The 144179-nt window shown below is 47.8% G+C and overlaps 5 protein-coding genes across 5 annotated transcripts; 3 read left to right on the plus strand and 2 right to left on the minus strand.

Moving 5' to 3' along the window:
* Positions 1–19059: 19059 nt before the first annotated feature.
* On the plus strand, positions 19060–21026 carry LOC147985903 (BTB/POZ and TAZ domain-containing protein 2-like). The gene is made up of 3 exons (XM_087544369.1): positions 19060–19426; positions 19528–20294; positions 20656–21026. Exons 1-3 carry the CDS (start codon positions 19325–19327, stop codon positions 20825–20827), a joined length of 1041 nt encoding a protein of 346 aa, XP_087400495.1. The 5' UTR covers positions 19060–19324; the 3' UTR covers positions 20828–21026.
* Positions 21027–22575: 1549 nt separating this feature from the next.
* On the minus strand, positions 22576–35029 carry LOC147985904 (uncharacterized). Its single transcript, XM_087544368.1, has 9 exons — positions 34645–35029; positions 29651–30838; positions 28879–29558; positions 26566–27907; positions 26102–26439; positions 24059–24247; positions 23428–23537; positions 23085–23176; positions 22576–22986 (listed from the first exon to the last, which is right to left on the minus strand). The coding sequence occupies exons 1-9, from the start codon at positions 34805–34807 to the stop codon at positions 22949–22951; spliced, it is 4140 nt and encodes a 1379-aa protein (XP_087400494.1). The 5' UTR covers positions 34808–35029; the 3' UTR covers positions 22576–22948.
* Positions 35030–40087: 5058 nt separating this feature from the next.
* Positions 40088–41420, minus strand: LOC147985905 (uncharacterized). Its single transcript, XM_087541787.1, has 3 exons — positions 41118–41420; positions 40853–41061; positions 40088–40148 (listed from the first exon to the last, which is right to left on the minus strand). The coding sequence occupies exons 1-3, from the start codon at positions 41418–41420 to the stop codon at positions 40088–40090; spliced, it is 573 nt and encodes a 190-aa protein (XP_087397913.1).
* Positions 41421–45748: 4328 nt separating this feature from the next.
* On the plus strand, positions 45749–46532 carry LOC147985906 (uncharacterized). Its single transcript, XM_087541788.1, has 2 exons — positions 45749–46318; positions 46431–46532. Exons 1-2 carry the CDS (start codon positions 45749–45751, stop codon positions 46530–46532), a joined length of 672 nt encoding a protein of 223 aa, XP_087397914.1.
* Positions 46533–48388: 1856 nt separating this feature from the next.
* On the plus strand, positions 48389–49057 carry LOC147985907 (uncharacterized). Its single transcript, XM_087541789.1, has one exon. It carries the CDS (start codon positions 48389–48391, stop codon positions 49055–49057), a length of 669 nt encoding a protein of 222 aa, XP_087397915.1.
* Positions 49058–144179: the final 95122 nt, after the last annotated feature.

Genomic DNA, 144179 nt, shown 5'->3' on the forward strand with positions numbered 1-144179 from the left:
CGAAGTTCACCGGTGCGATCGAAGGGGCTCAGGTGGTTGTGGGGCCTTGCCAAACGAAGAAAACTCGATGCGGGTGGGGGTTGGGGCGGGGGTGGGGGTGGCGGAGGAACACGGGCGGTGGGGGCCAGTGGTCCGGCCAGTGGCCTGTGCGATGTTCTGTATGGGAAGAATCAGAGACGAGGAAGAAGAAGGGTTAGGAGACGTAGGATCTTCATCCAACCACCTGAAATGGTCGAGAGACAGCTAGGAGTTGCATTCTTAATGCACTCTGGTTCATCATGTGTGGGCACTGCGCAACCAACATTTTATTATCCAAAATCTGCTTGCTCTTCTTTACCATGTTCCTCTCCCGTTCTTCTTTAATATGTACTCTCTCCGTTCCTAAATACAAGTCTTTGTATAGATTCCACCATGGACTACATATGGAGCAAAATGAGTTAATCTACACTCTAAAATGTATCTGGATACATCTGTATGTGATCCATAGTGGAAATCTCTACCAAGACTTATATTTTGGAACGGAGGGAGTATGATAGTAGTACAGTATGTTCCTTGTACTGAAGATGAGCAGGGACATTTGCAGTGTAGAGGTCTATACGGTCGGTTGTGATGGACACTTTGAGCCTCTTTGATTCATAGGATCTTGTAAACATAGGAATAGGATTTGTAGTGGCCTGCCCACTTGAATCCTATAAGAATAGTAAGGAAATGCGGGGAGCTGTGTCGCCTTTGAGAGTTACACTGATATTAACAGTACCGCACCTTCACTTGAAGAGAACTGGTATCCGAAGCCTTTCTAGTCGTATCGGCAATACTAGCACATATATTCCAGCAAGTTCCACTTTGCTGATTTTACTCTGATGCTTAAGGTTTTCCCGTTATATCTACACTATGATCTGTGTAGCTGCTTTGTGTCGCACTAGCAGTAGCCCACTCTTGAAGCTAAACACTGCAATGACTTACGAAATTGGCACCAAGGCATTGAGTGCCATTCTGGATGCAATGAAACTCATATGCTCCCCACCTGTTGATTCTTGTTTAGAATATGATCCTAATGACTATTCTAACCTCGAGGAGTCAAAGGCAGATGGCCTGTCCTGTTCACCCATCAAGGTGCCTGTTCTAATTTGGCAATGTTTTATTGATTGCGGGTATCTTTCATATGTTGTCTTGCATTTCTTCTACTTTGTTGCACCGCCATCTGCTTAGTTTACTCATCATATATGTCGACATGCCATGCCCATCCATTATCAATACATATTCCATATGTCATCATACCATGTTTTTTCACTCAAATGCTGTTCTTGTGCATCAGACATCAAAAAGGAAGAGGGTGATTGCCGAACCTGAAGGAGCACCAACAAAGTCCTTGAAAAACATGGTGGTGCCGGAGAAATCAGACAGCACCCCACTTATATTGGTTCCACAACCAGGGACACAAAACGTAGGACCAACTCGAGCAGACTGTACCCATACTTCACTGGCCACACCACTAGCCCCACCACACAGGACCTGCACTCCAGCAAAAGGTATACCGATTTCATTTGCCATAGCACAAGCTGTACCACAAAAAATCCCACTCCAGCAAAAAGTACAACAAGTCCACTAGCCGAAGACCTATCCCAACTGCAGAGACGGCCAATTCCTGCAGATTGGAACCCTTTTCCATTTATTCCCAGTTTAAAAGACAATGCTTTCAATGTTGTTAGGGACTATGTGCATATATTCCCATCATGGGAAGATTATTGTGAAGACAAACACCATTTTCACATCTTCCTATCCAACTTACGTGTAAGTGCTATTATTCATGGTTATTATTTTCCTATTTTCTGCTGATTGAACACATCAATGATTTACATTACATTGTTGTAACTAGGCGAGGGTCAATCTGGATAGTCATGACGAGCAAAGCTTGCTTGTGCTTTTCAAGGAAGCATTGCAGCAGTATCGGTGTTACCTGAGGAAATCACACTTTGATGGCAAGTCTATAAACGAATTTTCGGTGAAGTCTCCTGTGCTAAATTTAGAAGACATTGAATGGAAAAACCTTGTTATGCACTGGTCTCGTTCCTAGGATGAGGTACAGTCAATGAAATCACATGACAATTTGAACTTCTACTTTTCCGCATGTGCCTTACGGATCTTTTTTGCAGGAAATCTGCTCGAAGAAGAATTCCGGTTTGACAAGAACGACAGGATAACGCAAATATGTTGCCCGCTGCTTTGCTCTTGTTAGTACCTGTTGTCTTGTATCACTGTACTTGCATACATACCTGGTTCATTATGTGACAGCAGTATGCATGATAGCTTGCTTATCAATTGTTCGCTCCAAATTATATGATCTGTATGAATGGTTACATTAGTGTAGAATATATCCAATGCCAATGTTTTTTTAGCTCTGCATTGTTCTTGTAAGTACATACTGTCCTTTATCAGTGTACTTATAATGACAGGTAGTTGTTCATGTACCATCACTCTGCAGCTTATTTTCCTTTGCCCTCCATTTTCTACACATCAGATCTATATTTACTCTTACCATAAGGTTGGTGCTGAAGAAGTTTAGTTGTGCATTGCTCTTGGCTATACCTTTTTCCTGTATCGCTGCACTTACATTTATAGCTACTTGGTTATGTAGCATCACTCTTCATCTTATCTTAAATATTCTCCATTTTTCGTATATTATCACATCTATATTTACTATTAACAAAATGTAGAATAAAGGCAATGCTTTTCAAGAAGATTCTGTGGTAAACTTCTTGAATTGCCCCCCCCCATCAGCATGGACAAGGCCTTTATAGAGCCTGTCTTCACCAATAATGTAAGTTTGTCCATCTCAAGCCTTCAAACTTTGTTGTATATATTTGGTTAGGCATGACTGCAACAGCTGCTTATTTTTGGTGTTTGCATCAAATTGCTTGTTTAAAGTTTATTATGTAGTTCATAAACAAAAGTTTGTCATTTCTCAATTTAAGTTTTCAGTTGTACAACCAAGTTCCTTCTTCATATCATGTAAATTAAACTATACATAGCAAGTGATCTTCTTTTGCACTGCATGTATGCTTCTGTTCTTCATCCGTAAACCAGTGGTGTGGTGAACCTACCCACTACAGCACAATGTCATATTCTGCAATGTCTTAACTATGAACAATGTCATATCATTCTACTATTATTTAAACCATCTCTTTATTTGCCAATATGAAATGGTATAATTGACAGCACACTAACCATTGATACTTATGAGTTCTTGATCGGTAATCCAGTGGTGTCGTGAAGCTGCCAACTCCTCCACAATGTCATTTCATGCCATGTCTTGACCTGAACAATGCCATATTGTGTTAATGCAATTTTAAACCGTGTCACTTTATTCGTCAGTAAGAAATGTGATGAATTGTCAGCACTGATACTTTTATGTGCGAAACCTGACATCTGTCTGCTTGTTTATCTTTCAGAGTGAGGAAGATATAAGTGTTGAACAAGCGCAGTCTCATCATCTTGCTCAGCTGCTTGCGTTGCAGCTCCCCAGCAGGGCCAACCTTTCTTGAACTCTATTGAAGTGCTGTCGGTTTTGTATATTATTTTGTCGGCGTGTTTATTTGCACTGGTGGTGATCTTTGATGCCCAGTGTATGTAATCTGTTGTCTGCTTGTGCTTTATTATCATAGTGGCGCACTTTGATGCCCAGTGGATGTAATATGCCGTAATTTCTTTATTGTATAGTCTAGGTTTTTTCTTATTCACGATGTTGCAGTTATTTTGCTGTATATATATCCTGTCTTCGCAGTAAACCGGCCAAACCATAAAATTGCGGTACATAATCGGGCCGTCATGCAATCACAATGTAGGTTGGGCCTGAAACGTGCCGAACAGCTCACGGGCCGGCAGCAGCCCAAAATGAACCCCGGCCCATGATTGTGCAAATCAAATCACAGGCTTTTAACAGGCCAAAATTGTCTCGGTCCTTGTTTGGCCCAATCAGATATCGGCTGCGAGCAGGCCGGATGCAAACCGGGCCATAGTTAGGCCCAACTATATGACGGGCTTTTAACCGGCCGAAATTAATATAGGGCCGAAATGTTAAACGGGCCCTTAACAGGCCAAAACTAATATTAGGCCGAATGACTAAGTGGGCCTTTAGCATGTGGGTCCAAAAGCATAGTGTCCAGTTGACGGGCTGAATCTGATATGGGCCATAATTTAGCCCAAAGCTTCTTAAAGGGTCGGACCTGATCTGGGCCGTAATTTGGCCCAGAACGTGGTAGGCTTTTAACAGGCCGGATCTCATATGGGCCACTATTAGGCCCAGAGCGTGGCAGGCCATTAATGGACCGGATCAAATATGGGCCGGCATTTGGCCCAAAACATGGCAGCCAGTTAATGGGCCGGCCCACTAGGGTCCTCAAAATCTTGTGGGCCTACAGCTGGGCCGGCCCATTAATGTCGGCGAAATCTCGTGGGCCTTTAGCTGGGCCGACCCATTATGATCCACAAGAATCTTGTGGGCCTTTACCTCGGTCGGCCCATTATGGCACACAAAAATCTTGTGGGCCTTTACCTGGGCCGGCCCATTATGGCCCACAAAATCTTGTGGGCCTTTAGCTGGGCCAGCCCATTATGGTCCACAAAATCTCGTGGGCCTTTAGCTGGGCCGGCCCATTATGGTCCGCAAAATCTTGTGGGCCTTCAGTTGGGCTGGCCCATTTAAACTTGATGGGCCAGTCCACGTGTCAACATATCATAGGCGCGTCTCGCCCATTGGATGAGTGACACCTGTGCCAACGCGGACCTGACACGTGTCTCCTCCAGCCAATGATGATTTTACATGTGGAAAATCCCCATTGGTCGGAGCTGTTAACGGGTTATCGGATCCAAAACCCGACCCGATAGCTTAACGGCGTTCCGTTACGGTGGATGCCACGTGTCGGTCACCCTTGACGAAAGCACTTCTGTGACGCGCGATTTATCGTCATGGAAGTGGACACTTCTGTGATGATAATTTTGGTAATGTCATGGAACACTTCTACGACAGCACAGGTATGACTATCTTGATTCTGTCATAAAATCGTCATGGATGTACATGCATGACAGAAAACGCGACCTACTGTGACAAACACGTATCATCACGGAAGTGTATTTTTTTGTAGTGTAGATTGGTAGGAAAATACCATCGCTCGTCCCCGACCGCCACTCATAAGGAAAGCAATCAAAGAACACCCCATGCTTCAAATTTGTCACACAATGTTTACCATACGTGCATGCTACGGGACTTGCCAACCTCAACACAAGTATTTCCCAATTTCAAAATTACTCAACTAGCAAAATTCTAATATTACCACCTTTATATCTCAAAACAATTATCAAGTATCAAACTTCTCATAGTATTCAATTCACTTTATATGAAAGTTTTTATTATATCCCTCTTGGATGCCCATCATATTAGGACTAAATTCATAACCAAAGAAAATTATCATGCTGTTTAGGACTCTCAAAACAATATAAGTGAAGCATGAGTGTTCATCTATTTCTATAAAATAAAACCACCACCATGCTCTAGAAAGATATAAGTGAAGCACTAGAGAAAATGATAAACTACTTCGAAAGATATAAGTGAAGATCAATGAGTAGTCGAATAATTATGCAACTTTGTGAAGACTCTCTAACATTTAAGAATTTCATATCTTGGGATATTATTCAAACAGCAAGAAAAACAAAATAAAATAAAATGACGCTTCAAGCAAAACACATATCATGTGGTGAATAAAAATATAGCCTCAAGTAAAGTTACCAATGAACGAAGACGAAAGAGGGGATGCCATCCGGGGCATCCCCAAGCTTAGGCTCTTGGTTGTCCTTGAATATTACCTTGGGGTGCCTTGAGCATCCCCAAGCTTAGGCTCTTGCCACTCCTTATTCCATAGTCCATCGAATCTTTACCCAAAACTTGAAAACTTCACAACACAAAACTTAACAGAAAACTCGTAAGCTCCGTTAGTATAAGAAAATAAATCACCACTTAGGTACTGTTGTGAACTCATTCTAAATTCATATTGGTGTAATATCTACTGTATTCCAACTCATCTATGGTTCATACTGTCGGATATCGGGTTCCAGCAAAACCCTCAAGGTTCGAACATTGGGGTGCGCGCGAAGATCTCCCCCTACCGATCCACGTCCTAGCTTCGCTAAGATCTCACGGGCTAACTCGACGAACTCGCAACACAAAGGACACAAGATTTATACTGGTTCAGGCCACCGTTGTGGTGTAATACCCTACTCCAGTGTGGTGGTGGATTGCCTCTTGGGCTGAGGATGAATAGTACAAGGGGAAGAACATCCTCCTGAGGTGGGCTGTCCTTGTGCTAGGTGAGTCTGTGGATGGGTTGGATCCCCCCGCTAGCTATGGTGGCTAATCCTATTTATAGAGGCCCTGGTCCTCTCCCCAAATATTGAGCGGGAAGGGAGCCAACAACGGCCAATTCGAAAGGGGACAGCTAGTACAGCTTATCCTGACAAAAGCAGTCTTCGCGTGCATTAGGCTCTGGTGGTGATGCCGTCTTGGGCTCCACGGTGACCTCCGTCTTGTCGCCCTGCTGGTCTTGGTATCATTGCACTAATTTGGAAACCTTTGCTTGATGCCTCGGTACTCCGCGCCTGCGCTTGCTTCCTTAGCACCAAAGAGGAAACAAGAACACTGCGCGTGCTGGCGCCCGCCTGGCACCAGCCTGGCCTTGGTCGTCATGGCTCACGTCACTGGAACCTCGCGAGGTTTGCCTTGCCTTGAACTCTCCGCCCCTCGCGAGCCAGCCTGGTGAGGCCGCTCCTGAGGAGGCCTTGTGTCATCCTCCTCGCGAGGCTTGGCCCCTCGCGAGGGTCTTGAATGCTTGTTGGTGAAGATGGGCCGTACAGCCCCGCTCGCAGAGCCACGCCGTGGGCCGCAGGCAGGCAAGTCTAGGGACCCCCGATCTCAGAACGCCGACAGTAGCCCCCGGGCCCAAGGCGCGCTCGGGCTTGGCTTTGAGGCGAAGCCAAAGGTCAAGTGCGGAGCGCTTGCGGGCCCCAATAGCCTGCAGCCTTAGTCGATGCGTGGCGGTTGATTGGTCGTGGGCGTCTCCGCTTCCCCACGCTGCCTCGGCAACTGCCCGACTTGACAAGTCCCAGCGACATGCAAGGAAAAACCATCATTACCTGTGATCATGGGAGGCGCTGGTTGGCCTTCTCCTGCTATAAATGGGAGGGGGGCAGAGCCCCCGTCGCCCATCTCTTTCCATTCCGCTTGCTTCTTGCTTTTTGCTCCATCGCCAGTTACAACACCAATGGCGCTGTCGAAGAGGTTCTCCGCCGCGGAGAAGGGGAAGGCCCCTCGCGAGGGGCCTGACTCTCCAGTGCCCAAGCGTGGACGCGGCCATCCCCACAAGTACACCGCAACCCCCGCCACGGCCCCGCGTAGCCGTGGCGGTGCCGCTTCGTGTGGCAGGGGTCGCTCCGGCCGTGGCGGTCCTGTTGATGAAGGAAGACGTGCCGTGGTCGCGCGGCCTCCTCGGCCGCGCTTCCACTCGGCGAAGGTGCTGTCGGAGTTCGTCATCTAGTCGGAGAACCCAGCCGGCAACTGGCTTCAACTTCCGTGCTTCTTCACCGACGAGCTGCCGGCCTCAGGTCCAGGTGGGCTCTGGCTACAGGCGGACGGCTACTGTAGCAGGGCTTCCTGGGTCGCGGTTGAGGTCTCCATCGCGGGCAACATAGCCCTGGCCCGCGGTTGGCAGACATTCGCCCGCGCGCGCGGCCTGGGCAGGCGGTGCACCCTCCATTTCAGGTATGACGGTGATGCGCCCCTCTATGTGAGGGTGTTTGGGGAAGATGGTCGTCGTGCCGGGTGCTGCCACGAGGTGAACGACGGCGAGGAGGTGCTCGGCCTTGGCGACGGCCGTGACGAGGATGAGGGCGAACCCGCCCTTGGTGCCGACCGCGTCTCATCCAGCTATGGCGGCTCTTCCCCCAGCGACAGCTCCAGCAGTGGTGGCTACGACCAACCACCACGCCGTCGCGCCCGCTTTGAAGGAGGCAGTGGGTCATCTCGTTGTCGCACCTCCATGAAGCGTGAGGAGGGGTCTGGCTGAGCTCGGGACGGCGCCAAGAGCCCGCCCTCGCGGATCGCTGCAGGGGCGCGTGCCGCTTTTGTTTTGTTCTTCCTTTCCTTCATGTTTTAAGAAAGAAACCAGTATGGGCCCTGAGGGGCGTGCAACAAACTATGATTCCTCAAGTATTATGCTATGTTTACCGCTCCTGTGCTGTGTTGCAACATCGTCGTTTTATGTAGGGATAACTTAGCTCGACTTGCTCGGAGTAGCCTCCTCACAAGGCGCTTGCTTGCTTCCTGGTGCCTGTCAAGGCCTGATAGGCGCTTAGGAACTGCAAAAAATTCGTCAAGAGGTTTATCGTTCACCCGAGGATTGGTCACAGGCGCCGCTGGCCTTGACCCAGCGCTTCGTATCGCGGTACCCGAGGGGCACGGATTGAGAGAGAGAGAGGTGCGCCAGCTTGCGGGCTCGAATGAGGGTGCCTCGGGAAAAGCAGAAGAAGGAAGCTCACGAAGGTACCTGTTCAGCCCCCTCGCGAGGAACGCACGAGAGAGTATAGGCTGACCAAAGAAATGAAGGAAGAAAGCGATAGGGCGAGACCAACAAGAGACACCAGAAAGCAAATTTCAATTAAAGAGGGGCGAGCCAACTTTGGAAAACAAATGAAAAGCTGCGTCCGGCACCTAGTCTAGTTTTCGACGTCTTCTCACCAGCGCGGAGCTAAGTGCTGCCACTAAGACGTGGGAGGGAGCCCCCGAGGCCCAAGGGCGGCACTCCTGATACTCTGGGGCGTGTACATCCCCACTCGTTATTACGTGAGAGTGTCACGGGCGGCGATCTTCACAGGTGCTGGGCCTTTCTTCAGGGGTAGAACTTCCGGAGGTGCTGAATGTTCCAGGCGTTCTGGATGGGTACCCTGTCCTGTGTCTCCGGGCGCGCGACGCCAGGCCTGGAGACATGGACAACCTTGAATGGGCCCTCCCACATGGGTGAGAGCTTATGCAGCCCTTCCCTGCAGAGGACCCGCCTCAGGATGAGGTCACCCACCTCGAGCGTCCTGGAGCGGACGCTGCGACAGTGGTACCGCCGCAGCGCGTGCTGGTATCTTGCTGCCCGTAGTGGAGCTTCGCAGCGACGCCCCCCCCCAGCACGAGGTCCATCCCTCGCCTGGCGTCCTGCTGCGTTTCATCAAACGCTAGGACCCTTGCGGAGTGATGTCTGACCTCGTAAGGGAGGACTGCTTCTGCTCCGTAGACGAGGAAGAACGGGGTCTCGCCTGTCGACTTGGTGGCGGTGGTGCGGATGGACCACAACACGGACTAGAGCTCATCGTGCCATCCCTTGCCGCAGGCCTCGAGCTTCTTCTTGAAGGTCTTGGTCTTGAGGCCTCTCAGGACCTCCGCGTTGGCACGTTCGGCCTGGCCATTGCTCCTGGGGTGTGCTACCGAAGCGTAGCAGATCTGCGTTCCAAGGTTAGCACAATATGACTTGAAGAGATTACTAGTAAACTGCGAGCCATTATCAATGATGATGCGGTTGGGGACCCCAAAATGGCTCACAAGGCCCTTGATGAACTTGACCGCAGAGCCAGCTGGGATGGTGCGGACGGCTTCAACCTCCGCCCACTTAGTGAACTTGTCGATGGCGACGTAGAGGTATTGATAGCCCCCAGGCGCCCGAGGGAACGGGCCCAGGATATCTAGCCCCCACACTGTGAACGGCCACGAGAGTGGAATGGTCTGGAGGCCCTGAGTTGGCTGATGGATCTGCTTGGCGTGGAATTGGCAGGCCTCGCAGGACTTCATCAGCTCAGCTGCATCATTGAGCGCCGTAGGCCAGTAGAATTTGATGCGGAATGCCTTGCCGACGAGGGTTCATGACGACGAATGGTGCCCGCAGTCCCCGCCGTGTATGTCGGCTACCAGCTCTTTCCCCTGTTCCCTGGAGATACAACGCAGTGAAACGTCATTTGGTCGCTTCCTGTACAACTCACCATCCTGGATGCAGTATGCCAATGGCCTGTCGGGCCACACGCTCCGCGTCCTCCTCCTTCTCCGGCAATGTCCCTTGCATCAGGTATTCCTTGAATTCCTTGGTCCAGCATCCCTCCTGGGACTCGAGCGCCAAGAGTAGGCGCGCTCCCAAGCTCGGGCCATTGGCTGGGGCTCCTTTGGCAGGCGGCTGCGGGAGTTTCTCCCGATGTTGAGCTATTTTTGAAAGCGGTGGTGTAGCTGATGGCTTGAAGAGCCGCTCCTCAAAGACGCCAGACTCTTGGGGCTGCCGCTTGGATGCCCTTCTGGCGATGTCTTCAGCTTCCTTGTTGGTGCCACGGGGCACGTGCTGCAACTCCAGGCCCAGGAATTGCTTCTCCATCTTGCGCACCTCCGTGAGGTATGCTTCCATGTGCTCGTCCTTCGGCTCGTATACCTTGTTGGGGAAGTTGACGAGGAGCTGCGAGTCACCCCTAACGGTGAGGCGCTTCACCCCCAGAGCCGCCGCAGCTTTCAGGCCAGCTATGAGGCATTCGTATTCTGCGATGTTGTTGGAGACCTTCTCTCCCTGCTGAAAGCAGAGCTGCACAGCTTAGTAGAGCTTGTCCTGAGTGGGCGAGATGAGCACTGCTCCAGCTCCCGCGCCTTGGCGCACGAAGGTACCATTGAAATGCATGACCCATCCGTCAGGTGCCTCGCTTCCTGGCAAGAGGGACCGGTCCTTGCCTATTTCAAGCACCGGGGCGTCCGTCCATTCTGCCACGAAATCAGCAAGTGTGGCTCCCTTGATGACCCTGGTAGTGCTGAACTCCAACTGGAATGCTTGCAACTCAATGTTCCACTCAACGACCCTTCCAGCAGAGTTGGGGCTCCTGAGCACTCTCTTCAATGAATAGGCTGAGATGACCTTGATGGGGTGGCCCTGGAAGTAGTGCCGCAACTTACGCGAGGCCACTAAGAGCGCGAGTAAGAACTTCTGAGGCATGGGATACCATGCCCTTGCGTCCCGCAACACTGTGCTGACGAAGTATACCGGGTGCTCGACGAGGGTAGGCGTGCTGATGAGGCTTGAGTCTTCCGGGAGTCGGGGTGCCTCCTGAGGTGGTGGAGCCCCCAACGCTTGATCGCTTGTTGAGGCCTTTGTGGATTCGGGAGCGTCGTCCCGCTGAGCTTGCTCTTCTGCTGTTGATGCGGCGGCCCTTGTGGCGCCCTCCTGGTCTTGCGTCATCTTTGCTGGGGGTGTAGCTCGGCGCGATGTGCCTCGGCTTGGTGTTCTTCCTGAACCGCCACTAGAGTCGCGCTAGCGGAGTAGGGAGTGGCGCAAGATAGAGCACTAGGGGCTCAAGAGGTCGCGGCGCCACCATCACTGGAGGGCTAGTCAGGTATCTCTTCAGGTCTTGAAATGCTCGGTCGTCCTCCGGGGTCCACTCGAATGGGCCCTTCTTCTTCATCAGCTTGAAGAAAGGTAGGGCGCGCTCTCCCAGCTTGGAAATGAAGTGACCCAATGCAGTCACCCGTCCAGCAAGCTTCTGCATTTCCTTGAGGGTCTTTGGTGGGCTCATGTCTTCAATGGCCTTGACCTTCTCTGGGTTGGCCTCGATCCCCCTATGGGACACAAGGAAGCCCAACAACTTGCCGGAAGGGGCGCCAAACACGCACTTCTCCGGGTTGAGTCGCAGGTCCACCTGGCGGAGGCTTTCAAAGGTCTCCTCCAGATCTTGGATCGAGGTCCTAGCCTCCCGAGATTTCACCACGATGTCTTCGACGTAGGCTTCAGTGTTTCTCCCGAGCTACTGCCCCAAGGTGATGTACATGAGCCGCTGTAAGGTTGTGCCTGTGTTGTGCAGCCCTAACGGCATGCAAGTGTAGCAGTACACCCCACACGGGGTCAGGAAGGCCGTCTTCTCCACATCTTCTACCGCCATCTTGATCTGGTGATATCCTGAGAACGCATCCAGGAAGCATAGCAAGTTGCACTCGGCAATGGAGTCGACGATCTGGTCGATGCGTGGAAGCCGGAACGGATCTTGGGGGCATGCCTTGTTGAGGTTGGTGAAGTCGACGCACATCCGCTCCTTCCCGCCTTTCTTTGGGACGATGACGGGGTTTGCCAGCCACTCGGGGTACCGAACCTCGTGAAAGACACCCGCAGCCTCCAACTTGCGGGTTTCTTGGACGATGAAAGCTTGCTTCTCGGTGGACTGCCGCCTCTCCTTCTGCTTCACGGGGCGTATGTTGGGGCATACCTTCAGTTGGTGCTCTATCACCCCTCTTGGGACCCCTACCAGCTGATCGGGCTCCCAAGCGAACACTTCCTTGTTTGCACGCAAGAACTTCACTAGCGCCTCCTCCTGACCAGGCTCAAGGTTGGCGCCTATGGTAAAGGTTGCCCCCGAGGACCCGTCCTCCTCGACTGGCACCTACTTGGTTTCTGCCTTGCCTTGAGTGAAGAACTGCTTCTTCTTGGTTGGCGCAGCCCCCTCGGCCTTGGAGGTATCCGCATTGGCGGGTTGTGTTGTCGCGGCGGTCTTGAGGGCAAGCTTGATCGCCGCCAGGGCCTCCTTGGCGTCCCCCTTGATGGTGAGGACAACCTTGCTCCCCGGCATCTTCATGAGGTTGTAAGCCGGATGGTTTGCTGCCATGAACTAGGCCAGAGCTGGGTACCCGAGGATGGCTTGTATGGGAGGCCAATGTGGGCAATGTCGAAGTCGATGAGCTCGGTGCGGTAGTTGTCGCGCGTGCCGAAGGTCACGGGGAGGCGGATCTGCCCCAGGGAGTGGGCGGAGCCTCCACCAACCCCCAAGAAAGGCTTGCTAGGGCGGAGCCGCTCAAGCAGTACATGAAGAAGGCGGAAGGCCTCAAAGGAGAGCACGTTGAGGCCGGCGCCGCTGTCGACGAGTGTCTTGGTGATGGACATGTGGCAGATGGTGGGCGTGCAAAGCATTGGGAGCATACCCGAGCTGACGATGGAGGCGGGATGATCCTCTGAGTTGAAGGTGAGGTCGGCCTCGGGCGCGGCCCAGCCCGACGGAGCCCCCGGGCGCTTGGAAGTGGCGCCGATCTGGCGGAAGAACGACTTGATGTGATGATCTGAGGGTGGTGCTTGTGAGCCGCCGAGGAGGGCTGCAACCGCGTGGTGCACCGGTGCCGCATAGCGCGCAACGAAGAGGCCATGCAACTCCTCCCAGGACGCCACCGTGGATCCAGGGAGGTTGAGCAGCCAGCCGCGCGGTGCGCCAGTGAGGGCCATGGGAAGCCAGTTGGCCATGACCTTGTCGTTGCCCCCGGCCGTAAGGACAGCCTCCTCATACGCCAGCAGGAAAGCCGACGGGTCCGCCTCGCCGTCGTAGCGCGGCGGCATCTCCGGTTTGAACTTGGGTGGCCACTTCACCTGCCGCAGGGCGGGAGCAAGGGCTCGGAGCCCCCCGAGCGTCGCTGTGGGCACCCGTAGATCCAGCCGGTAGGGCGGCGCCAGCCATGGAGAATAGGCGTGAAGATGGTGGAGCGCGAATCAACGGAAGGAAAACTCCGGCGCACCCCCTACCTGGCGCGCCAAATGTCGGATCTCGGGTTCCGGCAAAACCCTCAAGGTTTGAACACTAGGGTGCGCGCGAAGATTTCCCCCTACCGATCCACGTCCTAGCTTCGCTAAGATCTCACGGGCTAACTTGACGAACTCGCAACACAAAGGACACAAGATTTATACTAGTTCGGGCCACCGTCGTGGTGTAATACCCTACTCCAGTGTGGTGGTGGATTGCCTCTTGGGCTGAGGATGAATAGTACAAGGGGGAAGAACAGCCTCCTGAGGTGGGCTGTCCTTGTGCTTGGTGAATCTGTGGATGGGTTGGATCCCCCCGCTAGCTATGGTGGCTAATCCTATTTATAGAGGCCCTGGTCCTCTCCCCAAATATTGAGCGGGAAGGGAGCCAACAACGGCCAATTCGAAAGGGGACGGCTAGTACAGCTTATCCTGACAAAAGCAGTCTTCGCCTGCAAAAGGCTTTGGTGGTGACGCCGTCTTGGGCTCCACGGTGACCTCCGTCTTGCCGCCCTGCTGGTCTTGGTCTCGTTGCACTGATATGGAAACCTTCGCTCGATGCCTCGGTACTCCGCGCCTGCGCTTGCTTCCTTAGCACCAAAAAGGAAACAAGGACACTACGCGCGCTGGCACCCGCCTGGCCTTGGTCATCATGGCTCACGTCACTGGAACCTCGTGAGGTTTGCCTTGCCTTGAATTCTCCACCCCTCGCGAGCCGGCCTGGTGAGGCCGCTCCTGAGGAGGCCTTGTGTCGTCCGTCTCGCGAGGCTTGGCCCCTCGCGAGGGTCTTGAATGCTTGTTGGTGAAGATGGGTCGCACAGGCCCGCTCGCAGAGCCACACCATGGGCTGCAGACAGGCAAGTCTGGGGACCCCGTTCTCAGAACACCGACACATACCCTCCGATACTACTCATAGATTCATCAAAATAAGCAAACGACACATAGAAAACAGAATCTGTCAAAAACAGAACAGTCTGTAGTAATCTGGATCAAACGTATACTTCTGGAACCCCAAAAATTCTAAAATAAATTGCTGGACGTGAGGAATTTATCTATTAATCATCTGCAAAAAGAATCAACTAAGTAGCACTCTCCAGTAAAACATAGCAGCAAATCTCGTGAGCGCTAAAGTTTCTGTTTTTTACAGCAAGATCGCAAAGACTTTCCTCAAGTCTTCCCAAAGGTTCTACTTGGCACAAACACTAATTAAAACATAAAAACTCAATCATAATAGAGGCTAGATAAATTATTTATTACTAAAGAGGAACAAAAATCAGGGAACAAAAATAAAGTTTGGTTGCCTCCCAACAAGCGCTATCGTTTGACGCCCCTAGCTAGGCATGATGATTTCAATGATGCTCACATAAAAGATAAGAATTGAAACATAAAGAAAGCACCATGAAGAATATGACTAGCACATTTAAGTCTAACCCACTTACTATGCATAGGGATTTTGTGAGCAAAAAACTTGTGGGAACAAGAATCAACTTGCATAGGAAGGTAAAACAAGGATAACTTTAAGATTTTCAACACATAGAGAGGAAACTCGATATTATTGCAACTCCTACAAGCATATATTCCTCCCTCATAATAATATTCAGTAGCATCATGAATAAATTCAAAAATATAACCATCACATAAAGAATTCTTTTCATGATCTACAAGTATGCAAAGTTGACACTCTTTTAAAATAGTGGGATTAACATTAACTAAAGTCATGACCTCTCCAAACCCACTTTCATAATTATCACAATAAGATTCAACACCCTCCAAAATAGTGGGATCATTACTTTCTAAAGTTGACACTCTTCCAAACCCACTTTCATCAATATAATCATCATAAATAGGTGGCATGCTATCATCAAAATAAATTTGCTCATCAAAACTTGGGGGACAAAAAATATCATCTTCATCAAACATAGCATCCCCAAGATTGTGGCTTTGCATATCATTAGCACCATAGATATTCAAGGAATTCATACTAACAACATTGCAATCATGCTCATCATACAAAGATTTAGTGCCAAACATTCTAATGCATTCTTCTTCTAACACTTTGGCACAATTACGGAATCCTTATTTTCATGAAAGATATTAAAAAGATGAAGCATATGATGTACCCTCAATTCCATTTTTAATTTTCTTTTATAGACTAAACTAGTGATAAAACAAGAAACAAAAAGATTCGATTGCAAGATCTAAAGATATACCTTCAAGCGCTAACCTCCCCGGCAACAGCCAGAAAAGAGCTTGATGTCTACTACACAACCTTCTTCTTGTAGACGTTATTGGGCCACCAAGTGCAGAGGTTTGTAGGGCAGTAGCAAATTTCCCTCAAGTGGATGACCTAAGATTTATCAATCCGTGGGAGGCGTAGGATGAAGATGGTCTCTCTCAAACAACCCTGCAACCAAATAACAAAGAGTCTCTTGTGTCCCCAACACACCCAATACAATGGTAAATTGTATAGGTGCACTAGTTCGGCGAAGAGATGGTGATACAAGTGCAATATGGATGGTAGATATAGGTTTTTGTAATTTGAAAATATAAAAACAGCAAGGTAACTAATGATAAAAGTGAGAACAAACGGTATTGCAATGCGTTGAAACAAGGCCTGGGGTTCATACTTTCACTAGTGCAAGTTCTCTCAACAATAATAATATAATTGGATCATATAACTATCCCTCAACATGCAACAAAGAGTCACTCCAAAGTCACTAATAGCGGAGAACAAACGAAGAGATTGTTGTAGGGTACGAAACCACCTCAAAGTTATTTTTTCCGAGCAATCCGTTGGGCTATTCCTATAAGTGTCACAAACAGCCCTAGAGTTCGTAGTAAAATAACACCTTAAGACGCAAATCAACCAAAACCCTAATGTCACCTAGATACTCCAATGTCACCTCAAGTATCCGTGGGTATGATTATACGATATGCATCACACAATCTCAGATTCATCTATTCAACCAACACAAAGAATTTCAAAGAGTGCCCCAAAGTTTCTACCAGAGAGTCAAGACGAAAACATGTGCCAACCTCTATGCATAAGTTCACGAGGTCACAGAACTCGCAAGTTGATCACCAAAACATACATCAGGTGGATCACGTGATATCCCATTGTCACCACAGATAAGCACATGCAAGACATACATCAAGTGTTCTCAAATCCTTAAAGACTCAATCTGATAAGATAACTTCAAAGGGAAAACTCAATCCATTACAAAAGAGTAGAGGGGGAGAAACATCATAAGATCCAACTATAATAGCAAAGCTCGCGATACATCAAGATTGTGCCAACTCAAGAACACGAGAGAGAGAGAGAGAGAGAGAGAGAGAGAGAGATCAAACACATAGCTACTGGTACATACCCTCAGCCCCGAGGGTGAACTACTCCCTCCTCGTCATGGAGAGCGCCGGGATGATGAAGATGGCCACCGGAGAGGGATTCCCCCCTCTGGCAGGGTGCCGGAACGGGTCTATATTGGTTTTCGGTGGCTACGGAGGCTTCTGGCGGCAGAACTCCCGATCTCGGTTACTTTTTGGAGGTTTCTGTATTTATAGAAATTTTTGGCGTAGGTCTCATGTCAAGAAGGTGCCCGAGTCGTCCACGAGGTAGGCCCACGCGCCCGGGGGTGGGCGCGCCCCCACCCTCGTGGACGACCCGGGACTCTTCTGGCCCAACTCTTTTACTCCGGGGTCTTCTTTTGGTCCATAAAAAATCGTCAAAAATTGGCACGTCAATTGGACTCCGTTTGGTATTCCTTTTCTGTAAAACTCAAAAACAAGGAAAAAACGAAAACTAGCACTGGGCTCCAGGTTAATAGGTTAGTCCCAAAAATCATATAATATAGCATATAAAACATCCTGAATGGATAATATAATAGCATGGAACAATCAAAAATTATAGATACATTGGAGATGTGCCTTGCCACGACATCGACGACTCGCCGGGCTCCCTCGCGCGCCCGGACCACCCGCGCGGCCCCTCGCCCTGGCCGGCATGGTGGTGGTGGCGGTGCTGTCGACGAAGCCACCTCTGCCTGCCCGAGCGCGTGTGTCGGGGATGACGCCTCGTGGCCGAACACGCACATCGCGTTCCCGTCATCGGCACCGGGACGGAGAAGGACGAGAACCTCCGTCGCCTCCGCCGCCCTCCTCCAACAGCGGTGCCCGCGACTTCCCGGGCGTGGCCGTCGGCACCGAGGCGGATGTGCAGCGGGACAAGCTGTAGGGCGCGCGCGTGCGCGGCGAGCAGGCGGGCGGACGCGGCACGGCCGTGGGCGGGACAGCGAGGGCGCGCGTGTGCGCGGTGTGCAGGCGGGCGGGCGCGGGACGGCAGGGCGCGAGCGTGCACGGCGTGCAGGCGACGGGCGCGGGACGGCGAGGGCTCGCGAAGCTGTCTGACTCGGGGCGCATGGCCACTCAGGGGCACGCCAAGTACCCCGATGGCCATGGCTTCTGGACCTGGCGCAGGGCGCGTGCGTCGCGCAGGAGGACGTCGTCGTCCTCGCGCGGTGCCTTGGCGACGCCGTCGTCGGGAAGGAGCAGGAGACGGTGGAGGACGCCGTGGTGATGTTTCCATTGGCCCGGGAGGTCAAGAAGGGCGCAGCCGTGGCCTGGATGGCGCGGCGCAGGCGGGACGGGGGACGCAACGGCTGGAGAATATTTCAATCCCAGTGCAAAATTATCACCTGCGCAATATCAGGAAGCTAAAAAAATGTCTCCTGGAAACGCAACGGCCGGAGATGCTCTAACGTTTCATTCGCTCCGAAGGTGCCTTCCCGGGAATGTTCGCCAGCTATTGCCGTATAGAGGAGTACCAAAGAAAAGCTGGGCCCCACTATTATTAACATCTCAAAAATTACACTAGGCCATAATATACCAACACTATACAAGTATAGTATTTAAACGCATTAGCATGTGGCCTCAGAAAAGAAGACATTGCGCAATCACGTCTGCGTATGTAGTATGAAGATAAAGTTCCATCTCCGAGAAAGTTGGCAATAATAATTAAGAACTTCCGAATTCTGATCAATACCGCGTTTGGTATGAATGAATCCGATTATAAATAAACAAATTATTAAATATGAAGAAACAAAACGTGGATCCGTGTCATCAACTCCACACCCAAAACCATTTTAAAAGATAAACTCCACACCCAAAAAGTGACAAAACGCCGCCAAACACCCAACAGCTCCGTTCCCTTTCCGCACCCAGACTGGTGGCGCACGAAGCGCCTACGTGGCCCGATCGCGGTCGTCGGCTCAGCCCGGCTCAACCACTGCCGGTGGTTTCCCACCGTCGGCGTCCCCTCAGATCACCTCGCTGACTCAGATCCTCCTCCCCGGAGTCAAATCCTCATCAGCCTCGACGCATCAACGGCGGCGATTAGCTAATGATTTCCGTCCAAAATAACGCGGCCCGCTCCCAATGATCATCCCGTCCCGTTGTTCCCGTTGCCCGTGAGTTGACGATAGCTGTGCACGCACTGTGCTACACGTCGTCGTCGGCTACCTTTGTCCACGACACTATATAGCTGTCGCTGAGCTCGAGACTTCCTCTCATTCTCTTTCCACATCGCCCCGAGATCCATCTGCTCCGTTTCTTGGGCTGCTCGGTGCTCTGGTGCTCTGCTACGCGTCCCGTTGCCCTTGTCGACCAGGAGAATTCGGAGGCTTCACGAGGGGACTGGCTAGGTGGAGTTTGGTAGCGATCATTCAATGACGATCTGCGCGGGCTTCGACTCCTACCGGGCGTCGCCGGCGGACATGCGGGTCGTGACGTCGGACGGGCAGAGCATCGCCGCGCATTCCTACGTTCTTGTAAGCCACTTTGCCGCTTATATTAGATTTATGCGGCGGATCTTGCTTTTTTGAGTGTTTTTGAATCGTTGGCTAATTCCAAATCGGGCGGCGATATGCAGGCCTCGGCGTCGCCGGTGCTGGAGCGGATGATCGACAGGGCGCAGCGCGGGTGGGGCGCCGAGTGCACCATCCCCGTCCTCGGCGTCTCCTTCGACGCCGTCCACGCCTTCATCCACTTCCTCTACTCCTCCAAGTCCAAGGTGGTGCCCGCGGAGGAGGAGGCGGTGGGCGCGAACTGGACGCAGCTGCTGGCGCTGGCGCACGCGTACCGGGTGGGGTGGCTGAAGCGGGCGGCGGAGGCGGCCGTGTCGGCGCGCCTGACGCCGGAGCGCGCCGTGGACATGCTGAAGCTGGCGAGGCTCTGCGACGCGCCGCGGCTGTACATGCGGTGCGCGCGCCTCGCGGCCAAGGAGTTCGCCGCCGTGGAGCAGTCCGACGGGTGGCGCTTCGCGCGACGCCACGACGCCGCGCTGGAGCTCGAGCTCCTCACGCTCCTCGAGGACGCCGACCAGCGGAACGAGCGGTGGGCGCGCGAGAGGGCCGCGCAGGAGGCGTGCCGGCAGCTGGGCGAGGCCATGGCCTCCCTCGAGCACATCTTCCCCGGCGGCTCCGGCGCCAAGGCCGCCTGCGCGGACGCGGACGCGCCGTGCGCGAGGGCGGGGTGCACGTGCCGGGGCCTGCAGGTGCTGATGCGGCACTTCGCGACGTGCGCGAGAAAGACGGCGCCCGGCGGGTGCGCGCGGTGCAAGCGCATGCTGCAGCTGTTCCGGCTCCACGCCTCCGTCTGCGACCGGCCGGACCGGGCCTGCCGCGTGCCGCTTTGCAGGTGAGAAAACGCATTTTGGTGTAGAAAAACACACATTCTATCGAAGGAAACGTGGCCCTTTTGGCAAACGCACGGTAGATCGGCAGCCGAGAACCAGGCTGGCGAGATCGGTGCCCGGCGCGCTTTCCGCGAAAGGAAATCGGTTCGTACTTCATCGCAATATACAAGGAAATTGGACGTACTAGCTAGCTTTCGTCCTCTTGCATGAAAGCGACTTGGACGGCCATGGCAACGCCGCCAATAGAGCGCCATGCAAACGCACATGACGGATCTGACGCACGCCTAATAATACTAGCTTTGTTTTTACGTCTGGTGACGAGGTGAAATCTAACGTTTCACCGTGGTTGGCTGATTTTTGCAGCCATTTCAAGGCGAAATCGCAGATGGGGAAGGCGGACAAGACATGGCGGCTTCTGGTGAAGAAGGTGACGAGGGCCAAGGTGATGTCCTCCATGGCCGAGAGGAAGGTGGTGCCGGAGGTCGTGGCCGAGTCATGGGCGAGGTACAACCGTAGAGGAGCCAAGTTGAGATGAGAAGAGACATTTCTCTCGTCTTGGTCGTGTAATTTAACCCTTGTCGTTAGCAACGAGGTGTAGTGAGCTCAGGTTGTACTATCTATCGTCTAGTAGTTCTAGCTAGTGATAGTCTACTTAGCACATCTCACTTATGACTTGCGATGGTTAAACTTTTTTCCTTTTTGAGATGGTTAAACTATGTAGTGTTTACCGGCTACCGCGCATCCATGCTTTGTCCGAGAGACAGACACCCGTGCTTCTCTACCTCGAAAGCACACCTATGGGCCATGGATGCTGCTCTGTTCCGGTCGCATGTGGCACGGTTACCATGCGTCGGAACTGGTCCAGTACGATCCGCCGACATGCCCGGCCCCACGGTGCAGTGAGTGCGGCCAGCGATTCTTCGGCTCACCCAACAGGCAAGTCACCAGAATATGCTTGGTGATACTCTTTGTTAGCGGAGCGAGTTTAATAACGTGACTCCTACCCGCTGCTACTCTTCGTCTGGTCCATGCATCCAAAATATGCTCGTCTCGGTCTCGGCCTAGGACTACCTGCTGCTGCTGCTTGTAACCGTGCCATTGCCGCAGCTTGTACAAGGTTTGGCCGATCTAATGAGACCTCCCGCTATGAAGAGTAGAGGGAGCCAACTGGAGTCCCAGAATACACACACATGTCAGATAGACAGCTCCACGTACCGTCCGGGTCCGTTTCTCCCGGCCAGATCAGGAGAATCACCGTGCGCGGATCCGCCGAGGTGCGTGCGTGCGTTCATTCGCATGCAAAAGCTTTCATCTCCTTACGCTGCCTGCTGGTGTCGACATCTACGGAAAGAACGGTGCTCCTGGCTCGCGTCCCCACATGTACTATACGTACGTGTACGGTGAACATAGTACTACATGGAACAACGCCGCACCTCGTCTAACAGACGGAGACTGGGCCAGGTTTAAGGAGCACCGCCCGCTCGCTCTGCCCTACATACAGCCACCCATACAGGAGAAAACAACAAATTGATCACCTCGGCGGGGGCGCGCACGAAAGCGAGATGCGTTCACCAGCATGACGGAGAGGTGGCACCACACCGCCATTTCGTCGCCACCTGTTCGCCTCAGCATCACGACGCTCCCTCCGATCCAATTCACACGAGAAATACAAGAGCGCACAGATACAGATAGCCAGCGACAGAGACATGGCTTCAGCTTCGAAAATATCATCGACCCAAGAAGGGAACATCGCCATGCCGCTGGTAGTGTGATAGTGCACCACCCTGTCCTCTTCATCACTGCGCCAAAATCCAAGTGCTCCAACAGCGACGTACACGGTGCACCGAACGTCTGGGAGGGGTCGCGGTCGTGCCAAGGACGGCGATTTTCGCTGCAGGTAACCAACGGCCCAGTGTAGCGCGGGCGCCCCCCTGGGTCGATCGGTCAGGTGGTAACCGGTGCAGGTTGGCGCGCAGCTCTAGTTACATGCTGTGAGAGGACGACGTCTGGGGGCTAGCTGGGGCCGCCGGCGTGCAGCGGTTGGCAACAGCAGGTCTATTGCCCGCCGTTCGTACTAATGTGACGCACCCCTAGCTTGTTCGCTCACCGTGATTTCGTGACGCGCACTGAAGCTGATATCGTACCTGGTCTGTCGACCTATTCCAATCACGCGACCGGCTATCTGCTACAGTAAAAAAGGAAATGAAATGGGCTATCAGACTGTCATCTTCTCTACACTCACTTGCAGCTGATACCCACTTCTCTGTTGCAATTGACACCAACTAAACAAATGAAATGGAATGGAATTTCCACCACAAAACAGTCCAACTTTACTCATCGGACACAAGAGCTCACTTTACTGCAACTGCCTACTCTCCTTACACATGCTGCCACTCCGATACATACCCAATCTCCATCAGAAAATAATGTGACGGAAGCCGTTATAAACAAACTACTACTTGACCAAGCAATGATCGATGCTAGGCACGGAGTATGTAACTAGTCAAGTGGCACAACAATGTTCTCCTACTCATTCCTAGCTTACAGGTTACAGAAGAGAGAGATTGCTGGTCAGCTTATACACATCACCGACTGCCAAGGCGAAATGGAGGCCAGAAGAACATATTACCGCTACTTCATCAAATGGAATGGAAGGCTATCTTACGACGCGCTGCAGAACGTGGGCCGAAAGAACTGCACACAACAGGCAGCAAGGAGGCAACAAGGTCAACACAGTAGCAATTATACGAGTAAATTTGTTGGCCAAAAAAAAACTATGAACTGGATGTTACCTTCAGATATGTTGAAGGACAGCTTCTGTGCAAAAATTTCTCTAGGGTTTAATGCTTTATTGGATAGTAAGATATTATCCAAGTTTTCCTTTCTGCATATCGAACATGAAGACTATGTCATTAATAGGCTCGAGTCAATATGCAATACCAAGCGAAATGGAACCCCCAAAAAACATTCTTATATATATTAAAAAAACAGTTAGCATACGGTAGTACGCCATTTATTCAAGGACCACAGTGGAAAATACTTTCAGTTTGCCGTTCACATTGAAATGCTTATCAGTATTAAAACAGAGAATCCTGCTGTTAATTGTGAGCAAAATTCCATGGTCAGTTCACGTACCGAGCCCAACAAGGAACAAATTTCCTTCTGCGCCTTGCTTCTTGTACATGTTCGTCGTAATCATCATCATCCTCATCATCAGAATCTTTATACGGAGTCATTGTGTAGGACTGGCGAGAGTTTCATTAACATCAGAGCAGAGGATTCAAAAATTAGAGTGGTTGCTGATACTAGAGTGAAACAATGAAAAGCACTACAAACTGATACTAATGTCAAACGAGAAATCGAAACAGCTCAGGTTGACAACCTATTTTTGCTTTGTCCCAACTGTGATGACGCTAAATATGTTTGTGTGTTCTAACAGTTTTGCCGCATTCTAAGAATTATTGCCCCAAATGGAGAGAAAAATATTTAGGGTGCCGTTACTCATGTCTTCCAAAGTCTTCTCTTAGCATGTTAATAACAAACTGATGAGCATGCATTATGGAGTAGAAGCCACTATCATGTGACCATTCCAAAAGAACTTCCATTAGTATATCTGTATACAAGTATATTGACTAGTAATAACTGTTTATTATTTGCAGACATGTAACATAACAGCCATGTCAATATCAAAGATGAATTAGTACCAACATATGCAGATTTACAGACGACAACATTCTGCATGATGAAGTTAAATAAAAAGGCATACCTCCTCAAAACTGTTCAGGATATTTTCCTTAGCATCAGATCCAAAACTTGCATTCCTGTCATCTACTGCAACACCTTTCTCGTCCTTACTTTCATTGGCCTTGTATCGAAGGGCATGTTCGGTAGTCTCATCAGGTTTAACTTGGTTTTTGCCTACATCAACCAAATTCTTCCTTGGCGCCATATTATCCTGCCATGATATTAATTAAATATAAAAAAAAAACCTCTGTTCGAGTATATATCACATACATTTTGAAAGCCCTACACATATCTAATATTACAAATTCCATATGATCAACCAGAGAATTTTGCCACTCAAATTACAAAAAAACATATATTTCTAAACAGAGTACTGTTTGAGGGCGGGGGGGGGGGGGGGGGGGTGTTATAAAGAAGATATATACGTTATATATAAGGAAAATGCATGAAGTAAGCGGATTCAATAAAAAATCCAACCCGCAAGGCGAACTACTCTGACTATATTCTAGGGATATCTATCTGGACGGAAATTAGGATAAGCAAATGACTAACAGACTCTTTCTCTCTGGATGCACGGATGTTTCTTGATTCAGAGTTCTGGCCATGCGGTCGCCATAGATCGGAGACAAACTGATCGTCGGCGTCACGTTACTCGGCACCATTTGCCGTCGGCGCTGACGGCTACATTGTTAACACTCCAGGTCTGTGCTACGCGCGTCTACTACTAGGCATGCATCGAAAAGCATATATGCATGAAACTATGCACTTGAGTTTTCTTTCTACTACATGTTCCAATGATACATCGCTTCACTTTGAGGTTTGAACTCTCATCTGGTTCATGTAGATCAAAATGCTATGATGCCAGGTTAATCCAACGCAGTGACTGCACCGGTGATAGCAGCGGATACTACCAGGAAGGCATGAAAAAAAGATCTAAGTAAACAAAGTACATACATAAAGAAGATATGGTGCATGGTGGATCACGATTTGCTGATGATAACGACCTTGCAAGCATGATACGCCATACTACTTTTTCCACATACTCCATACTTCTTTTTCACATAATATACATAAGTTAAATACACCATACTATTGTCTTGTATATACTTCATACTACGTACTTCCCTTTTACAATACTTTATTCCTTTTTTTGTGTGGCACAACGACTAACTTTACTTGGCCTCAATGTGCAGGTGCAGCACCGGCCGACTGCTCTGGCCTCGCGTGGCCACGCCACGACGCCATTGTCGTTGATTAACGTCAAAATGTACTATACATCCCAATAATACATTGTGTGTCCCTTGAAAACAATTTGCTTTCTTTCAGTTTTGCGGCGACTGCAACAGCTCGCGAGCTATCACATCCAATGCGGCTGGAGTAGCATACTACTCCGTTTCCATCATCTACCGGCTGAGTCGTAATGTCATATGTAGAATGTACAGATATAAACTATGCATGATTCATTGGCTGACATCATACTGGCCATTTTCTTCCTATTGACATTACCCTTCTGACACATCAATTAGACGTGTGTATATGTACTTCATGCTAGCTTCAGTTAGAAGTATATGTACTCCCTATTTAATATCACAATTTTGAAGTATATGCACTTCATAGCAAATACTCCCTCCGTCCCATAATATAAGCGTTTTTGACACTACACTAATGTTAAAAACGCTCCTATATTATGGGACAGAAGGAGTACTACATATGAACATTCTCCATACCACCTTCTATAAGAAGTACAGGAATATATATTCTAGACATGTTCAAAAAAAAGAACATATATTCTGCACTACTCACCCGCAAAAACAGCTCCATACTACCTTATCTAAACTGACATGTACATGCATACTCCATACTATATGCTACCATACTATCATACTCCATACTACCGTATCAAAAGTGATGTGTGCGTGCATACAACCTATTTAAACAAAGTAAAATATAAAAATTATATAAGTTGCTCCATCTAGACAAAAAAAAATCCAGTAGAAGGTTGAACTAGCACGTACGTTTGTTATTAGATTAAATCACATGATATATATATGTAGCTTATACTCACAGAAGCTTTTTGACGAGCATCTTTTTCATCCTTCATGACTCGTTGTCTGTCCATAGGCTGCTTCTGTTGCTTTCGAGCTTCATCCATGCATTTTCTTCTTTTCATCGTTTCCCTCTTTTCCCCTTCTTCTCTCTGCCGCTTCTTAGCGGCCGCATCAACTTCTCGTCTCTTCTTTTGTTCCTCTTCAAGTTTTTGTATTTGTTCCTTCTCTTGCTTCAGTCTTTCACGCTCTGCTTTTGCAGCCGCTTTGCGCTTTTCTTGCTCCTTTTGTTTCTTCTCTTCAAGACGTTTTGCAGCTTCAGCTGCCTTGAGTGCCTTCACCTTAACATCTTTTTTAACTGCAACACAGCAACCCCATTTGTAGCGGCCATTTATGAGCACCATCTAACAGTTTCTATAAACATCATTAGTGGATTTAGCATGTAGTTCGAAATAAATAATACAATTAAACAAATAAAACTTACCGCACACTGTTGTAGATTGCAACTTTTGTTTTACAAGAGGTACAAAAGATGCCACATTGGCAACAATATTGATAGGCTTAGATTGTCTGTCAACATTTGCTTCACTCCTGTGTCTTCCATTTTTGCTATTGAGTAGTTCTGCCGTGCCTTGTTTGTCAACATTTGCTTCACTCCTGTGTCTTCCATTTCTGCTATTGATTATTTCTGTCGTGCCTTGCTTGTCAATATTTGCTTCACTCCTGTGTCTTCCACTTCTGCTTTTGGTTATTTCTTTCGTACCTGATCTGTCATGAAGAGAACGGGATACTTTTCCTTCTCTCTTAACTGAAGTAGGGTGATTGTATCTTGGCTTAATGCTATGATTTCTGATATTTGAATGATGAGTGAGCTCACTACTGACAGATTCTGCACTCAAGTCTATGTTACCTTTATCCATGCTTCTCATCGAATGAGACGGAGAACTTCCATTGTTTTGACATAATCCAGTAATATCCTGAAGTGCTGTTCCCCCAGATTGTCGCTGGCATGAGCAATTCACATCTACAGATCCAGGAGCCATGTCTTGGTACTCATCTTCTTCCGGAATGCTGTTGTCTTCATCAATTCGGAAGACTTCAAGTTCAGGAATAGAACCCATATGTTCTGAACCAGATCCAGATCTTAATGAAAGTTTTTGGCTATGCTTTTCAACAGATGGAGTCAAAGGAGTTTCATTGATCTCTTGTCTGCTGCTAGCATTTGAAGAGCAAGAGGCTACGCCATCAGAAATAAAAAACGATTCAAGTCCACATCCGAAGGAGTCCATACCGCTGCGACTGTTACTAGCACTGTATTGTAGATCATCAGAGAGGGAACAGTTTCTGGGTTTCCCGGGCATAGTAGTTGTCAATAGCGGATGCAAACTACTCGCTGTGTTAGTATTATGCTTGTTTGGAGGATCTGAGCAAATGGTGCCTAATTGGTGAGAATCGTGAAGGGACTCAAATGGCCTTTTTCCGATAATTGGGCTGTCCAATTGGTCAGAGACATCAAAGATCTCCATTACTGGCATTGAACCATCACAATCAAAAGATTCATCACCCAATTGTGCCTTTGGATCATAACTTTTATATTTCCTAACACATTCATTCAAGTCATACCATGATTTCTCATGAAACAGTGCATTAGGAGCAGATGCTTGTTCACAACTCGGGAATCGAGTAAACAGTTCTGTTCCAGAATAATTTTCTTGATGTAATATTGCAATTGGAGATGATAAGTCATCCATCTCAGGAGCCATTTCCTGGTCTGCCACACTCGCAGCCGTGACAATTAGGTTCTGACCTTCAAAGCAAGTACCTTCCTGCCAACAGAAAGAATAATAGTAAATACGCTAGGACTCACTAGCACACATAAAATAGCAAGTGCAATATAGACTGAAGAGTGGACATTACCCAACTCTACCAATTATAAATGCCAATTAAGTCATATCTAATACTAACAGGTAGCTTATTCCTCTGGCCACTGCACCGGAGCCCCGGCAGCTAAGCATGCAGTGGCACAGCCATTCCCTCCTCTTTCTCTCTCTCTCTCTCTCTCTCCCGTGCCGCCGGCCTCCTCCCTCATCAATTGAGTCGGCCCCGGTTCACCTCCATCCGCTCATCGCTTCTCATCTTCGTCTCATGGATGATAGCGTCGGCTGCAGGAGCGCGAGGTGTGGAAGGCGACTTCCTCAAGAATCTTGCCGAGGTGAAATATTGTTTAAATTAAAGTGCCTTTGTTTTTTGCCATCTCAAAGTATTGTTCACACTACTAAGCCTTCATCTGCAAATATCTATGGGTCTAAAGTGAAACCTTGCGCCATTTGACCAAGAGTTTCTTAAAGTGTGAACTACAAGAGATACTAAAATGTTGTTACAAGTACCAGAGCCTAAGTGATTGCTAAAACCAAATTTTACCAAGAAAGTCAAATTGTTTCAAATAACTCCGGGTGTGAATTTAGCCTTGCGCCATTTGGCACAACGGGTAATCTAGTTTGTATGTTAATCACTCATCAGTACAAAACGGTGATGAAATACCCATGAATATTCCCATCGGCTATCCCATAAATAAAAACAGGAAATAGAGAACCTACATGACTGGATTCGAATTTGTCAGACCAAAGCATCCAAAGAAAAGGCTCCACCAATAATGCAGCCAGACGAGCATTACCACTAGTTTACTACTTCATGACATACAATTTTGCAACAAAAAATACAACCGGTTCTTTCGGAATAAAAAAAACTTCAGAGAGGAAAGGGAACTGGTAGTCTGGTACACTTGCTGAGCACATACCTGCTGTGTGCAGTTTTCCTCATTACGAGATAGGATGCCAGAGCAATAAGGCAAAGCAGCAGTTGTCAGAAACTCCACTTCCAACTTATTTTGTTTCTGTTCTTGAGAATTTTTGAAGACCCGTCCTTCCAATGCACTCCTGCTGGTGCTTGTGGTAGGAGAGTTATCAAGGACGCCACTTAATAGGCTAGTTGTATTTCTTCTTCCACGTGAAGAATTCCCATTTCCATAAACATCACTTGCAGCATTCCCCCCCTCTGACACCAGAGACATGCTCTTGCAGGATCCTGAACTCCTTGTGAAGTAAGGACCTGAAGGATGGGATTTCTCTGAGAAATTTGTCACGGTTAACATATGGCTAGAAATGTCAAGTTGGTGGTTCAGAGACAATGAATTTGTGCAAGGAGTCCCGGAAAGGTCAAAGTCTGATCGGTGCCTTATTCTTCTCCTTTTAGATGACATACTATCACTTACTTCAACTCCATCTTGTACTGACCTCTTCTGGTCACAAGCAGCACTGCTTCTGTCTGACTCGAGTAGAATATTTTTCTCATGTGATGCACTAGGTAAGACGTATAGAACATAAGGTTGTGGAGATTTCCGTTTATCGTTTTCTGCTGTACATGAATTAACATTTTCTTTAACAGCATTCTCAATAAGAGAGGTGTCTTGTTCTGTTCCTGCAAGATAAGAAACGATGTAAGGACATGGCACAATAACTTTTGCTACAAAAAAACTAGCAAATATATTCTATAAATAGCAAGCATGGTACCATTTGGTTGCAGATCTTCGGCTGAAGTCATACTGTTCCTTTCAGTTGAGTGCATTTCGCTGGTTCTTCTAGCTGAAACACTGCTCATAACTTCTGGCACTGCAGACTCGTCCTTTTTGTTGCTGACAGAAATGTTGCATGCTTTGGTCAAAGCTGATAATTTTATCTGAACATCGCCCAGCTTTCCCGAATGGCAGTTGACCGCATCATATGCTGCCTTTCCGTTGAGTGTCTCTTTTTGTGTAACCGGGGAAGTGGGGCCCAAGGGAGTCTCTGCATCGGTCTCCTTGAGTTCTAAAGATGTTCTGGCCAACAGATGTTGCTCCTGAGGAACTTGAGAATAGCTGGTAGAAGACAGGTCTTCATTTAAGGGATGTGCCTCAGCAAGATCAAGATTGGCACCTTCCAGGGTACATACTGGTTGCTGCATCGTCTGTTCACTTGCAGGATTCATGCAAACTGATTCAACACCATCGAATTGAAGTTTTTTCGGCTCAACCGACAGATAAGTTTCAGGGAGTGCATGGCACGCAGAGCCTGTAACTTGCACTCCAAAAGAACTTCTAGCAGAAACCATGACATTATTATCAGAATTGACAATCTGATTTTGAGAACAATCTAACTTAACTCCTTGATTTCCAAGATCACCATCTTTACTGCACTTGACGAATTCAGTTGATCTATCCTGATTGGCATAAAAACCTTTCTCCTGACCTGGCAAAGTGGTCGTTGTTCCAGCATTGTTTTCACCGTCACCACATGGTTTGGAGGATAATGATGCAGTTGTTTTGTTCAAACCTGCAGTTGCAAGTTCAGACCTCTGCATCCTGTCTTGCATAACATCCCTGATTCCACTATTTGTCGCTTGACCCTTCTCACGCGACCGATCTTGAATATGCCGCTGCCTTGACCTGGAACGCTTTACCACAGAGAACATGTTGACTTCAGAACTAGGCTCAAATATCTCCTGGTCAACTGAAACCTGCTTTTGCTGAGGCACTTCATGTTGGTTAGTATCCACGGTGTCACAAATAGAGTCTCGACCAGCATATCCATTTGGAACCCCCACATTTCTGAGTGAAATGCTAGGAACAGCTCGCGGCTGAAAGAAGGGTCTGTTGGTTGCTGGTGTAGTAATCTGGCTTCCAGCGAAAAGTAAACCCGGAACAATAGGTTTGCCATTTAGCTCTACAAGTAAACAAGCGGTTCAGTTAAAGGTGTCAAAAGCAATGTGCAAGGGAGTAAAATCAGATATCAATGGTGAACAAAAGGCTAAATAAACAACGAATCGGTGTATTTCTGAATCACTGACAAGCAGTTAGCAACTCACGAACGCTTATAACCCGCACCCTGCAGGTGTGCCCCTCTTGGGTACTAATAAAAAAACAAGATGTAGGATCAACAGCACCAAATTGGCACTCTCAAAATTCCCCATTGCAACACCTAAAAAGAATTGCCCAGCAAAACAAAACGGCTAATCCTGGACGACATGTTGAACAACACTGTCTACTATTCGCAGGATTTACGGTGACATCTCGGTAACCCAAATGACCAAGAGAACTTGAAAATGAGATTTGTGATGGGTCTAAGATACTGGGATCAGTGATGAACCTGTCTTAAGATGTCTGACTCTCAACAGGAATTTCTTTCCAAGTAGATTTGCTTTCTTTAGTTGTCTTTTCAGGTACACATATTTGCCTTCAAAGTGTTTTAATTACATTCTGCAAAATTGCAGGCTTGCAGCACATTATAGCATGGTATTTTTCCAACAATGACCAAGCATACATTTCACTGTTTATCAAATAAGCCAATAATATTACAATAACTGGCAGGTTTTTCTCTTCTTTCTTATTGGTACTTATCTTTCACTCTGCTCCGTGCAACTGCAGTATATGTTGCCAACATAACATATCTATACCTACCAATAAAGGGATTAGTGCTTCTGCCCGTCCGTCATCAAATTGCCCTTGAAGTTGGAAAAAATTACCCCCCCATTGCCTGTGGTAAGTAAAACAACATTTCATGGCGGAAGAAAAAAAGACCCAACCCAAATCCCCAACCCCGTACTGGTCCATCCCCCACCTACCCATCGTCTCCCTGCCCCGACCCCTAGCCACCCCGCGCCTCCTCGCGACTATGCCGCAGGCGATGTGCGCTGCCTCCGGTTACGCGCCCCTCGCCTCCTCCTGTCCACGCAACTCCTCCCGGCTCAACTCCCAGTGTCGTCGCGCCCCGGCCACGTTGGCATACACACCTCCCGGCTCCAACCCAGTGACGAGCGCAGCTCCTCCTCCCCATCTACTGTCGGTGAAAGCTCCGGTTGCTCCTTTGGTTCGTTATTCTACCCAGCCATAAGATATTTGTTTTTGCATCAAGTTGTAGGACACCTGTTTGATAGAATGTCCACAAGAAATATTCATGTGTAGCGAACGCTGCAGCCCCATCTCTCTCTCTCTCATACTACTATGTTTTGCAAGTTTGTGCTGGCCACCTATTTGTTAATATGCTTCTCAAGGTCTAAAAATATTCTCTCTCTCACATGTTCTGTTTTGCAAGTTTGTGCTAGCCACCTATTTGTTAATATGCTTCTCAAGGTCTAAAAATATTTTGTCAGATTTCTCACACATTGTACAAGGGTTATGGTGAATAAATTTTAAAGAGCAGAATCACATATCCAAAAGGCCAATTCATATAGAGGCAATGAGCTACTGAACGTTGCTAATAATGATGCTACTGTTTTTCAGAATAAAGCCAAACCTACAGGAACCATATAGTTGTGGTGAAAAATTGGATAGAGTGATAAACAACTTTTATATTTTTCTTATTCGGATTAAAGGAACCTCATTCCCCCAGCTACTTGACGAAAAATAACATGTATGCATGCGCCAATGAAGTCCAAAAATTAATCCTTGTGTGGGTCCAAATATTTTGTCATGAGAAGTCTGGATGTTCAGTTTTGGAAAAGTATACCTCCCGCTGAAAGAACAAGGGAAAGATCATTTCGTTGACGGCGAGTTCACCCTGATGCTGATCACCAGCGCTCTTTGGCAGTGTCATGCTGCCTGGCCGGCGCTGCAATTGCATGGTTAAGCAGGAGGTACGTGAAGTAAGCCTGAGATCTGGAGCATCCATGGCTGCATGGACATGACGGCGGCCATGTAGCGGCGTGTTAATTTTGTGTGTGTAGGTTTTTTCTGGTAGTGACACCTATAAAGAAAGTTAGGCGATCAAGAACATGTGGTTGTGGTGCTTCATCTTCCTTGCCTACAGTTTATATCTTAAGCTTCCCTTGCTGTGTGTAATATGGCTAGGTAAAATCTGCATATGACAAGACACGCATATCAATGGATAAGCAATTGACGTTACTTGCCAACCAATTGATGTTTGCAAACTCATCCTGATAGTAACTTCTGTTTCAATCTTAATTGTTCAAGAATCAACATTTGCACATTGAGGTGTATTCGTTGATCTTTTTCTTAATATGTTCTTGCAGATTAGTTGCTGAGAAATAACCCAGCAACCTACATTTGGCGTGACCATCTATGTTTGATTAATGCTTAATGAAACGGTCCATGTTCCAGCGGATCTTTGCATTTTGTGGCACCTACAATACTAGGAACTGCAATCCGAGGGGCGTGGGAGACAGCGGCGGCACTGGAGCAGCTGCATCGTGTGATTTGGGTGAGACGCACATAGCATTGTCTGTTCGTTTGTGTTTCTGATGATGTGTCTACACTGGCTACTACCTGCTGCTCTCCAATCTATACACAACAAAGAAGCAGTACTCTGAAGCAGCTTTGTTGAGGAACGAGGCCTAGAGCAGGAAGCTGATGAAAACACCAGGGTGTACTCTAATTGAGATAGGTGAAAAAACGACATTTCTTCATGGCTGACATACTTCATGCTTTAGTTTGATATTACCATATGGTTTAGTTCATGTGTCCACAGGTTAAGTTCATGACCATCTTTAGTCTCCGGTGTATTTGGCTAGCCTCACTTATGAATCGGTAGTATCGCTCAACATCAGGGCCACACTACATGATATGAGCTTAGCTTTCTCATATTGAACACTTCACTGGATTAAAACTATAACTGGGTTTCTGACTATTCGTCGGTATATCAAAGGTAATGGCTCTCAGCAGTAAAACCAACGTGCATCTTAAGACATCACTACATTTCTTACAAAATGTGTTTTGCTTATTCACAAGACTTACCAAAAGTTTGCTAATGCCAACACAGATCGGAAGATCCAATCAAGCAACGTAGCTAACTGAAGCAAAGTCACTCTGTCTTCATCGTGTGAGTAGGCTAGTGTGACCAGAAATTAGATAATAGAGGAATGTTAGCAAGTCATCAACTGTGAAAGCACACAAAATGTTTCAGTTTTCAGGCCACTACTTGGTTTTGAATAGCTATTTATGTGAGCTTTTTCTATAGCGTGGGACTACAAATTTTCGGATAACACTAAGTAGGCACCAATTGTTTTTTTTTTACTTTGCTGCATTCGGTTGTTGAGCATGACAACTGAGTAGCCTATGTTGATATGAAATTTCTTTTAAAATTAGGTAAGAAGTTTCCATACACATATTCACACACAACACCCAGAAGTAATAAACACTAAACATTAGCTTTCTTCCACTGAGGACATGAGTACGGCTTCTTGAGCTCTAGGATCCATGGTTCATACAACCCGTAGCATCGCACTGGCTCCATCGATATCGGCACTGCATTTATAGTTTCCTCGATGTCCATGATCCAAGAGCATGATTTTTTTGTCTCCCGTTGCAACGCATGGCCATGTTTGCTAGTAGTAATATACTAATGCGCTTACACGGAGAATAACAAAGCAATTAGCACAACTGTATTATCCAGTTTTATGAGCTAATTTGGAGTAGCTCCTGATGTCCTCTGTGAGGTTAAATTATGTTTCGAGGAGGGAAAAGGCTCCAGGGGAGCGGGGGGGGGGGGGGGGGGGGGGGGGGGGGGATAAGCACCTTGCAGATCAGCGGCGCAGGAGGGGAGGAGCCACGGCGGGGGGCGGGGGCCGGCAGCGAGGAAGGCGCAGGCGAGGGACTCGGCGTGGGAGTCGACCTGCTGGCGCATCTGCCCGGTGACCCAGTCCCGGCGCTCGAAGACCTGCATGAAGAGGCCCTCCATGGCCGGCTGCCGGCGGTCGCGGAGGTGGCCGGGGGAGGAGAGGGGGGCCTAGGGTTTGGGCATGGAGGTGGGTCGGCAGCAGGGTGGGGAGAGAGATGTCCACCGAAAATTTTGAATCCGGGAGCGGGGAAGAGGAAGATCTGAGGGTAGTCGCCTACGGCCGTCCGCCAGCGCCAGCAGCCAGGAGCGAACGATCTGTTCGGTGCGGTGCGGCAGCATCTGAGCCAGCGACTGGCCAGGCCGAAAGCCCACGAAGAGCATACTGTGGCCCGTTTGATTGGCCCCAGTTGTCTGTGGCCTGGCCACTGGTGGGCTCGTGTGTAAAGGCTTTCATTTTACGAAATTACTAGTTAAGGAGCGTTCCCCGCAACGATTAGTCGCGGAGTGCTCCCCGCTCGCCAAGTGTCACGTGTGGAGCGCTCGTGAGACTTTTCTGCGGCGCTCCACGCGTGATACTTGTCGCCCGCACGGCCTCTCCCATGATTTTCGGTTTTCGGTTTTCCTTTCTGATTTTTTCTTTTTCACTTTAGTCCTTATATTTTTAATATTTTGTAATACACTTTTGATCTGTTTTGATATGTGTTTCTCTGGTGTGGCGGAACCATCGCCGCAGACTGTTCTTTCTTTGCCGTCGTCTCCGCCCGTCGCAGCCGCCGCTCTTGTCGCGTGGTTACGGCAGCCCCCGTCGCGGCCGCCGCGCTTGTCGCGTGCTCTTACGGCGGTCCTTCTTTAGCGTCGACCGCGCTTCCCCGTTCGCAATATCGTCGTTCCCTATGGGTTGCATTCGTGGGTTCCCTGTTTTCCTTTAATTTATCTTTTTGTTCTCATTATATTTCTGGGATATAGAGATTTGTGGGGTAGTTACGGGTGGGGACTACCAACACTATCAGATGAAGTTTCAACTCGGTTTTCTGGAATTAGTTCTTGATAATCATTGTGTTCCTTGCAGGTATGGATTGTCCTTTTTGCCGTATGTCTGGTGGCCCATGTTCTTCTGTTGATTCTTCTGTATATGGGTTCAGTGTGGTTCTGGATCGGCGTTGTTCGAGGCGTGTTGTAAGAATATCATTTTATAATTGTTTAATTTTTGGCACACACGCTTATTTCTTTTGGTGCTGCCCATGCTGTTTTGATTTTGATTATGATCCTTGTTTTGATTTGTTGCGCAGTATGTTCCGTGCAGTGTTAGAGCTCATCTTGCTTGTTACATCGAGGAGTGTAGGGCTTTAGCCATAAGGAGGGGTGACGAAGATACTGATCTTGCTCTTCAGTGCAACGAGGGTTATTTGTATGGTGTTTTGTTTAGTCATGGTCGGGTGAGGAACAAATTCCATGGTCCTTCCTGGGAATGATTGGTCAGTGATTATGGTGTTCGTCCTTCTGATATAATGACTGTTAGGCTTGAGCATTATGGAACGTGGATTGGTATTGTTTTTATCGTGTTGGTCGTGGAGATGCATTGTCTCCTTTACCATCTGTTGGTAAGGTTTATTTTTAAGGATGTTTTTAGCTTGTTTTATTTTACATGATGATTTTTCTATTTCCTTGAGTCTGTGTAGTTATATTTTTGTAGCTCTTGATGGTTTGAGCGACTCCGAGAAGGAACTTGTTGGGAGTTGTTATTACACCTGTGGTGTTTTTCTTAATTATCAGCAGATGTATTTCATGAGGTGTCAACTCTTTGATGATGAGTACATACCCTGTTGCCCTTTTATTGACAGGATTGATTTCATGAATGTTAATTAATGGTCATTGCATGGTTAGATTTTTTCCATTATTTTTCTTTGTTTCTATTTATTTATTTTTATTATCTCTTTTATTTATAGTTTTGAATTTTGTTCTATTTTTGATAGCCTGATGTTTTTGTCAGGTTATTCCTGGTATTGTCTTGAGGAGTTTGAAGGAGTTTGTGACATTTCCTAGGACTGGAGTTTTACCTCTTGAAGTTACTTTGGAAACTCTTCATGATGATGATATATATGTGAGCACTCCTTGCTCCTACTTCGTTGGCTCGGGTAATAGAATGGTGTTCAAAGAGGAAGAGTTCAGTGATTTTCTCCAGGCATCGTCTATTGAAGTAAACAGCTTGGTGCTGATAACTTTCAAAGAGCGTGATGGGAGGCTTGCTGTTATTTCAATCTTCTGCCGCAGTGATGTTAGTTATAGCCTTTGAACATAATGGATTTTGTTTAAAAATCTATGCTACGGTGTAATGTTATTTAGATATATGAAACGATATGAACCTGTTGGGGAACGTAGTAATTTCAAAAAAATTCATACGCACACGCAAGATCATGGTGATGCATAGCAACGAGGGAAGAGTGTGATCTACGTACCCTTGTAGACCGACAGCGGAAGCGTTAGCACAACGCGGTTGATGTAGTCGTACGTCTTCACGGCCCGACCGATCAAGCACCGAAACTACGGCACCTCCGAGTTCTAGCACACGTTCAGCTCGATGACGATCCCCGGACTCCGATCCAGCAAAGTGTCGGGGAAGAGTTCCGTCAGCACGACGGTGTGGTGACGATCTTGATGTACTACCGTCGCAGGGCTTCGCTTAAGCACCGCTACAATATTATCGAGGATTATGGTGGAAGGGGGCACCGCACACGGCTAAGAATATGATCACGTGGATCAACTTGTGTGTCTAGGGGTGCCCCCTGCCCCCGTATATAAAGGATCAAGGGGAGGAGGCCGGCCGGCCCCTATAGGCGCGCCGGGAGGAGTCCTCCTCCTAGTAGGAGTAGGACTCCTACTAGGAGGGGGAAAGAAGTGGGAAGGGAGAAGGAAAGGGGGGTGCCGCCCCCCCTCTCCTAGTCCAATTCGGACCAAGGGGGGAGGAGGCGCGCGGCCCACCTTGGCGCCCTTCTCTCTCTCCATTAAGGCCCATATGGCCCATTACTACTCCCGGTAGGGTTCCGGTAACCCTCCGGCTCTCCGGTTTTCTCCGAAATCATCCGGAACAGTTCCGGTGTCCGAATATAGCCGTCCAATATATTAATCTTTATGTCTCGAGCATTTCGAGACTCCTCGTCATGTCCGTGATCACATCCGGGACTCCAAACTAACTTCGGTACATCAAAACTCATAAACTCATAATATAACTGTCATCGAAACCTTAAGCGTGCGGACCCTACGGGTTCTAGAACAATGTAGACATGACCGAGACATGTCTCCGGTCAATAACCAATAGCAGAACCTGGATGCTCATATTGGCTCCTACATATTCTACGAAGATCTTTTATCGGTCAGACCGCATAACAACATACGTTGTTCCCTTTGTCATCGGTATGTTACTTGCCCGAGATTCGATCGTCGGTATCTCAATACCTAGTTCAATCTCGTTACCGGCAAGTCTCTTTACTCGTTTCGTAATACATCATCTTGCAACTAACTCATTAGTTGTAATGCTTGCAAGGCTTATGTGATGTGCATTACCGAGAGGGCCCAGAGATACCTCTCCGACAATCGGAGTGACAAATCCTAATCTCGAAATACGCCAACCCAACATTCACCTTTGGAGACACCTGTAGAGCTCCTTTATAATCACCCAGTTACGTTGTGACGTTTGGTAGCACACAAAGTGTTCCTCCGGTAAACGGGAGTTGCATAATCTCATAGTCATAGGAACATGTATAAGTCATGAAGAAAGCAATAGCAACATACTAAACGATCGGGTGCTAAGCTAATGGAATGGGTCATGTCAATCACATCATTCTCCTAATGATGTGATCTCATTAATCAAATGACAACACATGTCTATGGTTAGGAAACATAACCATCTTCGATTAATGAGCTAGTCAAGTAGAGGCATACTAGTGACGTTTGGTTTGTCTATATATTCACACAAGTATTATGTTTCCAGATAATACAATTCTAGCATGAATAATAAACATTTATCATGATATAAGGAAATAAAATAATAACATTATTATTGCCTCTAGGGCATATTTCCTTCAGAACCTAACTGTTCATTGTTGTTGTTCATTTGTAGAAGAGGCATGGTTGTGTGTAAATACATTAGAGGCACGTGTGTTGTTTACTCTGACATGGGTTGTAGAGACAGGAACGTCTGTGTAGCATCAAAGAGGCATGGACGATCACGCGTGAAATAGCTTGTAGAGTCACGACACGTGTTCCGAGGCACGGGTGTGTGGCATGAGAGAGACGTGAGTGAAGCCTCTATAGGGGGAGGCACATATATAGGTTGGTGGCATCCGGCAGCATGGGGATTTACTAAGAGGAACGTGTGTACAACACCAAAGTTGCACGGGCGATCACGCGTGCGGAGCACGTAGAGTTACATGTGAGGCACGTAGAGTTACTTTGGTTTTCATGTGAGGCGCGTGTGTGCGGAGCACGTAGAGTTACTGTGGGTTTCATGTGAGGCACGTGGATTGAGCAATCGGAGGCACGGAAGTGAAGTCAGTACATGCACGGTTGTTTGGAGGCACGGGTATACTGAGAGGAGCGTGTGTGCAGCACCAAAGTTGCACGGGCGATCACGCGTGCGGAGCATGTAGCGTTACTGTGGGTTTCATGTGAGCCACGTGGATTGAGCAATCGGAGGCACGGAAATGAAGTCAGTACATGCACGGTTGTGTGGAGGCACGGGTATACTAAGAGAAGCGTGTGTGCAGCACCAAAGTTGCACGGGCGATCACGCGTGCGAAGCACGTAGAGTTACTGTGGGTTTCATGTGATGCACATCGATTGAGGAAACAGAGGCACGAAAGTGAAGTCAGTACATGCACGATTGTGTGGAGGCATGGGTAGACTGATAGGAGCGTGTGTGCAGCACCAAAGTTGCACGAGCGATCACGCGTGCGGAGCACATAGAGTTACTGTGGGTTTCATGTGAGGCACGTCAATTGAGGAAACGGAGGCATGGAAGTGAAGTCAGTATAGGCACGGGTGTGTGGAGGCACGGGTATACTGAAAGGAGCGTGTGTGCAGCACCAAAGGTGCACGGGCGATCACGCGTGCGGAGCACGTAGAGTTACTGTGGGTTTCATGTGAGGCATGTCGATTGAGGAAACGGAGGCACGAAAGTGAAGTTAGTACAAGCACGGTTGTGTGGAGGCACGGTTATGAACCCTCTTGCCGCTGTTAAGTTTCTAGTGGCACGGAAGTATGGCAGCAGAGGCATCGGTCCGAATACTTGGTTAGAGAGGCTCGGTTCTGGATGCACAGGTGTGAAGTCTCTAGGGTTACGGGCGTGTGGCACCATAGGCATGGGTTCGAATAGACACTTAGAGAGCCACGGTTGTACATATGTCAGTTGCACACGGTAGTGTAGTTTTGTGGCATCGTGCAGAACTGGTGTATGGAGAGGAACCTGTGTGCAATAGCAAGGATGTTCTGAATGGACAAAGCGGTGTTTGATGTGAAATGGTTGTGTTGTGTGATTTTAAATTTTTTCAATGTGGTTAAAGTAACAAACTTCTTGTCCCTTGCGTCTGTGTACCGAATGTTCTTCTACAATATTTATGGATTGTTCACGCCAATGTTGAATAAGCATTCTACTGAAAGTTTACAACGATACAATCACATATTCTCTTAAATGCATGATGCATCTTGTAAAGGTTAAGTATGAAAATTATAATAGAATATCGTGCGATATATCTCTCCTTCTATAATCATGGATACAATATATGTTTGCTCAATACTGGGAGATAACTTACTAATTGCATTTAGACATGCAAAACGTACTATGCATTTTGTACATGAGTACACCACTGTGTTCAAACGTAAAATAGTAATACAGTACACACAGCATCTTTGAGCAACATCAATCATATTTACAACATAGGTGCGTTCAATCTAAATTATCATAATAGTAGTTACTACTAGTTTAATGTAGACATCCATTTTCTCGCAATTTAGCAACCACTGTTTCACTTCCGGCGCTTCTAGCCGCTGGAAGATCCCTCGTATTTGTTCTTACATGGGCGGAGTATTTCCTTCATTGGTTGTTGGTGGAGGTGACGTAGCCCGTGCTTGATGATTAGGATTCTACGGTACAACTCATAGCTAACATACCCGTCTTTTGCTGCATACTCAAGGTGTATCGAGGAAAGCGGCTTCCACTCCCAGAACTGGTGCTTCTCCTTTGGGAATGATTTCTCCATGTTCTTGTATGAGGGGTCGATGATGGCCGCTGCAAGGTCACCCATGGAGTCCCTTTCTCCACCACCCTTGATGCAGAATAGCCCCTGGATGTCGACGTGGTGCTTGTTTGAAATTTTGATCTGTGCACAGGAAGCATGATCTTGTCGCTCCTGGTGTCGACGCTAGTGTAAGTTACCGCTTTCCGTTGCAGGAAGTCAAGTAACGTCTGGGAGTGCTCGGACCTACAGTAGTGGTATACGAGGACATGCTCGCGCATGGCAAGTTGGACGACGGCGATCCCTTGTCGTATGTAACTGCTCTTATGTGTGTACTCAAGGTCAAGGCCGATGAACTTATTCTTCTCTTCCTTTAGCCATTCCTCGTACTTTTTGATGATCCACCCCATGGTCCTTGGGTCGTTGGTGTACACCACCTCCAGCACGGTTGTACCGTGGGTAGTGATGTGTTTGGTGAGTGTTGTTAGTTTCCCGTCGTCCATGGCTGGAGGTGTGCGTTGGCGAACTGCGGCCGGCGAGAAACTTCCGAGGAAGATGATGCAAATGGACTCGGAAAAGTGAAAGGGATCTTTACTTTGTCGTGCAAAAAAGGAAACTGCCAAAGAGCAGTTGGTAGTCATCCGACGGTTCCAGGGGTAGATTTACAGAAACAGGCGTTTGTTTTATCTGTTTTTTTTAATATTTTCACTTATCTTGTTCATTGAATTTTTTTTATTCATCGCGTGCTGCGCGCGTGATCCATATGTGTGTATTCCATCTTTGGCTGTGAAGGTAGTCGTGTAATGGTAGAACACTCAGCAGATGCATGGTCGTGCCTTTGTTGTCAAAATGTTTTTTTCGGTTAACAACCTTCCTTGGTCAAGGAGGCACTGTTGTTATGTTATTCGGTACACAACTGTGTGTTTATGAAAACTTGGTGAAGTAAACATAGTTTGCACTTGAAAATGGAGTCCTGTTTGTTTTTTAATTGAGATATGTTTCACTAGATGGTTTGAATAAGTTTGATAACATGGCATTGCTATAGGTTTTGAATCAAAAACTGATTCTTGTTTCTTTTGATTTTTGAAAATGATTCCTTTTCTTTTTTTGGTTTTTTGAATTGTAAACTTTTCAAAGGATAAGAACTATATTTGTTCCAAATGATCATTCCGATAGTTCAAACAGCGAGTTGAGGGTCCGTAAGAGGTACATAAGTTCCAAAAGATCATTCTGATAGTTCAAGCAAGCACATGGTCCATAATAGTTGCATTACTGTACCATTCTAACAAGCAAACTTATAGTAACCGGTGTTTTGCTCCTGGGAGGCATCATCATGAAACAACCGCTGGACATCCTAGGAGATACACTGTTTCTTCCATTTTAGGTGCTGGTTCCAACGGAATCTATAGAATGCGCTGAATGATGATGGACACAGAACGATCATGGCGCTCTTTGAAAGTGATCAGAACAACGTTCTTTTCAACAAAAGATGCAGCTGATATGAAGTCTCTGAAAGAAGACTTTTCTATTACCATCCTGCTGTCTTTTTTGCAGATGTAGTACGACGAAGGAGTGATGACATGGGTAGGTTCATCAGGAGCTTCAAGGGTCACCTTGCCATTGGTTGGCATGCCCACCCATCTCTTCAGTGTCGAGACAACGCACCTCGGAATTTTCTAGAAGAAAGTAAAATTAAATAGAAATTAAAACCGTTGATTTGCCATTTTGACATTAAATGAAAGAATGTCTGAATACGGTGAGTGCGCAAACATTGAGAAATTCCATATTGAAACTAATATATTTCCTAGCATGTTCAGGTTTTGTGTGTAAACAGATAAGACAATATATTAAGAGAACAATAAAAGTTTTGTTGTTTTAGGGTTAATAAATAGGTTCTTTATAATTTTACATATAAGCAAACTATGTTTGGTATTTTAACAAGGACAGTTGTAACCAACCATGACGCAGTCTTTGGTGTTAGTGGGAGTCAACACGTGGACAAATGGACGGCAACAGATGAAAGTATCTCCGAAAAGGTGTTGTAGAAAGAATCGTGTCTGGTCATAGGTAAGCTCAATATCCTTAGAGTAGACACAACAGTGAACATGGTCGAAATCTTCAGAAGAAAGATTGTCGAGAGCTAGAAAAAGAACAAGTATTTAAAGTTGGATAAAGTTATATCCAACACGGGGTTAATATTATTCAGTTTGATGCATGCATATAAAAATTCAACGAAAGAAGATAACTTTGCAATATTAAATACCTACCAACGTGGGGTAATGGAAGCAGCCTTTTGTCATCCCGATATGTTATTTCCAGATTGAGACCCTCGTCTGGTAGTTGAAATTCTATGCGGTCTCCATCACGTAGTTCATAATCATCCGCAAAAATGTTCCACTCGGCACCGCAGAACTTTGTGTAGTTCGCCCTATGCTTAAACAAAGCATTGTAAGACCTTCCTTCATGTGTAAGAAGGGCTAGCTCTACCTGCTCTTTACGCAATAATCTTGCTTCTTCCTTCCTCTCATCAATGTATTCAGCAAGAAAAGCTATGACATTACAAGGTACATACTGGAAAAAATAGTAAAAATAACAACCTGTAAGTATAAATTTGAACTCACGGATTATTAATGTTAAAAGTTTTCTTAACTTGGATATGAATTTTTGATAATAATTAAAGATAATAACATAATGGAATTATAAATTAATGGATACATATTTTTGGCATGTGTTGACTAATTTTAATTAGAACTGAAGATGCACTATAATAATTAAGGCATAGACAACAAACTAATGGAAAATGAAAACACAAGACACGTGCAATGAAGTGACAGCAGGGGAGCCTAGTGTAGGTGCAAGGGGGTATGAGTAACAGTGACGATTTCTACCGTGTTGTAAGCAACTAATATGTTAGTAATGCTTACTAACCATGCGGCTCCAGCAATTTTCATCAAGAATAACCTCAAACTACCGGAGAACTTCATGGTGTGGTTCGCAAGGGCCGCCTGGTTAGCGGCACATAGGGCAAACCATACCTAAATAATTCAGAACAACTATGTTAAGAAAACAAGAATATCATAACAATTTAAAACAAGTTTCAACATTGAAGGTAGACAACAACTAGCTTGAACTATGTTAGCCATATTAAAAATATCTGTACGAAGGCAGACAACAACTACAAATTTACCAGAAATCTTCTCATCTACTCCTTCCAGAAAAGCAGTATGACAGAGTTTAGATCACTTGTTAAGATTTTCAAATGGTTTTTATATTCCTTTAGGGAATGAAGTCGTTGTACCGGATCTAATGCTTCAATAACTATCAAATGAAAAACCTAAACGTAAAACAGTAATAATTTAAATATCGTTTTCAAAACATAAATACAGATCGGAGCATGCTGCTTACGCATATGCTTTTTACCTGGGATAGAAGAACAACGACCGTCAATGAACGGAGATTGGGGTAGGGGAAGCTTAGGGCAAGCACTCACGGCGAGCAATCTACAATAGAAGCACGGCTTAGAAATTAATTGAGAGGCCCAATAAAAACTCTACAATAACTTGTTTGAAATCAGATTGTGTGCGGGGAAGAAGCACGAACCCTAGAAGCAGGCGACGGAGAAGGTAGATGGGTTGTGATGTGGCTGAGGGAGTCGAGGCTTATTGAAATATAAAGGAGATGCGAGAGAGCAAGAGTAGTAATGAGTGCTTGTTTTTATATTTTTTATACTGCGAAATGGAATGAATGCTGGTTGTAGATGGTGTGTGCATTCTGAGGTGTTATGGGGACACGAGATGTTTGACTCATCCAACTGCCTCCCACTGGAGTTGTCCAGCTGTGCTGCCTCCCACCGGACTCTTCTATGTGCTTATCATGCCTCACAGACTTTTTCTGAGGCACGGTTATACATGCTGAAAAGCATACTTATGCTTATGTGATTTAATTGTTTTTAATCACATGTTCAATCAGATATGGTTGGGTGTTTGTTTAGGAGAGGAACGGTAATGATGTTATTAGATGCACGGTTGTTGAAGCAGGAGAGGCATGGTCGATACATCGGGGGGGGGGGGGGCAAATTGACGGGAGGCATGATCGTTCCCAGTGAGAGGCACTTTTGCATCTGAAATGGAGTCACGGTTCGTGATCTCTGTGATTGCAAATTTTTTCAGGCAGTCGTTGACCCAGAGAGCCACTGTTTTTCAAATGTTCGTTGGGTTCAGGAGGGAATCTGTATGATAGCCCACGGTTATATGTATGTCAGAAGCATGGACGTGCCTTTGTTTTGGCAATGTTTTTGGTGGTACACAGACATAGAGGTTTGTCTTTAACAAAGTGGAGGCACGCGTGTGGCTTTTGTGCTAGCCGAACCGTGCTTCTATTTTGGTTCACTCCCCATGTAGTATTTGTACTCCAGAGGTCTAGGTTGCATGACAGGGTCATCGTTTGCCTCGTCACATTCTTCTCTCGGTCAAAAGATGTGCTGGTGACCGATGAGATGGCTATTTATTGTTAGTATTCATTGTGCCAGATACCGTGCTAGAGTTAACTTAGAGGCTCCTCGATCACAGCGTGGCAGTCGTGACTTTTGAAGTGCATGGTTTCACAAGCTGCAGAAGCACAACCATCCATTCACCGTTCCCGATGCAATTTAATGGGCGCATGGTAACTGAGTCATCTCTCCCCAAGGTTAAATAGTGGTCTATTCTGGGAGGTTATCGCGTCTTATTCTCACCAGAGAAGTGCAGGTATAGCTCCCATCATCCTTTCACCACGTACGAGTGACGCCGGAGAAGCACGGTCAAACTCCATTGTCACTCTCACCCTCGTTTCCATGGACGACTTCAGGAACACTACTGAGCGTCTCTTCATAGATGCTGGCGGTAACACCAAGCTCGAGGTGTTGTACACCAACGAGCCCTACAAGGTGGAGGAGATTCTTTCTCTTTATGAGGAATGGCTGTGTGAGGACAGGTACAAGTTTGTTGGTCTTGATCTGGAGTACACACAAGAGGATTATTTTGATCGGAGCAGAAAAGTCCCCGTCATGCAACTCACGATGCGCAAGCATGTTCTTGTCTATCATTTGTGCAAGGCCAGGACGGAGTGCGCTGCTCTGAAGGATTTCCTTCGAAACAAAGGTATAACTTTTGCTAGTGTCGACGTCAGCAACGGTAGAGATGTTCTCGCAAACAGTTTCCTCAAAATTCCAAGAGAGTGTCACATCGACCTTCAAGAGGAGCTCATGATCAAAGGAGGCAATCTAAGGGATTCCATGGCAGATTTGGCAGGAGCTGTCATAGACAAATCTTACTTGAGGATGAAGTCGTCTTTTCCACAAGGTCAGCATGACTACTGGGAATGGAAGCCGTTGTCCCTTGACCATCTAAAATATGCGGCAATTGTAAGTGCAAATTTCGTTTTTTATTTTTTGTCTTTATATTTTTGTTTTATTGCAGCAATAGTACATTTTCCCTTTTACCTATATCTTCATTCTCATCCGCTTTTTGTTTTAGGATGGGTATGTCAGCTACGAGCTCTACCGCCGAGTTCTGTCAATGAAGGACATGATGCATCCTCATTGTCTTCCTAACCACAGACGCCGTGGATGTTTCTGAGCAAAACTCCAAATGAGTAGAATGGTCACCGTGGATGTTTGTGTGGGCGTTTATGAGCAGAATGGACTCCTGGAAGACTTTTATTTCTTTTTTGTATAATTAATGAGTACTTTCAGTTCAATCCTATGGAGTGCCATTTTTGGATTTTGGTTTTTTATTTTTAGAGTATCATGCTTGGCTTGTCTCATGTTAGGGGAATATAATTTTTTATGTTTTTTTATGTTACAAGTTCATTGTTGACGTTTGCGCGAGTTCATGTGCATTTAGAGAATCCGTTGAAGTGGCGCATATGTATTGTTTGGGAGAAGCGTGCTTTGTGTTTGGCTTATATTCAGCGCCATTTGTTTGTGTTTGTATTGTTGTGTTTTACACATTCGCATAAGAGAGGCGCGTCTGCTAACGTACGAGGCAACATTTCAGTTTCCTGTCTTTGTGTGCTTCAGGACTGTGCCTCGAGTAGCCAGGCATCCGTGTCTGTGGAGGCTTCACTCCCGTGGCTTCTCTTCTTCTATCCATGCACCTCACGTGACACACGCGATGTCTCTATGTGCTGGTGTCACACGACAATTCCTCTTAAGACTACACAACCATGCCTTTGCCACCACTCTTTTGTGCATCCAGGTGGTTTGTACCCGTGCCTCGAGATATGTGGTGTCACACGGCAGTTCCTCTTGAGACTACAAAACCATGCCTCTTCCACCACTATTTTTTGCATCCAGGTGGTTTGTATCCGTGCCTCGAGAACGCCAATTCCAAAGCTGTACTTGTGCATCGAGAAGCCGCAATTCCATGTCTGTATAGGCTTCAGTTCCATGCCCCCTGTGCCTGCGTTCACGTGTCTCGGGCGACACGCTGCCTGTGACTCATCGTGCTTGTGGTGCTACACGCCCGTGCCTCAGGATACTGTATAACTGTTGCTCTCTGACTTCTCCCGTGGCTTCACTACCTGCATCCATTTGTCTCACATGAGACACATCATGACTCTCTATGTGCCTGTGGTGTCAGACGTTTGTGCATCCAGAGACTTCTCAACTGTGCTTCTGCATTTGAGTATTCTCACCGACACCGCTGCCACCACACTTTTGTGCACCTAGAGGGTTGTAGCCATGGCTCGAGAACGTCAATTGCAAGGCCGTATCCGTGCCTCACGAAGCCAGAACCCCGTGCCTGTAGAGGCTATGTTTCCGTGCCTCCATTTCCTGCATTCACGTGTTTCCGACGACTCGCTGCCTGTGACTCTAGGTTCCTGTGGTGATACCGAGCGAGGTCTCGAAAAGTCCTACGCCCGTGCCTATGGAATCGACACGTCTTTGCGTTCCATGCCTGCATACCCGTGCCTTACATGAAACCCGTGTTGACTATCGAGGGACAAATGGTGTGAACCTAGCTAGATGAGGAATGGATGAGTTCTGGCCTTCGGATCTAAGGTCTACAGTAAGCTCTTTGTTTGGTTCATTAGATTCTTCCGTCGGTGGTTTTTGTTCAAAGGAGGAATTGATGAGCAATGTGGCGGCTGTTTGATGTGACTATTCAATATGTCAGTTGCCGTAAAATAAAGTTAGAGGCTCCTCGATTTCTCCACGGCATCAAATATTTTTTGCACAGCCGTGACTTTAGGAAGTGCATGGTTCCACGAGCTACAGAAGCACAACCGTCTATTCGCTGTTCCTAGTTCACACGTTAATGCGCATGGTAACTCAAACGTCCCTCGCCAAGGTTAAATACTGGCCGTGTTTTTGAGGTCTCCACGTCGTATCGTAGCCACAGAACATTACGCAGTTCCCACCATCCCCACCACTCCCCAATCTCGTCGTAGAGTCTCAGGAATCTCCATTGGCACCTTGTTGCTTGGTGCCATGGACGACTTTTTGAACACCACCGAGTACCATCCGATAGTTGCCGATGATAACACCAAGCTCGACGTGTGGTACATGAACGAGCCTGGCAAGGTGGAGGAGACCATTGCCTTATACGAGGACTGGTTGCACGAGGAGAAGTACAAGTTTGTTAGTCTTGGCATGGAGTACACGCGAAAGGATTGTTATGGGCGTAGAAAAGTCGCCGTCATGCAACTAGCTATGCAGAATCATGTTTTGGTCTATCACTTCTGCAAGGCCAGGACGGAGTGCCCTGCCTTGAAGGATTTCCTTGAGAATAGAGGTATAACTTTCTCTAGTGTGGGCGTCAGGAATGTTAGAGATGCTCTTTTTCAAGATTTCATCAGAATTCCAGAAGATTACCACATCGACATCCAAGAGAAGTTCATGATCAAAGGCGGCGAAGAAAGGGACTCCATGGAGGACTTATCAGGAGCCATCATTGACGAATCTTACTCGAAGCTGGAGTCCTCTTTTCCAAAACTTCTTTGTCACTACTGGGATTGGAAGCCACTTACCTTTGATCACCTGAAATATGGAGCTACTATAAGTGGAGATTTCATTTTCATTAGTTTCCGCCTTTGTTGCAAGAACATTATGTTTTTGGTTTCATTTGCTTTTCCTTCAGGAAGGGTATGTGAGCTATGAGCTATATCGCCGGTTTCTGTCGATGAGGGACATTCTGCATCATCGTTATCTTCCTGATCTCAGATGGCGAGGACATTTCTGAGTAGGACTCTAGGTGGAAGTGCTGCCAAGATTGATTGTGTGATGAATTGGTTATTTGATAGTTATTGCATGGGGTAATATTACATTTACTGATGAATTTGTAATTGTGGTGGTTTTATTTTGAACCGAATGGAGTTGACTAGTTTGGAAATTTAAGTTTATTTTCGTTCCATTATGTTTTTCTTGTTTGGATGCCTTCAAGAATATTTTTCCTCTATGATTCGATGCTACGCATTGGTATAAGATGAGATGTATTAAGAGGATCACTCAGATGTGCACTTTCGTGAGTCTAGGCAGCGCACAGTCGTCTGCTCAGGGAGGCATTGTTCTTGTTTTAGGCAAGGCACGCTCTGGTGTTATTAGTTTGCTAGCTGCTCTAGTTCTTCTCTCAATATGGTCACACGGAGAGGTAGGGCGTTACTTTCACTTTGTGTTCGTACTATGTTTGGCACGGTTGTTTTTAATATCAAATATATAGTTGTGGTTGTGTGTTTGAAATGTTTTTATGCAGAGCTTGAGTGTGTTTAAGATTCTTCAGATTTTCTCTTTGTGCTGTCTGTTTCAATATATGACGTCTGTTTTTAGGGACGGGAATCCAGTGTGAGAGTTTCTGTGGCAGTATTGTGTTAGCAACAGTTTCGTTTCTGTGTTCCAATTATTGTGGTGGTACTTTGATTGGGAAAGGCACGACCGTGAAATTAGTGGATGGACTGTTGTATGTTTGGCAGAGGCGTTATCCTTCCTTTGGGTAATAAATTCTGAGAGGCACTGCGTTATGTTAGTATGAGTCACTGTCATGGCTGTATGTTCTGTAATATTTCTAGTTAGTCTGCTAGTGACGTCACGTCTGTTGAGTTAGTGGAGGCATGTCCTATGTTATGTTGAGTCAGAGTTCTGTCTGTCATTCGCAAATGCTTCCTCTGACACGTTCGCTCAGAGAGGCACATCTACGATGTTATTCACGACACGCTCGTGCCTTTCTTTCGAAATGTTTGTTGTCACTGCTTTGCTGAGAGAGACTCGTCGGTGAAACTTGTGAGGTCACAGACCTTTTACAGTTGAAGTCACGGTCGTTCTTCTGTTTTGATATTTTTTCAGTTTAGTCGTCTATCCCAGAGGATGGATCTTATTTCTGTAATGCATAACGGTGCCCCTCCAGGCTGCATGGTTGTGCCTTTCCTTGTGAACGATTCAACAGAATCATTTGGAACACGAGGACAAACTAACATGACTCTACACAATACCACGCCGTGCCCTCCTGGGATCCATGACCATGCGAATAATATACCACACCAGCGTCTCTCTAATAGGCCATTATGTGCCTCACAGAGTAAACATTGGGTGTTCACATCTGAACCCATTCCGCTGGGTTTCCCCAATTAAAGAACGAACGTGACGGTGCCTCTGTGGGTTGAACGCCCGTGCCTCTCCGTCTGATCGAGTCGACGAAATCATTCGAAACACAAACACAGGGGAGCGTGACTCTATATTATATGGCACCATGCCTTTTAGAGCTTGACGCCCGTGCCTATGAGCCTTAACACTGCCACAAATGTCCACACCATCATCAGGGCACAAGTCATGTCGCTACCTGGTATAGAACCATGGCTATATACACTTCACGCCCGTGCTTCTAATAAAAGAAGCGCGATGCAACTCAGCACAGAACTGTGGCTTTTAAAAATAAGGAACTTACGCTTTTAAACACGTGACTCTCGAATCGGCCATCCCGTCCCTCACAAAGTAAACAATTAGCGCTAACATCTAAACCCATTCTGCTTTGTTTCCATAATAAACGTACGAAACGTGACTCTGTGAAAGACCAAACCATGCCCCCATGGGATCCACGTTCGCGCCTCTTCTTCTGAACGAGTCAACGGAGTCATTTCAAAAACAAATACAGGCGAACGTGACTCTATATAAAGCCACACCATTTGGAACATGAAGACAAACTAATGCGAGTCTACACAATACCAGGCCGTGCCTTCCTAGGACCCATGACCGTGCAAAGAATATACCACACCAGGTCTCTCGAATAGGCCATTCCATGCCTCGCAGAGTAAACAATGGGTGTTCACATCTGATAGTGCCTCTGTGGGCTGAACGCCCGTGCCTCTCCGTCTGATCAAGTCGACGGAATCATTCGGAGCACAGACATGCCGTGTATGATGTTTTTAAGTTGACAGGGTTCATGGTTCCCAATTCACTGTAATTCTTCTAATTGCAAATTGGCTGCTCTCTTATTTATATAGTTCACTTCACCTGCTTAGGTTGCTTTAAATAATCACACTGTTTCCTCTTCCGCTCTTCTAATAGTATCTTATGGAGTTCATGAGATGGGATCTCATCAAGTGAAGTCATATCAGAAAGATTTATCTATTTTAGGTCAAATATTATCTCTAGGGCATATCCCTGGGAGTAATCTGAGACAAACAGAAACGACAACTTGTAAGCGTAAAGCTGAGTTAGAGCTTGAGTAATCTGGGACACTTTTTTTGCTCTGTTAAAGCCTCTCTTTTTACATTTCGATTATACTTAAACGCAAAAGTCTTGTTCCAGTTCTAGACTTATATGCTTTAGCTATCATTGTTAATGACTTATGTGAAATTATTAAGAATGGATCATTGCAATCAATTAACCCTACTTATAGTTTTCAAGAGATGAAAAACATCATCACTTACTACTGTGCTTATGAGTTGTCTGACAGATTTGAATATAATTATTCAAAATGGAGATGGAGTTATTTTATTGGGAAATGTACTGATGGTTCCTAGAGATGTGGTAAAGTCCTTTTATTTATAAAATCTGTCAGATCGAGTCGACGGGATCATTCAGAACACAAACACAAAGGACCGCGACTCTATATTATACGACACCATGCCTTTTAGCGCTTCACGCCCATGCCTGTGACCCTTAACATTGCCACGAACGTCCACGCCATCGTTAGTGCACAAGTCATGTCGCTACCTGGTACAGAACCGTGGTTGTATTCACTTCACGCCCGTGCTTCTAATAAAAGATGTGCGATGCAACTCAGTACAGAACTATGGCTTTTAAAAACAAGGAACTTACGCTTTTAAACACCTTAACTCTCGAATCGGCCATCCCATCCCTCACAAAGTAAACAGTTAGCGTTAACATCTAAACCCATTCTTTTTGTTTCCATAATAAACATACGAACGTGACTTTGAGAAAGACCAAACCATGCCCCCATGGGATTCACGTTCGTGCCTCTTCTTCTGAACGAGTCAACAGAATCATTTCGAACACAAATACAGGCGGATGTGACTCTATATAAAACCACACCATGACTTTGTGGGATGCAAGCTCATGCCTATGACCCGAAACACTACAACACAGAAAAGCCACAAACGTACAGGCATTCATTAGTACACAAGTCATTACAATACTTGGTTCAGAACCATGGGTGCAGAGACTTCACATCCCGTGCTTCATAAGTAACAACGCCTAATTACAATGATACTGGAAACCAAAATACATTTGCTCCCCGCGCCACTGCTTAACAACATCAGATGCACACAGCAGCTAGGGACGCTGTTGTATACTTAGTCCCCACCGACCTTCTTGCTCGTTTGCTCCCCGCGCAGTTCATCAATCTGCTTCTTCATCGCCTCCACGACCTTCATATACTCGACACGTTGCTTCACAGCTGCCACTGATTCCTCCAACAACCGAACGTGCTCATTAAGTATATTGTTCTTCTCAACCATAATTTCTACGATATTGGCATTCGCCTTCTCCAAATCTTCTCTTGTTTTCTCGGATAGCTTCTGCCACCCGTAGATGATCTCCTCCAAATCTTCACTTCTTTTCTCGAAGAGCTTCTACCACCCGTAGATGATCTCCATCAGCTGCTCGTACGTTTTGTCAACCTTTGGCCTTGAAACCAAGGCATTCATCTGATGGAGCAGGTCATTGAGAGTAGTTAATAGGGAGCTAATAGTTTGTTCGCCTCCAAGATGAGTTAGATGGCTTGAGCCAAAGCCAGCTCACAAGGCCTCTCCGTCGCCACGGGACCTCTTAGCACTTGTCGTCGCCGCCCCGCTCACCATTCCCTTCTTCTTTCTCGAGCCACAACTGCTCCCCAATTCTACATCTGGGGACTTCTGTTGAAGATCATGACACAGCCTAACCCTAGCTCCAATTGATTGTAAATCAGTATCAACAAGACACACCCGCATCAACTTATGAGTCAGCTCACCACAAGAATTCATGTTTCACAAACTAAATCAAGTATCCAAAAGAAAGAGAAAAGGAACGAAACAGAAACAGGTTGAACTTACAGACGAGGAATCCTCGTCGGCCGGGATCTTCTCCCGCGACAGGGCACGGCGGTCCGGAGTAGTCTCCTTCTGCCCAACCATGGCGAAGATGGTCAGAGGATAGAGAGGAGCAAGAGGAATGGAAGGCATGCCGGTGGACAAAGGGAAGAGTAGGATGTGGCTAGGGTTTCGAGACTTCGTCCGTCCGCCTTAAATAGCAGGAGCTTCCCCTCGGGCGACGAGCCAGAGCGGCGTCACCGGAGGAGACGCCCGTGGGACCATTGGGTTTCTGGATGGTGCCACGTGGCATTCACACCCGAATATTAGGAGACGCCCGTCGAACCATTGGGTTTCCGCAATAAACGCACGAATGTGACTCTGGGTAATGCATAACCTTGCCTCTCCGGGCTTCACGGTCGTGCCTGTCCTTGCGAACGGTTCAACTGAATCATTTGGATCACGAAGACAAAATAATGTGACTCCCCACAATAACACGCCGTGACTTCCTAGGACCCACGACCGTGCGAAGAATATACCACAACAGCGTCTCTTGAACAAGCCATTCCGTGCCTCACAGAGTAAACAATGAGTGTTCACATCTGAACCCTTTCCGTTGGGTTTCCGCAATTAAAGAAACTAACATGACTATGCGTAAGACCAAACTGTGCCTTTGTGGGATTAACGCCCGTGCATCTCCATCTGACCGAGTTAACGGAATTATTCGTAACACAAACACAGACAAGCGTGACTCTAATTAATACCACACCATGCCCCCGCCTCTCCATCTGATCGAGTCCACGCCTTTATCGAGTAATATACATAACATCAATAAAGAAGCGTGGCTGTGCTTTTAGAAACAAGGAAATAACCTTTTAAAACAACGTCAACAGTGAGTGCTTGCATCTCAACCCATTCCGTTGGGTTACCCCAATTAAAGAAACGAACGTGACTATGCGTAATGCAAAACTATGCCTCTATGGGCTGACCGGCCGTGCCTCTCCATCTAATCGAGTCGACGAAAGCATTCGAAACAGAAACACAAGCGAGTGTGACTCTATATAAAACCGCACCATGCCTTTGTGGGCCCCATGCCTGTGCCTTTGACCCGAAATATTGCAGAGAGCCACGAAAGTCCACGTGTTTATGAGTACAAGTCATGATGCTACTTAGTACAGAACCGTGGCTATACAGACTTCAGGTTCGTGTTTTTCATAATCGTGTCTCTCGAATCGGCCATGCTTTCACCTTCATGTCGGGGCACCATGACATGCGTTCTTTGCTTGAAAACGTGCCTTCTACATCCATGCGACTGTGTGCCTAACAAGGGAGGAACGCCAGCTCGTATTAAAACCATGGCTCGTATGACTACACTTCCGTGCCTCTCACAGTGGATCCTCTCAAAGAAAACGTCTGTAAACACACCTACACACTAACGTGACTCCGCCTAATGAAAAAACGTGCCTAAATAGACTTGACTCCCTTGCCTATCCATGTGAATGAGTAACCAGAATCATTTGGATCACAACTATGCACGTGTCGCCAAAACGTGCTTCTCACGGCCCCACGAAGTGCCCCTGGTGGAAGCACAACCGTGCTCCTACTGCTAACACGCGACATCCATGCCCAGAGCCTACTCATCTACATGTACCAACGAACGAAACAACACGACGACAACACAACTCATAAATGCCTTACAAATTCATGGGAGTACAAAAGGCCACATGCGCCAACGCAACGAAGAAACACGCTCCAAGCTCTCTGCCTACACTCCAGCAACCTTCTTGATCGGCTGGTGGGCGAGGACATCCACAATCCCCTTCTTCGTTGCCTCATGACCTTCCTTCACAGCAGCAAAGGAATCCTCAACCAGGCTCTTGTACTTGACGAGGACCTCCGCCTTCTCATCCATAAGCTCCCCCGCTTCGCCCGACAGCTTTTGCACCAACGCATGGCTCTGCCCATACAGATTCTTCAAGCGGGCGGCCTCCTGATCCTTCTGGTCGAGCTCGTTGAGAAGCTTCTCATTCCCACACAGAGATCAAAATATGAGACCAGTGGACTTCTCCACAGAGGCATTGCTCTGCTGCACCAACTTCTCCAAGCGAGCGATGAATTGCTGCTACTTAATTAGCTCATTGAGCACGTCGTCGCTGGCTAAGGAATTCGGTACTACCATCTTGCCGAGATCGTCTCCATGGCGAATGCGCTTGTGGGAGGAATCGCCTCCACGCGAGAGATCGTTCGACACCTGGGCAACGGGACAGGATATCCCTACCGCCGCTATAGCGTAGTGGCGGCACCTCTCTCTTCTTTCCGCGGCTTTGGTCCTCGCTGCCTGATTGCTTGAACACCCAGAACCCCTCTTACCGGTCATGGCGCAAGCAAGGAGCTGCCAGCAAGAAAGAGGTGCCTGTCTTTGGAGAATTATGGACGTGGAGTGTTCCATGAGTAGGTACCTTTTTATAACATATGCACACCGGTCAGACGGTCAAACGGAGTAACCGATGCCTCGAATTCTCACAATCTCTCTTAAATACCTCAAACTCTGCACGCCTGGGAAACACCAGTACTCTCCTTTCGTATCCCCGTGCGTTCGTTCACACTACAACCACTCAACTTCTTTCTAATGGTCCATATATATTCCACAGAAAACATCTCAAACACAGTTAACTTACTATGTACGCCCGTCTGTAGTTCGGAGAACTTACTGTCAAATTCATACCATAATCCATTGTCATTTTTTGTTTTGAAATGATATTTATCAAAACCTTACTATATCCACGAATTAACTTGCACGCATCTCTAGGTGACTCCTTAGTGAAGAAGTCCATAACGCACGCAGGCACAAACGTGACTCTCTCTAATAAGAAACAATGCCTCCCTGGAACGCACCACCGCGACTCTCCACAACAAAGGAACGAGTGGACAAGGAAAACATTTCCATACACAGAGTCAGAAGTGTGCCTGTTGCATTAGTAACACAGTGCCAACTCGGCTTCACTTCCACGCACCTCAGAGTGACACAGTGCCAACTCGGCCAGAGAAAATGTATGTAACACACGCGTGGACAAATGTGACTCTGGCTAATAAGAAGACTTGTCTCCGCTGGATTCACGTCCATGCCTCTCCAAGAGAACGAGCGAGCGGAATCATTTGGAAATACCAAAACCATACCCCCATGGTAACGTGACTCCGTCTAATGGGTAAACATGCTTCCTTTGAGTTCATGTCCATGCCTCTCCAAATGAACTGGCGAGCGGAATCATTTGGAACACAAAGAACCATGAACGTGACTCTGTGTAACGCCAAACCATGCCCCTATGGGTGACACAACCACACTAAAATCAAAAAATGCTAGCGTCCCATCGACTGGGAGTTAAGAAGGCAAGCAAAAAACAAGCTCATCGAAGCACACAAAAAGTTGCACCAAACTTGATGTCAAAAGGGACGGTGGAAGATTCGAGACATTTCGCCATTTACATGGGAGGGTGAGCGCTGGTGGCCTCACTTTCCATGCGCCTCATTGTGGAACGTCAAAGAAAACGTCTGTAACATGTGCAGGCACAAATGTGATCCTGTCTAATAGGTAAACATGCTTCCTATGAGTTCATGTCGATGCCCCTCGAAATGAACTGGCGACCGGAATCAGTTGAAACACGAAGAAGCAAGAACGTGACTCTGGGTAACGCCAAACCATGGCCCCGTGGGTGTCACCACACTAAAATAAAAAATGCTAGCATCCCACAGACCGGCAGTAGCAAAAAACAAGCCCATCGAAGCCCACAGAAAGTTGCACCAATCTTGATGTCCAAACGGACGGTCAAAGATTCGAGACGGTTCGACCATTTCCCTCTCTCCCTCCACTACTTTCTTGCTTTTCCTTTCGCACCGAAAATCTCGAATACTTCGTCAGTTCCCCTCTCTTGAACACCCTCCTCTCTCCTTCTGCCCCCATTGTCCAATCCAGCAGACCAACCAAAAATCCAAATCGGGTTCACCTCACCCACCAGCCGCCATCCACTTCGAGATATAGACAGTTGGTCGGTACCCGCGACAGCACCAAAAACCTCTCCTGGTGGCGGCGGCGACTGACGGCGATGACCCGTGCTCTCAATATCGGCGGTGGAGGTACCAACAGAGAGCAAGGACAAAAACCAGCTGATGGATGTGACGAATCGCTCACAAGCAATCGAATGTAAAAAATATTAATCCATTACATTCCATTACCACAGGTCGATCAAAGCGATTTTCCCCCTTTTTTGACGGGCATGAACCCTAACCGCCACACAAACCGTGTTTTCAAATAGTTTGTTTAGACTTGTCTAACAAAATTGAAATAAGGTAGACGCACGTGCAATAGAATGCTACCCCTACCCGCCATAGAAATTTGCTCGCAAGATATTTGCCTAAAACGTACTGTGCATGCCAGAACTATCTAGGACACCACTGTAGATTCAAACCATGAGAGCATCCTTACACATCAAAACCTAGTATTTACACGAGATTCTATATATCCATTGATTGTATCTGTTTCAAATTATGTGCCTCTCTCATATTAAAATCCATGCTCCAATAATAGATCTAGCTGTGTGCTTATAGCGTGAAACAACTTGTGCCTCTCTGACAATGACGTTTTTTTGTCCACGGGATGCATCTCCTCTTTTTTCTGTGAAATTCAATTCTGCTTCTACTGCTGCTAACTCCTGGGCATTTTTATGCAGCAAGGACTGGTAAGAAGGAAAACAGGATACCTGCAGAACAGCCTGCCGTGCAGCAAGGTACTATAAAAGGCTCACACAATCCATATAACAAAAACTATGTAGCAGCAGTAAGTTAACCACTTACGTCCACACAATCCTGGGAAATTACACTTCCTTGAATTTTTTCACACATTATGTGTATTATTATTCATTCAAGAACATTTTATCTTATCCTCTAAACCTTACAATTGTTGCCCCAATTTACAGAATATCATTTGTGGTGTATTTTTGCCTATAAAAAAGACTTCCCCTCATTGCGCTGAATTTGAGAGCAGCCATACTACTCACACCCGACCCTAATTTCTATCACTGATTGACCAAACCAAGCGTTAGGAAGACTTGATGTAACAAGAAAACAATGGATTGATCGTCTTTTTAGGTCAGGAAATGAAAGGAAAGGGCTATCTTATGAGTCTATGTAGATTAAGTTTCAGATTCTTTTTGTGCAGTCGTGGAAGACATAGTTTTAAAACTATATCCCATTTATTTCCATGATACCACGTAATCCTTTTGTTACATAATCATTGTACAGGTCACGGAGGAGGAGATATCGAAATGATATTGTCTGAACTTAAAATTCAATATCCAGAACCACTAGGCATCTCTCCTGACCCGTCACAAAAAAGAACGAAGCAGAACATGGACAACAAACCACCCGAGCAAGTGCCAGCACTAGCTTCCAGCAGGGAGGGCAACAAAAAGCAAGTAACTAGCAGCAGAAAAGAGAGGCAATCAGAAACCAAGAGTGTCGTTCCTCCTAGAGCAAAAAGACAAAAGAGAAAGGACAAAACTCAACTCATCAGCGACGGTGCTACCTTGTAGCAGCAGTAGCCAAGTCCTCTAATGGTGCTCCCGCCAGCAGTTCCACGCGTCAAGAATAAACTAACTAAAGCCAAGAAGAAAAACAAAATAAAACGGGTGGAAGAAGACGAGGATGATGCCAGCAAAGAGTCACAGTGTGATGCTGCCGACGACAACGATGACACAAAACATGATGATGATCTCATTCGTACAGAGGGTGATGACACCGCAGGGGACAACAGTGGCGCTGCAGAGGACAACAACGATGATGTAAAACATATTTTCTCTACAAATTTTTGCTACCGCTTTTCACCCATGAAAACCAAGTGATCCTCTATAACAAAACCCTATTTTTCTCAACAGGGAAAACCAAATTGGAAGCGCACAAAGAGAAGGACAAGTGGAAAAGAATTGGCAGCACCAACGGATGATGAACAAGAGGCAACAACAAATAAGGACAAATGCAAAATCAAGGGAGGGGCAGCATTTGTTCAGGTCAATAGAGCATGGAAATTACTTGAAGAACGTCATCGGCAGGATGTTAGGATGGCCAGGTTTGGAAGCATAGAGAAATGCCAAATAACGTGCTCCATCTGCAAACTGCTTGCAGCACACATCTACGACAACTTGGACACAGAAAGCACGACAATAACGTTCGGTGATGCTGATCAACAGAAAGAAATCAAGATAACAAAGGAAGGCATCCACAAGGTGTTTGGATACCCAAATGGCACGCACAAGTCAGCGCTAAGGCCACAGATTTCCACCGATACAATGAGCGAACTGGTCTCAGAACTTGGCCTCGACAAAATGGATTTCAAACACGAACATCTGTTTGAAAAGCTAGAAAAATTGGTGAAAGTAGATGACAAAGAATCAAACAGGAAACCAGTTAAAATATTTTTCCTTATTTTTTCCACAACATTGTCTGTGGAACAACCGCCTCTATCTTCAGCCAACAAGCTATAATGGTCAAGGACATGAATTATGAACAAATGGCAAAGATGGATTTCTGCGAGGTAATCGTCGAAAGTATTAAGGAAGGAGCCAAGAAATGGCAGAAGCACAGGACGTTGCCTTAGGACGAAAAGAACAAAAAGCATCTCAATGGTTTGGCACAGGGACCAGTAATTATGTACCTCGAACCCCTGCTGCTGCCAATGGACACAAAAGAAATGCGGAAGATTGCCAAGACAATGGATAAGACATCATTACCGCGAGCAAACCACCTCAAAGAGAGTGACCTAAAGAAAATAGCTAGAGCAGACATGAAAAGGGACGGAAAAGCACGACCGGATGACTATGAATTTGGCAAGATATAGGTATAGCCCTATTGAATATATATGCATTATCCCTTATAAAAACTGTTTCCAGTCTAACCAATTCCATTCTGCCGAAACAATGCAGCCATGGAAAGGAACAACAGAGAGGATCTTCTATGCCAGCACATCAACACCTTCGTATTCAATACAAATGATACCAGCACAACAACAGAAGCACCAACAGACGACCAAACTACTACCACCTCCAACCAAGCGCCATGACAAAGCACATGTCAGCACGAGTGGAAGCAAGGAACCTGACAAAGGCACCAACACAGGATCAGATGAAATATTCGAAAGGATAGATGAAATGTTGCAACAAGTACTGTACGAAGCTAAACAGATACCCAGAGTAACGACCAGGGCTGGGCACCAATGCAGCGAACAAGAGGAGAAATTAGATAAAAAATACAAGAACTTAATGGTGCAACAAACAATGTCCCTGATGGAATCTTTCGCACAACTTAGAGAATTTCAGGACATAGTTTATAGAATGAACTTAGCAGAAGAGAGGACGCTGAAGGTACTGGATCGAGCAGACGCAGGAGCCACAACTGCACTAGTCGATGGCAACCACACGAAACAAGTTGTAGCCGCAGCAGAAGCAGGGGGCAGGAGAAAAAGAAAGAAGGAAGAAGAAGACCAACAAAACAAACATGAAGGGAAGAAAAGAATAACAAAATCAAGAACACAGACCTCGAGAATTAGCCAGAGGGAGACAAAAGAACAGAACAAGGTGCAAAAAGAGCAAAGCAAGGAGCACGCATCAACCAACACAGCAAGTGCCGAAGGACAACAACACCAAGGTAGAAAAGTAGCTGCAGAAGCAGAGACTCGACATGAGAAACAGATAAATGAGAACAATGTTGGGGAACGTAGTAGAGATTCAAAATTTTCCTACGTGTCACCAAGATCTATCTATGGAGAAACCAGCAACGAGGGGAAGGAGAGTGCATCTACATACCCTTGTAGATCGCTAAGCGGAAGCGTTCAAGAGAACGGGGTTGAAGGATTCGTACTCGTCATGATCCAAATCACCGGAGATCCTAGTGCCGAACGGACGGCACCTCCGCGTTCAACACACGTACAGCCCGGTGACGTCTCCCATGCCTTGATCCAGCAAGGAGAGAGGGAGAGGTTGAGGAAGACTCCATCCAGCAGCAGCACAATGGCGTGGTGGTGGTGGAGGAGCGTGGTACTCCAGCAGGGCTTCGCCAAGCACCGCAAGAGACGAGGAGGGAGAGGGGTAGGGCTGCGCCAAGAAGGAGAGGAACTCGTGTGTCTTGGGCAGCCCAAACCTCAAGTATATATAGGGGGAGGGGAGGGGCTGCGCCCCCACCTAGGGTTCCCTCCCTAGGGGTGGCGGCAGCCCCCAGATCCCATTTGGGTGGCGGCCAGGTGGAGGGAAGAGGGAGGCGCACCAGGCATGGGCCCTAAGGCCCATCTGCCCTTAGGGTTTGCCCCCCTCCTCCCCTTAGGCGCCTTGGGCCCTTATGGGGGGGGGCGCACCAGCCCACCTGGGGCTGGTACCCTCCCACACTTGGCCCATGCAGCCCTCCGGGGCTTGTGGCCCCACTTGGTGGACCCCCGGGACCCTCCCGGTGGTCCCGGTACGTTACCGATAAAACCCGAAACTTTACCGGTGACCAAAACAGGACTTCCCATATATAAATCTTTACCTCCGGACCATTTCGGAACTCCTCGTGACGTACAGGATCTCATCCGGGACTCCGAACAACATTCGGTAACCACGTATATCTATTCCTTATAACCCTAGCGTCATCGAACCTTAAGTGTGTAGACCCTACGGGTTCGGGAACCATGCAGACATGACCGAGACGTTCTCCGGTTAATAACCAACAGCGGGATCTGGATACCCATGTTGGTTCCCACATGTTCCATGATGATCTCATCGGATGAACCACGATGTCGAGGATTCGATCAATCCCGTATACAATTCCCTTTGTCTAGTGGTACGATACTTGCCCGAGATTTGATCGTCGGTATTCCGATACCTTGTTCAATCTCGTTACCGGCAAGTCTCTTTACTCGTTCCATAACACATCATCCCGTGATCAACTCCTTGGTCACATTGTGCACATTATGATGATGTCCTACCAAGTGGGCCCAGAGATACCTTTCCGTTTACACGGAGTGACAAATCCCAGTCTCGATTCGTGCCAACCCAACAGACACTTTCGGAGATACCTGTAGTGTACCTTTATAGCCACCCAGTTACGTTGTGACGTTTGGCACACCCAAAGTATTCCTACGGTATCCGGGAGTTGCACAATCTCATGGTCTAAGGAAATGATACTTGACATTTAGAAAAGCTTTAGCATACGAACTACACGATCTTTGTGCTAGGCTTAGGATCGGGTCTTGTCCATCACATCATTCTCCCAATGATGTGATCACGTTATCAACGACATCCAATGTCCATGGTCAGGAAACCGTAACCATCTATTGATCAACGAGCTAGTCAACTAGAGGCTTACTAGGCACATGGTGTTGTCTATGTATCCACACATGTATCTGAGTTTCCTATCAATACAATTCTAGCATGGATAATAAACGATTATCATGAACAAGGAAATATAATAATAACCAATTTATTATTGCCTCTAGGGCATATTTCCAACAGTCTCCCACTTGCACTAGAGTCAATAATCCAGTTCACATCGATATGTGATTAACACTCAAGGTCACATCCCCATGTGACTAACACCCAAAGGGTTTTGGGTTTGATCATGTTATGCTTGCGAGAGAGGTTTCAGTCAACGGGTCTGCAACATTCAGATCCGTATGTACTTCGCAAATTTCTATGTCATCTTGTAGATGCAACTACTATTCTACATTTGGAGCCATTTCAAATAACTGTTCTACTTGGAGCTATTCCATTATACGTATCCGATATCTCTACTCAGAGCTATCCGGATAGGTGTTAAGCTTGCATCGACGTAACTCTTTACGTCAAACTCTTTATCACCTCCATAACCGAGAAACATATCCTTATTCCTCTAAGGATAATTTAGACCGCTATCTGGTGATCTACTCCTAGATTACCTTTGTACCCTCTTGCCAGATATGTGGCAAGGCACACATCAGGTGCGGTACTCAGCATGGCATACCGTATAGAGCCCATGACAAAAGCATAGGGGACGACCTTCGTCCTTCCTCTTTCTTCTGCCACGGTCGAGCTTTAAGTCTTAACTTCATACCTTACAACTTAGGCAAGAACTCCTTCTTTGACTGATCCATCTTGAACACCTTCAAGATCATGTCAAGGTATGTGCTCATTTGAAAGTACCATTAAGCGTTTTTGATCTATCCTTATAGATCTTGATGCTCAATGTTCAAGTAGCTTAATCCAGGCTTTCCATTGAAAAACACTTTCAAATAACCCTATATGATTTCCAGAAATTCTACGTCATTTCTGATCAACAATATGTCAACAACATATATTCATCAGAAATTCTATAGTGCTCCCACTCACTTCTTTGGAAATACAAGTTTCTCAAAACTTTGTATACACCCAAAATCTTTGATCATCTCATCAAAGCATACATTCCAACTCCGAGATGCTTACTCCAGTCCTTAGAAGGATTGCTGGAGCTTTGCATACTTATTAGCATCTTTCAGGATTGACAAAACCTTCCGGTTGTATCACATACAACCTTTCCTCAAGAAAATCGTCGAGGAAACAATGTTTTGACATCCTATCTGCAAGAATTCATAAATAATGCAGTAATCGCTAATATAATTCCAACAGACTCTTAGCATCGCTACGAGTGAGAAAGTCTCATCATAGTCAACTCCTTGAACTTGTCGGAAAAAAATCTTAATGACAAGTCGAGCTTTCTTAATGGTGATACTTACCATCATTGTCTGTCTTCCTTTTAAAATCCATCTGTACTCAACAGCCTTACGACCATCGAGCCATTCTGCCAAAGTCTACACTTTGTTTTCATACATGGATCCTCTCTCGGATTTTATGGCCTCGAGCCATTTATCAGAATCCGGGCCCACCATCGCTTCTCCATAGCTCATAGGTTCATTGTTGTCTAGCAACATGACTTCCAAGACAGGATTACGTACCACTCTGAAGTAGTACGCATCCTTGTCATCCTACGAGGTTTGGGAGTGACTTTATCCGAAGTCTCATGATCAATATCATAAGCTTCCACTTCAATTGGTGTAGGTGCCACAGGAACAACTCTTTGTGCCCTGCTATACACTAGTTGAAGTGACGGTTCAATAACCTCATCAAGTCTCCACCATCCCCCCACTCAATTCCTTCGAGAGAAACTTTTCCTCGAGAAAGGATTCGATTTTAGAAACAATCCCTTATTGCTTTCGGATCTGAGACAGGAGGTATATCCAATTGTTTTGGGTGTCCTATGAAGATGCATTTATCCGCTTTGGGTTCGAGCTTATCAGCCTGAAACCTTTTCACATAAGCGTTGCAGCCCCAAACTTTTAAGAAATGACAGCTTAGGTTTCTCTAAACCATAGTTCATACGGTGTCATCTCATCGGAATTACGTGGTGCCCTATTTAAAGTGAATGTGGTTGTCTCTAATGCCTAACCCATAAACTATCGTGGTAATTCGATAAGAGACATCATGGTATGCATCATATCCGATAGGGTGCAGTTATGATGTTCGGACACACCATCACACTATGGTGTTCCAGGCTGTATTAGTTGTGAAACAATTTCCACAATGTCTTAATTCTGTGCCAAACTCGTAATTCAGATATTCATCTCTATGATCATATCATAGATATTTTATCCTCTTGTCACGACGATCTTTCAACTTCACCTTGAAATTACTTGAACCTTTCAACAATTCAGACTCGTGATTCATCAAGTAAATATACTCAACATCTACTCAAATCATCTGTGAAGTAAGAACATAACGATATCCACTACACGCCTCAGCACTCATTGGACTGCACACATCAAAATGTATTACTTCCAACAAGTTGCTTTCTAGTTCCATTTTACTGAAAAACGAGGCTTTCAGTCATCTTGCCCATGTGGTATGATTTGCATGTCTCAAGTGATTCAAAATCAAGTGAGTCCATATGGTCCATTTGCATGGAGTTTCTTCATGCATATACACCAATAGACATGGTTCGCATATCTCAAACTTTTTCAAAAAATGAGTGAGCCCAAAGACCCATCAACATGGAGCTTCTTCATGCGTTTTATACCGATATGACTTACGTGGCAGTGCCACAAGTAGGTGGTACTATCATTACTATCTTATGTCTTTTGGCATGAACATGTGTATCACTACGATCGAGATTCAATAAACCATTCATTTTAGGTGCAAGACCATTGAAGGTATTATTCAAATAAACAGAGTAACCCTTATTCTCCTTAAATGAATAACCGTATTGTGATAGACATAATCCAATCATGTCTATGCTCAACACAAACACCAATCTTGATGGTAGAGGGAGCGTACGATATTTGATCAACCTTGGAAATACTTCCAACACATATCGTCATCTCACCTTTTAGCTAGTCTCCGTTTATTCTGTAGCTTTTATTTCAAGTTACTAACACTTAGTAACCGAACCGGTATCTAATACCCTGGTGCTACTAGGAGTACTAGTAACGTACACATTAACATAATGTATATCCAATATACTTCTATCGACAGCCTTCTCATCTACCAAGTATCTAGGGTAATTCTGCTCCAGTGGCTGTTCCCTTTATTACAGAAGCACTCAGTCTCGGGTTTGGGTTCAACCTTGGGTTTCTCCACTAGAGCAGCAGCTGTTTTGCCGTTTCATGAAGTCTCCCTTCTTGCCCTTGCCCTTCTTGAAACTAGTGGTTTCACTAACCATCAACAATTGATGCTCCTTCTTGATTTCTACTTTCGCGGTGTCAAACATCGTGAATATTTCAAGGATCATCATATCTATCCCTGATATGTTATAGTTCATCATGAAGCTCTAGCAGCTTGGTGGCAATGACTTTGGAAAAACATCACTATCTCATCTGGAAGATTAACTCCCACTCGATTCAAGTGATTGTGGTACACAGAATTTGAGCACAAGCTTAAGATTGAGCTTTTCTCCCTTATTATGCAGGCTAAGAAAATCGTCGGAGGTCTTATACCTCTTGACGTGGGCATGAGCCTGAAATCCCAATTTCAGCCCTCGAAACATCTCATATGTTTTGCGACGTTTCAAAACTTCTTCGGTGCCTCAACTCTAAACCATTTAACTGAACTATCACGTAGTTATCAAAATGTGTATGTCAGATGTTCGCAACATCCACAGATGACGTTCGAGGTTCAGCACACTGAGCGGTGCATTAAGGACATAAGCCTTCTATGAATCAATGAGGACAATCCTCAGTTTACGGACCTAGTCTGCATAATTGCTACTATCAACTTTCAACTAAATTTTCTCTAGGAACATATCTAAACAGTAGAACTGAAGCACGAGCTATGACATAATTTGCGAAGACCTTTTGACTATGTTCAGGATAATTAAGTTCATCTTATGAACTCCCACTCAGATAGACATCCCTCTAGTCATCTAAGTGATTACATGATCCGAGTCAACTAGGCCGTGTCCGATCATCACGTGAGACGGACTAGTCAACATCGGTGACCATCTTCATGTTGATCGTATCTACCATACGACTCATGCTCGACCTTTCGGTCTCTTGTGTTCCGAGGCCATGTCTGTACATGCTAGGCTCGTCAAGTCAACCTAAGTGTTTTGCATGTGTTCCGAGGCCATGTCTGTACATGCTAGGCTCGTCAACACCCGTTGTATTCGAACGTAAGAATCTATCACACCCGATCATCACATGGTGCTTCGAAACAACGAACTTTCGCAACGGTGCACAGTTAGGGGGAACACTTTCTTGAAATTTTAATGAGGGATCATCTTATTTACTACCGTTGTTCTAAGCAAATAAGATGCATAAACATGATAAACATCACATGCAATCAAATAGTGACATGATATGGCCATCATCACTTTGCTCCTCTTGATCTCCATCTTCGGGGCTCCATGATCATCATCGTCACCGGCATGACACCATGATCTCCATCATCATGATCTCTATCATCGTGTCTTCATGAAGTTGTCTCGCCAACTATTACTTCTACTACTACAACTAACGGTTAGCAATAAAGTAAAGTAATTACATGACGTTTATGTTGACACGCAGGTCATAAATAAATTAAGACAACTCCTATGGCTCCTGCCGGTTGTCATACTCATCGACATGCAAGTCGTGATTCCTATTACAAGAACATGATCAATCTCATACATCACATATATCATTCATCACATCCTTTTGGCCATATCACATCACATGGCGTACCCTGCAAAAACAAGTTAGACGTCCTCTAATTGTTGTTTGCATGTTTTACGTGGCTGCTATGGGTTTCTAGCAAGAATGTTTCTTACCTACGCAAAACCAGAACGTGATATGCCAATTGCTATTTACCCTTCATAAGGACCATTTTCATCGAATCCGTTCCGACTAAAGTGGGAGAGACTGGCACCCGCTAGCCACCTTATGCAACTAGTGCATGTCAGTCGGTGGAACCTGTCTCACGTAAGAGTACGTGTAAGGTCGGTCCGGGCCGCTTCATCCCACAATACCATCGAAACAAGATTGGACTAGTAACGGTAAGCATATTGAACAAAATCAACGCCCACAACTACTTTGTGTTCTACTCGTGCATAGAATCTACGCAATAGACCTAGCTCTGATACCACTGTTGGGGAACGTAGCAGAAATTCAAAATTTTCCTACGTGTCACCAAGATCTATCTATGGAGAAACCAGCAACGAGGGGAAGGAGAGTGCATCTACATACCCTTGTAGATCGCTAAGCGGAAGCGTTCAAGAGAACGGGGTTGAAGGAGTCGTACTCGTCGTGATCCAAATCACCGGAGATCCTAGTGCCGAACGGACGGCACCTCCGCGTTCAACACACGTACAGCCCGGTGACGTCTCCCATGCCTTGATCCAGCAAGGAGAGAGGGAGAGGTTGAGGAAGACTCCATCCAGCAGCAGCACAACGACGTGGTGGTGGTGGAGGAGCGTGGTACTCCAGCAGGGCTTCGCCAAGCACCGCAAGAGACGAGGAGGGAGAGGGGTAGGGCTGCGCCAAGGAGAGGAACTCGTGTGTCTTGGGCAGCCCAAACCTCAAGTATATATAGGGGGAGGGGAGGGGCTGCGCTCCCACCTAGGGTTCCCTCCCTAGGGGTGGCGGCAGCCCCCAGATCCCATCTGGGTGGCGGCCAGGTGGAGGGGAGAGGGAGGCGCACCAGGCATGGGCCCTAAGGCCCATCTGCACTTAGGGTTTGCCCCCCTCCTCCCCTTAGGCGCCTTGGGCCCTTGTGGGGGGGGGGCACCAGCCCACCTGGGGCTGGTCCCCTCCCACACTTGGCCCATGCAGCCCTCCGGGGCTTGTGGCCCCACTTGGTGGACCCCCGGGACCCTCCCGGTGGTCCTGGTACGTTACCGATAAAACCCGAAACTTTTCCGATGACCAAAACAGGACTTCCCATATATAAATCTTTACCTTCGGACCATTCCGGAACTCCTCGTGACGTCCGGGATCTCATCCGGGACTCCGAACAACATTTGGTAACCACGTATATCTATTCCTTATAACCCTAGCGTCATCGAACCTTAAGTGTGTAGAGCCTACGGGTTCAGGAACCATGCAGACATGACCGAGACGTTCTCCGGTTAATAACCAACAGCGGGATCTGGATACCCATGTTGGTTCCCACATGTCCCATGATGATCTCATCGGATGAACCACGATGTTGAGGATTCGATCAATCCCGTATACAATTCCCTTTGTCTAGTGGTACGATACTTGCCCGAGATTCGATCGTCGGTATCCCGATACCTTGTTCAATCTCGTTACCGGCAAGTCTCTTTACTCGTTCCGTAACACATCATCCCATGATCAACTCCTTGGTCACATTGTGCACATTATGATGATGTCCTACCGAGTGGGCCCAGAGATACCTTTCCGTTTACATGGAGTGACAAATCCCAGTCTCGATTCATGCCAACCCAACAGACACTTTCGGAGATACCTGTAGTGTACCTTTATAGCCACCCAGTTACGTTGTGACGTTTGGCACACCCAAAGTATTCCTATGGTATCCGGGAGTTGCACAATCTCATGGTCTAAGGAAATGATACTTGACATTTAGAAAAGCTTTAGCATACGAACTACACGATCTTTGTGCTAGGCTTAGGATTGGGTCTTGTCCATCACATCATTCTCCCAATGATGTGATCCCATTATCAACGACATACAATGTCCATGGTCAGGAAACCGTAACCATCTATTGATCAACGAGCTAGTCAACTAGAGGCTTACTAGGGACATGGTGTTGTCTATGTATCCACACATGTATCTGAGTTTCCTATCAATACAATTCTAGCATGGATAATAAACGATTATCATGAACAAGGAAATATAATAATAACCAATTTATTATTGCCTCTAGGGCATATTTCCAACAAACAAATACATCATCCATGTGACTCGAAAGCGATGCTTTCAAACTTGAACTTAAAAAATCTATCTTCCATACTGTCAGGGACACGACAACAGAACTCCACCCCAACATAAAGGCCAACAGCAGCATATCGTTAAGAACACCGAGCAAGAGGATGCAAGCAATAGAATAAGCAACCCCACAATAGATAATGCTCCCTCAAGAACGCCAACAAGAGCAGTACAAGAGATGAACATGATCGGAGCCAGCAAAGACGTGAGTATAAAAAATCAGTCTCTTCTTTCTAAACTAGATATGGTTTTGAGTTAACTGACAAATCTGCAACGAAATATACACTCGACTGGACAAGTATCATATCGGCGGTCCCGTAAACAAGGCGCGGGCTGATCTACCATAAACCATTAACAACACGGTAGATAAACAAGAAGGAAACAACAAAGGATAGGTAAAACTTCCAAACCCACTTTGCCAAATACCGTTAACTCATATTTGTTTCATCTATCAGGTATTACAAGCACAACAAAAGGAATAGGATGCCCATGCAAAACAGAAATTTGATGGACAAGAGCTTTTCAGCACAATAGCATTCCAGATGATCGATACAGGGGAGAAAGCATCGGACACTCCACCTGATGACACACCCAAGGCTGGTATACATAGCAAAGAAAAAGTGGACGCACAAACAGATATCCCAACCACCGGCGCAAAGGTAAAATTCAACAAGAACCATTTTTCCAAAATTTATAAGGAATATACTCAAAGTACAACCTGCAACAGTAATACAAGAATTACAAGGAATGAATCGTGCTTTTCCTTTCATGAAACGCAGGAAACAAATGAGAACGCTCATGTCAAAGAACAACAAGGAGTACAAACGGAGCAAGACAAAAGACAAGGGCAAATGGTGACTCAAATGGTACCCAGTACCCCGACTAAAGAGCAGTCCTCACATGACAAACACAACCGAGAAGAGATCCCACCAGCATCAAAGACCGACGAGGTGAAGTTACATGCACCTGCTCCTACAACATTAAAAGAAAAAAGTTATGCATGCACAGATGTAGTCCAAACTTTATTTAATTTTTTTGATTGAACAGAAGAAAGAAACAAATGAAGCAGAAGATGTGCCTCAACAAGCGACAGAAAGTGTTGATGTCGCTCGACAGTGTACAAAAACTTCAGAAGACAAAGAAGTGACAGGCATGACACCATAGACAATGAATGTAGAGGTCAAGCTACAAAACCTCTTTCTATAGCATATAAAAAATACATCCACAAATAGAAATGCAAACACGTTGTAATTACTTTTTGCGTTCCGACAGATGCAAGAAACAGGGGAGAGCACCAACATTCATGTCCAACAAACACATCAAGATAAGGGAATGCAACAAGCGGAAGATGTTCTTCCAACGGCAAAGAGCGTCACCGCCATAGACCAAGCCAGAAAACCCTCACTATCCGGGCAAGAAATAACAGGGATGGCAACGACGCAAAAGATCGAAAAGGTGAAGTGAGATAAGCTGCTCTTAGGAAATTAGAATTTTGAGTGAACACAGACACAAATGCAATCTCATTTACCTACCTCTATGTCTCAACGGCCACAAGACAAAAATGACGACACCACAGATGAACAAAACGACAAAGATCCAGAGGAGGTCCAAAAACCTCCACTCAGCGAAGGAAAGGTCGAAGAGGCAGCAGCAGCATAAACGACTGAAAAGGTGAAGCTACAATAAAAAACTCCAAAGACACACTAAACATTTGAGTGTTTTTCTTAGGGAACGGACACTAAGCTACAATGAAAATAACGAGCATATTTATTTATTTTTTCACCATGCTTTTGCATGATAACGCAGGAATCTAAACAAGACACTCACATGGTCACAAGCAAAGAAGCAAAGGGCAACAGTGCCACAAGCACGACGGTAACCCAGGACGACACTCAAACAGAAAGTGAACCATTGGTCATGCAAAACCTGGCCATCGAGGAAGGCACGAAAGAGGAAGGGATCGAACACCTATACAACAACGTCATGACAGCGAATAAGGACAAAGGGTAAGTTCATGTTAGCACCAAAGAATTATTTTCTTCCAATGATTTCCTCCCTTAAACATTTTATATGTATATATGTAAATATATATATATATATATATGTTGCAGGGACGAGATTTTAATAAATATAGAGAGGTCAACAGTAATGGTCAGCCACATGGCACAAAGCTTCGAGATTGGAAAGGCAGTGCGCACCGAAACCATCGAAGTCATGCTACAAATGTTGAAAAAGCAACTCAGGGGCACAAAGAGAAAGATTCTATCAATATATAGCACCATAAGTAAAGATCACGACAAAAGCTCAAGTTTCAACAATGAATATCAGTCTATCGTTCAATCAACCTTTCTGTGCAATTGAATTTACAAATTTCTTTTACGCACATGTGACAAAACAAGCAGGCAACAATATAGATAGCCAATCAGGAAGATCCATTGGAGTTGAAAAATAAAGACGAAGCACACATCAGAGATAAAACAATGCCTAAAAGACTTAAAAGATTCCTTCATGTGGAAGAAGGAGAGCAACTACAAGATTTCGACATGGTAAGCACATCTCATGTTACAGATAAGAGATACAATCATGGCACTACAATTCCGTCTTACGATCAACAAATCATGACTAAATCTAAGAAGGATACCTTAATTATTTATTTTGCATTTTGTAGTTCTTTCTACTAGTTTGCATAGGCGGGGCTGTTCAACAAGGATCTATGGGCCACTACTTCATTGTTACAATTAACATGAAAAAAGAGCGCTTTGAACTCCTTGACTCTTTAACAACTGAACATCTAGGCACAATGGATTACTTCAACACAGTAACAAGCAGAGTAAAGAATATATGGAAGCAAATAAGCACATGGCTCCAACTGTTTCCAAGTAGTATTGACCATTTCAAAAAGGTCAAAATGCATGTGCCACTTCAGGGACAAACGTAAGCACTACAAACATTTCTCCTTTTCCTTACCCACTATAACAATTATTAATACAATTCATAAAAAAACATAGGACGTTAGGGCAACTTCATCTAAACTCCCAAACATCTTTGGACAACGACAATAACCAATCATTCTTCCACTTGCAGACTGGATTGTGTGTTCTGTATGTTCATGAATGCGAAGCACTACACCGACGGTGGAGAAACAGTGCTACTAACAGAAGAACAAGTCCCAGAGTTGAGGAAGAAAATTCTCTATCAAATAATCAGCCAATACAGAGATACGACCGCACTGTCATTAATGAACTACACCATAGGTTTCTGTTTCTAAAGACAACAAAGTAAAATTTTACTCATCTAATTTTCAGAGACACACCAATAAGTTTTTATTTTTTATTTTAACAGATATGCTGAAGTGTGAGGTCGATATGGAAGACTGATAAATGGAATGAATACATTGTGACATAATAGAAGAAGAGATTCCTCCAACTCCCGGGCACATTGGGACAAGCGCTCAAGAGTTAAAAGTTATTGAGATTAATGACACAAGCAGTGATGAGGAGGAAGAAGATTATCATGTGAGCTGCAAGGATAATACCAAAGTGTGTGAAGAAGCACTCATGGAAGAACACGCCCAGATAGATGCTGATCTACAGAGGGAACAACAAGCGCAACCAAACACTAATTTACAAAAGGAATACGAATGGAAAGATCCATCGATAGAACCAGACAGACCACCCCCGGATAAAAAGACCGAAGACATAACAGGCTCTCCTTTAAAAGTGTATAACAGGACAAAGAGCATACCAACTCGTCAACAACAGCTTTCCAAACAGAACAAGAACCCTGTTGCCGAAGATCGCATATCAGGAACATCACCCGAGGCGAAACATGCACAAGAAGAAAATAAGCAGAAAGAGAAGGAATTAGTATAAAAGATACTTCAAAATAGGAAACGCGATGCTGTAGTCTCAGTAGAATAGAGTATCAAAAACAACAACACAGAAAAGGGAACGCCAACATCTGGGCAGCTTACAAGTAGGCACAGTTCAGTCACGATAAGAAAAAGGCAAGGCATCTTGCAAGAGTGCAGACAAGTTCCCCAAAACCCTCAACGATTCAATCATCAGAGATCAGCTCAGCAAACATAATATCAATTAAGAGACCATTCATGCAAGCAAGCAAGGAATCTGAGAAAGTCAAGGTTGCATCATTTGTTCCAGGAGATTTCATTTACAAAGAAAAGGCCATGCAACTCTATAGATATCTGATGAGCCGACAAGGACAGAAAGAATGCAGAGGGTAAGCAGATTCTCCTAGTTCCATGGAAACGATTACAGAGAGCTGCAGATTCTCTAACATCCAACTAACTATTCACTCACCTAGTTCTAAACCCTCCTTGCTTGCAGAGAACGGCTATATAAAAGCTCAAAGCGCCAAGGCTACATTTCAGGAAAATCCTTCATGGAACAAGTAGGAAAAGGAGATACACAAATGGAGGGCTCCATGCTAAACACGTTAATGGACGAATGGACAGAACAGGAACAATACAACCCAGACGACACAACTGTACTCCCTCCAGATTTCGCAAATGTATGCATACCTCACCCACAAGAAACACCACCGTCATTACTATGACAGAATATTTAACTAAAACCACACACTCTCTTTCTTGAAGCTGGTTCTTGGTCTCAATTATAAAAAAAGAGAGCTATCAGAATTCAACGAGGATGATGCACTAAAAGGATTTGAATTCCTCCTTAGAGGTAAAAACATCCTACATTCGAAGATGGTAAGTTCAGAATTATTACTAAACACATGACTTATTATCCTTGAGCTTCAACAATTAAATGAAATTTATTTTTTACATGAACAATGATCTCCTCTCTCAACGTAGATCATGATACCTCATCACACAGACAATCACTACATGCTCTATGTACTGAACAAGTACAAAGGTAGCATCGACATTCTTGACTCACTGAACTACGTAAACTACGCCGATTCGTCTTGGAGTGAACATCATGTGCATCGAGCAGAACTGGTACGTACTTTTGTACATTGATTTATTCTTTTCCTCGTGATAGTATGATATGCTTACTTTTCTCAATGCCGCACCCAAGCAACAAAACCAAAATGCAATCACAAATGAGAAGGATATCTGTACTGATGAACAAGTATCACCAACTAAAACACAAGAACCAACCAGACTGGGAAAGGATAGTAGAAAGGCCTCACAGGGTCTGCACACCAAAGCAAGAGGGAACACAATGCGGGCACTTCACGGCCCAATTTACAAAATACTAGAATGGGAAAGAGCTGGTCAAGGATAGAGAGGATTTTCATGTAAGTTACCAGTACATACACGTCGAATAACTTGATTTCTTTATTACCGTAACTAGTTTATTCACAATCGTGGACAACACGTAACTATAAACCATACATTTTATCATGCCTGCAGCCCAGCAAGGTGGATGCCGAATGGAAACCAGAGTACGTATTCACACTCATATTCAGTAAAACCAACCAAATAAAGCAGCATCAACTTCCTTTAAAACTCAAGGAGTTCAAACCAGAGACTATAAACCTTTTTTCGCCCATGAAAGGTAATATAACTATTTTCATTTTACCATCAGTCAACATGACAAGAGCTTCAAATATTTCTTCTAGAAACAACATCCATAAATTTTTATCTGTTTTGATAGAGCGAGACGAAAAACACCAGCATCAATCAGGGTGCAGCAAGAAATACCCATGACATTGGCATTTGTTTAAACACGTGGATAAGGCAAACGAGCTCTACGAGATAGTCATGAGTGACACGTGGCAGAACAAATTCAAAAGGCGACTTGGTTCCTTTTGTTGGGGAATGTAGTAATTTCAAAAAAAATCCTACACACACGCAAGATCATGGTGATGCATCGCAACAAGAGGGAAGAGTATCGTCCACGTACCCTCATAGACCGTAAGCGGAAGCATTATGAGAATGCGGTTGATGTAGTCGAATGTCTTCACGATCCGACCGATCCAAGTACCGAACGCACGACACCTCCAAGTTCAGCACACGTTCAGCTCGATGACGTCCCACGAACTCCGATCCAGCAGAGCTTCACGGGAGAGTTCCGCAAGCACAACGGCGTGATGCCGGTGATGATGTTGCTACCGACGCAGGGCTTCACCTAAGCACCGCTATGATATGATTGAGGTGGGTTATGGTGGAGGGGGGCACCACACACGGCTAAGGGATCAATGATCAACTTGTGTGTTCTAGGGTACCCCCCTCCCCACGTATATAAAGGAGGGAGGGGAGGCCAGCCAGCCTCTCTAGGCGCGCCAAAGGGGGAAGGAATCCTCCTCCTAGTAGGAGTAGGATTCCTCCTTTCCTAGTCCTACTAGGAGGGGAAAGGAAGGAGAGGGCGAGGAGAAGGAAAGAGGGGGCGCAACCCCTCCCCTAGTCCAATTCGGACTAGGCCCATGGGGGGCGCGCGGCCAACCCTTGTGGCTTCTCCACTTTTTCCCTTAAAGCCCACTAAGGCCCATATGTACTCCCGTATTCCCGTAACTCCCTCGGTACTCCAAAAAATATGGGATCACTCAGAACCTTTCCGATGTCCGAATATAGCTTCCAATATATCGATATTTATGACTCGATCATTTCGAGAATCCTCGTCATGTCCCTGATCTCATCCAGGACTCCGAACAACCTTCAGTACATCAAAACATATAAACTCATAATATCGATCGTCACAGAACATTAAGCGTGCAGACCCTACGGGTTCGAGAACTATGTAGACATGATCGAGACTCATTTCCGGTCAATAACCAATAGCGAAACCTGGATGCTCATATTGGCTCCTACATATTCTACGAAGATCTTTATCGGTCAAACCACATAACAACATACGTTGTTCCCTTTGTCATCGGTATGTTACTTGCCCGAGATCCGATCGTCGGTATCTCAATAGCTAGTTCAATCTCATTACCGGCAAGTCTCTTTACTCGTTCCGTAATGCATCATCCTGCAACTAACTCATTAGTCACATTGCTTGCAAGGCTTATAGTGATGTGCATTACCGAGAGGGCCCAGAGATACCTCTCCGACAATCGGAGTGACAAATCCTAATCTCGATCTATGCCAACTCAACAAGTACCATCGGAGATACCCGTAGAGCACCTTTATAATCACCCAGTTACGCTGTGACATTTGGTAGCACACAAAGTGTTCCTCCAGTAATCGGGAGTTGCATAATCTCATAGTCATAGGAACATGTATAAGTCATGAAGAAAGCAATAGCAGTAAACTAAAATGATAAAGTGCTAAGCTAACGGAATGGGTCAAGTCAATCACATCATTCTCCTAATGATGTGACTCCATTTATCAAATGACAACTCATGTCCATGGTTAGGAAACATAACCATCTTTGATCAACGAGCTAGTCAAGTAGAGGCATACTAGTGACACTTTGTTTGTCTATGTATTCACACATGTATTATGTTTCCGGTTAATACAATTCTAGCATGAATAATAAACATTCATCATGAAATAAGGCAATAAATAATAACTTTATTATTGCCTCTAGGGCATATTTCCTTCAGTCTCCCACTTGCACTAGAGTCAATAATCTAGTTCACATCGCCATGTGATTTAACACCAATAGTTCACATCACCATGTGATTAACACCCATAGTTCACATCGCCATGTGACCAACACTCGAAGGGTTTACTAGAGTCAGTAATCTTAGTTCACATCGCCATGTGATTAACACCCAAAGAGTACTAAGGTGTGATCATGTTTTGCTTATGAGAGAAGTTTAGTCAACGGGTCTGCCATATTCAGATCCGTATGTATTTTGCAAATTTCTATGTCAACAATGCTCTATACGTAGCTAGTCTAGCTAATTGCTCCCACTTTCAGTATGTATCCAAATTGAGACTTAGAGTCATCTGTATCAGTGTCAAGACTTGCATTGATGTAACCCTTCACGACGAACCTTTTGTCACCTCCATAATCGAGAAACATATCCTTATTCCACTAAGGATAATTTTGATCATTGTCCAGTGATCTACTCCTAGATCACTATTGTACTCCCTTGCCAAACTCAGTGTAGGGCATACAATAGGTCTGGTACACAGCATGACATACTTTATAGAACCTATGGCTGAGGCATAGGGAATGACTTTCATTCTCTCTCTATCTTCTGCCGTGGTCGGGCTTTGAGTATTACTCAACTTCACACCTTGCAACACAGGCAAGAACTCCTTCTTTGACTGTTCCATTTCGAACTACTTCAAAATCTTGTCAAGGTATGTACTCATTGAAAAAACTTATCAAGCGTCTTGATTTATCTCTATAGATCTTGATGCTCAATATGTAAGCAGCTTCACCAAGGTCTTTCTTTGAAAGACTCCTTTAGAATACTCTCTATGCTTTCCAGAAAATTCTACATTATTTCCGATTAACCATATGTCATTCACATATACTTATCAGAAATGTTGTAGTGCTCCCACTCACTTTCTTATAAATACAGGCTTCACCGCAAGTGTGTATAAAACTATATGCTTTGATCAACTCATCAAAGCGTATATTCCAACTCCGAGATGCTTGCACCAGTCCATAGATGGATCGCTGGAGCTTGCACATTTTGTAAGCACCTTTAGGATCGACAAAACCTTCTGGTTGCATCATATACAACTCTTCTTTAAGAAATCCATGAAGGAATGTAGTTTTGACATCCAGTTGCCAGATTTCATAAAATGTGGCAATTTGCTAACATGATTTGTACAGACTTAAGCATCGCTATGAGTGAGAAAATCTCATCATAGTTAACACCTTGAACTTTGTCAAAAACCTTTTTCGACAAGTCTAGCTTTGTAGATAGTAACACTACTATCAGCGTCCGTCTTCCTCTTGAAGATCCATTTATTTTTTATGGCTTGCCGATCATCGGTCAAGTCAACCAAAGTCCACACTTTGTTCTCATACATGGATCCCATCTCAGATTTCATGGCCTCAAGCCATTTCGCGAAATCTGGGCTCATCATCGCTTCCTCATAGTTCGTAGGTTCATCATGGTCAAGTAACATGACCTTCAGAACAGGATTACCGTACCACTCTGGTGCGGATCTCACTCTGGTTGACCTACGAGGTTTGGTAGTAACTTGATCTGAAGTTACATGATCATCATCATTAGCTTCCTCACTAATTGGTGTAGGAGTCACATGAACAGATTTCTGTGATGAACTACTTTCCAATAATGGAGAAAGTACACTTACCTCATTAAGTTCTACTTTCCTCCCACTCACTTCTTTCGAGGGAAACTCCTTCTCTAGAAAGGATCCATTCTTAGCAACAAAGATCTTGCCTTCGGATCTATGGTAGAAGGTGTACCCAACATTTTCTTTTGGGTATCCTATGAAGATGCACTTCTCCCATTTGGGTTTGAGCTTATCAGGTTGAAACTTTTTCACATAAGCATTGCAACCTAACACTTTAAGAAATGACAGCTTAGGTTTCTTGCCAAACCATAGTTCATACGGTGTCGTCTCAATGGATTTAGACTGTGCCCTATTTAACGTGAATGTAGCTGTCTCTAATGCATAACCCCAAAACAATAGTGGTAAATTGGTAAGAGACATCATACATTGCACTATATCCAATAAAGTACGGTTATGACGTTCGGACACACCATTATGTTGTGGTGTTCTGGGTGGCGTGAGTTGCGAAACTATTCCGCATTGTTTCAAATGAAGACCAAACTCGTAACTCAAATATTCTCCTCCATGATCAGATCGTAGAAACTTTATTTTCTTATTACGATGATTTTCCACTTCACTCTGAAATTCTTCGAACTTTTCAAATGTTTTAGATTTATGTTTCATCAAGTAGATATACCCATATCTGCTCAAATCATTTGTGAAGGTCAGAAAATAACGATACCTGCTGCGAGCCTCAACACTCATCGGACTGCATACATCAGTATTTATTATTTCCAACAAGTCTGTTGCTCGCTCCATTGTTGTGGAGAACGGAGTCTTAGTCATCTTTCCCATGAGGCATGGTTCCCAAGCATCAACTGCTTCATAATCAAGTGATTCTAAAAGCCCATCAGCATGGATTTTCTTCATGCACTTTGCACCAATATGACCTAAACGGCAGTGCCACAAATAAGCCGCACTATCATTATTAACTTTGCATCTTTTGACTTCAATATTATGAATATGTGTATCACTACGATCGAGATTTAATAAACCATTCACCTTGGGTGTATGACCATTAAAGGTTTTATTCATGTAAACAGAACAACAATTATTCTCTAACTTTAAATGAATAATCGTATTGCAATAAACATGATCCAATCATATTATGCTTTACACAAACACCAAATAACATTTATTTTAGGTTCAACACTAATCCCGAAGGTAAAGGGAGTGTGTGATGGTGATCTTATCAACCTTGGAATCACTTCCAACTCACGTCATCACCTCGCCCTTAACTAGTCTCTGTTTATTTTGCAACTCTCGTTTCGAGTTACTACTCTTAGTAACTGAACTAGTATCAAATACTGAGGTGTTGTTATAAGCACTAGTAAAGTGCACATCAATAATAGGTATATAAAATATATACTTTTGTTCACTTTGCCATCCTTCTTATCCGCCAAGTATCTAGGGCATTTCCACTTCCAGTGACCATTTCCTCTGCAGTAGAAGCACTCAGTTCCAGGCTTGGGTCTAGCTTTGAGCTTCTTCATGGGAGTGGCAACTTGCTTGCCTTTCTTCTTTGAAGTTCCTCTTTCTTTCCGTTTGCCCTTTTCTTGAAACTAGTGGTCTTGTTAACCATCAACACTTGATGCTATTTCTTGATTTCTACCTTCACCGATTTCAGCATCGCGAAGATCTTGGGAATTACTTTCGTCATCCCTTGCATATTATAGTTCATCACTAAGTTCTAGTAACTTGGTGATGGTGACTAGAGAACTTTATCAATTACTATCTTATGTGGAAGATTAACTCCCACTTGATTCAAGCAATTGTAGTACTCAGACATTCTGAGCACATGCTCACTAGCTGAGCAATTCTCCTCCATCTTGTAGGCAAAGTGCTTGTCAAAGGTCTCATACCTTTCGACATGGGCATGAGTCTAAAATACTAATTTCAACTCTTGGAACATCTCATATGCTCCGTGGCGTTCAAAACGTCTTTAAAGCCCCGATTCTAATCCGTAAAACATGGTGCACTAAACTATCAAGTAGTCATCATATCGAGCTCGCCAAACGTTCATAACATCTGCACCTGCTCCTGCAATCGGTCTGTCACCTAGCGGTGCATCAAGGACATAATTTTTCTGTGCAGCAATGAGGATAATCCTTAGATCACGGATCCAATCCGCATCATTGCTACTAACATCTTTCAACTTAGTTTTTCTTTAGGAACATATCAAAATAAACGGTGAGCTACATCGCAAGCTATTGATCTACAACATAGTTATGCAAATACTATCAGGACTAAGTTCATGAAAAATTAAAGTTCAATTAATCATATTACTTAAGAACTCCCACTTAGATAGACATCCCTCAAGTCATCTAAATGATCACGTGATCCAAATCAACTAAACCATGTCCAATCATCACGTGAGATGGAGTAGTTTTCAATGATGAATATCACTATGTTGATCATATCTACTATATGATTCACGCTCGACCTTTCGATCTCCAGTGTTCCGAGGCCATATCTGCATATGCTAGGCTCGCCAAGTTTAACCCGAGTATTTCTGCGTGTGCAAAACTGGCTTGCACCCGTTGTATATGAACGTATAGCTTATCACACCCGATCATCACGTGGTGTCTTGGCACGACGAACTTTGGCAATGGTGCATACTCAGGGAGAACACTTGTACCTTGAAATTTAGTGAGAGATAATCTTATAATGCTACCGTCAATCAAGTAGAATAAGATTTATAAAAGATAAACATCACATGCAATCAAAATATGTGACATGATATGGCCATCATCATCTTGTGCTTTTGATCTCCATCTCCAAAGTACTTTCATGATCTTCATTGTTACCGGCATGACACCATGATCTCCATCATCTTGATCTTTTATCAACGTGTTGTCACATGGTCGTCTCACCAGCTATTGCTTTTGCAACTATTGCTATCGCATAGCGATAAAGTAAAGCAATTACATGGCACTTGCATCTTATGCAATAAAGAGACAACCATAAGGCTCCTGCCAGTTGCCGATAACTTTAACAAAACATGATCATCTCATACAACAATTTATATCTCATCACGTCTTGACCATATCACATCACAACATGCCCTGCAAAAACAAGTTAGATGTCCTCTACTTTGTTGTTGCAAGTTTTACGTGGCTGCTACGGGCTGAGCAAGAACCGTTCTTACCTACGCATCAAAACCACAACGATATTTCGTCAAGTTAGTGTTGTTTTAACCTTCAACAAGGACCGGGCGTAGTCACACTGGGTTCAACTAAAGTTGGAGAAACTGACACCCGCCAGCCACTTGTGTGCAAAGCACGTCAGTAGAACCAGTCTCGCGTAAGCGTACGCGTAATGTCAGTCGGGCCGCTTCATCCAACAATACCGCTGAACCAAAGTATGACATGCCCGTAAGCAGTATGACTTGTATCTCTCACAACTCACTTGTGTTCTACTCGTGCATATAACATCTACGCATAAACCTGGCTCTGATATCATTGTTGGGGAACATAGTAATTTCAAAAAAATTCCTACGCACACGCAAGATCATGGTGATGCATAGCAACGAGAGGGAAGAGTACCGTACACGTATCCTCGTAGACCGTAAGCGAAAGCGTTATGAGAACACGGTTGATGTAGTCGAACGTCTTCACGATCCGACCGATCCAAGTACCGAACGCACGACACCTCCGAGTTCAGCACACGTTTAGCTCGATGATGTCCCACGAACCATGATCCAGCAGAGCTTCATGGGAGAGTTTCGTCAGCATGACGGCGTGATGATGGTGATGATGTTGCTACCGACGCAGGGCTTCACCTAAGCACCACTATGATATGATCGAGGTGGATTATGGTGGAGGGGGCACCACACACGGCTAAGGGATCAATGATCAACTTGTGTGTTTTAGGGTGCCCCCTCCCCACGTATATAAAGGAGGGAGGGGAGGCCGGCCAACCTCTCCAGGCGCACCAAAGGGGGGAGGAATCCTCCTCCTAGTAGGAGTAGGATTCCTCCTTTCCTAGTCCTACTAGGAGGGGAAAGGAAGGAGAGGGGGGGGAGAAGGAAAGAGGGGGCGTAGCCCCTCCCCTAGTCCAATTCGGACTAGGCCCATGGGGGCACGCAGTGAGCCCTCGTGGCTTCTCCTCTTTTTCCCTTAAAGCCCACTAAGGCCCATATGTACTCCCGTATTCCCGTAACTCCCCCGGTACTCCGAAAAATACTCGAATCACTCGGAACCTTTCTGATGTCCGAATATAGCCTTCCGATATGTAAGTGCATCTAGTGCCACCCCTAGTTGGTTTTGGAGTATTGACGACAAACCTAGTTGAGGGACTAATGTGTTTGTGAGAATTGCAGGATAACACAGGTAGAAGTCCCTCATTGATTCGGTTTTCCTACCAGAGATGACCCCTAAAAATGTATGAAGACATTGAAGTCAGAGGTGGTATGTGAAGACATTCACATTGAAGACTATGATAAGAGAAGACATCGCGTGAAGACTATGGAGCGCGAAGACTTAGTTCTTTTGTCGTTCTTTTTCCTCTTTGTTGAGTCATAGGAACCACCGTACTATTAAAGTGGGGTCCAAGTGAACCAGTCAGAATGACTGAAGTGATGCTTAACCAAAATCCTATGTCTTCGCGTGAAGACTATGAGAGCAAATCTTGTCCAGAGTTGGATAAGTCAGCTTTGCTTGTAGCCCAAGTAAAGTTGCCGTGTGTGTTTGAAATCTGACCGTTGGAACACGTGTCAGTTCATTAGTGACCCAGGGTCATTTCGGACAAATCAGGTCGGGTTGCCTAGTGGCTATAAATAGCCCACCCCCTACAACCATAAACGGTTGGCTGCTCAGAGTTAGAGTACGGCTTTTGTCGTTTGAGAGCAACCCACCTCGAAGCCTTTGAGAGAGAATTCATTGCGATGATAAAGCTCTAAACACCCAGAGCCAAAGAGTGTTAGGCATCACTTAAGTCTTCCTGTCTGTGTGATCTGAAGACTTATTACACTTGAGGACTGTGAATCCTCCAGCCGGTTAGGCGTCGCGTTCTGAGCATCCAAGAGTCATTGTGGATCGCCGGTGAACGAAGTCTGTGAAGGTTTGGAAGTCTACCTTAAAGACTTACCATAGTGATTGGGCGAGGACTGGGTGTCCTTAGCTCAAGGGGAATAAGGTGAAGACGAGGTCTTCTGAGTTGAATCTCAGCCTCCCTAACTAGATGTACAGTTGTCACAGCAACTGGAACTGGTCCAACAAATCATTGTCTTCAACGAGTCACTAGTTTCATCCTTCCCTTCCAATTACTTACTGTTGGTCCTTGTGAAGTCATTGTATGATTGCATTATCTTTTGTCTTCACTGAGTGACTGCTTGTTCTGATTGGCTTCACAATATCTTCCTACCTGATCTTTACTGCCTAGCTGCTATTAGTCATTGTGCTTTCACTTCATTGAATACTTGACTATGGTTTTCCTAGTGTAGTCTACCTTCCGCTGCATGGTAATAGGTTTATTTCTATCGTTTGTCTTCGAAACTTCCATGTTTTGAAGACTTTCATAAAAATCGCCTATTCACCCCCCCTCTAGTCGATCACTAGCACTTTCAATTGGTATCAGAGCAAGGTACTCCCTTGTTCTATGTGATTCGGTTTAACCACCTGGAGTTTTAGCTATGTCGACTGCAGGGATAATTAAAGTCTCCGCTGCATGCCCCGTCTTTGATGGAACTGAATATCCCTACTAGAGAATAAGATGCGCATGCATCTTGAAGCCATTGATGTTGACCTATGGTATGTCGTCAAGAATGGCGTTCCCAAGGCTGGTGAAGGTGTCACCGCTGCTGATGTCAAGAAGTTCGTTCAACTGGACTCCACTGCCAAGAAGATCATCTGTGGTCATCTGACCAAAGGACAGTATGGCCGCATGAGTGCTTTGGAAACATCTAAGCTAGTCTGGGACTGGCTCTCCAAGGTCAATGAAGGCGTCTCAACCCAGAGAGATCAGAGAATCAGTGTCCTTTGCAACCTCTTCAACCACTTCAAGAGAAATGACAATGAGAATGTCCAGCTCATGTTTGATCGACTCACTGACATCACAAATGAGCTTCAAGCTCTCGGCGCCACTGAGATCACCAAGCATGAAGTCGTTAAGACACTCCTGAGATCACTTGACAGCTCGTTTGACACCCTAGCCCTGATGATTCAAGAACGTCCTGACTTCAAGACACTCGATCCATCTGACATACTTGAGAGGCTCAACACACACGAGTTTCAGCTTTCTGAGAAAAGAGACATCTATGGTCCCAACTATGGGCGAACTCATGCCTTGAAGGAAAAAGCTGTCTCCTCATCTGAAGAAGAATCTGACAGCAGTTCTGATGATCCCGAAGACATTGGAAAGGAGCTTGCTATGCTTGTGAAGAAGTTCCAAAAATTCACCAAGAAGAAAGGCTTTAGAAAGTCTTCACGATCAAGCTCAAGGAATGATGAAGCTTCTGCTCATGACTACAAGAAGAGAACATGCCACAAGTGCAAGAAACCTGGCCACTACATCTCTGAGTGTCCACAGTGGGGCAATGAGAACAGGAAGAAGAAGAAGAGCAAGGAGTATGACTCTGACGACAAGAAGAAGAAGAAATACTCAAAGTCTTCTTCCAAGTCTTCCTCAAAGTCTTCATCACACAAGAAGAGCTCATCTGGCAAGGCATGTGCGTTTGTTGGCAAGGAAATGGATTCAGAGGAGGAGTCCGCTTCTGAGGAGGCGGAGGTGGAGTCTGAGGAGGAGTCTGATTCTGGCGTTGCGAGTCTGGCTACAACATACGTTGCCAAGTCCATCTTCAACACTGAAGACAATGACTTCATCACCGACACCGATGCAAATGACAAGGACTACTCCGCTCCTACCTACTGCTTCATGGCACGCGGTGCCAAGGTAAACACACACACTACTCACTATCAAACATCTAGTGAAGATTACTCTGATTGTGGTTCCAAACCCAGCTACAAAACACTTGCTAAAATTGCAACTGAACAACAGAAAGCTATGGAACATATTCAAAAACTGTTAGACAAAAGCGATGATCTGTTAGACGCTGAAATGACTCGATCTCAGTCCTTAATTGAAGACATAAAAAATCTTCACGTTAAGTATGAGGAACTTGAAAGTCGTGTCGGTGTTCTGGGAACGGGGGTCCCCAGACTTGCCTGCCTGCGGCCTGCGGCGTGGCACGAGGAGGGACCCAGCACGACCCATCTTCATCAACACAGACCCAAGACCCTCGCGAGGGGCCAAGCCTCGCGGGGCGGACGACACGGAGCTTCCTCAGGCACGGCCTCATGAGGCTGGCTCGCGAGGAGGCGGAGAGATCAAGTCGGGGTACCTCACGAGGTGCCCGTGGCGCAAGCCATGACGACCAAAGGCGCCAGGCGGGCGCCAGCCGCGCAGTGTCCTCCTTTCCTCTTTGGTGCAAAGGGAGCAAGGCGCAGGCGAGAGCATCAAGCAAAGGCACCCATTTCGGTGCAACGAGAACAAGACCAGTCCAATGGCAGGGAGGAAGTCATTATGGAGCCCAAGCTATTGGCATTCTGGGAACGGGGGTCCCCAGACTTGCCTGCCTGCGGCCTGTGGCGTGGCTCAAAGGAGGACCAACTTTAGTCACGATAAGTGTACCAGATGTTCCCCTTCAAAATGGCCAATTGTTGGCGCCCTTCCCGCTCAATATTTGGGAAGAGGCCCAGGGCCTTTGCCTATAAATAGGACTAGCCACCCACAGGGTAGGGGAGATCGGAGATCGGATCGAAATCGGAGAGAGAATCGAGAAGAGAGAGAGAGAGAGAAGGGTGATTGAACTCCTCCCAGCAGTTCATCGCCCCAGCCAAGAACAGACCCTCGCGAGGCTGTTCTTCCTTGTATTGCTCATCATCATCAGCCCAAGAGGCAATCCACCACACCACACACTGGAGTAGGGTATTACACCACAACGGTGGCCCGAACCAGTATAAACTCCGTGTCTCTTGTGCTATTCTTTCCATAGCTTAGATCTTAGCGCGGCGGTGGGGCGCAGGTAGGTAGAAGGCGAAATCTCCGCGCGCACCCCAATGTTCGAACCTCAAGGGTCTGCCGGAACCCGAAATCCGACATTTGGCACGCCAGGTAGGGGTGCACCGGAATTCGTCTTCCACCACCCCGTTCTCCTCCGACCATCGCGTCCATGTCTGATGCTCGTCGGGCCCGCGCCAGCGCCGGGCCGCTCTCGCTTCCCGCGTCGCCCAGACGGCTCCTGTCGGCGGGCGTCCTCGCCGTTCCCCGTCACCTGCCGTCAACGCCGCCACCGGTCCGGCGGGGGACGAGCAGCAAGCATCGTCTCAGCATCCGTCCGTGCGGCAAGACGGCCGCACCGCCACTCCCTCGCTCAACCCAGCTGGTTCTTCGTCCCGCACGCTCCGCGCACCCATGGAGGCTCGAGCTGCGCTCATCGCGGCAAACGAGCTCCTGCGCTACCGTCCCGTCGACGACGTCTACGAAGAATGGCTCGACCGCGTCGCCGAGCTTGTCCGCGCCGCAGGGGGCTCTCCTGTGCCGTCCGTTCCGCTGCACCGCACCCCGCCCCGCGCGGGTGACGAAGCTCCGGGGGCGCCCCAACCGCCTCCTCCTCAAGAAGGCGCCATGGCTCCAAGGCACGCGGCCCCTGGGTGGAACCCGCTCTGTCAGGTGCCAGCGCGGCAAGAGCAGAGCTGCCAAGAAGTCCCTCACCCGCAAGAAGCTGCCCGGGCGCTCCCTGCTCCAGCACGTCGCGACCATGCTCCTGCTCTCGCACGTCAAGACCCTGCACTGCTCCCAGCTGCAGCGCGTGGGGACATGCAAGACCAAGCTCTCCGTCACCCAAGGCCTCCCATGGCCACAGCAGGCTGCCGTGCCTTCACCACCGAGTTACGCAGCGTCGCGTGGCCCGGCAAGTTCAAGCCAGACCTGCCTCCTCGTTACGACGGCACGGCCGACCCTGCGGAGTTCCTCCAACTCTATGAGCTGGGCATCGAAGCTGCCAACGGAGACGAGAAGGTCATGGCGAACTGGTCTCCCATGGCGCTCAAGGACGGGGCCCGCACCTGGCTCCTGAACCTGGCTCCAGGCACGATCTCCTCCTGGGACGAGATGCGCACCTGCTTCATCGCCAACTTCCAAGGTACTCGCGACCAGCCACCCGCCGTGAGCGACATGTGCCGCATCAAGCAACAACCCAAAGAGACCCTGCAGAAGTACATCCAACGCTTCAACAACGCACGCCTCAAGATTCCCAAGGTGACCGAGGAGGCCATCATCTCAGCCTTCTCTGACGGCGTGCGCGATGTCAAGATGAAGGAGGAACTGGCGATGCATGAAGACCTGGGCACTTCCTTGGAGTTGTTCAACTTGGCAACCAAGTGCGCCAGGGCTGAGGAAGGGTGTCTCCCCCTCCTCGAGCTGCCTGCCGCAGACCCAGAAGAGAAGAAGCCCAAGGCCAAGGATGTGAAGCGCAAGGGGGCTGCCGTGCTTGCGGCAGAACCAGACACCAAGCGGGGCAGAGATCAGCCCGAATCTTCCAAGGGCAGTCGGTACTGTGTGTACCACGACCTCCACACCCACAACACCAACGAATGTCAAGAGCTCCGAGCCGTGTGAGAAGGAAGGATCGGCCGTCGCCCCGACCGCGGTGACCGGGGCTACAGTCGAGGAGGAGGAAGGAACGCAGGACGCTGGGAAGACCGCTGCCCGTGCCAAGGGTGGCGCGATCGACCTCGTGAGGATCGCTGGCAAGACCCGCCTCGCGAGGGAGACTGGAGGGATTAGCCTCGCGAGGATCGCCCGCCAGGCAACGCAGGCCTCCCTCCGCTGTCGCCGCATCCAAGGAGAAACGAGGACCGCCATCAGGACGAGGGGGCTGGGGGCTTCTAGGAGCCGCGCGCGATCGCCTGCATCCTGGGTGGGGCTCAAGCCCCAGCCTCTCAACGCATCTTCAAGTAGTTCGCCCGCGAAGTGAATGTAGTCCTCCCCAAGCTCGAAGCCACGCGCCCTCTCAGGTGGTCGGCGTGCGCCATCACGTTCAGCTCAGCAGATCAGCTCAAGTGTGCGGCCACAGCCGGAGTCCTCCCGATGCTTTGTTCCCCAATCATCAGCAATGTGGTGGTCACCAGGGCCCTCATCGATGGCGGGGTAGGGCTCAATGTCCTGTCCGTGGAAACATTCAACAATCTCCAAGTGCCCTACAACCAGCTTCAGCCAACCAAGCCTTTCTCCGGAGTCACCGACGGCTCCACGGTCCCGATTGGGCAGGTCCGCCTCCCTGTCACCTTCGGGGCACGCGACAACTACCGCACCGAGCTCATTGACTTCGACGTCGCTCACATTCGCCTGCCGTACAATGCCATCCTTGGGTACCCAGCGCTGGCCAAGTTCATGGCCGTAACTCACCACGGCTACAACGTCCTCAAGATGCCAGGAAGTGGTGGAGTCATCACGGTGCCCTGTGAAGAGAAGGACACGGTGTGTTCCCTGGAACGAGCCTTTCAGGCCGCATCACTAGAAGACCCGGATCGCGGAAGCAGGAGGCTTCCCGAGACCGCCCCCAAGAACAAGAAGACATCGTCCGGCCCGGCCCTTCAGGAGGCAGGCCCCTCAGGGCCCGCGCCTGCCCAGGGGGAACCTCCTTCCATCACATAGGAAAGCGCGCCCGGCGCCCTCCTCAGGCAGGGCTCGGGGGCTCTCCCCTGGAGGGCCACTGACCTGGCTAAGGTCACGAGGGAGGCGCTTGGGCACCACATGGAGGCGTGTTTCGAAGCACGTTTCCCTCAAGAAGGAGTAAGGCAAGGAGGGCCAGACCCTCAGGAGTTCGTCAGCAAGGCCATTCAGGAGCTACAGGAGTTAAGAGTCATGAGAGGCGGCCGCCGCCTACCAGCTATGGCTCCCCATCCAGCGAGGATGGTGGGCTGCGCGTCTGCATCGACATACCAGGGCTCAATCGAGTTGCCTCTCTGGAGCGCCTCTGGCTCTCGCGAGTGGGGCGCTGCGAAGGTCCACCCCACAGCTACGTTCGCATGCCTTACGGCTTGCCGAACGCGGCTGCCACGTACCAGTGCCTCATGAGGGGCATCATGGAGGCTCAAGAGGCCAGGCGTTCCGCAGCCCTGGCGGAGATGGAGATGGTTCGCGAGGAGCCACGAGCGCCCCCGGAGCCTCCCGAGGCCCCTGGGCCTGGGGGCTCGTGAGGATCGGCTTCCGCAGCCCACCGAGTCTGCTATGCCAACACTCCTTCATCCTCAACATCATCAGGTGACATATTTCAAGTTTCATTTCCAGCTGGGAGCGCCCCCCAGGGCTGCATTATTCCCAGGCCGCGTGGGTCCATCCCTGCGGCATGTATCCCTTTTATTTTATGTTGTTAGCTTACCTTGTTGGGGCGCCCCTCGGGCTGCATCATCCCCAAGTCGCTCGGGCCTGACCCAGTGATGTCCGCCTTCCTAGCATCTATTTGAATGAATCCACTCCTTCACGGCTAATGTGTTTGACCTAGTTGCCCGCTCAACTAACGCCAACTGACGGAGCTGCTCCCAAACGGCACATCGCTTGCGCATGGGTCCGTCCCTGCAACGCCGACAAACCTGAATGATTGAGCTCTGGCCGCGGCAGCCCCGCATGGCGCCACCTCGTCAAGCCTTCAGTGCCTCATCGCCCCTCGGAAGCAACCAACGGCTGACTGTCAATTGTCATGGCAACCCCTCGTTCTTTCTATGATGGGTCTACAGGATCTCCTAAAGGAGCTGCATCAGGCGAGGCCCTTGCGGTGTCTCCTTCACTCTCATCCATGCGAACCGCTTGCACGTTAAAGGGGGGAGGAACGTCGCCGAGAAGCCGCGCTGCGAGCGGCGAGGTACCAACAAGCGCTGCGACGATATCACTGCCGCAACATCCGCCCCAGGACTCTCGAGGTAGGAGACCTCGTGCTCAGGCGGGTTCTCTCCAGGGAGGGACTGCACAAGCTCTCTCCCATGTGGTAGGGCCCGTTCAAGGTTGTTCATGTTTCCAGGCCCGGCTCCGCGCGCTTGGAGACTCAGGAGGGGGTGCTGGTCCAGAACGCATGGAACATCCAGCACCTCTGGAGGTTCTACCCCTAAAAAGGCCCAGAGCCTGTGAAGAAGGCGAATGCCTATGAAGCTGTCGTGTTTTGGAAAAGGCCTAGAGCCCGTGAAGAAGGCGAATGCCTGTGAAGCTGTCGCGTTTTGGAAAAGGCCCAGAGCCTGTGAAGAAGGCGAATGCCTGTGAAGCCATCGCGTTTTGGAAAAGGCCCAGAGCCTGTGAAGAAGGCGAATGCCTGTGAAGCTGTCGCGTTTTGGAAAAGGCCCAGAGCCTGTGAAGAAGGCGAATGCCTGTGAAGCTGTTGCGTTTTGGAAAAGGCCCAGAGCCTGTGAAGAAGGCGAATGCCTGTGAAGCTGTCGCGTTTTGGAAAAGGCCCAGAGCCTGTGAAGAGGGCAAATGCCCGTGAAGCCTGCTTCCCCCAAGAAAGGCCCGGAGCCTGTGAAGAAGGCCAACGCCTGTGAAGCTCGCCGCCCGTGACACTCTCACGTAATAATGAGTTGGGGCTGTACACGCCCCGGAGTCTCAGGAGCGCCAGCCTCAGGCCCTGGGTCTCCCTCCCACGCCCAGTGGCAGCACTTAGCTCCGCGCTGGTGAGAAGACGTCGAAGACTAGATTAGGTGCCGGACGCGGCTTTTTCATTTGCTTCCCGCAGTTGGCTTGTTCATTCTCATTCGAAGTTTTATTGAAGTTGTTGCCGTCTTTGGCTTGTGGTTCTTCGACTTTTCACTCTCCTGCCTCGATTTCTCTTATGCAAGGCCTTGCGAGGGGGGCAGCCGAGCACCCTCGCGAGTGTTCCTGTCCTAGTCGTTCAAAGGTTTCGCGACCCGGGTCCATTACAGGAGCACCCCTCCAGTCCGTGCCCCACGGGCACCGCGACACAAACACAGGGCCTGGGTCGGTCGCCCCCCACGGCTGGGGCCGGGAACTATCCATGCGCGGGCACGTAGCCGGAAGGCACGATAACGGAAGCAAAGCAATGATTAACAGCAATAACCCAAACACGCCCCCGCGGGGCTCCACGCTACTGTCTTTTTACGCAGGAAAAAGGAAAAGAAAGAACAAATCAGGCGCAGCTTGCCTCACACCGGCCTGCAGGGAAGACTCGAGCTGCCTCCGGGGCTCAGGCAGACTCCCTCTCGCGCTTCACCAAGGAGCGACGGCGGGCAGACACGCTACCACCTCCCAAGTAGGTACGACGGCGTGGAGGCTGACCGCGGCCACCGCTAGAAGAGTCGCCGCCTGAAGAAGAACCGGTGAAGCTTGGGGAACCCTAAGCACCGCCAATCACGCGAGCGCTGTCCTCTCCATCATCGCCGGGGCTAGGTTCCTGGCCGCGGTCGTCGTCCTCAGGGCAGCACCCTGCGCGGCGACCATCTTCCCCAAACACCCTCACGTAGAGGGTGGCATCACCGTCAAACTTGAAGTGCAGGGTGCACCGACGGCTCAGGCCACGCGCGCGGGCAAACCTCTGCCAACCGCGGGTCAAGGCTAGGCTCCCGGCTACGGAGACCTCCAGTGAAGCCCATGAGGCCCAGCTGCAGCAGCCGTCTGCCTGAAGCGAGAGGCTGCCCGGGGTGCCGGCTGGGAGCTCGCCGAGGAGGAAGCGAGGAAGTTGAAGCCGGGTGCTAGTCGGCTCCGCTGACCACACAACGAACTCCGGCAGCACCTCTGCAGCGCGAAAGCGCGGCCTAGGGGAACGCGCGACCGAAGCGCGCCCCCCGGCCGCAGCAGTCCGCCCATCACCGTGCTAGAAATCGTCTCCACGGCCGCGGGGAGCTGCCGTGGTGGCCACAGGATGTTTGCGAGGGCGCCCTCGGCCGCGCTTGGGTGGGGGAGAGGCGGGCTCAACCTGGTGAGCCTTCCCCTTCTCTGTGGCAGAGAACCTCCTCGACGGGGCCATGAAGAAGAAGGAGAAGCGAGGGGGGATGAACTGGAAGGGCGCGCGCCGTTCCGTACTTATGGTCGACGAAGGCCAACCGCCGACCTCCATGATCGCAGGTAATCATGACCCGCTTTGCATGCAGGGACTTGTCCAGTCCGTGCAGTTGCCGAGGCGCCGTGGGGAAGTGGAGACGCCCACGTCCAATCAACCGCCACACGGCACCCAAGGCCGCAGGCTGTTAGGGCCTGCGGCGCTTCGCTCTTGCCCTTTCGCCTCCCTGCACAGCCAAGTCCGGGCGCGCCTTGGGCCCGGGGGCTACTATCGGCGTTCTGGGAACGGGGGTCCCCAGACTTGCCTGCCTGTGGCCTGCGGCGTGGCACGAGGAGGGGCCCAGCATGGCCCATCTTCATCAACACAGACCCAAGACCCTCGCGAGGGGCCAATCCTCGCGGGGCGGACGACACGGAGCTTCCTCAGGCACGGCCTCATCAGTCTGGCTCGCGAGGAGGCGGAGAGATCAAGGCGGGGTACCTCACGAGGTGCCCGTGGTGCAAGCCATGACGACCAAAGGCGCCAGGCGGGCGCCAGCCGCGCAGTGTCCTCCTTTCCTCTTTGGTGCAAAGGGAGCAAGGCGCAGGCGAGAGCATCAAGCAAAGGCACCCATTTCGGTGCAACGAGAACAAGACCAGTCCAATGGCAGGGAGGAAGTCATTATGGAGCCCAAGCTATTGGCATTCTGGGAACGGGGGTCCCCAGACTTGCCTGCCTGCGGCCTGTGGCGTGGCTCAAAGGGGGGCCCAGCGTGGCCCATCTTCACCAACACAAACCCAAGACCCTCGCGAGGGGCCAAGCCTCGCGGGGCGGACGACGCGGAGCTTCCTCAGGCACGGCCTCGTCGGGCTGGCTCATGAGGAGGCGGAGAGATCAAGGCGGGGTACCTCACGAGGTGCCCATGACGCAAGCCATGATGACCAAGGGCGCCAGGTGGGTGCCAGCCCGCGCAGTGTCCTCCTTTCCTCTTTGGTGCAAAGGGGGCAAGCGCAGCCGCGGAGTACCGAGGCATCAGGCAAAGGTTGCCATTTCGGTGCAACGAGACCAAGACCAGGAGGACTACGAGATGGAGGTCACCGTGAAGCCCAAGACGACGTCATCACCAGAGCTTTGTGCAGGCGAAGACTACTTTTGTCAGGGTAGCTAGTACTAGCTGTCCCCCTTCAAATTAGCCCGCCATTGTTGGCTCCCTTCCCGCTCGATATTTGGGAAGAGGACCAGGGCCTCTATAAATAGGACCAGCCACCCCCAGAGCAAAGGGGGCTGAGGGGTTGGAAGAAAAGAGAGGGGTTTCGATCAGAAAGAGAGAGAGAGAAAGGTAACTGAACTCCTCCCAGCAGTTCATCGCCCCAGCCAAGAACAGACCCTCGCGAGGCTGTTCTTCCTTGTATTGTTCATCATCATCAGCCCAAGAGGCAATCCACCACACCACACACTGGAGTAGGGTATTACACCACAACGGTGGCCCGAACCAGTATAAACCCTGTGTCTCTTGTGTTGTTCTTTCCATAGTTTAGATCCTAGCAAGGCGGAGGAGTGCAGGTAGGTAGGAGGCGAAATCTCCGCGCGCACCCCAGTGTTCGAACCTCAAGGGTCTTCCGGAACCCGAAATCCGACATTTGGCGCGCCAGGTAGGGGTGCGCCGGAATCCACCTTCTACCGCTTCGCGCCCCGTCGCGTCGTCATCACCATGTCCGGCGACCAGGCGGGCAACCCAGATCCGTGGGCGGCGTGGCCCGCCTGCGCAGAGCCGCTTGCCTCGGGCGACCCCGTGCCCCAGGCTGCTCGCGGTCTGCAGGGCGCTGTGGGCCACGGGCGACGCGGACAGGCTTCGACAGCTCTCACACCGCGGCAGGCGCGGTCGGCAGCAAGGGCCTCCAATCACGCCGCGACCACGACGCCGTACACCCGCAGGGAGCAGGCGAACTCAAGGGCCGCGCTCACAGTGGCCCGAGAGCTGCAGTGCAGGCTGCTGGAGGGCGGCCACGACGTGCTGCTGGAGCGAGTGGCGGAGCTCCTGGGCTTCGCCGCCTCGGGGGCTCACCCCTTCTCCACCCAGCTCCCATCTCAAGCCCAGGGCGGCCCGTGCGGGGGCTCCGCGCGGGGGCTCCGCGCGCGCCCGCGGGCTCCAAGGCTACTCCAATGCCAGCGAAGCTGTCATCGCCGGACCGGCGGCGGTGCTGCCCCCGCTGCCGGTCCGCGAAGAAGAAGGACTCGACGCGACCCGCGGCCCCAGTGGACAGCCGCGCTGCCACCCCACGGTGGGCGCGTCAGGCAGGACCGCGTGGCATGCGGGGCATTCGGGATGACGGCGCCGGAGGAATACGTGCGCCTCATGATGGACCAAGGACACCCACACGAGAGCGAACAAGGCTCTCTCCTCAGCCCAAGCTGGGGGGACGAGGCACCAGAAGCTGAGCCTTTCCGGGAGCCCCGGGATGGCCCCACTGGCCACGCTGGGGGCAATGATTATCGGGTACCGCTAATTCTTCAGGAGTAGGCATACGCTAACCATGGATCGCAGGAGGTGCAGGTCGCCACAGCGAGCAGCTGCCCCGCTCCCACAGTCTCCTGCCCCTCGGGAGGAGGGCGCAGGGGGCTGCAGGAGAGGGGACGGGATCCGACATCACCACCGCGACGTTTGGAGCAAGGTGTTCTCAGGAGGTAGGCCCTCCGCTGGGGAGGTGCCTCAGGGCCTGCCCCCGGCGGAGGACCCGTGGTCATCGGGGGAACCGCTGGCGACCGCTCTGCCCCATCGGCGGCGTCCTGGTTTCCGGTCGTCGTTGATGGCACTAGAGTGTGGCGCAAGGCGGGGCCCTCGTCTGGCGATATGAAGCAAGGCCAGTACCTGTGAAGAAGGCCCAATGCCTGTGAAGCTCGCTGCCCCGTGACACTCTCACGTAATAATGAGTGGGGCTGTACACGCCCCGGAGTCTTAGGGGTGCCGGCCTCAGGCCCTGGGGCTCCCTCCCACGCCCAGTGACAGCACTTAGCTCCGCGCTGGTGAGAAGACGTCCAAGACTAGACTAGGTGCCGGACGCGGCCTTTTGTTTGCTTTCGTTGCTCTTCCCTTTGGTTGTCTCTTTCCCTCGCTGGATTCAAGTTGGATTCGAATTTGAGATTTGCGTGTGTTCGGGGAAGGGGTGCTTAGTCTCGTTCGAGCAATTTCTCGTGTTTTGGTTACCGCTTCGCCTCAGCTGCCTCCCCTCGCGAGCCCCTCGCGAGCCGTGTCAGGCCTAGCTTGCGCGCAGCCCAGACTACCGCCGACGAGACCTCTCAGGAGGGTGTTTTACTGCAGATCCTACGAAGCCAATCAGGGAACACTCGAGACACCACAACCTCCCACGGGCTGCCTCAGGGCCAGCGCGGGACAAAGGTAAACTAGCCGACCAGCGCGTCGCTTGGGCCAACCACTTGGCGTGGGCGAATGGGCAATGTAGCGTCTACTAATACGATGAACACAAGTTTTACATAAGGGGCTCCCCCTCCAAAATGCTCTCACTGCAATCAGGCCAAAACCTGAGTTCTATTCATGCAGGGTAAGGAAGTAGGAGTGATGCACAATCAGTCGGATGGATCCCCCAATGCGTTCTCAGGAGCACCACCCGAGCCGTTGCTGGCGTCGTTGAACTCGCCATCGCTGTCCACGTCGCTGCCAGCGGCGTCAGGGCCGTTCACCACGCCGCCCCCGTCGGCCGCCATGATCACGTCGTCGTTGTCCGAAGCGAAGGCCCTGATAAGAGCACCCACATTGTCTTCCACCCAGTGCGCCAGGTCACCTCGGACGGCCTGGGGGACTGGGGCGATGGCAGCATCAAAATCAAAGTGGGGATCCATGTTCCGGAGGTGGCTGAAGACGCGATTAAAGGCGCGCCCCAGCAAGGCGCGACTCCTCTCCTCCACCAACATGTCAGCCCTGACCGACCGCGCCTCCAGCTGCGTCACCACGTCAGTGAAGAACTGAAGATTGCCAGCATAGTTGACTGTGTGCGGCTCGCCAACAGCCGCCTCGCAGATGTTGCCCAAGGCTGTGTTGGCTCTCTCCCGGAGCGTGGCAAGCATGGGGCCATGCTCATGCTCCAGGATCCGCCGCTGACGGATCTCGTCCGTGTTCTGGCCCGTGATGACCTCAGCCTCCTCCACCCGCTGGCGGAGAAGGAGCACCTCAGCCTGGGAGGCGGTTAACTCACCTTGCGCCACCTCAAGAGCGGCCCGGAAAGCGTCGGCCCGCCGCGTCGCCTCCTCCAGCTTGGCCCTCAAGGCAGCAGTCTTGCCTTCAGCTTCGGCCCGGATCAACCCCAGCTTCTCTTCGAGCTCGTGCTCGAGGTTCAAATGCGCCATCGCCACTCGACGCCCGACCTCCTCCAGGACGCGGGCTTCCTGTGCAGCAACATCATCCTCCGCCTGCGTCACCAAGCACTCCCTCGTCTCCAGACGCTCGTACTCACGGGTACGTTCGGCGGCTTCCAGCGTCAGCGCCTCCTCACGCTTCTGGAGCTCTGCTGAGTCGCCGGAGGCCACCTTCATCGACGCGAGGGCTGCCTTGCGCTGCTCCACCTGCTCCTCCAGCGAGTGGCACCAGGCCAGGAGCTCCCGAGCCCGCTCCTCCGCCGCCGTTCACCGCCGGTCAGCTTCCCGAGCCTCCTCAGCGGCCCAAGATCGGGCCTCCCGAGAGGCCACCAGCGATGCCTTGGCCTCTGCGTCGTCAAGATCGCGCTGACGGCGCGCAAGGGCAATGGAGCCCTCCAGCTCACGCCTCTCTACAGCCAGGCGCAGGCCCTCAGCCTCAAGGCACGCGTCTTCATCGGCAAGCTCTTCTCCAAGCAGGCTTACCACGTCAGCCACCCTTCGAAGGAATCCTTGGCGGAGAGCGCGACACTCCCGAGCACGCTCGAGCACGTCTTCCACACCATCATCTGCCCCAAGCAAGCGCCGGGGGCCACGAGTCAGCACTCCCCTCCGGGGTGGGGTCTGGGGGCTGGCACCCTCGCGACGGCCGGGCACGCTGCGTCAGAAGCCCGGCCTGGGGCCAGTCCGTCCCCAGGTGAAGAGCGCAGGAAGCGCCTCAGCCAATCGCAGTCCACGACCAGGCGAGAAGCCCACGGCAGGCTGGCTATGCCACGAGAAGGCCCGTGAAGGATCGCGAGGTGCGCGGGGCCACGACGCGCCTCGGGACGGTTCGCCTCGTCGATCGCCCTCACCACAAGGGCTCCACTGCTTGGAGCGCTTGAAGACGATGGAGGGGGCGAAGCCAAGGGGGGCGGCTCCTCAATCGTCTCCGCAAGCTCGGCTGGAAGGGGCCTGCGGAGCAAGGGTCAGTAAGAGCAACAGAAGGATCGGGAGCTGGGAAAGGAGAAGGCTTACTCATCAGTGGCGAAGTACTTCCTACGCTTCAGCAGGCGACAAGGGTAATCGTCGCCCAGGGCCTCCCTTCTCTTCCGGAGGGCCTCAAAGTCCACGCGGAAGCGGCCTAAGAGCCGGGTGCAGGGATCAACCTGCGACGAAGATGGAGCGTCAAGGCGATCTGCGTCAGGGGCGCCTGCCTGATGTGCGCCGCCAATCGCCTCACCAAGAGAAGCCGCCAGAGCCTCAGTGGCCTCAGTCGTAGGCGTAAAGGGCAGCTGCTTGTCACCCTTAGCCTTAGCGGCACGGGCCCCGATAACTGCTTCCTCATGAGCCTCGCCCGGCGCTGTCACCCCGCCGAGAGCCCCCTCGGCCTCCGGCGCCTCGTTCCTCCCTGCTCCGCCACTTGAGGAAGAGCTGCCTTGGCCGACTGGAAGGGCGGTCACCACCACTGGGTTCTCGCGAGGCCCCTGGAGGCCGGTGGGGCACGGCCCCCACTCATCGAAGATAGGCATCTGCCTCACAAAATCGCCCCCGCTCTGGCAGAGGTACAACAAGGCCCCTCCCTGCTGGATGCTGCCAGGGTTGGGGTCCCCCGTCAGGGTCAAGAGCGCCATCCTCAGCACTTCAGGCGTCAGGTCCTCTTCCTGGAGCCTCATACGATCATCGCGCCCGCTGAAGGCCCACATTCGGCGGGAGTGGCGCTGGAGAGGAGCAACGCGGCATAGCAGGAACTCCTTCACCACCTTGGGCGCTGTCGCGCCAAGCGACCTCAAGAACGCAAAGCGGTGCCAGACGAAGACAAGCCGGGGGCCCTCAAGCGTCTCCTGGCCCCAGCCCGAATTGGGGACAGCAGGCAAAGTTGGCTCCAACAGCAGGGGGCTGGGCACCCCAGCATCCACATACAACCACCGCTCGCGGAACCCAGCCGCGGGCGGAGGAAGCTTGAAGTCAATCCCAGAGGCCGCCGTCTCAGATGTGGCAACGAAGCTCACACACGCCCGGCATTGGGTACGGTCAACAAGGCGCAGCGAGAAGAAGTGGCGCAGCAAGGTAACCGAAGGAAGGATGCCCATCATAGCCTCGCAAACAAAGGTGAAGACCGAAAGGAGAGTGATGGATTCAGGGCCCAGATGCATCATGTGGATCTGATAATGGGAAAGCACGACATTGAAGAAATCAGAAAAGGGAGGAACCAGACCCGCCCACAGGGCGTCGGCAAAATACGGGACCTCGGTGGCTATCCTATCGATGGAGAAGTGGGACGCGGGCCAGTCCGTCATCCTCCCGCATTCATTGAAGATGGTGGCCAGAGCCAAGCTGACCTTGCCCAAGCCCTCGGTGGGGGCCTCCAGCGGCGGCGGGCAAGGCGGAGACACGAGTCTCTTCCCTCTTCCCTTCTTCGTCGGAACCATGGCGATGGGAAGGGGGGGGGGAGGTTCAAGATTGAGTTGAAAATAGAAATCAGGGTTCGAGTGGAGGAAGGAAGGAGGGCGCTCGAGCAACCAAACAGGGGAACGGCTGTGTACGACTATGGGTCCGCCTAGCATGGCACAAAATAAGGAGGGCATGGGGGAACAGTGCCGCCCACGTCCAATCAACCGCCACGCGGCGCCTAAGGCCGCAGGCTGTTAGGGCCCACGGCGCTTCGCTCTTGCCCTTCCGCCTTCCTGCGCGGCCAAGTCCGGGCGCACCTTGGGCCCGGGGGCTACTGTCGGCATTCTGGGAACGGGGGTCCCCAGACTTGCCTGCCTGCGGCCTGCGGCGTGGCTCAAAGGGGGGCCCAGCACGGCCCATCTTCACCAACACAAACCCAAGACCCTCGCGAAGGGCCAAGCCTCGCGGGGCGGACGACGCGGAGCTTCCTCAGGCACGGCCTCATCGGGCTGGCTCACGAGGAGGCGGAGAGATCAAGGCGGGGTACCTCACGAAGTGCCCATGCTGCAAGCCATGACGACCAAGGGCGCCAGGCGGGTGCCAGCCCGCGCAGTGTCCTCCTTTCCTCTTTGGTGCAAAGGGGGCAAGCGCAGCCGCGGAGTACCGAGGCATCAGGCAAAGGTTGCCATTTTGGTGCAACGAGACCAAGACCAGGAGGACTACGAGATGGAGGTCACCGTGGAGCCCAAGACGGCGTCATCACCAGAGCTTTGTGCAGGCGAAGACTACTTTTGTCAGGGTAGCTAGTACTAGCTGTCCCCGTTCAAATTAGCCCGCCATTGTTGGCTCCCTTCCCGCTCGATATTTGGGAAGAGGACCAGGGCCTCTATAAATAGGACCAGCCACCCCCAGAGCAAAGGGGGCTGAGGGGTTGGAAGAAAAGAGAGGGGTTTTGATCAGAAAGAGAGAGAGAGAAAGGTGACTGAACTCCTCCCAGCAGTTCATTGCCCCAGCCAAGAACAGACCCTCGCGAGGCTGTTCTTCCTTGTATTGTTCATCATCATCAGCCCAAGAGGCAATCCACCACACCACACACTGAAGTAGGGTATTACACCACAACGGTGGCCCAAACCAGTATAAACCCTGTGTCTCTTGTGTTGTTCTTTCCATAGTTTAGATCCTAGCAAGGCGGAGGAGTGCAGGTAGGTAGGAGGTGAAATCTCCACGCGCACCCCAGTGTTCAAACCTCAAGGGTCTGCCAGAACCCGAAATCCGACACAAGCCAGCATCACCACCAGAGCCTTTGGCAGGCGAGGACCAACTTTAGTCAGGATAAGTGTACCAGATGTTCCCCTTCAAAATGGCCAATTGTTGGCGCCCTTCCTGCTCAATATTTGGGAAGAGGCCCAGGGCCTTTGCCTATAAATAGGACTAGCAACCCACAGGGTAGGGGAGATCGGAGATCGGATCGAAATCGGAGAGAGAATCGAGAAGAGAGAGAGAGAGAAGGGTGATTGAACTCTCCCAGCAGTTCATCGCCCCAGCCAAGAACAGACCCTCGCGAGGCTGTTCTTCCTTGTATTGCTCATCATCATCAGCCCAAGAGGCAATCCACCACACCACACACTGGAGTAGGGTATTACACCACAATGGTGGCCCGAACCAGTATAAACTCCGTGTCTCTTGTGCTGTTCTTTCCATAGCTTAGATCTTAGCACGGCGGTGGGGTGCAGGTAGGTAGAAGGCGAAATCTCCGTGCGCACCCCAGTGTTCGAACCTCAAGGGTCTGCCGGAACCCGAAATCCGACAGTCATGAAACGCTCTCAACAACTCATGAAAAGCTTTCCTATGATTATCTTCAAAGGAAGCAAGATCTTGAGAAATTGAGAGCGGCTCATGAAGATCTTCAAAAGGAAAACGAGTCACTTCGCGCCGAACAAATCAGTTCAGCTCAGGAAGGATTTGAACCACCATGTCTTAAATGCATCGAGCGTGACAATGCTACTTCTGTTGCTGGGTGTTCTACTGCTGATACTATTGCAATATCTTTAACTGTTGATGTGGTAACTAACCCCTCCGCTGAGGATACCACTACTATTGCTGATGAGAATGCTAGTGTAAGTGCATCTAGTGCCACCCCTAGTTGGTTTTGGAGTATTGACGACAAACCTAGCTGAGGGACTAATGTGTTTGTGAGAATTGTAGGATAATACAGGTAGACGTCCCTCATTGATTCGGTTTTCCTACCAGAGATGACCCCTAAAAATATATGAAGACATTGAAGTCAAAGGTGGTATGTGAAGATATTCACATTGAAGACTATGACAAGAGAAGACATCGCATGAAGCCTATGGAGCTCGAAGACTCAGATCTGTCGTAGTTCTTTTTCTTCTTTATTGAGTCATAGGAACCACCGTACTGTTAAGTGGGGTCCAAGAGAACCAGTCAGAATGACTGAAGTGATGCTTAACCAAAACCTATGTCTTCGAGTGAAGATTATGAGAGCGAATCTTGTCCAGAGTCGGATAAGTCAGCTTTGCTTGTAGCCCAAGTAAAGTTGCCGTGTGTGTTTGAAATCTGACCGTTGGAACACGTGTCAGTTCCTTAGTGACCCAGGGTCATTTCGGACAAATCAGGTCGGGTTGCCTAGTGGCTATAAATAGCCCACCCCCTACAACCATAAACTGTTGGCTGCTCAGAGTTAAAGTACGGCTTTTGTCGTGTGAGAGCAACCCACCTCGAAGCCTTTGAGAGAGAATTCCTTGCGAGGATAAAGCCCTAACCACCCAGAGCCAAAGAGTGTTAGGCATCACTTAAGTCTTCCTGTCTGTGTGATCTGAAGACTTATTACACTTGAGGACTATGAATCCTCTAGCCGGTTAGGCGTCACGTTCTGAGCATCCAAGAGTCACTGTGGATCGCCGGTGAACGAAGTCTGTGAAGGTTTGGGAGTCTACCTTGAAGACTTACTAGAGTGATTGGGCGAGGTCTGTGTGACCTTAGCTCAAGGGGAATACGGTGAGGACTTGGTGTCCTGAGCTGCGTGTTCAGGACTGGGTGTCCGAGACTATGTGTCCTCAGGTTTAAATACCTAGCCGCCCTGACTAGACGTACAGTTGTCACAGCAACTGGAACTGGTCCAACAAATCATTGTCTTCAACGAGTCACTGGTTTCATCCTTCCCTTCACTTTACTTACTGTTGGTCCTTGTGAAGTCATCGTATGATTGCACTATCTTTTGTCTTCACTGAGTGACTGCTTGTTCTGATTAGCTTCTTAATATCTTCCTACCTGATCCTTACTACCTAGCTGCTATTAGTCATTGTGCTTTCACTTCATTGAATACTTGACTATGGTTTGCCTAGTGTAGTCTACCTTCCGCTGCATGGTAATAGGTTTATTTCTATCGTTTGTCTTCGAAACTTCCATGTTTTGAAGACTTTCATAAAAATCGCCTATTCACCCCCCTTTAGTCGATATAACGCACTTCCAATTGGTATCAGAGCAAGGTACTCCCTTGTTCTGTGTGATTCGGTTTAACCACCTGGAGTTTTAGCTATGTCGACTGTAGGGATAATTAAAGTCTCCGCTGCGTGCCCCGTCTTCGATGGAACTGAATATCCCTACTGGAAGAATAAGATGTGCATGCATCTTGAAGCCATTGACATCGACCTACGGTATGTCATCAAGAACGGCGTTCCCAAGGCTGGAGAAGGTGTCACTGCTGCTGACGTCAAGAAGTTTGTTCAACTGGACTCTACTGCCAAGAATATCACCTGTGGTCATCTGACCAAAGGACAGTATGGCCGCGTGAGTGCTCTGGAAACATCTAAGCTAGTCTGGGACTAGCTCTCCAAGGTCAACGAAGGCGTCTCAACCCAGAGAGATCAGAGAATCAGTGTCCTTCGCAACCTCTTCAACCGCTTCAAGAGAAATGACAATGAGAATGCCTAGTTCACGTTTGATCGACTCACTGACATCACAAATGAGCTTCAAGCTCTCGGCGCCACTGAGATCACCAAGAATGAAGTCGTCAAGACACTCCTGAGATCACTTGACAGCTCGTTTGACACCCTAGCCCTGATGATTCAAGAACGCCCAGACTTCAAGACACTTGGTCTGTCTGACATACTTGAGAGGCTCAACACACACGAGTTTCAGCTTTCTGAGAAAAGAGACATCTACGGTCCCAACTATGGGCGAACTCGTGCCTTGAAGGCAAAAGCTGTCTCCACATCTGAAGAAGAATCTGACAGCAGTTCTGATGATCCTGAAGACATTGGAAAGGAGCTTGCCATGCTTGTGAAGAAGTTCCAAAAATCCACCAAGAAGAAAGGCTTCAGAAATTCTTCACGATCAAGCTCAAGGAATGATGAAGCTTCTGCTCATGACTACAAGAAAAGATCATGCCACAAGTGCAAGAAACCTGGCCACTACATCTCTGAGTGTCCGCAGTGGGACAATGAGAACAACAACAAGAAGAAGAGCAAGGAGTATGACTCCGATGACAAGAAGAAGAAGAAATACTCAAAGTCTTCTTCCAAGTCTTCCTCCAAGTCTTCCTCCAAGTCTTCCTCCAAGTCTTCATCACACAAGAAGAGCTCATTGGATTCAGAGGAGGAGTCCGCTTCTGAGGAGGCGGAGGTGGAGTTTGAGGAGGACTCCGATTCTGGCATTGCGAGTCTGGCTACAGCATACGTTGCCAAGTCCATCTTCAACACTGAAGACAATGACTCCATCACCGACACTGATGCAAATGACAAGGACTACTCCGCTCCTACCTACTGCTTCATGGCACGCGGTGCCAAGGTAAACACACGCACTACTCACTATCAAACATCTAGTGACGATGACTCTGATTGTGGTTCCAAACCTAGCTACAAAACACTCGCTAAAATTGCAACTGAACAACAGAAAACCATGGAACATATTCAAAAACTGTTAGACAAAAGCGATGATCTGTTAGACGCTGAAATGACTCGATCTCATTCCTTAATTGAAGACATAAAAAATCTTCATGTTAAGTATGAGGAACTTGAAAGTCGTCATGAAACGCTCTCAGCAGCTCATGAAAGGCTTTCCTATGATTATCTTCAAAGGAAGCAAGATCTTGAGAAATTGAGAGCGGCTCATGAAGATCTTCAAAAGGAAAACGAGTTGCTTCGTGCCGAACAGATCAGTTCAGCTCAGGAAGGATTTGAACCACCATGTCTTAAATGCATTGAGCGTGATAATGCTACTTCTGTTGCTGAATGTTCTACTGCTGTTACTGTTGCAATATCTTCAACTGTTGATGTGGGAACTAACCCCTCTGCTGAGGATACCACTGCTATTGCTGATGAGAATGCTAGGTTGAAGACATTGCTTGAAACAGGGATGTACGAAAGTCTCAAAGGGCATTAGACACTATGTGATGTCCTCAAAAGGTAGATCCTGAACCGAAACCCTAGGAAAGAGGGTGTTGGGTTCGAAAGGAAAATGAATGCTGATGGCTCTTACTGGAGACCTGAGCAGTACCCCAAAACCACATGGGTTGCTGCAAAGGAACGTTCAGTAGATCCATCCACTCTATCTGGCTTCACTTGTGCTAACCCCATTGTTATTGATGAATCCTTTGATGCAAACTACAAACTGTTTAAGAATCAGAATGGTGAAGTGTTTGCCAGGTATATTGGTACTAACTGCAAGAATGGACCACCTATGAAGAAGATCTGGGTGCCGAAAAGGTGTTTGGAGAATCTTCCTGTGAATGTCATCATGACACCACAGGTGAAGAAGACAAACCCCAGACCACAGTCTTCATACGGTCCAAAGGCTTCATACAGACAGAGGACTCAGCTGAGTCGCACTAACGCAAATGTTGTGCAGGGAAGCCATACTCAGGCCTATGAATATGAGCGCTGTTCATCAAACCGCCATGTTCATAAGACCAAGAGCTATTCTACTTATTCTTATGAGTACTATTGTCCACCTGCAAGACTTTTTGCTAGGGCTCCAAAGCCAAAGTTCTCAGATGCTGCACTTAGACTTATTGCTTCTAAGCCACCCTTGAAGATGTGGGTGGCTAAGAAAGCTTAACTCTCTTTTGCAGGGACGGGTCTCCAGCAGAAAACCAAAATCGTCTGACGCTATTGCTGGGGACCTTAAACATCTTGTAGGGCGCAAGATCAAATGCCCAAATGGTCTTATGATGTACTTCATTCCTGAATCGCTTGCTACTTGCCCTATCAGTCCAAATCTTGATCTAAGCTTTCATAACCCACTGGTTCGTCAAATGTTTTTGCTTCACAATTCTCTTCGTGAAGCCTATCCCCCTAACTGCATTGTAGGGTACGACACCAATAGCTTCAGAATGGATTATTGATAGTGGGTGTACCAATCACATGACTGGCCAGAGAAGCCTTCTTATGGACTCAACCTTACATCCATCCGACAAGAGTCACATCACGTTTGCTGACACTGGTAAAAGTAAGGTATTGGGTCTAGGTAGAGTTGCAATCTCAAAGGATCAACACATGGATAAATTCATGCTTGTTGAATCCCTTGGTTTCAACTTAATGTCTGTCTCAATGCTTTGTGATTTAAACATGATCATGATGTTTGGAAAATGTCGTTGCCTTGTTCTAATGGAATCTGACAAGTCTCTAGTGTTTGAAGGGTATCGGAAAGATGATTTGTACGTGGTAGATTTCTCAGCAGGACCACAGCTTGCCGTATGTCTTCTAGCAAAAGCTTCAGAATGCTGGCTCTGGCATCGGAGGCTAGGGCATGCTGGCATGAGGAACCTCCACACCCTTGCAAAGAAGAAGCATGTCAAAGGCATCGAGGGCGTCAAGTTCAAGAAAGATCACTATGCGGTGCCTGTGAAGCAGGAAAGATGACGAGGGCCAAGCATCCCTCGAAGACAATCATGACAACAACTCGACCCTTCGAACTGCTCCACATGGATCTCTTCGGTCCCACTCATTACTCAACTCTTACTACTACTGCTTGTCTCTATGGCTTTGTCATTGTTGATGATTATTCTAGATATACTTGGGTGCACATAATCCTCTACAAGACTGAAGTGCAGGATGTCTTCAGACGCTTCGCCAATCGAGCAATGAACAACTATGGCGCCAAGATAAAGCACATCAGAAGTGACAATGGCACTGAATTCAAGAACACTGGCCTTGATACATATCTTGATACTTTGGGCATCACACACGAATTCTCAGCTCCGTACACGCCACAGCAGAATGGCGTCGTCGAACGCAAGAACAGAACACTCATTGAGATGGCCCGAACGATGCTAGATGAATACAAGACTCCAAGAAAATTCTTTCCTGAAGCCATTGATACTGCATGCCATACAATCAACCGTGTTTATCTTCACAAGCTTCTGAACAAGACATCTTATGAGCTCCTTACTAGCAAGAAGCCAAATGTCAGTTACTTCAGAGTATTTGGTGCCACGTGCTGGATCAAGGATCCACATCACACTTCAAAATTTGCACCAAAAGCACATGAGGGTTTTATGCTTGGATATGGAAAGGATTCGCACTCATACAGAGTCTTCGACCTTTTTCACTATAAAGTGGTTGAAACAGTGGATCTGCGGTTCGATGAGACTAACGGCTCACAAAGAGAGCACCTGCCAAATGTGCTAGATGAAGTTCCATCCAGTGAATCAATCAAACTTATGGGAACTGGAGAAATCATAACATCTGAATCTCAGCCTGAAGAGGAACTTATCATCTCCGCACCTGATCAAACAGAAGACAATGCTCAGCCTGAAGACAATCCTTCTAACGATGACAATGATCAGCAAGAGCAAAATCTTCGTCCTGTACATCCTCGTGTTGCAAATGAAGTACAGATTGAGAGAATAATTGATAGCATCAATGCACCCGGTCCACTCACTCGTTCAAGGGCAACACAGCTAGCAAATTTCTGTGGGCACTTCGCATTCGTCTCAATAACAGAACCCAAGAAAGTTGAAGAAGCCTTCATGGAACCTGAATGGATTCAAGCTATGCAAGAAGAGCTTCAACAGTTTGAGCTAAATAATGTATGGGAATTGGTTAAGCGTCCTGATCCTCGGAAGCACAATATAATAGGCACCAAATGGATATACCGCAACAAGCAAGATGAGCATGGTCAAGTTGTCAGAAACAAAGCTCGTCTCGTTGCTCAAGGATATACTCAAGTTGAAGGGATTGACTTCGATGAAACATTTGCTCCTGTGGCTCGACTTGAAGCCATACGCATACTGCTGGCCTATGCAAATCATCATAACATACTTCTATATCAAATGGATGTGAAGAGAGCTTTTCTCAATGGCAAGATTGAAGAAGAAGTGTATGTTGCACAACCGCCTGGCTTTGAAGATCCAAAGCATCCTGACATGGTATACAAACTCAACAAGGCACCGTATGGCCTCAAACAAGCCCTTCGGGCTTGGTATGACACACTCAAATACTTCCTGAAGAGCAAAGGCTTCACACCTGGTTCCCTCGACCCCACTCTCTTCACGAAGACATATGCTGGTGAACTGTTTGTGTGCCAAATATATGTGGATGACATTATCTTCGGCTGCACCAATCAGAAATACAGTGAAGAGTTTGGATATATGATGCAAGAGCAATATCAGATGTCCATGATGGGAGAGCTGAAGTTCTTCCTCGGTCTTCAAATATGGCAACAACGCAATGGCATCTTCATATCTAAAGAGAAGTATCTCAAAGATTGCCTGAAGAAGTTCGGTATGCAAGACTGCAAAGGCTTCACGACGCCAATGCCAGCCAAACATCATCTGGGTCCCGACGACAATGGTAAAGAGTTCGATCAAAAGGTATACCGCTCCATGATTGGTTCTTTACTTTTTCTATGTGCATCTAGGCCAGATATTATGCTTAGTGTTTGCATGTGTGCTCGATTCCAAGCGGCACCAAAGGAATCGCATCACTTAGCTGTGAAGCGAATTCTTCGATATTTGGCTTACACCCCAACTCTAGGATAATGGTATCCAAAGGGCTCAGAGTTTAATCTAGTTGGATTCTCGGATGCTGATTATGCTGGTGACAAGGTGGATCGCAAGTCTACATCAGGCACATGTCATTTTCTGGGACGATCACTTGTATGTTGGTCTTCAAAGAAGCAGAACCGTGTATCTCTCTCCACTGCTGAATCTGAATACATTGCTGCTGGATCTTGCTGCGCTCAGCTTCTGTGGATGAAGCAAACACTCAAAGACTATGGCATTCATCTGAAGCAAGTGCCACTCTACTGCGACAACGAAAGTGCCATCAAGATTGCCAACAACCCAGTTCAGCACTCGAAGACAAAGCACATTTAGATTTGTCATCACTTTCTCAGAGATCATGTTGTGAAGGAAGATATTGATATCATACACGTCAACACTGAAGAGCAATTGGCAGATATCTTCACCAAGCCCTTGGATGAGAAGAGATTTTGCAAGTTACGGTGTGAGCTAAATATCTTGGAATCCTCAAATGTCCTGTGATCAGGCACACATCCAAACACTTATGCATATTGATGACTTAGATGTGCAACACACGAAGTAAAGTATATCTTCAATCAATGAAGACATGCATTCTAAGTGTGAATAAATTAATGAGGAATTTGACTTCGGAGCGCCACGATAATTGTGCGCCGTGTCTGGGTCTAATACTTCCTATACGGTGGGTAACGCCACCACCAAATGTTCTGTTTAAAGTGTTTCACTCATGGCGTTACATTTGCTATGTCTTCACATTTGGTTTGGCTTCAATCTCAACATGTCTTCATGATTATCTTCACTATGTTGATTATATATATATACCAGTGTTCTGTCCTCTACAGCATTCACTTATAGCTATGTCGTCTTGTTGAATCTTTTGAACTAAGTGAATGTGATTGGACCCTAACCTCTCTATGCTTTTTATCTCAAACTCTATCTCTCCAAATCATATGCATTCTTTTGAACCTGTCAAATGTCTTCTCCGCGTCCTTGTCAGCAGAAGATACAGAGACAAACATTAAGTCCGCTTTCAATGCTAATTCCTTCACCTGAAACCCGGAGAAGTGGGAACGACCACCCGATAATCCAGGCGTGCGTGGGATGTGGAACAACCTCCGATATGCTGCATGATGGCCACGTGTTCCTCAGATGTGAATCGCTAGGGGCACCCGTGTAATAACACTGAGCCGCCCCTGTCCCTATAAATACGCGCCACACCATAGTCATTATCTCTTCTTCCACTCTCGCACGAACCCTAGCGCCACCGCTAGCCCTCGAAGACGCCGGCGATGAAGCGCTTAGCTGCCGCAACCTCTCCGACGCCGTCTTCATGCCGACCGCGGACATCATCTTCTCCGCCGTCGCCGTAGGTGTCCTCCGTCGCCAAGTTAGGGCACGGACGATCGGACTGCTCGGCCTCCTCTTCCACTCCGTCTACCAGTTCTTCATGTGGTAAATAAAACTTCCTTTTTACGGCCCCTTTGATCCTATAGATTCGTCACTGTCTACCACATTCACACATGTTGGATCCACTTCATACTGCATCTCATAATATGCCTAGTATATTCACTTATGCTTCACAAAGTAGTTAGATTCCTCACTTGTACTGATCTGTGGATTCGTACAAATCTGGAACCAACTCCTTATCTATGAGTGAATGTCTTCGCACGATGAGGTCAATGTCTTCTAAACTGATTTATCTTCAAAATCTTCTGAGAATGCATATGACCTCTTCCCCTTCCCTCGCACCTTAATGCTGTCACAGGTACATGTCCGTGGGAGAATCCCTTGGTTCTCATAGTCTGCATTCATTTGCAGAATTCTTACAGTATCACATAAACTCTCCCGAATCCAGTTCCTGTTTGTCCAGCAAGCGAAAGCCTTTGAAGCCTTTGAACGTATTGAAGCCATTCAGTTTAAAGTTCATGGCTGCAGAGAAATCAGCAAGGAAGGGTGGCAGAAAGCGTCGAGGAGAAACATCAAGAGATCTGCCCGATGACCTCTCAGAGCTGTACAAGACAGATCCTGAAGAGGATTACAATTAGCGCAAGACATGAATCCAATGGATTCGACGATATTGGGCAGAACAGTGGTTCAAGTACAGATTTGTGACAAAGGAATATGCTGAAAAGAATGCCATCAAGCGACCATGGGGAGACATCCTATACAAAAATCTTCAACCCAGGACCAGAGATGAAGCCATTGAACAAGGCTTCTATCCCTGCATGGTCCGTGGACCACAGCCTGCGGATGCTGACCCATCATCACTGCTATGGTGTCGTGACGACAATCTGTTCAAGCGCAACTTCTAGATTGCCCAGAACTCAGCGAAGCAGAACAAGAAGTCTTTGGGATTAGACTTCAACCCTGGTCCCTCTGCTCCCCGTGCCGATGGAACTCGCGAAGCTGAACCCAATCTTCTTGGGCCCTTCTACAACTTGGAAGGTCTCATCACTCATATCGTGGTTCAAGGGACAACCGTGAATGGGCCTGCAGATGACGCTGAATCAGATGAAGCGCCTGCAGCGCCGAAGCCAAAGAAACTGAAGCAGCCTAAAGCTTCAAAGCCTGCCTCTGCACCAAAGATCTCACGGGCAAAGCCACTGGCTACTACACCTCCTAAAGACAGTGTGCAGTATGAAGATTTGTCACGCATCTCCAAGCCCCAGAAAGTCAAGATGCCTCTGCCACACACCAGCCAAGAACCGACAGCTGCTGCTATTCTGCGCAACGATGCCATCGATCTGTCCAGTGATGAAGATCTTGCAGATGACGCTCTTGAGCAACTGATCAAGACCAAAGAAGAGCAGAAATCTTCAATGATCTGCCTCTCTTTTACGTGGCAATCATCCACAACTTCATTGATGAGTGGTTTGACACGCCCAACCTCAGCTTCGAAGATCTGCAACTTCCAATTGGCCTCAATGTCGCCTTCCATGGCGCCAGTGCTTCAGAGCTAACTCTAGCTCAGCGCATCATCGAACTGAAGCAAAAGATTGACTTTGAGAAAGCTCAGTTCAAGAAGCATATGGCCAAGCTCAGCATGCAAGAGGTGAAAAACTTCAAGATTATGCTGCACGAGCTCAAAGAAGCCTTTCTCAAGAAACATGCAGAAGCTCAGGGTTCTCGTGAGCGCATGAAGAGACTGGCTGACAAGTGTGTGCAAGGCTACAACGAGGCTGAGAAGCGCAAGGCCCTTGGGCGTCCTGGCATTGATCCCAGGATGGCTGCTAAGCAGAAGAAGAAGCCCACTGTGGCCGAACCCAATGCACCAAGGCAGGAAGTAGATCCCATTGTCTTCCCAACTAGCATGACTGGCTCGAAGCCAAAGGCCAGGTCAACCGCTTCAAAACTGAAGAAGACGAGGACTGCCGAGGCTGAAGCCAGAAAGAGGAAACATTCTGAAGCCTCTGATGCTGCTCCCTCCAAGAAGAAGCGGAAGACCAAGAAGGAACGGGCTTCTCCCACAGAGCCCTTAATTGTTGAACCCATCTCCATGGTTAGCCCTGACGCTGAACATCAAGAGCGCCAACTGACTGTCCATGAGCCTGCTTCCACAGAGGCTCATGAAGCTGAAGACTTTCCAGCAGCTGATCCCACCACTGCTGAAGACATTGGTCACCATGACCATGTTGAAGATGATGCACTTCTTCCTCAGATCGAGCGCCAATAGGTATCATCGCCTGTGCTTACGCACAGTGAACTCATCAGCATTGGTCGTCCACTGACGCCAATTGCTCAGGATGCATCATGGGCTGATCACCCACAAGAACAAGAAGAAGATGACCTTGAGGCCCAGCCAACTCCTTCTCCAAAAGCGTCGCCAGCGTTACGCAGGCTTCGCAAAGGACCAAGGCCTCCAGTCTTCGAGTCTGAAGCTAAAGCTGCTGAAGACATTCCGGCTGCATCAGCCAATGAAGAAGAAACCCCAAGAGTTGCTACACCCCCATCTCACCAAGAAGCTGTTCTCGAGGAGAACGTGACTGTGACCGACCCTCCAGCTCATCAAGTGGAGGTTGAGAATCTTGAGGCTGCCACCACCAAAACAAATGAAGCCACTGACGCTGTCATGGCTGACGCAAATGTGGAGCCTACACCAACCCAAGAACCAGAAGTCAGCGAAGCCAATGATGCTACTGCTTCTGTTCCTGCGCCTGCTGCTGGTCCTCAGTTTGACTATCATATTGAGCATATGCCTCAGGTACAGAAGCCAATTCCAAGGTTGCCTAGGTTTCCAGGTCCTGCATCAGCACCTGGATCCTTCAATGTCAACGGTTTCAAAGCAGACAACACTTTCTTCAATAGCTCCAAGAACCCGTACTCAAGGGAAAGAATATCTTCTGATCGGTTCTGGAGCTATCCGCAGTGAAGCTATTACTCCTGCATTCTGTACAATCAAGGGCGCATCTTCCCACATAAGCGTCTTGACACCGAAGCAATAGCTGGCCTGCCCTGTCTGGAAGAAGCTCTGGATTGCTTCAAAGAGGTTGGACTGTTGCCTTTTGTCACCTACCAAGAGCACTGGAACAAAGAGTTGCTGCTCCAATTTTATGCCACACTTCACATATGTGGCTACAACAGAGATCCGAAGACTTTGGTCCTGGAGTGGATGACAGGAAATGTTCATCACGAAGCCAAAGCCTTTGATATCATTGAGCTCACTGGTCTGCCCACTCCTGGCGATCTCTACGAACCTGGCTGTCAGCTTCATAGTGAAGCTATGGAGAGCATCTTTCAGAAGCCTGAACCAAACATGAGTCAGATGCTCAGTATGATGAAGCCCTTGCCACAAGATGCTACATATCCTAAGGAGTTCTTTGTTGAAGACCTTGAGTATCTGCCAAGGACTATTTATCACATCATAAGGCGAACTCTCTGGCCCATCAAAGGACATTCTCCACATGCCAAGCTAGGAGGTGCAATGAAGACTTTGGTCTTCTATATTCTTCATGGAAAATGCTTCAATGCACAGGACTTCTTCATCCGCCAACTTGCTGCATCAGGCTCTGATCTTTTTGGCTTGAAGTTCTACGCTCCATGGATAATGCGGCTGATTAAACTCCACTCCGCTATCTCATATCAGCTGTCGGTGTCAAAACCGGCGGATCTCGGGTAGGGGGTCCCGAACTGTGCGTCTAGGCCGGATGGTAACAGGAGGCAGGGAACACGATGTTTTACCCAGGTTCGGGCCCTCTTGATGGAGGTAAAACCCTACGTCCTGCTTGATTAATATTGATGATATGGGTAGTACAAGAGTAGATCTACCACAAGATCAAGGAGGCTAAACCCTAGAAGCTAGCCTATGGTATGATTGTTGTGTATGGAGTTGATTGCCTATGGACTACAACCCTCCGGTTTATATAGACACCAGATAGGGTTAGGGTTACATAGAGTCGGTTACAATGGTAGGAGATCTTGAATATCCGCATCGCCAAGCTTGCCTTCCACGCCAAGGAAAGTGCCATCCGGACACGGGACGAAGTCTTCAATCTTGTATCTTCATAGTCCAGGAGTCCGGCTGAAGGTATAGTCCGGCTACCCGAACACCCCCTAATCCAGGACTCCCTCAGTAGCCCCTGAACCAGGCTTCAATGACGACGAGTCCGGCGCGCAAATTGTCTTCGGCATTGCAAGGCGGGTTCCTCCTCCAAGTCCTTCATAGAAGATTGTAAACACCAAGAGTAGTGTTCGGCTCTGCAAAATAAGTTTCCACATATTGCCATAGAGAGAATAATATTAACACAAATCAAATCTGCTGACGTATTCCGTAGTGCGTCATCACACTACAGCCAAGTCCTTCACTCGAATCGTTTTCATTTTTCCACCTCAGTGTGTCTTGCGAGGCGGTTTCCTTGGCACGTCTTGTCAAAGCAGAGATCGTGTGCCCCCCTTTTACGGGATTCTCATCAATACGGACGTGGGTAACCCAATCGTGCCCGTTAGCATGTTTTCTCGATTAAAGGCGAGTCCCAAACGGTTAAGGGGAGGGCTCCTGGTATTCAACCTCTTATAAAGAGACCAGGGCCTTACTCCTTTTCTCCAATCCCAAAACAAGTTCGCCCATCGCCTCGAGTTCCAACACCCTAGGCTCCAGATTCCGGGCGCCTCAGACCTTTGACAATGTCCGGTTCCGACCTTCAAGGCCGATGGATGCCCTCCTCCGTCACAAAGGAGGACGTGCTAAAGTTGAGAGAGGCTAAGTTCTTGACCGCTGAAATTCCGCACAGGTTGCCTGCTCAAGGGCAGGCTATCCCCAGTCCCCAGCCCGGTGAGAGCGTGGTGTTGGTGTCTCACTTCCTTCGGGGGCTAGGCTTCCCGATGGATCCCTTTGTGAGGGGACTGCTGTTTTATTACGGGCTGGAATTCCATGACTTAGCTCCGGAGTCCATCCTCCATATCTCCTCGTTTATCGTTGTATGCGAAGCGTTCCTCCGTGTTACCCCTCACTTCGGATTATGGCTCAAGACTTTCAAAGTGGAGCCGAAGATGATCAAGGGACGGCATGCAGAGTGCGGAGGCGCTGTTATAAGCAAAAATGCTGATGCTCCATGGCCCGAGGGCTCTTTTCAAGAGGAGCTAGGCTTGTGGCAACGAGAGTGGTTTTATATCACCGCTCCCCGGAGCACCAAGTGGGTGGCGCTTCCTGCCTTTCGCTCGGGTCCCCCACCACGGCTAGCGTCATGGGTTAACAGAGGGTTAGATTGGGGTTTGCCCAAAGACGTGCCCTTGTTACAGGGCCGCATTAAGGATCTCTTGGAAGGAGACCTCAGCCTGGTCAAGGTGACGCAGGTCATGCTGATTCGCCGAATATCGCCATGCAAACGTCGCTCCCATCGCCTGTGGGAGTTTAATCCAAAGGGACCGCAAGCTCTCCAGAATTTCATGGGCGCAACGCCCGCGGAGATGTATAAACTGTTCTTCGGATCACAAGAGGTGTGTCCGGATTTAACCGAGGACGCAGGCCTAAGCTGCAATCGCCCGGATACTCAAGTAAGCAACCTTGTGCCCGGACCTTCTATCCGTATAATTGTCATAAACTTGCCCCTAAAAGAGCCATCCTTTTAAACAGGAGTGGATAGCGAAGGCAAAGCTGATCAGGTGTCCGGCTCCCCTTCCCGAAACCAGGCCCGATCCCGTGCTGGTCAGGATGCTGGAAATAATGCCTTTGGAGGGGGAGGACAAGGAAGCTATGGCCTCCTCGAAGGAGGCTGCTCCGAAGGGAGGAACTGACAATTCCTCTCCTAAGGGGAAGAAGAGAGCCGCCTCTGACGACCCAGAAACCATGGCCTCGAAGCGGGGAAAAAAATCCTCGTCAGAGGGTCCGACGCCGGGGAGTTCCTCGGCCGGACTACGCCCTCAAGGGGATCAGCCCTCCAGCGAGCCGTAAGTAGAGAAAGATTTTCCTTTTGAGGGATGAGGGAAATCCTTGATTTATATCTGAGAAGATTAACCGAAATTTTACCTTGTAGCTCGGACCTCAGCCCTTCTCAGTAGAGCTCGTCTTCGGGGGATCTCCTTCCGGAGATGATGGAGAGCGGGACGCCTCCCCCTGCCATGCCGCCTAGCGAGGCGGGCGACCCTGAGGTGTCGTCGCGGAGGGTTTCTCCGAATCCGGCAGGGGCGGAAGATAGCTATGTGGCCCCCCGAGGTTCTCCGCGTCCGGCCTTCGAAAGAGGCCGTGGGACAAGTCCGGCACCGTCTGGTGCTCGGCCGGAGGAGCTAAAGATTCTGCTGGGGCGAGCTTCTATCTCGGAGGAGCACCGTGCATTGATTGGCACGGTGATTGAAAGGATCTCATCCACAGAGAGCGGATTGCATGAGGCCGTCAAAAGTTTACTGACGGGTTTTGAGGTACATTAGATAATGTACACTTTTGTCAGTTGCGCATGAATAAGATGCGCCCTGTGTAGATAGTAGCCCCTGAGACTCTGCGCGTCGTCAAGAAATGACGGCACGCGGAGGATCATAATCCCAGGTCTAAGATGTCGCCTTTGAATGTAGGCGGCATGGTGTCCGGAATCGAGCCGAACTGAAGATTTTTCCGAACTAAAGTGGCAACTGGACGTGGCAGATGCCGACATCACGCTTGTTAATAAGCGGCTTGATGAGGCTCAAGGTATGTAATTCCTCGGGCGGCATCAGGTAAGAACAATTTTATGCCTGTGTCTTATGATGTGTGTGCTTTGACGCAGATGGTGCGGCCGCCGTGGAGAGTCTTAGGGCAGAACTTGCCCGAGCTAAAGAACAAGCCAGCGAAAGTGATGCGTCCACCAGGAAAGCCCTTGAAGAGCTGAGAGCCGAACAGGCTGCTCATTGCCGAAGCAAGGAAGAGATGGCCAAGATGGCCAAAAAGTTAAAAAGCGCTACAGACCGTTGCAGACTTCTTGAAAAAGAAGACCAGGCGAAACAGACAGACTTAGAGAAGGCCGTTGCCAATGCCAAGGACGCGCGCTCTGCGATGAGAGCTGCAAAGGAGGAGCTGCGTCAGGCCGAACAGATTGCGGCTGGAAAGCCCTTTATGCTGCGAAGGAAATTTTTGCGATCCGAATTTGCTCCGTTGGACCGGATGTGGAGTGTGGAGGATACCTATCTGGATTTGGCAGCGAGTGCTGCTGATGCGACCGAACACTTTCGAGATCAGAAAGATCGCGAAGTGGAAAAGCTTTTCTGGTCGCAGTTTCACAATCCAGAGCGTCCACTGGCAGTGGACGATCGTTTGGCTCAATGGGCCGAACTGAATAGGTTGTCCGGACTCGCCATGAAGTACGTCATGGGTCATCTGTGGCCGGGGAGATCGGAGCCGAAGAGTTATTTCAGCTTGGTGCAGCAATTCCTTGACGCCGTGCCGCGTATTAATGCAATGAAGAGGTCAGCGTGCATAGAGGGCGCAAGGATGGCTCTTGCCCGTGTCAAGACATACTGGGCAGAGATGGAGACCACCGTTGTTGCGTCCCGAGATTCGGACAAAAGCCGAGTACCCTCCGAGCACTATTTTCAGGAAGTCCTTGAAGGCGCTCGTGTAATAGAGACGCAGTGCTCGAAAGATGCTATGTTATGATAGCATATGTAATTATAAAGCAATGTTTTGATAAACTGTAGTGGCCTTTTTATACTTGTGCCTTCAAGTATTGGGAACACCTCCTGTGCGGCCGTTTTAAGATATATACAAAATCTGAAAGATGGCAGTCGTTGGCTTCAGCCCCCACGCACATAGTGCGGGGGTGCTTGCAGAAGACGCATTTTCACACTTAACCCAACGTCTTGGTCCTACAAAGGAGGTGATAGCGCAGCGGGCCAGGCAACCGGACTATAATGCTTTAACACTTTCACTTAGCCGTAGGAGCTTGACAGTGAGACTATTTAGGTAGCCCCTTGGTGGCGACTGCGCTCGCCCGAGTTCGGGGCGCGTATGTGCCTGACCGGGAAGCGGCCCTTCATTAAAGAGGAGGAATCCGATAGATTCCTATAGGTCATCGAGTGGCTGACCAGTCTCACGCTACATCATGACAGTTAGTTTTCGGCTTTCTCTACTGAGGTTCTTGCCCGGCCGAACCGGGGCACAATCGTAGTAGTTCTCCTGGTGCTACCTTAGCCGATAGAGCAGAACGTAAGGTAGCCGAACTCAGGAGCCGGGCAACCCAACATTTGACCAAAGACATGATTCGGAGCTGATGCATATAATGCCAAAACTCGCGACGCCGAACACTCCCTAAGGTGTTCGGTCTTTATGAGTGCGGGCGAAACAACACTCTTTATTATTAAAAAAGCCCCTAGTGTCTAGGTACATGCAAAAAATCTGACGTGGCCACATGCCAAGATGCCAGCCTCCTCCTTGGTTATATTAGAAAGAAAAAACCAGGGGATGTGTAGCAACAAGAGACAGTAAAAAAGGTTTACGCAGGGTCTTAATCTAAAAAGAATCCTTTAGGACGGGTCCCTACTGCACGTCTGCGCCTGTGTCTCCGTTGTGCCGTATCCTGGACGGCCGCCGCACGATGTTCATCTGTAAAAGAGAGGAACTGAGTTGAAAACGAGTCGTGCCGAACAAAAGTTTAAAATAAACAAAGTATAAAGTAAAATATATAAGATTGAGCTTTATTGTCTCTTATTGTATATGCGTGGAGCCCCTAGTGCGGGGGTATATGGCCTCTAGGCCTGCATCAATGATGATTTTGCACCGAACTCGTCTATCCGCGTTCGTGGTCTTGAATGACCTATTTCGAAGTTTTTTGGCCGGTGAGGCCATTTTGCTGTGGGGCTGTCAAAGCGGCCGCACAGTCCTCCGCTTGGGGAGGCGCACTTTAGTGCTTCCCCTTCAAAGAGATGATGCCTCATGGACCGGGCATCTTAAGCGTGAGAGATGCATAATGCGGTATTGCGTTAAAGCGGGCGAAAGCTTCACGTCCTAGTAGTGCTTGATAGCGACTTGAGAACGGGACGATATGGAAGGTTAGCTTTTCGCGGCGGAAGTTATCGGCAGAGCCGAATATAACTTCGAGCCAGAGAAAACCCATACAATGGGTGTCCGGACCAGGTGTTACCCCTTGAAAGGAGGTTTTGCTGCGGCGGATTCTTGCTGGGTTTATCCCCTTGTGATGGATTGTATCCTGATATATCAGGTTTAGTCCACTGCCGCCGTCCATAAGGACATTTGAAAACCGGAGTCCGCCAATTATTGGATCGAGTATCAAGGCATTCCAGCCTACATTCTTGATATTTCTAGAATAATCTAGCTGATCGAAGATGATCGGTTTTGACAACCAGTGGCAGGACCCTTTGGGGATGGGCCATGTGGTGCGTACCTTTACGGGCGCCGCACGTTTTGTTATGTGAAGTGAGTTCACTGTTTTTACTTCTTGTGGGAAGTTCTTTTGTTTCCTGGTGCTCTGCTTTTGGGGTTCGTCCTTGTCTTCGCTTGGTGTGTCGAGCCTCTTGTGTTCGGCAGTGAGTCTGCCGGATTGTTTGAAAACCCAACAGTCTCTACGGGCATGGTTAGCAGGCTTCCCGGGAGTACTGTGTATCTGACATATCCTGTCCATGATTTTATTTAGGTTGGATGGATCGTCCCTGTTATCCTGGGGGGCGATTTTTCCTGATTTTGTCGTGAGCCTTTGAATCCGGCATTGACTGCCGTGCTCTTCGGACTTTTGTCCTTAGTCCAGCGATGGTCCTTGTTGCGTTGCGGTTTTCCATTTCCATCCCTAGTTTCGGATGTACTTGGGTCGCTAGGGCTGCACCTTGCCAACCAGCTGTCCTCCCCTGCACAAAAGCGGGTCATGAGGCTTGTTAGTGCGGCCATTGTTCTTGGCTTTTCTTGGCCGAGGTGTCTGGCGAGCCATTCGTCTCGGACGTTATGCCTAAAAGCTGCTAAGGCTTCGGCGTCCGGACAGTCGACTATCTGATTCTTTTTAGTGAGGAATCTATCCAGAACTGCCGAGCTGATTCTCTGGGTTGTTGAGTTATGTGACTAAGATCGTCTGCATCCGGAGGGCGGACATAGGTCCCTTGAAAGTTTGCTCGGAAAGCATCCTCGAGCTCTTCCCAGCTTCCAATTGTGTTTTCGGGAAGGCTTTTAAGCCAATGCCGGGCTGGCCCTTTAAGCTTAAGGGGTAAATATTTTATGGTGTGGAGATCATCTCCTCTAGCCATGTGTATGTGGAGGATATAATCCTCGATCCAAACTCCAGGGTCTGTTGTTCCATCATATGCCTCTATGTTTACGGGTTTGAATCCCTCTGGAAATTCATAGCCCAGGACCTCATCGGTGAAACATAGGGGGTGTGCGGCGCCCCTGTATTTGGGTGTGCCGGATTCTGATGATGGCTTCATAGCGTTGCTTATGAGAGCTTGCTTTCTTGGCCCATAAATGGACCTGACTGGGCCATGATGCGAATCCTTAAGTGGGTCGCATGCCGATTTAGGTACGGCGCCACTTGCCGCTTTATGGGGTCGTCTATCTGACCGTGTGGCTTTCTCATTTTTTGAACGCGAGGGCTCTAGGGCCTCTTCGTCGAATTCAGGCAGTAGCTTTCTTTTCGGATAGCTTTTAGTGCGGCGACTGTCACCGTATTTATCTGCGGTATTGATTACTTTGCTCCATCTAATCCGGAGTGCATCTTCCGCTGTTTTTAGCTTCCGCTTCTGCTTTTTTAGGCTCCGTGCAGTTGCAACGAGCCTCTCGTGGAGATTCTTCTGCTCCATAAGTTTATCCGGCGTGAGGTCGTCCGGAATGCCGTTTTCGCCGAAGGAGGGATGTTCGGTTTCTCTATCTGTGTTGCCCTGTTCGGACGGTTTCTCTAAGGCCTACTCGTCGTCTACCGGCTCGTCCTACTCTATGGCTGGGTTTTTATCGAGGCGGGGCTTGGGTCGGCGTTTACGCCGACACTTTGATTGCTTTTCGGGGGGTCGATCTCCCGTTCCATCCCCTTTTTCCTCGTCGTCGCTTCCTTTAGGGGTATCCACCATGTACACATCGTGAGATGAGGTGGCTGTCCAATGCCCTATGGGCGTTGGTTCGTCGGTATCTCCTGCATCGTCATCCATGCCGTCGATGTCTCCGGAGTTGAAGTTGAGCACGTCGTTTAAATTGTCGACAGTGGCTACCAAGTGGGTGGTGGGTGGGCTTTGAATTTCTTCATCGTCCGTATCCCATCCTCGCTGACCGTAGTTCGGCCAGGGCTCTCCTGATAAGGAGAGAGACTTCAAAGAGTTCAGGATATCACCAAAAGGCGAGTGCTGAAAGATGTCTACGGCGGTGAACTCCATTATCGGCGCCCAATCGGATTCGATCGGCAGGGGCGTGGGGGGTTCGGAGTTCGGAAAGGAGTTCGGATCCTTGGAGTCACGGGCCGTGCAGAGTGCGGGGCTAGCGTTCGGCTCGATCGCTTTTGGGATCGCAGCCCCTGAGGTGACGTCCAACCGCTCATCCTCGATTGGCGCAATAGGCTCCGAATTTGGGGTCGGAACCGATGCGTGTGCGGCCTCCAGGACACTGTCCAGGGGCAGAGCTAGATCATGCCCCTCGAGATAGTGCGGCGCGCTTGGCCGTGGCTCGAACCCGTCGAAGATCAAGTCTCCGCGGATGTCAGTCGTGTAGTTTAAGCTTCCAAACCTGACTTGATGGCCAGGGGCGTAGCTTTCGATCTGCTCCAGGTGGCCGAGCGAATTGGCCCACAGAGCGAAGCCGCCGAAGACGAAGATCTGTCCGGGGAGAAAAGTCTCACCCTGGACGGCATCATTGTTGATGATCAAAGGAGCCATCGGGCCTAAAGGCGACGACACAGAGGAACTCTCAATGAAAGCACCAATGTCGGTGTCAAAACCGGCGGATCTCGAGTAGGGGGTCCCGAACTGTGCGTCTAGGCCGGATGGTAACAGGAGGCAGGGAACACGATGTTTTACCCAGGTTCGGGCCCTCTTGATGGAGGTAAAACCCTACGTCCTGCTTGATTAATATTGATGATATGGGTAGTACAAGAGTAGATCTACCACGAGATCAAGGAGGCTAAACCCTAGAAGCTAGCCTATGGTATGATTGTTGTGTATGGAGTTGATTGCCTACGGACTACAACCCTCCGGTTTATATAGACACCGGATAGGGTTAGGGTTACATAGAGTCGGTTACAATGGTAGGAGATCTTGAATATCCGCATCGCCAAGCTTGCCTTCCACGCCAAGGAAAGTCCCATCCGGACACGGGACGAAGTCTTCAATCTTGTATCTTCATAGTCCAGGAGTCCGGCTGAAGGTATAGTCCGGCTACCCGAACACCCCCTAATCCAGGACTCCCTCATCAGCCATCTGCTCGCAATCATCAGATCTTTCTGCCTGATGTGGATATGTCCGTTGAAGCCATTTATCCTGAGCCTGCCAAGGAGCCTCTTAGTCTTGAGAATGCGGAGCATTAAAGTTTCTCTCAGAACATTGAAGGAGTTGAAGCAGTCACTCGTGTTTATCCTCTGGCTGGAACTACACGTGCACCTCATCGTGCCCTTACTGAAGCCACCGAAAGCACTATTGCCCAACGACCCAAGAAGCGATCTCGTGTTCTCAATGACCGAGAGCTTCTGGTGGCTCTTCATCAGAAACAGGATAGGCATCATGACTGGCTGAAGCGCCAAATGCAAAGCCTCTTGGTGGATGTTAACCGCATTCGCAATCTTGCCACCAAGAATGCCTTTGTTGCCCATGAAACCTCTCGACGCACATGGAAAGGGCTGACGCTTATGTGCTCTGAAGATGATTTTCACGAGGATGGCTTCTCTAAACGCTTCAAGTTTGACTCAACACCTCCTCGAAGGGCAGTGCTGCGACAAACTCCATCTCTTGAAGACTCTGAGTTCTCTTCCTCTGCGGCAACTGTGAATGCCAGAGTGATCGAGGACGAAGACGATGCTACTTCACCGCCCCCTCCTTCAGCACGCTTCGACATTGTTCCAAGTTCTTCTGCACCACCGAACACCACCGACGATCCTGCTGCTTCACCTACTTTTCATGGGAACGAGTAGATGCTCTATGTCTTCAAACCTTTTTGGTCCTTACTGACAAAAGGGGGCGAAGCATATGAGTTTGATAGTCTTCAAGCGGGTCCATATGGGCGGTTGCTTTATATTTTGCCTAGTGTTTACAACTCTCGTTTTGATACATTTGGTTCTTTGAGTTGTAACACCTAAACTCGATGGTCGTCTGCTACTTATTTGCTACTTTATGAGGCGATGATAAATTCCGCATGTGCGACGATAAATTCTGCACTTAGATCATTTTGCAGACGTCCATTTTCCATTATGCATGTCATTATCTTCACATACCTTCACATGCATAATGAATTGTCATCATAAGTTGAAGAGAATCTCCACGAGTACAACCTGCCATGTGCATTTGCATTCCAAAAGCAAATTACTTATATGCACATCTTCAGGGGGAGCCCTTGCAACTTATGAAGACAATTCCTTATCCTTTACAATTTCACATATTATATTCCCCGTTGAAAACTTCAACTAGTTTGTCATCAATCACCAAAAAGGGGGAGATTGTAAGTGCATCTAGTGCCACCCCTAGTTGGTTTTGGAGTATTGACGACAAACCTAGCTGAGGGACTAATGTGTTTGTGAGAATTGCAGGAAAACACAGGTAGAAGTCCCTCATTGATTCGGTTTTCCTACCAGAGATGACCCCTAAAAATATATGAAGACATTGAAGTCAAAGGTGGTATGTGAAGATATTCACATTGAAGACTATGACAAGAGAAGACATCGCATGAAGCCTATGGAGCTCGAAGACTCAGATCTGTCGTAGTTCTTTTTCTTCTTTATTGAGTCATAGGAACCACCGTACTGTTAAGTGGGGTCCAAGAGAACCAGTCAGAATGACTGAAGTGATGCTTAACCAAAACCTATGTCTTCGAGTGAAGACTATGAGAGCGAATCTTGTCCAGAGTCGGACAAGTTAGCTTTGCTTGTAGCCCAAGTAAAGTTGCTGTGTGTGTTTGAAATCTGACCGTTGGAACACGTGTCAGTTCCTTAGTGACCCAGGGTCATTTCGGACAAGTCAGGTCGGGTTGCCTAGTGGTTATAAATAGCCCACCCCCTACAACCATAAACAGTTGGCTGCTCAGAGTTAAAGTACGGCTTTTTTCGTGTGAGAGCAACCCACCTCGAAGCCTTTGAGAGAGAATTCCTTGCGAGGATAAAGCCCTAACCACCCAGAGCCAAAGAGTGTTAGGCATCACTTAAGTCTTCCTGTCTGTGTGATCTGAAGACTTATTACACTTGAGGACAATGAATCCTCCAGCCGGTTAGGCGTCACGTTCTGAGCATCCAAGAGTCATTGTGGATCGCTGGTGAACGAAGTCTGTGAAGGTTTGGGAGTCTACCTTGAAGACTTACCAGAGTGATTGGGCGAGGTCTGTGTGACCTTAGCTCAAGGGGAATACGGTGAGGACTGGGTGTCCTGAGCTGCGTGTTCAGGACTGGGTGTCCGGGACTGTGTGTCCTCAAGTTTAAATACCTAGCCGCCCTAACCAGATGTACAGTTGTCATAGCAACTGGAACTGGTCCAACAAATCATTGTCTTCAACGAGTCACTGGTTTCATCCTTCCCTTCCCTTTACTTACTGTTGGTCCTTGTGAAATCATCGTATGATTGCACTATCTTTTGTCTTCACTGAGTGACTGCTTGTTCTGATTGGCTTCTTAATATCTTCCTACCCGATCCTTACTACCTAGCTGCTATTAGTCATTGTGCTTTCACTTGGTACAAAAGTCTCAAAGGGCATCAGACACTATGTGATGTACAAAATTTCAGCTAGGTTGAAGACATTGCTTGAAACACGGATGTACAAAAGTCTCAAAGGGCATCAGACACTATGTGATGTCCTCAAAAGGCAGATCCTGAACCGAAACCCTAGGAAAGAGGGTGTTGGGTTTGAAAGGAAAATGAATGCTGATGGCTCTTACTGGAAACCTGAGCAGTACCCCAAAACCACATGGGTTGCTGCAAAGGAACCTTCAGCAGATCCATCCACCCTATCTGGCTTCACTTGTGCTAATCCCATTGTTATTGATGAATCCTTTGATGCAAACTATAAACTGTTTAAGAATCAGAATGGTGAAGTGTTTGCCATGTATATTGGTAGTAACTGCAGGAATGGGCCGCCTATGAAGAAAGTCTGGGTGCCGAAAAGGTGTTTGGAGAATCTTCCTGTGAATGTCGTCATGACACCACAAGTGAAGAAGACAAACCCCAGACCACAGGCTTCATATGGTCCAAAGGATTCATACAGACAGAGGACTCACCTGTGTCACACTAACGCAAATGTTTTGCAGGGAAACCTTACTCAGGCCTATGAATATGAGCGTGTTTCATCAAACCGCCATGTTCATAAGACCAAAAACTATTCTGCTTATCCTTATGAGTACTATTGTCCACCTGCAAGACTTTTTGCTAGGGCTCCAAAGCCAAAGTTCTCAGATGCTACACTTAGACTCATTGCTTCAAAGCCACCCTTGAAGACGTGGGTGGCTAAGAAAGCTTAACTTTCTTTTGCAGGGAAAGGTCTCCAGCCAAAAACCAAAATCGTCTGAAACCATTGCTGGGGACCTTAAACATCTTGTAGGGCGCAAGATCAAATGCCCAAATGGTCTTATTATGTATTTTGTTCCTGAGTCGCTTGCCACTTGCCCTATCAGTCCTAACCTCGATCTAAGCTTTCATAATCCACTTTCTCGTCAAATGTTCATGCTTCACAATTCTCTTCATGAAGCCTATCCCCCTAACTGCACTGTAGGGTACGACACCAGCTGCTTCAGAATGGATTATTGATAGTGGGTGTACTAATAACATGACTGGCAAGTGAAGCCTTCTTATGGACTCAACCTTACATCCATCTGAGAAAAGTCACATCACATTTGCTGACATTGGTAAAAGCAAGGTATTGGGTCTAGGTAGAGTTGCAATCTCAAAGGATCAACAGATGGATAAAGTCATGCTTGTTGAATCCCTTGGTTTCAACTTAATGTCTGTCTCCAAGCTTTGCGATTTAAACATGATTGTGATGTTTGGAAAATATCGTTGCCTTGTTCTAATGGAATCTGACAAGTCTCTAGTGTTTGAAGGGTATCGAAAAGATGATTTGTACGTGGTAGATTTCTCAGCAGGACCACAACTTGCCGTATGTCTTCTAGCAAAAGCTTCTGAATGCTGGCTCTGGCATCGGAGGCTAGGGCATGTTGGCATGAGGAACCTCCACACCCTTGCAAGGAAGAAGCATGTCATAGGCATCGAGGGCGTCAAGTTCAAGAAGGATCACTTATGCGGTGCCTGTGAAGCAGGAAAGATGACGAGGGCCAAGCATCCCTCGAAGACAATCATGACAACAACTCAACCCTTCGAACTGCTCCAGATGGACCTTTTCGGTCCCACTCATTACTCAACTCTTACTACTACTGCTTGTCTCTATGGCTTTATCATTGTTGATGATTATTCAAGATATACCTGGGTGCATATAATCCTCTACAAGACTGAAGTGCAGGATGTCTTCAGACGCTTCACCAATCGAGCCATGAACAACTATGGCGTCAAGATCAAGCACATCAGAAGTGACAATGGCACTGGATTCAAGAACACTGGTCTAGACACTTATCTTGATACTTTGGGCATTACACATGAATTCTCAGCTCCGTACACACCGCAGCAGAATGGCATCGTGGAACGCAAGAACAGAACACTCATTGAGATGGCCTGGACAATGCTTGATGAATACAAGACTCCAAGAAAGTTCTGGCCTAAAGCCATTGATACTGCATGCCATATCATCAACCATGTGTATCTTCACAAACTTCTCAACAAGACATCCCATGAGCTCCTTACTGACAAGAAGCCAAATGTCAGTTACTTCAGAGTATTTGGTACCAGGTGCTGGATCAAGGATCCACATCACACTTCAAAATTTGCACCAAAAGCACATGAAGGTTTTATGCTTGGATATGGAAAGGATTCGCACTCATACAGAGTCTTCGACCTTTTTCACTATAAAGTGGTTGAAACAGTGGATATGCGGTTCGATGAGACTAACGGCTCACAAAGAGAGCACCTGCCAAATGTGCTAGATGAAGTTCCATCCAGTGAATCAATCAAACTTATGGGAACTGGAGAAATCATAACATCTGAATCTCAGCCTGAAGAGGAACTTATCATCTCCGCACCTGATCAAACAGAAGACAATGCTCAGCCTGAAGACAATCCTTCTAACGATGACAATGATCAGCAAGAGCAAAATCTTCGTCCTGTACATCCTCGTGTTGCAAATGAAGTACAGATTGAGAGAATAATTGATAGCATCAATGCACTAGGTCCACTCACTCGTTCGAGGGCAACACAGCTAGCAAATTTCTGTGGGCACTTCGCATTTGTCTCAGTATCTGAACCCAGGAAAGTTGAAGAAGCCTTCATGGAACCTGAATGGATTCAAGCTATGCAAGAAGAGCTTCAACAGTTTGAGCTGAATAATGTATGGGAACTGGTTAAGCGTCCTGATCCTCGCAAGCACAATATAATAGGCACCAAATGGATATATCGCAACAAGCAAGATGAGCATGGTCAAGTTGTCAGAAACAAAGCTCGTCTCGTTGCTCAAGGGTACACTCAAGTTGAAGGGATTGACTTCGATGAAACATTTGCTCCTGTGGCTAGACTTGAAGCCATATGCATACTGCTGGCCTATGCAAATCATCATAACATTCTTCTATATCAAATGGATGTCAAGAGCGCTTTTCTCAATGGCAAGATTGAAGAAGAAGTGTATGTTGCACAACCGCTTGGCTTTGAAGATCCAAAACATCCTGACATGGTGTACAAGCTCAACAAGGCACTGTATGGCCTCAAACAAGCCCCTCGGGCTTGGTATGACACACTCAAAGACTTCTTGAAGAGCAAAGGCTTCAAACCTGGTTCCCTCGACCCCACTCTCTTCACGAAGACATATGATGGTGAACTGTTTGTGTGCCAAATATATGTGGATGACATTATCTTCGGCTGTACCAATCAGAAATACAATGAAGAGTTTGGATATATGATGCAAGAGCAATTTCAGATGTCCATGATGGGTGAGCTGAAGTTCTTCCTTGGTCTTCAAATACGTCAACAACGCAATGGCATCTTCATATCTCAAGAGAAGTACCTCAAAGATTGCCTGAAGAAATTTGGGATGCAAGATTGCAAAGGCTTCACGACGCCAATGCCAGCCAAACATCATCTGGGTCCTGACGACAATGGTAAAGAGTTCGATCAAAAGGTATACTGCTCCATGATTGATTCTTTACTTTATCTATGTGCATCTAGGCCAGATATTATGCTTAGTGTTTGCATGTGTGCTCGATTCCAAGCGGCACCAAAGGAATCGCATCACTTAGCTGTGAAGCGAATTCTTCGATATTTGGCTTAAACCCCAACATTAGGATTATGGTATCCGAAGGGCTCAGAGTTTGATCTGGTTGGATTCTCGGATGCTGATTATGCTGGTGACAAGGTGGATCGCAAGTCTACATCAGGCACATGTCACTTTCTGGGACGATCACTTGTATGTTGGTCTTCAAAGAAGCAGAACTGTGTATCTCTCTCCGCTGCTGAATCTGAATACATTGCTGCTGGATCTTGCTGCGCTTAGCTTCTATGGATGAAGCAAACACTCAAAGACTATGGCATTCATCTGAAGCAAGTGCCACTCTACTGCGACAACGAAAGCGCCATCAAGATTGCCAACAACCCAGTTCAGCACTCGAAGACAAAGCACATTGAAATTCGTCATCACTTTCTCAGAGATCATGTTGTGAAGGAAGATATTGATATTATACACGTCAACACTGAAGAGCAATTGGCAGATATCTTCACCAAGCCCTTGGATGAGAAGAGGTTTTGCAAGTTACGGTGTGAGCTAAATATCTTGGAATCCTCAAATGTCCTGTGATCAGGCACACATCCTAACACTTATGCATATTGATGACTTAGATGTGCAACACACGAAGTAAAGTATATCTTCAATCAATGAAGACTTACATTCTAAGTGTGAATACATTAATGTGTAATTTGACTTCGGAGCGCCAGGATAATTGTGCGCCGTGTCTGGGTCTAATACTTCCTATACGGTGGGTAACGCCAGCACCAAATTTTTCTGTTTGAAGTGTTTCACTCATGGCGTTACGTTTGGTATGTCTTCACATTTGATTTGGCTTCAATCTCAACTTGTCTTCATGATTATCTTCACTATGTTGATTTGATTGTCTTTCTCATATATATATATATATATATATACTAGTGTTCTGTCCTCTACAACATTAACTTATAACTATGTCTTCTTGTTGAATCTTTTGAACTAAGTGAATGTGATCGGACCCTAACCTCTCTATGCTTTCTATCTCAAACCCTATCTCTCCAAATCATATGCATTCTATTGAAACTGTCGAATATCTTCTCTACGTCCTTGTCAGCAGAAGATACAGAGACAAACATTAAGTCTGTTTTCAATGCTAAATCCTTTCACCTGAAACCCGGAGAAGTGGGAACGACCACCTGACAATCCAGGCGTGCGTGGGAACGTGGAACAACCTCCTATATGTTGCATGATAGCCATGTGCCCTTCAGATGTGAATCGCTAGGGGCACCTGTGTAATAACACTGTGCCATCCCTGTCGCTATAAATACACACCTCACCACAGTCATTATCCTTTCTTCCACTCTCGCACAAACCCTAGCGCCACCGCTAGCCCTCGACGACGCCGGCGACGAAGCGCTTAGCTGCCGTGACCTCACCGACGCCGTCTTTACGCCAGCCGCGGACATCGTCTTCTCCGCCGTCGCCGTAGGTGTCCTCCGTCGCCAAGTTAGGGCACGGACGATCGAACTGCTCGGCCTCCTCTCCCACTCCGTCTAGCAGTTCTTTGTGTGGTAAATAAAACTTCCTTTTTACGGCCCCTTTGATCCTATAGATTCATCACTTTCTACCACAAGCAGTTTCTGTTCACACAAGTTGGATCTATTTCATACTGCATCTCATAATATGCCTAGTATGTTCACTTATGCTTCACAAAGTAGTTAGATTCCCCACTTGTACTTATTCGTGGATTCGTACAAATCTGGAACCAACTCTCTATCTATGAGTGAATGTCTTCGCACTATGAGGTCAATGTCTTCTAAACTGATTTATCTTCAAAATCTTCTGAGAATGCATATGACCTCTTCCCCTTCCCTCGCACCTTAATGCTGTCACAGGTACATGTCCGTGGGAGAATCCCTTGGTTCTCATAGTCTGCATTCATTTGCAGAATTCTTATAGCATCATATAAATTCTCCCGAAGCCAGTTCCTGTTTGACCAGCAAGCGGAAGCCTTTGAAACCTTTGAACGTGTTGAAGCCATTTAGTTTGAAGTTCATGGCTATAGAGAAATCAGCAAGGAAGGGTGGCAGACAACATCGAGGGGGAACATCAAGAGATCTTCCTGATGACCTCTCAGTGTTGTACAAGACAGATGAAGGAAATATGCCCTAGAGGCAATAATAATGTTATTATTTTATTTCCTTATATCATGATAAATGTTTATTATTCATGCTAGAATTGTATTATCCGGAAACATAATACTTGTGTGAATATATAGACAAACCAAACGTCACTAGTATGCCTCTACTCGACTAGCTCGTTAATCGAAGATGGTTATGTTTCCTAACCATAGACATGTGTTGTCATTTGATTAATGAGATCACATCATTAGGAGAATGATGTGATTGACATGACCCATTCCATTAGCTTAGCACCCGATCGTTTAGTATGTTGCTATTGCTTTCTTCATGACTTATACATGTTCCTATGACTATGAGATTATGCAACTCCCATTTACCGGAGGAACACTTTGTGTGCTACCAAACGTCACAACGTAACTGGGTGATTATAAAGGAGCTCTACAGGTGTCTCCAAAGGTGAATGTTGGGTTGGCGTATTTCGAGATTAGGATTTGTCACTCCGATTGTCGGAGAGGTATCTGTGGGCCCTCTCGGTAATGCACATCACATAAGCCATGCAAGCATTACAACTAATGAGTTAGTTGCAAGATGATGTATTACGAAACGAGTAAAGAGACTTGCCGGTAACGAGATTGAACTACGTATTGAGATACCGACGATCGAATCTCGGGCAAGTAACATACCGATGACAAAGGGAACAACGTATGTTGTTATGCGGTCTGACCGATAAAAGATCTTCGTAGAATATGTAGGAGCCAATATGAGCATCCAGGTTCCGCTATTGGTTATTGACCGGAGACGTGTCTCGGTCATGTCTACATTGTTCTCGAACCCGTAGGGTCCGCACGCTTAAGGTTTCGATGACAGTTATATTATGAGTTTATGAGTTTTGATGTACTGAAGTTAGTTCGGAGTCCCGGATGTGATCACAGACATGACGAGGAGTCTCGAAATGCTCGAGACATAAAGATTGATATATTGGACAGCTATATTCGGACACCGGAAGTGTTCCGGATGATTTCGGAGAAAACCGGAGAGCCGGAGGGTTACCGGAACCCTACCGGGAGTAGTAATGGGCCATATGGGCCTTAGTGGAGAGAGAGAAGGGCGCCAGGGTGGGCCGTGCGCCTCCTCCCCCCTTGGTCCGAATTGGACTAGGAGAGGGGGGGCGGCGCCCCCCTTTCCTTCTCCCTCCCCACTTCTTTCCCCCTCCTAGTAGGAGTCCTACTCCTACTAGGAGGAGGACTCCTCCTGGCGCGCCTATAGGGGCCGTCCGGCCTCCTCCCCTTGATCCTTTATATACGGGGGCAGGGGGCACCCCTAGACACACAAGTTGGTCCACGTGATCATATTCTTAGCCGTGTGCGGTGCCCCCTTCCACCATAATCCTCGATAATATTGTAGCGGTGCTTAGGCGAAGCCCTGCGACGGTAGTACATCAAGATCGTCACCACGCTGTCGTGCTGACGGAACTCTTCCCCGACACTTTGCTGGATCGGAGTCCGGGGATCGTCATCGAGCTGAACGTGTGCTAGAACTCGGAGGTGCCGTAGTTTCGGTGCTTGATCGGTCGGGCCATGAAGACGTACGGGTACATCAACCGCGTTGTGCTAACGGTTCCGCTGTCGGTCTACAAGGGTACGTAGATCACACTCTTCCCTCGTTGCTATGCATCACCATGATCTTGCGTGTGCGTAGGAAATTTTTTGAAATTACTACGTTCCCCAACAGTGGCATCCGAGCCTAGGTTTTATGTGTTGATGTTATATGCACGAGTAGAACACAAGTGAGTTGTGGGCGATATAAGTCATACTGCTTACCAGCATGTCATACTTTGGTTCAGCGGTATTGTTGGACGAAGCGGCCCGGACCAACATTACACGTACGCTTACGTGAGACCGGTTCTCCCGACGTGCTTTGCACAAAGGTGGCTAGCGGGTGTCAGTTTCTCCAACTTTAGTTGAACCGAGTGTGGCTACGCCCGGTCCTTGCGAAGGTTAAAACAGCACCAACTTGACAAACTATCGTTGTGGTTTTGATGTGTAGGTAAGATTGGTTCTTGCTTAAGCCCGTAGCAGCCACGTAAAACTTGCAACAACAAAGTAGAGGACGTCTAACTTGTTTTTGCAGAGCATGTTGTGATGTGATATGGTCAAGACATGATGCTGAATTTTATTGTATGAGATGATCATGTTTTGTAACCAAGTTATCGGCAACTGGCAGGAGACATATGGTTGTCGCTTTATTGTATGCAATGCAATTGCGCTGTAATGCTTTACTTTATCACTAAACGGTAGCGATAGTCTGGAAGCATAAGATTGGCGAGACGACAACGATGCTACGATGGTGATCAAGGTGTCGCGCCGGTGACGATGGTGATCACGACGGTGCTTCAAAGATGGAGATCACAAGCACAAGATGATGATGGCCATATCATATCACTTATATTGATTGCATGTGATGTTTATCTTTTATGCATCTTATCTTGCTTTGATTGACGGTAGCATTTTAAGATGATCTCTCACTAATTATCAAGAAGTGTTCTCCCTGAGTATGCACCATTGCGAAAGTTCTTCGTGCTGAGACACCACGTGATGATCGGGTGTGATAGGCTCTACGTTCAAATACAACGGGTGCAAAACAGTTGCACACGCAGAATACTCAGGTTATACTTGACGAGCCAAGCATATACAGATATGGCCTCGGAACACGGAGACCGAAAGGTCGAGCATGAATCATATAGTAGATATGATCAACATAGCGATGTTCACCAATGAAACTACTCCATCTCACGTGATGATCGGACATGGTTTAGTTGATTTGGATCACATAATCACTTAGAGGATTAGAGGGATGTCTATCCAAGTGGGAATTCTTTAGTAATATGATTAATTGAACCTAAATTTATCATGAACTTAGTACCTGATAGTATCTTGCTTGTCTATGTTTGATTGTAGATAGATGGCCCGTGCTGTTGTTCCGTTGAATTTTAATGCGTTCCTTGAGAAAGCAAAGTTGAAAGATGATGGTAGCAATTACACGGACTGGGTCCGTAACTTGAGGATCATCCTTATTGCTGCACAGAAGAATTACGTCCTAGAAGCACCGCTGGGTGCCAGGCCTGCTGCATGAGCAACACCAGATGTTATGAACGTCTGGCAGAGCAAAGCTGATGACTACTCGATAGTTCAGTGTGCCATGCTTTACGGCTTAGAATCGGGACTTCAACGATGTTTTGAACGTCATGGAGCATATGAGATGTTCCAGGAGTTGAAGTTAATATTTCAAGCAAGTGCCCGGATTGAGAGATATGAAGTCTCCAATAAGTTCTATAGCTGCAAGATGGAGGAGAACAGTTCTGTCAGTGAGCATATACTCAAAATGTCTGGGTATAATAATCACTTGATTCAATTGGGAGTTAATCTTCCAGATGATTGCGTCATTGACAGAATTCTCCAATCACTGCCACCAAGCTACAAGAGCTTCGTGATGAACTATAATATGCAAGGGATGAATAAGACTATTCCCGAGCTCTTCACAATGCTGAAAGCTACGGAGGTAGAAATCAAGAAGGAGCATCAAGTGTTGATGGTCAATAAGACCACTAGTTTCAAGAAAAAGGGCAAAGGGAAGAGGAAGGGGAACTTCAAAAAGAACAGCAAGCAAGTTGCTACTCAAGAGAAGAAACCCAAACCTGGACCTAAGCCTGAAACTGAGTGCTTCTACTGCAAGCAGACTGGTCACTGGAAGCGGAACTGCCCCAAGTATTTGGCGGATAAGAAGGATGGCAAGGTGAACAAAGGTATATGTGATATACATGTTATTGATGTGTACCTTACTAATGCTCGCAGTAGCACCTGGGTATTTGATACTGGTTCTGTTGCTAATATTTGCAACTCGAAACAGGGACTACGGATTAAGCGAACATTGGCTAAGGACGAGGTGACGATGCGCGTGGGAAATGGTTCCAAAGTCGATGTGATCGCGGTCGGCACGCTACCTCTACATCTACCTTTGGGATTAGTATTAGACCTAAATAATTGTTATTTGGTGCCAACGTTAAGCATGAACATTATATCTGGATCTTGTTTGATGCGAGATGGTTATTCATTTAAATCAGAGAATAATGGTTGTTCTATTTATATGAGTAATATCTTTTATGGTCATGCACCCTTAAAGAATGGTCTATTCTTATTAAATCTCGATAGTAGTGACACACATATTCATAATGTTGAAGCCAAAAGATGCAGAGTTGATAATGATAGTGCAACTTATTTGTGGCACTGCCGTTTAGGTCATATCGGTGTAAAGCGCATGAAGAAACTCCATACTGATGGGCTTTTGGAACCACTTGATTATGAATCACTTGGTACTTGCGAACCGTGCCTTATGGGTAAGATGACAAAAACACCGTTCTCCGGTACTGTGGAGAGAGCAACAGATTTGTTGGAAATCATACAAACAGATGTATGTGGTCCGATGAATGTTGAGGCTCGTGGCGGATATCGTTATTTTCTCACCTTCACAAATGACTTAAGCAGATATGGGTATATCTACTTAATGAAACATAAGTCTGAAACGTTTGAAAATTTCAAAGAATTTCAGAGTGAAGTTGAAAATCATCGTAACAAGAAAATAAAATTCCTACGATCTGATCATGGAGGAGAATATTTGAGTTACGAGTTTGGTGTACATTTGAAACAATGTGGAATAGTTTCGCAACTCACGCCACCCGGAACACCACAGCGTAATGGTGTGTCCGAACGTCGTAATCGTACTTTACTAGATATGGTGCGATCTATGATGTCTCTTACTGATTTACCGCTATCGTTTTGGGGATATGCTCTAGAGACGGCCGCATTCACATTAAATAGGGCACCATCAAAATCCGTTGAGACGACGCCTTATGAACTGTGGTTTGGCAAGAAACCAAAGTTGTGGTTTCTAAAAGTTTGGGGCTGCGATGCTTATGTGAAAAAGCTTCAAACTGATAAGCTCAAACCCAAATCGGAGAAATGTGTCTTCATAGGATATCCAAAGGAAACTATTGGATACACCTTCTATCACAGATCCGAAGGCAAGACTTTTGTTGCTAAATTCGGAAACTTTCTGGAGAAGGAGTTTCTCTCGAAAGAAGTGAGTGGGAGGAAAGTCGAACTTGACGAGGTAACCGTACCTGCTCCCTTATTGGAAAGTAGTACATCACAGAAACCTGTTTCTGTGACACCTACACCAATTAGTGAGGAAGCTAATGATAATGATCATGAAACTTCAGAACAAGATACTACTGAACCTCGTAGATCAACCAGAGTAAGATCCGCGCCAGAGTGGTACGGTGATCCTGTTCTGGAAGTCATGCTACTAGATCATGATGAACCTACGAACTATGAAGAAGCGATGGTGAGCCCAGATTCCGCAAAATGGCTTGAAGCCATGAAATCTGAGATGGGATCCATGTATGAGAACAAAGTATGGACTTTGGTTGACTTGCCCAATGATTGGCAAGCAATTGAGAATAAATGGATCTTCAAGAAGAAGACTGACACTGACGGTAATATTACTGTCTACAAAGCTCGACTTGTCGCAAAAGGTTTTCGGCAAGTTCAAGGGATTGACTACGATGAGACCTTCTCACCCGTAGCGATGCTTAAGTCTGTCTGAATCATGTTAGCAATTGCCGCATTTTATGATTATGAAATTTGGAAAATAGATGTTAAAACTGCATTCCTGAATGGATTTCTGCAAGAAGAGTTGTATATGATGCAGCCGGAAGGTTTTGTCGATCCAAAGGGAGCTAACAAAGTGTGCAAGCTGCAGCGATCCATTTATGGACTGGTGCAAGCCTCTCGGAGTTGGAATAAACGCTTTGATAGTGTGATCAAAGCATTTGGTTTTATACAGACTTTTGGAGAAGCCTGTATTTACAAGAAAGTGAGTGGGAGCTCTGTAGCATTTCTGGTATTATATGTAGATGACATATTACTAATCGGAAATGATATAGAATTTTTGGATAGCATAAAAGGATACTTGAATAAAAGTTTTTCAATGAAAGACCTCGGTGAAGCTGCCTACATATTGGGCATCAAGATCTATAGAGACAGATCGAGACGCTTAATTGGACTTTCACAAAGCACATACCTTGACAAAGTTTTGAAAAAGTTCAAAATGGATCAAGCAAAGAAAGGATTCTTGCCTGTGTTACAAGGTGTGAAATTGAGTAAGACTCAAAGTCCGACCAATGCAGAAGATAGAGAGAAAATGAAAGATGTTCCCTATGCTTCAGCCATAGGCTCTATCATGTATGCAATGCTGTGTACGAGACCTGATGTGTGTCTTACTATAAGTCTAGCAGGGAGGTACCAAAGTAATCCAGGAGTGGATCACTGGACAGCGGTCAAGAACATCCTGAAATACCTGAAAGGGACTAAGGATATGTTTCTCATATGTGGAGGTGACAAAGAGCTCATCATAAATGGTTACGTTGATGCAAGCTTTGACACTGATCCGGACGATTCTAAATCGCAAACCGGATACGTGTTTACATTAAACGGCGGAGCTGTTAGTTGGTGCAGCTCTAAACAAAGCATTGTGGCGGGATCTACATGTGAAGCGGAGTACATAGCTGCTTCGGAAGCAGCAAACGAAGGAGTCTGGATGAAGGAGTTCATATCCTATCTAGGTGTCATACCTAGCGCATCGGGTCCAATGAAAATCTTTTGTGACAATACTGGTGCAATTGCCTTGGCAGAGGAATCCAGATTTCACAAGAGAACCAAGCACATCAAGAGACGCTTCAATTCTATCCGGGATCTAGTCCAGGTGGGAGACATAGAGATTTGCAAGATACATACGGATCTGAATGTAGAAGACCCGTTGACTAAGCCTCTTCCACGAGCAAAACATGATCAGCACCAAAGCTCCATGGGTGTTAGAATCATTACTGTGTAACCTAGATTATTGACTCTAGTGCAAGTGGGAGACTGAAGGAAATATGCCCTAGAGGCAATAATAATGTTATTATTTTATTTCCTTATATCATGATAAATGTTTATTATTCATGCTAGAATTGTATTATCCGGAAACATAATACTTGTGTGAATATATAGACAAACCAAACGTCACTAGTATGCCTCTACTTGACTAGCTCGTTAATCGAAGATGGTTATGTTTCCTAACCATAGACATGTGTTGTCATTTGATTAATGAGATCACATCATTAGGAGAATGATGTGATTGACATGACCCATTCCATTAGCTTAGCACCCGATCGTTTAGTATGTTGCTATTCCTTTCTTCATGACTTATACATGTTCCTATGACTATGAGATTATGCAACTCCCGTTTACCGGAGGAACACTTTGTGTGCTACCAAATGTCACAACGTAACTGGGTGATTATAAAGGAGCTCTACAGGTGTCTCCAAAGGTGAATGTTGGGTTGGCGTATTTTGAGATTAGGATTTGTCACTCCGATTGTCGGAGAGGTATCTGTGGGCCCTCTCGGTAATGCACATCACATAAGCCTTGCAAGCATTACATCTAATGAGTTAGTGGCAAGATGATGTATTACGAAACGAGTAAAGAGACTTGCCTGTAACGAGATTGAACTACGTATTGAGATACCGACGATCGAATCTCGGGCAAGTAACATACCGATGACAAAGGGAACAACGTATGTTGTTATGCGGTCTGACCGATTAAAGATCTTCATAGAATATGTAGGAGCCAATATGAGCATCCAGGTTCCGCTATTGGTTATTGACCGGAGACGTGTCTCGGTCATGTCTACATTGTTCTCGAACCCATAGGGTCCGCACGCTTAAGGTTTCGATGACAGTTATATTATGAGTTTATGAGTTTTGATGTACCGAAGTTAGTTCGGAGTCCCGGATGTGATCACGGACATGACGAGGAGTCTCGAAATGCTCGAGACATAAAGATTGATATTTTGGACAGCTATATTCGGACACTGGAAGTGTTCCGGATGATTTCGGAGAAAACCGGAGAGCCGGAGGGTTACCGGAACCCTACCGGGAGTAGTAATGGGCCATATGGGCCTTAGTGGAGAGAGAGAAGGGCGCCAGGGTGGGCCGCGCGCCTCCTCCCCCCCTTGATCCGAATTGGACTAGGAGAGGGGGGGGGGGGGCGGCGCCACCCTTTCCTTCTCCCTCCCCACTTCTTTCCCCCTCCTAGTAGGAGTCCTACTCCTACTAGGAGGAGGACTCCTCCTGGCGCGCCTATAGGGGCCGGCCGGCCTCCTCCCCTTGATCCTTTATATACGGGGGCAGGGGGCACCCCTAGACACACAAGTTGATCCACATGATCATATTCTTAGCCGTGTGCGGTGCCCCCTTCCACCATAATCCTCGATAATATTGTAGCGGTGCTTAGGCGAAGCCCTACGACGGTAGTACATCAAGATCGTCACCACACCGTCATGCTGACGGAACTCTTCCCCGACACTTTGCTGGATCGGAGTCTGGGGATCATCATCGAGCTGAACGTGTGCTAGAACTCGGAGGTGCTGTAGTTTCGGTGCTTGATCGGTCGGGCCGTGAAGACGTACGACTACATCAACCGCGTTGTGCTAACGCTTCCGCTGTCGGTCTACAAGGGTACGTAGATCACACTCTTCCCTCGTTGCTATGCATCACCATGATCTTGCGTGTGCATAGGAATTTTTTTGAAATTACTACGTTCCCCAACAACATATCCAAAAGAGGATTACAATCAGCGCAAGACACGAATCCAATGGATTCGAAGATACTGGGCCGAGCAATGGTTCAAGTACAAGTTTGTGACCCAGGAATATGCTGAGAAGAATGCCATCAAGCGACCATGGGGAGACATCCTATACAGAAATCTTCAACCCAGGTCTAGAGATGAAGCCATTGAACAAGGCTTCTATCCCTGCATGGTCCGTGGACCACAACCTGTGGATGCAGACCCATCGTCATTGCTATGGTGTCGTGACGACAATCTGTTCAAGAGCAACTTCTAGTTTGCCAAGAATTCGGCTAAGCAAAACAAGAAGTCATTGGGACTAGACTTCAACCCTGGTCCTTCTGCTCCCCGTGCCGATGGCACCCGCGAAGCTGAACCCAATCTTGTTGGGCCCTTCTACAACCTAGAAGGTCTCATCACTCATATCATGGTTCAAGGGACAGCTGTGGATGAGCCTGCAGATGACGCTGAATCTGATGAAGTGCCTGCACCACCGAAGCCAAAGAAACTGAAGAAGCCTAAAGCTTCAAAGCCTGCTCCTGCACCAAAGGTCTTACAGGCGAAGCTTTTGGCCACTGCACCTCCTGAACACAGTGTGCAGTCTGAAGACTTGTCACGCATCTCCAAGCCCTCGAGAGTAAAGATGCCCTTGCAACCCACCAGCCAAGAACTGACTGCTGCTGCTATTTTGCGCAACGACGCCATTGATCTGTCCAGCGATGAAGATCTTGCAGATGATGCTCTTGAGCAACTGATCAAGAGCAAGGAAGAAGCAGAGATCTTCAATGATTTGCCTCTCTTTGATGTGGCAATCATCCATAACTTCATTGATGAGTGGTTTGACATGCCCAACCTCAGCTTTGAAGATCTGCAACTTCCAATTGGCCTTAGTGTCGCCTTCACTGGCGCCATTGCTTCTGAGCTAGCTCTAGCTCAGTGCATCGTTGAACTGAAGCAAAAGATCGACTATGAGAAAGCTCAGTTCAAGAAGCACATGGCCAAGCTCAGCGTGCAAGATGTCAAAAACTTCAAGATCATGCTGCACGAGCTCAAAGAAGCCTTTCTCAAGAAGCGTGAAGAAGCTAAATGTTCTCGTGAGCGCATGAAGAGCCTGGCTGACAAGTGTGTGCAAGCCTACAATGAGGCTGAAAAGCGCAAGGCTCTTGGTCGTCCTGGCATCGACCCCAGAATGGCTGCAAAGAAGAAGAAGCCCTCAACTGACCAATCTGCACCTTCAAGGCAGGAAGAACCTCGCATAGTCTTCCCAAGCAGCATGACTGGCTCGAAGCCAAAGGTCAGGTCAACCGCTTCAGAACTGAAGAAGACGAGGACTGCCGAGGCTGAAGCCAGAAAAAGGAAAAATCCTGAAGCTTCTGATGTTGCTCCCTCTAAGAAGAAGCGCAAAACCAAGAAGGATCGGGCTGCTCCCACAGAGCCCTTAGTTGTTGAACCTATCTCAATGGTTCGCCCTGCATCCGAACACCACGAGCGCCAACTGATTGTTCATGAGCCTGCTTCCACAGAAGCTCATGAAGCTGAAGACATTCCAGCAGTTGATCCCACCGCTGCTGAAGACATTGGTCACCATGACAATGTTGAAGATGATGTAGTTCTTCCTCAGATCGAGCACAACTTGGTATCATCGCCTGTTCTCACGAACAGCGAACTCATCAGCATTGGTCGTCCTCTGACGCCAATTGCTCAGAATGCATCATGGGATGATCACCCACAACAACAAGACACCCCGAGTACTCCCCAGCAACAAGTCACACCACCCGTGCAAGAAGAAGACGACGACTTTGAGGCCCAGCCAACTCCATCTCCACAGGCGTCGCCAGCGCTACGCAGGCTTCGCAAAGGACCAAGGCCTCAAGTCCCTCTTTCGAGCGTTCCAGAAGGAGAAGTGCACCACCAATTTGTTGCACGTCAAGTGTTTCCAGATGCCACTCCTACTGTGACTGTCTCTGAATCCGAAGCCAAAATGGGTGAAGATGTTCCGGCTGCATCAGCCGATGAAGAAGAAGCCCCAAGAGTTGCTACACCCCCGTCTCACCAAGATGTTGTTCTCGAGGAGAACGTGACCGACCCTCCAGCTTCTGAAGTGGAGGTTGAGAATCCCGAGGCTGCCACCACTAACACCACTGAAGCCAATAACGTGGTCATGGCTGAAGACACTGTGGAGCCTGCACCTAGCACTGTGCCAGAGGCCAATGAAGCCAATGATGCACCTGCAACAGATGTGCAGCCTGACGCCTCTGTTGATGCCACTGCTCCTGTTCCGCCACCAAGGCCACACACTATCGAGCAAGCATTCAACTATGGCCAACTTATCACTGTCAAATGGCCTTTTCTGACTCCTCTGCCTGCTGCTGGTCCTCAGTTTGACTATCACGTTGAGCACAGGCCTCAGGTTCAGAAGCCAATACCAAGGTTGCCCAGGTTTCCAGGTACTGCATCTGCACCCGGATCTTTTAATATCAATGGCTTCAAGGCACACAACACCTTCTTTGATAGCGCCAAGAACCCCTACACCAAGGCAAGAATATCTTCTGATCGGTTCTAGAGCTATCAGCAGCGCAGTTATTACTGATGCATTATGTACAATCAAGGTCGCATTTTCCCACATATGCGTCTTGACACCGAAGCCATAACTGGTCTGCCTTGTTTGGAAGAAGCTCTGGATTGCTTCAGAGAGTCTGGATTGTTGCCGTTCGTCACTGACAAGGAGCACTGGAACGAAGAATTGCTGCTCCAATTCTATGCCACTCTTCATATTCGTGGCTACAACAGAGATCCGAAGACTTGGGTCCTTGAGTGGATGACAGGAAATGTTCATCACGAAGCCAAAGCCTTTGATATCATTGAGCTCACTGGTCTGCCCACTCCAGGAGATCTTTATGAACCTCGTTGTTAGCTTCACAGTGCAGCTATGGAGAGCATTTTTCACAAGCCTGAAACAAACATGAGTCAAATGCTTAGCATGATGAAGCCTTTGCCTCCAGATGCTGAATATCCTAAGGAGTTCTTTGTTGAAGACCTTGAGTATCTGCCACGCACTATCTATCACATCATAAGGCGAACTCTCTGGCCCATCAAAGGACATTATCCACATGTAAAGCTGGAAGGTGCAATGAAGACTTTGGTCTTCCATATTCTTCACGGCAAAAGCTTCAATGCACAAGACTTCTTCATCCGCCAACTTGCTGCATCCGGATCTGATCTCTTTGGCTTGAAGTTTTACGCTCTATGGATTATGCGGTTGATCAAACTACACTCACCTATCACCTATCAGCCCTCTGCTTGCAATCATCGGATCTTTCTGCCTGACGTCGATATATCAGTTGAAGCCATCTATCCAGAGCCTGCCAAGGAGCCCCTTAGTCTTCAGAATGCTGATAAGCAAAGTTTCTCTCAACACATTGAAGGCGACCCAGCAGTCGCTCATGTTTATCCTTTGGCTGGTACTACCCGTGCACCTCATCGTGCCCTCACTAAAGCCACTGAAAGCACCATTGCACAACGTCCCAAGAAGCGAACCCATGTTCCCAATGACCGAGAGCTTCTGGTTGCCCTTCATCAGAAACAGGATAAGAATCATGACTGGCTGAAGCGCCAAATGCAAAGCCTCTTGGTGGACGTAAACAGGATTCGCAACCTTGCCACCAAGAATGCCTTTGTTGCCCATGAAACTTGTCGGCGTACATGGAAAGGGCTGACGCTTATGTGTTCTGAAGATGATCTTCAAGAGGATGGCTTCTCTGAACGCGTCAAGTTTGACTCAACACCTCCAAGAAGGACTGTGCTACGACGAACTCCGTCTCTTGAAGACTCTGAGTTCTCCTCCTCTGCTGCAACAGTGAATGCACGTGTCATCGATGATGAAGACGATGCTACTTCACCACCTTCAGCGTGAATCAACACTGCACCGAGTTCGTCTGCACCGCCAACCAACACTGAAGACCCTGCTGCTTCACCAACTCCTCACGGGGACGAGTAGGTGCTCTATGTCTTTAAACCTTTTTGCTCCTTACTAACAAAAGGGGGAGAAGCATATGAGTTTGATAGTCTTCAAGCGGGTTCATATGGGCGGTAGTTTTATATTTTGCCTAGTGTTTACAACTCTCGCGTCTTGATACATTTGGTTCTTTGAGTTGTAACACTCAAACTCGATGGTCGTCTGCTACTTATTTGCTTTTCTGCTACTTATTCCGCATGTGTGACGATAAATTCCGCACTTGGATCATTTTGAAGACGTCCATTTTTCATTATGCATGTCATTATCTTCACATACTTTTCATGCATGATGAATTGTCATCATAAGTTGAAGAGGATCTCCACAAGTACAACCTACCATGTGCATTTGCATACCAAAAGCAAATTACTTATATGCACATCTTCAGGGGGAGCCCTTGCAACTTATGAAGACAATCCCCTATCCTTTACAATTTCACATATTATATTCCCCGTTGAAAACTTCAACTAGTTTGTCATCAATCACCAAAAAGGGGGAGATTGTAAGTGCATCTAGGGCCACCCCTAGTTGGTTTTGGAGTATTGACGACAAACCTAGTTGAGGGACTAATGTGTTTGTGAGAATTGCAGGATAATAGAGGTAGAAGTCCCTCATTGATTCGGTTTTCCTACCAGAG

The sequence above is a fragment of the Triticum urartu genome, chromosome 2A (assembly GCF_056163025.1).
Source record: "Triticum urartu cultivar PI428250 chromosome 2A, HENAU_Tu73, whole genome shotgun sequence".
NCBI classification, from domain to species: domain Eukaryota; kingdom Viridiplantae; phylum Streptophyta; class Magnoliopsida; order Poales; family Poaceae; genus Triticum; species Triticum urartu.

What these genes read in the sequence shown, in the direction of transcription:
- LOC147985903 (XM_087544369.1), top strand. Translation starts at nt 19,325, where the DNA reads ATGACGATCTGCGCGGGCTTCGACTCCTACCGGGCGTCGCCGGCGGAC. An exon ending in CCGCGCATTCCTACGTTCTT is followed by an intron (nt 19,427 to 19,527) that starts GTAAGCCACTTT and finishes GGCGATATGCAG; the next exon opens with GCCTCGGCGTCGCCGGTGCT. An exon ending in TGCCGCGTGCCGCTTTGCAG is followed by an intron (nt 20,295 to 20,655) that starts GTGAGAAAACGC and finishes TGATTTTTGCAG; the next exon opens with CCATTTCAAGGCGAAATCGC.
- LOC147985904 (XM_087544368.1), bottom strand. Translation starts at nt 34,807, where the DNA reads ATGGAGGGCCTCTTCATGCAGGTCTTCGAGCGCCGGGACTGGGTCACC. An exon ending in AGGAAAACTGCACACAGCAG is followed by an intron (nt 27,908 to 28,878) that starts GTATGTGCTCAG and finishes TTCTGTTGGCAG; the next exon opens with GAAGGTACTTGCTTTGAAGG. An exon ending in TCCTGAACAGTTTTGAGGAG is followed by an intron (nt 23,538 to 24,058) that starts GTATGCCTTTTT and finishes AACTCTCGCCAG; the next exon opens with TCCTACACAATGACTCCGTA.
- LOC147985905 (XM_087541787.1), bottom strand. Translation starts at nt 41,420, where the DNA reads ATGGACGACGGGAAACTAACAACACTCACCAAACACATCACTACCCAC. An exon ending in ACTTCCTGCAACGGAAAGCG is followed by an intron (nt 41,062 to 41,117) that starts GTAACTTACACT and finishes TCCTGTGCACAG; the next exon opens with ATCAAAATTTCAAACAAGCA. An exon ending in GAGTATGCAGCAAAAGACGG is followed by an intron (nt 40,149 to 40,852) that starts GTATGTTAGCTA and finishes TATTGCACACAG; the next exon opens with GTTCCTCTCCATACACCAGT.
- LOC147985906 (XM_087541788.1), top strand. Translation starts at nt 45,749, where the DNA reads ATGGACGACTTCAGGAACACTACTGAGCGTCTCTTCATAGATGCTGGC. An exon ending in ATCTAAAATATGCGGCAATT is followed by an intron (nt 46,319 to 46,430) that starts GTAAGTGCAAAT and finishes TTTTTGTTTTAG; the next exon opens with GATGGGTATGTCAGCTACGA.
- LOC147985907 (XM_087541789.1), top strand. Translation starts at nt 48,389, where the DNA reads ATGGACGACTTTTTGAACACCACCGAGTACCATCCGATAGTTGCCGAT.